The sequence below is a fragment of the Chelonia mydas genome, chromosome 3, assembly GCF_015237465.2.
Source record: "Chelonia mydas isolate rCheMyd1 chromosome 3, rCheMyd1.pri.v2, whole genome shotgun sequence".
In the NCBI taxonomy this organism is placed as follows: domain Eukaryota; kingdom Metazoa; phylum Chordata; order Testudines; family Cheloniidae; genus Chelonia; species Chelonia mydas.
In genome coordinates, this window is record NC_057851.1 from 11,820,904 (window position 1) to 11,965,082 (window position 144,179).

The window sequence follows — 144,179 nt, forward strand, 5'->3', positions numbered from 1 at the left end:
AAAAGGGAACCATTGTGGCTGGATCTTATTTCACACAGCTGTAGCCCTTATAACCTGACACTCAAATATCCTGGATTTTTACATCAGACACATAGAAAGGTTGCTTTGGAAGACAAGGAGCTGGCTATTCAACGTATACGTGTGTAAAGACCGGATTTATTATTATTTTATTAAAGGGATATTGTTAAATAGTAGAGCTGGTTGGAAAAAAGAATTTCCATTCCACAGGAAATTCTGGCAGTTCAGAACAAAAAACTATTTCACATTGCAATGAGAAGTCAAAATTTCCCGTGACATGGAAATTCTGAAAAAAATATGATACAGAAACATTGAAATACTTCATTTTGATAAAGTCAAAACATTATCATGTACTTTATTATGACATAGAGTCTTCATTGTAATATATAACATAGAAATGTAATATAGTTAAAATTCTAATATAAATGTCAAAACCAAATGCAATAGAGTGAAAAAGTCAAACTGATACATTTCAACATTATCAAAATGAAACCTTTTGATGATTCTGAATCAAAATGAGAAAGTCAGAACAGTTTCGAAATTTTCCATAGAAAATTCTGTCAAAATCAATACGTTCCTGCGAAATATTTCATTTTCAATAAAACAACATTTTCCAATGCAAAACTGCTCCACTGAAAAAATTTCAAACAGCTCTATTAAATAGTTTAAGGCCCAGAGTGGTTAGTGAATCAGGGAACTCAATTTTTGAGTGCTTGAAAGGGGCCTGATTTCCAGAAAGTGCTGAGTATCTGCTCTTTGAAAAACAGGTCCCTTTACCTTGGTTTCTTAGTCCAGTACTTAACTAACCTTATATTTAGAACATTTGTCTAATATCTAACCTAAGTCTCCCCTGCTATAGATTAAGTTGATTAATCCTTGTCCTATCTTCAGTGACCATGGCAAATAATTGAACACTGTCCGGTTTATAATGGCCTTTAATGTATTTGAAGACTGTTATCAGGGACTCCTGCCAGTCTTCATTTCTCAAGACTAGACATATCTAGATTTTTTAATTTTTCCTCATAGGTCAGGTTTTCTAAACCTCTGTTCATTTTTGCTGATCTCCCTTGGCCTCTCTCCATTTTGTCCACTTCTTAAACTGTGGTGACCAAAACTGGACACAATACTCCAGTTGAGGCTTCACCAGTGCTGAATAGAATGGAACAATTACCTCCTAAGTCTTACATACCACACTCCTGTTTGTACAACCCAGAATGAGATCAGCCTTTTTTGCAATTGCAGCACACTGTTGGCTCATATACAATTTGTGATCCACAGTAATCTCCAGATTCTTTTCTGCAGTACTACTGCCTAGCCAGTTATCCCCCATTTTGTATTTGTGCATTTGATTTTTCCTTCTTAGGTGTAGTACTATGCACTCGTCTTTATTGAATTTCATTATCTTGTTGACTAAAGACCAATTCTCTAATTTGTCAAGATAATTTTGAATTCTAATCCTGACTTCCGAAGTGCTTGCAACCCTTTCCATCTTGGTGTCATCTGCAAATTTTATAAGCAGACTCATAAAACTAATTAATGAAAATATGGAAAAGTACCAGACCCACAAGAGATATCTACAGGACCCCACTAGATTCGTCCTCCCAGTTTGAAAGTGAATAATTGATAACTATTCTTTTAGTCTCGTTTTTCAACCAGTTGTGTACCCACTTTATAGTAATTTCATCTAGACCACATTTCCGTAGTTTGCAGATGAGAATGTCATGTGGGACTGTCTCAAAAGCTTCCCATCTCTGCCCCGCCTCCACCCCGCCCCACTCTGTATGAAAGTCCTGTCCTCACCATTATTTACCCTTCCACCAATCTTTATGTCATCTGAAAATTTTATCAGAACTGATTTTATATTTACTTCCAGATCATTGCGAAGTTTGATCCTACACTCCCATTGAATTCACAATTTCAATTTGAGTTTGAGTGAACATTGCTACCATTGTTTTGCAATTGAACGGAAAGGTTTTGTGGTTAAGCCACTGGGCTGGGGAGTCAAGGGTTCAGTTCCTAGCTCTGCTACAAATTTACTGTGTAATCTCAGGCAGGGCACTTAATTTCTCTGTTTCTCTGTTCCTCATCTATAAATTGAGAAAAATAAGATGGGTTCATACAGTCCTGCTTAGCATGTGGTATTATTAGTTAATTGACATTTTCATAGTGGCTTGAAGATGAAAAGAACCACCTAAGTGTTGAGTATTTATTATTGCTTTCTTATACAGGTGAGCTGGTGTGACATATATACTTCAGTAGAGGGTAGTAGTAGACATACTGTTCCTCTTAAAGGGCATATACTTGCTATAGCCAATTATATCATGTGGGCATGTGCATTAGTAAAACATTTTTATGGTGCTATAGGAAAATACAACATAGTGGGCCAGAACTTCAGCTGGTGTAAATCAGCACAACTCCAATGAGGCCGTCTCTCTGATGATTTACATCAGCTGATGATCTAGCTCCGAGGCAGAAACTATAGCTAATTAAAATAGATATTAAGGCATCTTGCTTTCTGATCGGTCTATAGAACCAGGAATGTGGGAGGGATTGGATGGACTGTAGTGTTTTTAAAGAAATATGGATCACTTTTCATCACGTGTCACCAATTCAAATGTGGCCCAAGTCGATAATGCCTAAAAGTCATTCCCATTTGATGCTCACTTGGAGACCAATGGAAAATGAATCAGTGGTCCCAGTTCATATCACAAAAACCACCATCACAACTGGCACTAACTGGCCACATTGGTTGCCTTACTCAGTGGGCAAGGACCCAGTCACTACTTCTGTCACTCTTCAAACTGGTTCTTCCAGAACACGATTGAGGCCATATAAGAGAGCTGTCACTGACAGTACTCATAATATACTTTCTCGTTGTATACTTCACAAGCAAAAGTTCTTTCCTACAACTTTTGAATTTCAATTCATTTTGTATTCAAAGTTTTCCACCTGACCCCTTTTGCAAGTATTTCATTCCCTTTCAAAGGGATATTAAAATCAATTTGTTTCATCAAAACTTTTTGATGAAAAATTCGTTTCCACAGAACGATATGAAAATGTAAATGAAAGCAAAATTGTGTCATTAGATAGTTTCAGATTTTCCAACAGAATGATCTGAAACAACAAAGAAGTTTGGAAACAATTGGAACACGTTTTTTTGCTTCAAATTGTGTAACTGAAAAATCAGTACATTCCACACCCAAACCATTCCGGTGACACAACCATTTTTTATGACACTGGAACTTTCTCATGGGACAAATTTTTGTTTTTCGACCAGACCGCAATTTAAAAAATGGGTTGGTAATAGTGTGACACATGGTTGAAAGTGCCTGTGTTTACTGAGTAATCTCACAAACAGTCTATCTGTTATCTCCTGCCCCTCCATTTACGCTATGGCTGCTGACCATTCCTAATTCCTCATGCAGTTTTATTACCCACTTCACAGTATATGGTAATTGGCAAACTTTTTATATCTTGATGACTCCTTCATTCCAGTGGTCATAATGACATTGCCTAGGGTGGTTCATTAATATTTTTATTAAATACATATTAATAAAAACATATGGAGACTAGATGGCTCACGGGTGAGAACAGTAATGGCCTATGGAGTATTTCATCTAGGTCACTATTGCAAATCCAGTCCAGATCAGTCATAAACAAAAGTCATTACCTACTCATGGCTGTATAGCGATTTCTGTAAAATGAGTTTTGTGATCGCTGTTACAGGTATCTAGGTCATACATACACTTCTTTCGATAGTTTCAGGAGAGGCTAAAGGTTTTATGGACACAAAGACTGAATTATCTTGTCCTTCCTGGAAGCCACGGATTCAGGAATGGACGCCGGCTCAGAGAACGTGCCTTGCTATCATTCTTGCTCATCCCGCTCTGGCAGGACGCTATGTTTTTATTGTTGCCAAACAAACTGCTTTGACATTCACGAAATCCCCTTAAAACAGTCTGAAACAATATGGGTCAGATGGCTAGGGTGACCGGATGTCCCGTTTTTAAAGGAACAGTGCTGTATTTAAGCCCTCCTGCAGATGTCCTGTCTTTTTCTGAAAAATGGGCAAATTGTCCCATATTTTCTGCCTGTCGCCCATCAGTACAGGCAGGTCTTGCTGCTGGCCATATCCCTGCTCACCAGCCGCCCGCCCACCAGCAGTGAGTGGGGGAGCCCAGTGGCCGGCGATGGGGGTGGGTGTGCAACGCTGGTGGCAGGGCAAAGATGCAGTGCGCGGGGCTGGCTGCTCCCCCTGCTGGTCCGTCAGTGCAGCCCCTGCTGCATGCCGGATCTCGGCCAGCAGGTCCCCACCTCCCATCCCATTTCCGTCCGGCACGGCCTGAAAGCCGCAAGCTGCGGTGGCTGGTGAGTGTGGGCAGGCACCAGGCAGCAGCCAGTTACATGCCACCTTTGCTGCCCACCCAGCTACCCTTTATATGCTCCCCCTCTTGCTGTCTTCTCCCTGCTTTGCCCCTTCATCCCCTCCCCCTGCTGCTCCTCCATATCCCTCCCCTCCCCCACGATGGGGCACATCTGACTCCCAGCACTGTGTGGAGAACCAGGTATCCTGTATTCAGAACTGGGAAATATGGTCACCCTACAGATGGCCAATGACCCTGTAGACCCTAGCGAGGAGGCATGAGCACCAGGCCGTATAGCTGAGCAGGCATGGGAGAGGAGCACTGTAAAGGGATGGCAGAACATGGGAATGCTGCTATGGGATGCCATCAGTAAAGAATTAAAGGATGGTAGCATAATTAATAACAATCAACCTGCTTTTGTGGAAAATAGGTCTTGCCAGATAAACTTGACGTTGGGTAATGTTTTCCAAAGCACTGAGATTCCCAGACTCTAAGGCCAGAAGGGATCACTGTGATCATCTAATCTGACATCCGGCATAACTCAGGTGCAGAACTTCCCTGAACTAATTCCTGATTCAAATCCTGTTGCTGTGGTTGAATTAGACCAGTGGTGCTCAACCTTTCCAGACTACTGTACCCCTTTCAGGAGTCAGATTTGTCTTGTGTTACCCCCAAGTTTCACCTCACTTAAAAACGACTTGCTTACAAAATCAGACATAAAAATACAAGTGTCACAGCACACTATTACTGAAAAATTGCGTACTTTCTCATTTTGTCTGTATGATATTGAAGTTTGCATTAACTTTGCTAGTGCTTTTTATGTAGCCTGTTGCAAAACCTGGCAAATATTTAGATGAGTTGACGTGCCACCTGGACGACCACCAAGTACTCCCAGGGGTATGCGTACTCATGAGAACCACTGAATTAGATTATATCTTTTAAACAAACATCCAGTCTTGATTTTAAAACTTCCAGTGATGGAGAATCCACCACAACACTTGGTAAGTTGTTCCAACAGTTAGTTATCCTTACTGTTAAAAATGTGTACCTTATTTTTTGTCTGAATTTGTCTAGCTTTAACTTCCAGCCATTGGATCTTGTTTTACCTTTGTCTGCTAGATTGAAGAGATCTTTATTATCATATTTCTGTTCCCCATGTAGGTACTTATAGAATGGGATCAAGCCACCTCTTAGCTTTCTCTTTCTTTGGTAAAATCAACTGAACTCCTTGAGTCTATCACTAAGAGGCATGTTTTCTAATCCTTTAATCATTCTCATGACTCTTCTATTAATCCTCTCTAATTTTTCAACATCCTTCTTGAACTGAACACAGTAATCCGGCAGTGATTGCACCGTTGACAAATATAAAGGTAATGTAACCTCTTTACCCCTGTGCAACATTCCCGTTTGTACATCCAAGGATCACATTAGGCCTTCTGGCCACAGCATTACACTGAGTGTTAGCTACGTAGGTGCTTTTGAAAATCCCATTGCATATCTCTTTGCATCTTTACATGCCTAAGTATCTTTAAAAATCTGAATCCTAAAATACATAGGTGGTTTTGATCATTTTACTCAATTTTTTAAAGAGACTACAAGTTTCGCCGATAAAGATAACTGTGTTGACATAATAGACTTCAGTAAGGCATTTTTACCTAGTACTGTACAACATTCTGATTTAAAAATTAGCACTATACAAAATCCATGCATCATATTCTTAGATGGATTACAAAATATCTAACTCATGAATCTTGAAAAAGTAATTGTAAATGGGGCATCATTGTCCTACCGGGGCATTTCTAGTGGGGTCCCTGAGGGATAAGTTCTTAACCCAATGCTTTTAAATATCATTATCTGGAAGAAAAAAAATATAGCCTGCAAAGTTTGCAAATTACACAAAAGTTGGTGGAATGGTAAGTAATCAGAACAGGTCAGTCCTACAGAATGATTTGGATCTCGTGTTAAGATGGGGTCACTACATGTATTTTCATACAGCTAAATACAAGGTCATACACCTAGAAACCAAGAATGTAGGTCACACACATTCAATATGGGGGGACCGTATTTTGGAAAGGAGTGACTCAGAAAAGGTCTTAGGATTCATGGTGAACAACCCACTGAACAGTAACTCCCTGGTTTATGAGGAGTCTAAGAAAGCAAATGCTATTCTTGTTGTATAAGCAGGGGAATATCAAATAGAACTAAGGAGAGGTTATTACCACTTTATACAGCATTAGTGAGGCCACTTCTGGAATACTTTGTCTAGTTCTGGCGTTCACACTTTAAAAAGGATGCAGACCAATTGGAAAGGGTGAAGAAAACAGCTACAAGAGTGATTCAAGGTCTGGGCAACCTGCCTTCCAGTGAGAGACTAAAGAGGCTCAATCTATTTAGCTCAATAAAGGGAAGGTTAAGAGGTGACTTGGTCATGGAACGTAAGCAGCTACACAGGGAAGAGATTTCTGACAGTAGAGAGCTCTTGAATCTAATAGACAAAGCCACAGAAAGATCCAAAGGCTAGAAGCTGAAGCTGGACAAATTCATACTAGAAATGATGTGCAAATATTTTACAGTGAGGGTAATTAACCATTGGAAAAAATGTACCTAGGGTTGTGATGGATTCTCCAAAACTTGAAGTCTTTAAATCAAGATTGGATACCTTTCGAAAAAATATGTTCTAGCTCAACCAAAAATGATGGGCTTGAAGCAGGAACCACTTGGTGAAATTTGTGGCTCGTGTTTTGCAGTAAGTCAGACGAGATGATCATAATGGTCTCGTTTGGCCTTAAAATCTAGGAGCACCCATCTTGTGTGCACTTCCTGACAGCCCCGTCAAGGAATTCTGGCTGAGTCAGTCACAATGCTGCCTGGGGGTTCTCACTGAGGCACGCCCTTTCTAATTATTCCCAATGTGGCCTTTTGTTTAACAGCCCTATTACAGCTTCAAATAAATACTTTATTTTAAAAAAAATTACCCAATCTTCTGCTATCTGCTCTGCCCGTTCCTCCAATTGACTTGCTCTAATAGAATAGTTTGAAGAGAGGTTTAGTGTCTTCATTTTTCAGGGAAAGTCATTCTGGCCTATTTCAAAAAGTCTTGTCCTGCTACATCCAAATTCCCTGCTGCCCCCTTGTGCACAGGATGACTTTTATGTTTTAATTCATAATAGAAGTAGTATTGAAAATTGGGGGGGGGGAGGGGATTCATTTTAACGCTAGCTGCTAGAGTCAGCGAATATTGATGCCAATCACATGACACAGGTATTAAACTATATCCCAGCCCCTGGCATTTGAGCTGGGTCAGAGTTATTGCCCCACCTGTCTGTCTCGCCATGATTCTGCTCCCCCTTCAGTTACGTCAGTGTTAGAAAATAAACAAGAGTATGTGTGATTTGAGCCATTGAATCCAGTGTTGCTGATATTCATACTCTGGGAGCAGGGCCATCGTTTCAGAAAAATTCTCAGGGGGGTGTGGGAGCTGTCAGCATAGGGGACGTTATATGTGACTATATTATATCATGCAACGCTGAGGGAGCCGGGGAAATAGAAGACATAATGGAGCACACAGACCTCTGAAAAGTCGGTGGGGAAGGGGACATAAACTAAGGTCGGGAGTGGAAGGGAGGTAACTGCCCCCTTTCTCCATAGCAAATGATGCCCCTGCCTGGGAGTGCTCCATGAAATGGAAAAATAGTCTGCTTTAAAAAGAGGAGGACCCTCCATTGGAACACACAATGCCAGTCATAATTTAGTTTATGCTGAACAGGAAAGCAAAGTTAAGCTCTTTCTTTCATGCAGGGGCCACCACGTAGGCCTGCTGTTGGGCAAGTGGATCATAGAATATCAGGGTCGGAAGGGACTTCAGGAGGTCGTCTGGTCCAGTAGTCTCTAAACTGGGGTGGGGTGCGCAAGATGATCCCAGGGGGTGCGCGGCAGCAGGAGCACTGCCGGATGGCACGCCGCCGTTTTTTTTTTCCTTCGGCGGCAGCTCTGCACGTCCACGGCTGGTGTTCCCCTCCAGCAGTGCGCCTTGGCAGGTCTTCCGGTCCTGTTCCGTCTGCAGCGCGCCTGCGGCAGGTCTTCCGGTCTTCACCCTGGGGGTGCGTGAGCCAAAAAGTCTGGAGACCACTGATCTAGTCCAACCCCCTGCTCAAAGCAGGACCAATCCCCAATTTTTGGCCCAGAGTCCTAAACGGCCCCATCAACCCTGAGTTTAGCAGCCCAACGCTCAAACCACTGAGCTACCCCTCCCCCAATGCTGTCTGGGACATGAAAACTGTACATTGAAACATTAAATAGAAAAGAGGAGCTACTTCAGTGATGAGATTGTTTTATTCCCAGTTAATGGACGGGCCTTAAATGAAAGCCTGGGACTCAGTAGTGATAGGCTGTAATGATATTTAATGTTAATGTACTTAACTAAGAGATTCATTGATCATGTCTGCACAGGCTGTGCATTGACACACAGCTCGCTGAGCTGCCAAAGTATTGTCCCATCATACCCTGGGCAGAGGGTGTAATCTGGGATGGATGATCTTGGGCCAGTCTTTTCTTTGGTTCTTTCAAAGGAGTGTTCAGGAATCCGGAGGGGATGTTTCCACTCGTGGTATATCACCAATTCAAAGACGGGTACATCACAAAACCATAGGCCTCGAGCCTAGCTAGGTTCCCGAACTGCGTTGATATCTCTGTACACTGTGGGTGAAATATTGGCCCCACTGAAGGCAATGGGAGTTTTGCCATTGATTTCCATGGGGGCAGGATTTTACCTTATATCTGCTGGGCTCAATCCTGATAACGTCTGGCCATCCTGAATGCCCATTAGATTGGGAGTTGAGGGTGCTCACCATTTCATAGGATCAGGTTCCCTGTTGTGTTTTATTATTTATCTGGTTTAAGGCCTCATATGTGCTCTGCACTTTGATGCTGCTGCTGGTCCATGACAAAACATTTTCATGTGTTATTCTGGTGGCTTCCATCATGTCATATCAAAGACTCCCTTTAGCTTCACTGGGCTTTGGATCAGGCCCCCAGAAACCAGCTGCTAGAATTTCGAACAGTGCATGCACAAAGCAGAATGCACATATTTGCATGCCCCTTGTTTGCTCAGAGGCCAATTATGACGCAGATGGATGACCCCTCCCCTTCTACTTTGCACGCGCACAAACAGGCACATGCGTACAAATCAGAGGTTATTTCTGTACATTGGCATTTAATGCATGTAAAAGTGAACATGCGCTTTGCAAATCTGCCTGCAAATCTCTCTTGTTGTTCTTGTTTTCCTGTAGATAGGGAGGATGACTTACACCCCAATGTGAAATGAATGAGCTGAGCTCATCCCTGGTGTAACTGCATTGAACTCACACCAGCAATGAATTTCCCACTGATCTCCTTCTGACTCTCTGGTACGTACCAAAGGGCAGGGACTCACAGAACTGATCATGGAGAAAAGCAGTTAGACTACAGAAGTGGTATTTCCCAGTGAATCATGATATTCATCATTCATTAGCAAGGCTATGATTTTGGCACAGAAGTCATGGTGTTCATGGTAATTGTGAATTTTAATAAAGTCTGTGACGTGCACAACAGTGTCTCCTGTGAGCCTGGCTTTCCGCTCCAGTCATTGCCCACAAGGTCACTGCCCCCCAGGCTTGGCATGTCTGCCCCTCCACAGAAGGAGATAGAGGGATAGAGGGGCCAAATTTGATTGTCGTTGTGACCTAGTTTCTGGAGTCACACTGTCACTCATGTTTGGTGTGTCCACCCTTCTATAGATGGAGCAAATGCTCCAATCCTGAGTGGCGTTGCAACCTAGCGCACAGAATTGCAATGCTTGGAGTGGGAAGCTCGGCCTAGCCCCTTGGAACAGAAGCTACAGCTGCTGGGCGAGGACGGGGTGGACTTGCTCTCCAGCTGCACCACCCCTGGGGCCTCTCCTTCCCTGCTACACAAAACTGTGGGAGCTGAGGAGGCCTGAAAGCCTGCTTCCCTCTCCCTTACGCAAGGAAGGGGGCCCAAACACTTGAGGGCTGCAGAAGTATTTCCTTTTTGTTTGGACTGCTTTATATCCCTGGAGTGAGGTGGACTTGCTAAGAGACACAGCTGGAGAGCTGTACCCCATATCCCAGAATCAGACCACAGGATTGCTGTCACCCAGAGAATGACATATGAGGTAAGTGAGGCACCTGCAAGACATGACCTCAAGACATAACTTTTGACAATTCTGAAACTTGAAATTTCCTTATTGTCTTTCATTTTTATGCACCTCCACATGGCCACTGCTGGAAGTACTGAAACACTGCAGAAAAGATAGTTCATACCATGTTCCCAACCAGGCTAGAAACACTATGTCCAGGCAATGGAAAGCCTTTCCTTGTGAGATATCCAGCAAAACTTTGCAGACCGAAGTGCTCTGAATAATTAAGATAAACATCTGAGCTAGAGTTAAGCTTAACTAAAACGTCCAAGAAGTTGGGATTTAAATCTAGAAACAAACTTTTGTGGCTACTCCTTATTTCTATAATGGGAAGAATGCCAATGCTGGATCTGAATGCTTCTCAGAACCCTGGACCTGAATCCGAACTGGAGTTTTGCAGTTTGTGCCCATTACTAATCCTTCCTTTTGATTACCACCCAAAACAGAATTTGAATTTCAGACCTTCTGAGATTCTGCCATAGACAAAGGATAGTCATGGCCCTAAGGCACTGGCTTGGGACTCACGATATCTAAGTTCAGCTCTTGGTATTATTGCAGACTTCTTACATAACCATGAGCAAATTGCTTAATCTCTCTGGCCCTCAGTTTTCCATCTGTAAAATGGGCATATGATACTTCCATTCTCTCACCTGCACTTTGTCTGCTTCATCTATCTAGATTGTCAGCTTTTCAAGGCAAGTATTGTCTTTTACTGCATGTATGTACAGTGTCTAGCACAATGGGGTCTCATTATTAGCTGGGGCACCCTCTCGGTACTACTACAATATAAGTGCATAATATAATAATGCTGGTTGCTGTCACATGGTCCTACTGTTAAATCTTTAATCTTTCTTCATAGACAGAAATTATTTTCCAGCGCCAGACATCAGGTTAAATCAACATAGATTTTATTGCCGTGATATGTTCTGTTGAATGTGGTTGTTATCTAAAGAGACTCATGTAAAACGGATAGGTCATATAGGAAATAGAAATATAAAAGATTATGTTCTTTACCACTGAATTATAAATAAAATAAAATTAAATTGAAGGAGAAAACTAAAACCTAATCCCCTAACAATAAATAGGACATTGCTTGTTTGTGACCAAGTGCACAGTCACATTTAATACAATCACAACAGCTGCTGTACAGAATGAAGTTCATCATACAAATTAAATAAAATTTTAAAAAATAACAGCAATAAAAAAGGTCGGTTCTTTCAATGTGACCTTCACTTGGCAAAGAAAACTGAAATAATATTCTTCTCCCTCCCAATCAACTATATTTTGAGTCTTGTAGAATCTGTAATGGGGGCAGAAGAGAGGATATGATTATAATTACAGTCCCGTATAATTATTGTCATTGATTTTCCTTTGTGTTGCAAGGTTGGATCGTCTATTAATACTGTTTTTTTCTCTTCCTTTAAAGTAAATAATTAGAGCAGCCGAGTTGCCTCTCTGAAGGATAAAAGAAAGTCAGATTCTCAGGGAATTAATCATCAGCCCTTTTGGATTGATGATTTGTAAGACCAAAAAAAGTCTAACGTGATTAGAAAAAGCATTCAGAGACAACGAACTATCAGGAAATAAAAATGCCATTTCCTTGGTCAAGTGTCAGCTGTGCCAGTGAGTCAATTTCAAAAGGAAGAGACAAGCAGGGACAATATTTACACAAAAGCCTATGATTTGGGAGGACTATACATTGTCTGGTTGCCATATCTTTTAGCAAAAAATGGACTAGAATCTTCAAAGAACGGATGCCTTGTCGGGTTTGGAGAGCTGACTGTCTTTTCCTAATGGATATTTGGAGAAGGGGGGAAAGCTAGGGGCCAAATTCATTCTTGGTGTCACTCCATCAAAACAATGGAGTGACACCTGCAAGGAGGTAGGTACTAAAGCTGCAGCAATCTGCTTGCTAGCATTCCAACATCAAGAACAAGTTTCTCTGCATCTTTGAACTTTAACTGGTAGAGTCATGACCATTCATCTGCTGGGCTCACTCACTGCAACAAGTGTGTAGGAATTCCACTAATTCTCTCTCTACCTGCTGTGTAAAGGGCATACGTTACTCTCTCCTTAATGTGCATTTGTAGCTCTTAATAACATTATGGGGTGCTACATGAGAACACTCAGGTCTAGTGTTTAGAGCAAGGGCTGAAAGTGTGGACTACAGGGTTTTATTCTCAGTTCTGCCACTGATTTACTGGCTGACCTTGGGCAAGTGATTTAGGGCCAGGTTTGGATCCCCTTGCTCCCAATGAATAATACCCTAATTCCGTCAGTAAGGTCATCACTATTAGTCAGTGGGACTACTCATAGATTAAGCTGCTACTGAACCAAAGTAAGAGTAGCAATATCTGGCCCTTAATCTCTGTGTCAAAAGGAGAATTATACTCATTTACTTACCACTTCTTGGGGTTTCTGAGGCTTACTTAATAAAGCTTTATAGAGCACCTTGGATGGAAGATGCCGTATAAGTGCAAAGCATTCTTAATAGTGTTGTCAGTGAGAGCAGGTGCTAACTGAGCTGCAGAAATGTCAAAGGCTGGGTGGCCTGGTTCAATTAAATAAGACCTGATCCAAACATTCACACAAAACTTGAGCCACAGCTCTATCCTGGGGGGTTAAAAAAAAACTGTGGTTCATTTTTTTTGCCTTGGATTTCAGCCATGGGAAAGATGTTTCTAACCTGAGTAGAGTGAGGAATTCGTGGATATGTCATCAGAGAGCTTGTTCCAGGCCTAATTTCTAGATCAGAAATGTACACATATATTTGCATATACTTTGGATAAATACCCACCATTCTGGATACTTCTTTGAATCTAACTTCAAGCCATTGCCCATCATTCAGGCTGATCTAATTCATTAATTGGGATTGGCATGCTTTCCATTGATAGCAAGCTTGAAATCTAAGTGGTAACCCTCAAAAAGCTAAACTGACATAAGCAAGTTTTAAAACCATTTCAGTGCATCTATATTAGGGGTTTGCACTGGTGTAACTAGCCTGATTTTAAATCAGTTCAATTACATTGGTGCAACTTTTCTGTATAGATAAGGCCTGAGAAAGGAAAAGGAGGGGACATGTTTGTGTGCATGTGTAGGTAGGGTGGATAAGAATTTAGCCTGGGATTTTCAAGGATCCTAAGGGAGTTAGTTGCTCAAATCCCATTGAATTCCAAAGGTATTTTGGCATCTAATTCTCTCAATGTCTTTGAAAATTCCAGCCATTTAAACAGAACTTACAAATATTTTCCCCTCCAAAGAAAGTAAATAAATCCATTGAAAAGACTGAGAACAAACAAGCAAACACAGAGAATACATGAGCTTCAATTAGGTTCCCAAACAGCCTTTTGAAGTGTTTTGCATTCAAAGGGTTTCAGGGGAGCAAAGAAGAGAAATAGGAGTATGAGCTGAGCTATAAGAAAGACCACAAATGAAAAGAATCTCATTGACTTGAAACCATTTTGGATCAGGCCTTAAGTGATTCCTTTCTAAGAACTTCTAGTGGACAATAGGGCATAAGTGTGGGATGCCGGGGCTTAAACAGCACACAATTTCTATTAATGTTAAGTGGGTAGAACAGTAACCCAAGATACAAATAATGTCCTCCATAGCTCCAACAGAAAATGTAAGTATTTTAAGAGTAAAGATTGTAGAGACATTAGAATTTATATTGAACACCATGTTTCTTGAAATAGGGTCATGTAAGCATTATTTCTTGGCTCAGATATTTGATCAATTTTATAATTGAGTGCAATGTCTGGGCAGAATTCATGACCACAGATACTTTGGTGCCTTTGTAGAAAGTATTTCAAAATTTGTAATGTCATTGGAAAATAATGGGGAAAAAATTGAGAATGTATTTGTAGTCTCTCTCCCACACACACACCATTTTATAGAACAAGCTGTACAGCTTGTCAAAAATGGTCATAATTCAAAACTTTGATGAAAAAAATTGCAAAAATGTTATTTTTTCCCCTTGTTTCCCACCCCTACCCCCAGGAGTTCTAATATTGATTTATTCAAGTTTTTTTGGAGCTAGGGAATGTGCCTCTTTTTATTTGTCAGCTGAATTTCATTATACTTTCATAATGTGGTAAATCTGAAGATATTTTTAAAAAGGAAATTGACATTAGGGGGATACTGTTATCTTAAAAAAAATCCGGGGCCAAATCCCGAGAAATACTGAGCACCTGTAACTCCCAATAGTTTGGGGGAGTTGGGTTGGGCACAAGTCACTTAACACCTCTTAAGGTTTTGCTTTTTGTTTATTTTTGCTTATTTATTTCATTATTTTTTGTATTTCTCTCAGCTTGGGAATGAAAATCAATGAATGAGTTTCTGTTTTGCTTATAGTCAGTGGCTAGTGAATTTCATTTTCAAGCTTCTCATGTTCTAACGCAATCCTGCCATGTCTGAGCTGCAAACATTGCATGAAAATGTTTTTCTTTCACAACTGTTTCCACAGGAATTTTTAAAAAAAATATCTCAGGGAAACTTTTGCACAGGTCTTAGATTTTATATAAAAAATCCTTGTTTCTGCAAAGGGCTAAATTTGACTCAGTAGTGACTCCTTAACAGTTGGTAGGTTTCCTGAAGCTCAATCAGCTCTCAATAAATTTATGAATCCTGCTCCCAATGAAATTAATGGCATAACTCCCACTGGCTTCAGTGGGAATAGGACTGGGCCACAATTGACTCACTTCCTTCAACACTTCAACTCTTCCTGAAGGCCAGTTTTTGTAATCCCAGCTTGGTTGTCCTATCTACTTACAGCCAAGGCACTCTTGCAAGCGCAACAGTATTTTTTCTTCCCCAATAAAGAGATATGATGGAAAAAAGAAGTGATAAGCTAATGAAATAAAACTCCTCTGGCATGAATTGGCTGGATGGAACTAACCCAAGACAAGGCAAAGTAGAATCAGACCGGAGACACTTTTGGCTTGAAGTGAGTTGAGCCTGGAGGATGCTATGGCTGGCTTCATTTTAGATGATGAGTGTGGCAGGTGGTAAAGTGAGGCTTTAGAAATACGTAAGCAAGGCCTTTAAATCTCTGGCTGCCGTGGACAAGACCAATCTATCCCTAGACATCATTTATTTGAATTGGGATTTAAAAGAACAAAACAACACCCCCCCCCCCCGCCCGCCTCTGATCTGTGAGTGGGTGTTTTTGGAACCTCCTGAGTCCCAGATGTATTGCTAAAGACAATCAAGCTGCAGAAACAAGCCACTGAAGAAAAGAAAATCATCGTAAAATCAAAGCAAAACAAAAGACCTCTCCAACCACCTGCATCAATCGATTTGAATACAGATCCAGATATAGTTGACTGCAGTTTTGGAATTCAACTGCCAATACTAGGGGCCGATAAGGAATAAGGGACAGAAGCCTATCATTTAATCTGACCTCCAATGATTACAGTTACTAGGGCTTTTGCTGAAATTATCAAGGCTCTTTCATTTTAGACTGTGATGTCCTTCACATGAGAGGCATCAGGGCTGCTTCTTGAACAATCAGGACAGTTCTCTGGCATGCTTTGGCATAATTCCAATGCAGATTTACCATAAATTCCCACACTGGGCTGTGAACCCCAACTATTGAGTGGTCCACTCTTCCCAGGACATAAAGGTTCTTCTCTTTCCCCTTTCCAAGTTTCCATACTGTCTTCTGATGGTCAGCTGATTGGGCCAGCTTGGTGGGGCAAAGGAGGCACTCTTTCCATTTTATCCGTCACATGGGCGAAGTTATAATGCCAGCTCTGTGTTATCCCACGACTCTGGTGCTTGCCCCATCCCTAACTCTGCTGCCGGATAAGGAAGTGCTTCGAGTGAGCCCCAGGCAAATCACGCGTGCCACCTCATCTGAGTCTGGAAGTGCTTATAAAAAACAGTGTTCGTGTATCATTGGGAACGATCAAACACTACGTGCACAAAATAATAATTTAGAGCAACATAAATAAAAAAATGACAATTTCATCACACAATTTACTGTACACTGCTTTTCTCAGAGGTTTTTTTTTTTATCTTTTTCTTTTTTCCCCTCCCTTTTTTTTTTTGTTTTTTTTGTTTGTTTTGTTTTGTTTTTTGGTCCACTGGAGATCAATCACCCGCAATGATATATATATTTAAAAAAGAAAAATATCAGCAGCAAGACTCTCTGGAAATAGATTCTGTTTGATGTAGCTAGTCCGTCTTTTCTGTTTTGCCCTCTTTCACAGCAGCCTCTGAAGTTTTCCTCAGGGGGGTTTTCTCCAAGTTGGCGTGTCCTTGGCCAGATTCTGCTGCTCCTCCGTTTTTGTGCGATGTGTGTTTTTCCAAGTAGTTCAGCATTTCACTGAGAACAGTTTGGAAAGTGCTTAGGGCAGCACATATTGCAGGAGTTCCAAAGCCGTGAGTGATCAAACTATACATGGGAGAGAGACAGGGAGACAGAAAGAAAAGAAATATTGAAGAGTTTACTGGGCACTGATTGTCTTGTAATGAAATTCAAGACTTTTCCCCTCAAATATTTATTGCCTTTGGAGGAAAAAAATAAAAGAAAACCAGACTTGATGCAACTTCAAAGGGGGTGTTTTTGCAGTAGGAGGATCAGGTTTGAACCACCTAGAGCCAGCTTCTCAGAGGATGTACCACCATTGACTTCAATGGGGCTATGCCAATTCACGCTAGCTGAGAATCTGTCCCCTACGCTCACTGGAATTGCTGGGTTTTAATCACAGTAGGGTTAACAACATCTTTCTGTGGTAGATTAAATAAATTCTGTATAGTTTGCTGAGTGTTCCAGATGAGACCATTAAAATCCAAGGGCCTGATTGCTATGCACATGCATTACAGATCCTAAGGTAGTTTTAGTTAAGATAAAGGTTTGTCCTAGTGTTATTGTAATGCTGACAGACCCCGGTAATTGGGATCAAACCTGGGACATCTGAAGCTTATTGTATGAGTCTCTACTGCAGGGATTGGCAACTTTTGTCACACAGCCTGTCAGGGAAATCTGCTGGCAGGCCAGGACGGTTTGTTTACCTGCAGCGTCTGCAGGTTTGGCTGATGGCAGCTTCCACTGGCCGCGGTTTGCCATTCCAGGCCAATGGGAGCTGTGGGAAGTGGCAGCCAGCACGTCCCTTGGCCCATGCTGCTTCCCGCAGCCCCCATTGGCCTGGAATGGCAAACCGCGGCCAGTGGGAGCTGCCATCAGCCAAACCTGCGGACGCTGCAGGTAAACAAACCGTCCTGGCCCGCCAGCGGATTTCCCTGACAGGCTGCCTGCCAAAAGTTGCCAATCCCTGCCCTACTGCATGAGCTAAAAGCCACATGCCTCTTAGCTAAGGCTGTAGCAGACACATTAATCTCTAGATAGTCTATGTGCTACTAGAGGGGGACAGTGCACCCCACCAAGCCTGGGTTACATCATAACACAGTCTTTTACCTGCTGCTCCTCCTGCTCTGCACCCCAAGAGTGGCTACATTTTAGTGGTGCTGCACAGATATAGTTGATAAAGTGCTTTGAGATTAACGGTGCAGCACTCTTCTATGGTTTATTTTATATCTTTTGTTATATAACAATAGGCAAAATCCTGCTGCTGGGGAAATACTGAAGAGGCAGTGTATGGGATAGCTGCTGTTTTGGACAATAAAGAGGATTCAACCAGTAACCTCACAAGCAAAAGGCGTAAGTGCTTATAGCTTGAGCTAAAGACCCACACTTGGTAAGCATGGCTGTAACAGACTCAGATCCTCTGTGGATCAGGGATGGGGTGGACACACACGCACACTGATCAGTGAATTTCACTTGCAGGAAGTGAATGCTCCCTGCTGCTCAATGGTGACTCCTCTGGCTGGCTGAGGAATGGCACTGACAAGCACCAGAGATCCATTAACCCCTTCCGTTAAAAAACAATGGGCTATCATGGGGGATTCCCTCTGTGGTGGAGATTGGAGAGAGTGGTTTAATGCACTAAAACACCTGCAGTTCTGTCAGGAAGCACCTCCTGTATTCTGCAGAGCAAGGACAAGTCTCAGCATTTTGGCTCCCCAGCCTGACCACACATTTTAGAAATAAGTGAGAGCTTGTTGACAAGAAGTTGGAGGAAGCTGAGTGGGGATTAGGGTTGCCGGGTGTTCAGTTTTGGACTGGAAAGCCCAGTCTAAAAGGGACCCTCCCAGTTCTGGTCAGCGCTGCTGACCAGGCTGTTAAAAGTGCGGTCGGCTCCCTACCCAGCTCCCTACACAGCTCCTGGGAAGCTGCTGGCATTTATCTCTGGCTCCTAGGCGGCGGGATGGTCCCCAGCACCAGCTCAACGGCTCCCTGTGGCTAGGAACCATGACCAATGGGACCTGAGGGGGTGGTGCATGAAGGCACGGGCAGCATGCAGAGTCACTGGGTCGTGCCTCTGCTTAGGAGCCAGAGAGATGCTGGCAGCTTCCTGGGAGCCATCTGAGGTAAACGCCAGCTGAAGCCCGCATCCTGCACTCCCCCTTGCACCTGAAGCCCCTGCCCCAGCCCAGATCCCCCTCCTGCACCCTGAACCCCTCATTTCTGGCCCCACCCCAGAGCCCACACCCCCTAGCCCAGAGACCATACCCCATTCTGCACCCCAAGCCCCTGTCCTAGCCCGTACCCCCTCCAGCATCCCAAACCCCTCATCTCTGGCCTCATCCCAGAGCCTGCACCCCCAGCCGGAGCCCTCACCCGCTCCTGTACCCCAACCCCATGCCCCAGGTTGGAGCTCTCTCCTGTACCCCAAACCCCTCATCTCTGACCCCACCCTAGAGCCCACACCTCAGAGCCCATATCCCCTCTGATACCCTAACTCCCTGCCTCAGCCCCTAGCCCCCTCCCACACTCCAATCCTCTGTCCCAGCCCAGTGCGAGTGAACAAGGGTGGGGGAGAGTGAGCAACAGAGGGAGGGGGATGGAGTGAGTGGGGGCGTGGCCTTGGGAAAGGGGCGGGGCAAGGATGTTCGGTTTTCTGCAAACAGAAAGTTGGCAACCCTTGTGGGGATCAGCGGAAAAGTTCCAAACACAGGGCACTTGCGCTTCAGACAGGCTTGACTTTCTGCCTCTCCTAGAAGCAGGAAGTACCACAAATCTTAGGGAGAGTCATGGTCTTTTGAGATATCTGACTGAAGTGTGGAGAGTTCAGTAAGTCAGACACCTTGGAGAAGTCCCTAGACATTGGAATCTGAATTTCCCCATCTTCCGAGGGTTCCCATCAATACTAGAGTAATAACTAGTGCCTATGTAGCATTTTTCAACCATACGTCCCAAAGCACTTTTCAAAGGTAGTAAGCATCATTACCCCCATTTTACAGATGGGAAAAAACATTAACAATGACTACTTAACAATTACTGAATAATAATATCTGGAGGCCCCATTGGGCTTCATTTTAGTTATAGTAAATGAGGCAAATCTAATTATTTTCATACTGTAGAGTCTTTTCCTCTCAGGACAGGGACAGTGCCTTTTTTATGTTTTGAAAGTGCCTGGCACACTGGACAAAAGATTAATATTTACACCAATATTGCCATCTTATGCGACATTTGCTGTTTTCCTTAAAGTCCATGCTTCTGGAGTCATGTGATTACAGAGGATCTCAATTTACATTCTGATAGTGTAAGTTTCAATCCCTCATGACTGCGGAGAAAAGCTCTAAAATACAAACCCTAAAGGCTGCAATACCAGCAGGCAAATAAAAGGAACCCCAAATGTCAGGAATTAAGCTCATTATTTTTAAGCCACTTTCCTGATCTTTCAGGGCCTGGTTTATGATTTTGGAATGGCCAGGGTTGTGTACACTGCAATACACAAGAAATATTTGTTAGCTTATATTCAGGCGAAAGACGTGAAGTTCCTCTGATAGTTGCCAGTAAGCACTGTCATTTTGTTTGTTTTCCACATGATTATAGGAAAGCCAAAGGCCCATGAATATGTAAGAATATGCATTTGTGCAAAGGATTGTGCAAAAGTGATTTATTAAAGCCCAGCCCCCCTCCTCCCCCCTCTGTTTTTAAACATTCCGGTCATCCAGTCAGAGAATAGAAACAATACCATGTGACTAAGATGGCCTGTCACATCATGAAGAGCAAAGAGGGAATACTATATCGAACACGCCCAGGGCACAGCTCACCAGCAGCCCATCAGTGTATACAAGTGGGCAGATCTCAAATAATGAACAGAACTGTAAAAACCACCACCTGTCTGCAAACCCTGGACAGGCTGGAAAAAGAGCTGTCTACCTGGTGTCAAAACAAGTCAGCATCATAACTAGAGCTGACTGGAAAATGGTTTCTTTTTCTGTGGAAAAAATCATGTTCTGAGTGAAAAACAAAAACCGAAATATTTTGATTCTGAAATGCCACCTCAGGAGTTGTAGATCAAGCGCCTCATGTTCCCATTCTTCTCTATCGGTTGGGCTCCCTCACAGGATCACATCTCCCATCATGCACCCCGGTCACACGACCGCCCTAATACCCAGTCTCCCTTCCTCCAAAAGAAACAGGTTTGAAGACAATTTTTTGACCAGCCCCACTGTGTATAATTTACTGTCCCCGTTCTACTGATGAGGTACAGTGAGGCTGAGTGAAGACGTCCTTTACTCTTTATCACAGTAATTCACCTGGCCCCACCATTTTTTTTAACCCTTTGAAAATGCTGGGAAGCTTGGATAATTTCCCTTTACCAGCAGCACTAAGTTGATTCCAGTCAGAGGAGAAAGGATGGACCTATGTTGAAAGCACAGGGCTGGGAGACGGAAGACTCAGGGCAAAGTATTTAACTGCAGGTCCATAGCATCCACATTTAGGTACCGAAATAAAAGTGGTCCTGGTTCTCAGAGTGCTGGGCATCAAAACAATCTGGCGAGGGGGCTCAACATCTCTGAATCAAGTCACTTTTATTAAGGTACCTAAATATGGGTTGAGGAGCCTAAAATCAAGCAGTTGAGTTTGGAAATCTTGGTCTGAGGTATTCACAAGTCTGCTGCCCTCCTCCTTGTGTGACCTCTAATTAAGTCACTTCACCTTTCCAAAATAGGGGTAATAATATATCACAGGAATATTGCAAGGCTAAATTAACTGGGTTTTGTACCATGCATTGAGATCTTCACATGGAAGAAGTTATTTAGGGTCAATGTGTTATAACCATTACCCAGCATATATTCCTGCCTACAGGCATGCCTAGTGTTATGATGCAATTATGGCAGCTCATGTTTTAACGATGTCCTTACTTAAAATTAAAACATCACAGTGTGCCTGAAGGCTTGGACTCTAGTTTGGCAGCTACCTCAAGCATTCCTGCTCACCCCAGGCGGGTGGCGTACCGTTGCATCGCAAAAGAAACATGCTCACTCTTCATGGGTGGTGCCATCTGCACCAATTTTTAATACCCTAATTAAAAAAGCAAAAACAGAAACAGGACCCACTTCCCAAGCTTCTGGGAACATGAACATCCCCAAAAAACATAAGTGACTATCCAAATTTCACAACACGCTGCATCTGACTGGCAGCAACCACACACAGCTCCCAGAGGAGATCCCAGCAACTGAAGAGAGAACTAAAACAGAGCCTGATTTCCTGACTCATGCCAAGTGGCACCTTACTCCACAAGTGCTCCCATTGACCTCAAGAGTCCTTTTGTATTTCATTTGCAGGTTGCCTGTAGGATCTAAGGGCTTGATTCGGATACTTTCCCTCAGGTTAAGTGGCATAAGGAAGCCCCCTGGAACACGTGTGGAGTCTGAGTAAAGGTGTCAGATACTACAGGGATAGAGAACTCTATAAAACTATACAGCTAGCCTGCAGGCTCAAAGACACTACCCCAGTCAGCTCCCTTCATAGCCAAACACGTGATAGGAAAATGCCATCATAAAGGGATGGGCTTTTCCATACCATGGAGAGCAAAGATGGGTTCTGATGGGACAGAAAAAAGGGTTCTAGAATCTAGGGACCTCCACCAAAAACATCCTGCTCCACAGAGCTCAAATCTTGTGGCTGATTTCACCTATCAGGAGAGTCCATATGGAAAGAGACTGTCTCCAAGGCAGCCAAGCCCCAGACCATAAAATGTTTTGTCACAAGACTGACAACACTCAGAATTTCACTAGAGAGCAAATATAAAGCTAGTGCCCTCTATACACCATAGTACAGCATGCATGGCTTGGCACATGAGCTGTTATGTTCTGCACTAGCTGAAGTTCCTGGGTGTTTGTCAAGGATAGTCTCAAGAAGCGCACATGATATGGTAGCAGGTCAGGCTAGAGAGTGTAAGCGTCTGGATATCCAGGTGGCGGTCTGGATCTGAAAAAAAAAAAAGTCACAACCTTCTGGCTGTGGGTGAAAAGCATTGTCCTTGACACCTGTTGCTGCTAGAGAATCCAGGTGCAAATAGAGGCCCCAAAGAACTCGTAGGTTGAAGACCGCTTTGAAAGAGGTAGGGCTCAGACAAACCAAATGCCTTCCCAGTTCTCTTTCCACCTATGCATCAACATCACCTCCGGCTTGTGTGGCAGACAAAACAGAGGTGATAAACTGAATGAGCTTTAGGCAATTCACAACCATCCACACCCCTCCCTTGGGCAGAGGAACTGCGCTGTCGGGGTCTGATGAAAAAAGAGAGTTCAAACTGAGTGCCAGCAGCATATCGCCAGCCCCAAGCGTTCAGAAGTCACGAGTCAGGCCCCCAGAATCACAAGATTTAATTTAAAATAGTCAGCTTTTAAAAAATAATAATTTTTAGGTTCTTTTGATTTGCCTTTTGGGTTTTGAACCTTAGGGGTCACATTGCTCAGCTTTTCTCCACAAACACAAGGGCTAGAAGCTTACTCTCTTAAATCAATGAGAGAATCACCTGACTCCTGGAATTAGGGCTTTAAGGAAAGCATCAAATATCACAAGACTCACAGTAAAATCATGAGAGCTGGCAACACTGGCAATGCAGCCCCCGCAAAACCTTTGACAAAATGATAGCTGCACAAAGCTACATGAACGAGACTTTGGGCAAGCCGATGAGAAAAAACCCGAGCCAAAGGAACTCTATTGTTCATTGCTGCCTAGGCCAGTAGTACAGTCTACGCTTTGTGACCGATGGTGTCAAAGACAGTTAATAAGAAAAAAAGAAAGGATCGGTATGGACAGTGTCACCAGATCACTCACCAAGGAAAGCAATGCAATTTCAGGCCTAAAAACCAGGCCTAAAGCCAGACTAAAAGAGGTCAAGGAAGGTGGAAAGCTCTAGATGGCGCCAGAGCTATGTGACCACAAACTTCTTAATGCACCTGGCTTCTTCCAGTTCATGCATCTACACTGAAGGCAGCTTTCAATAAGCAAGAGGAATGGAATCAAGACAGCAGCTGCTGCACGTTCCGGTGGTGACGTGACAAAGGGAGAGTGGTATAAATGCAGTATAAATGGGTGTGTAATGATAACATCGGTAAGGCTCTGGAGTTTGGGTGTAATACTGGAGTTTTTAAAAAAAAGTGTTGAATTTCAAAACCTATTTGCACTGATTTTTTTTTTAACTTTGAAAAAGAAGGAAGTTACAGCAGTCCTGCTCCTGATTTCTGAGCCTCTAGTTTCTAGGGTGACCAGATGTCCTGATTTTATAGGCACTGTCCCGATTTTTGGGTCTTTTTCTTATATAGGCTCCTATTACCCCCCACCCCCGTCCCGATTTTTCACATTTGCTGTCTGGTCACCCTACTGGTTTCTAGCATGCCACTTTCCTTGTCATCATGTCAATATCATGCCAAACAGCCACCGGAAACTGACAGCCTCAATCACAGCGATTATCAAGCCATAAAAACGCCTGCTGAAAAAATGTCTGTTGAAAGTTGCTTTGTGTCATCCAGAGTGTTAGGCAGAAAACAATTTCATTCACAATTATGCTGATTATTTTTACTGTATGTTTTCAAGCTGTTATTTTATTTCTCCGTTGACTTAAGATTTCCAAAGGTTTTCTTCTTGCTTCTTTTGCCAGTTCCTCCCACTGGCACAAGTGTCACTTGCACGAAAATAATATTTCTAATGCCACCATGCCAATTTTCACATCACCTGGCTCCAGAAGCTGGAACTTGGATTAAAATGCCAAATATTGTGGGCCCAGGAATAAAACTGTGAGGGTTGGCAACACTGAGATGTCATTTTTATGGTACTATTTTTCAGAGTAATAATACAAGTTAAGAATGGAATTTTAAAAGTACCTAAGTAATTTAGGAGCACAGGTCGCATTGATGGGATCTCTGCTTAGGCCTTGTCTACAAACAAAAGTTGTCCCTCTTTAACAATATCAGTTTAATTAAAGTGGTAGAATACTCATACTGTGGATTCAGTTATACCGGTTTAAACACACTGTAACTATGAGCACGTCTTCACTGGCAACGTTAAAGTGCTTTAAAGTGGCTTGTGTGGTCATGGCGCAGCTCCCAGTGCTCTAAAAAACCCACCTCCAGGAGGGGCATCGCTCCCAGCGCTGGTGCATTGTCTATACTGGCACGTTACAGTGGTGAAACTAAACCAAGATTTGCAAAAGTGACTAGTGATTTGGGAGACCTCAGGGTTCAGGTGCTTCACTTGGGATACCTTGAAAGGGCTTAATATTAAAGAAATACTGAGCACACACCCTCTGAATATCAGGCCTCTCTAAAGTATCTCAAACTGGGCACCCAAAACCTGAGGTACCCTAAGTCATTAGTCACTTTGAAAATCTTGGCCTAAATTGTTATTAGTAAAAGCCATTTAAAAAATGTACTGTACAATACTTTTCCTGGCAATGTCTTTCTTTCTTTCTTTCTTTCTTTCTTTCTTTCTTTCTTTCTTTCTTTTTCACATGCCAACATTATTTTGAAAGCAGCTACCATTATGATATCTAGGGCCTAAATTTAAAATCCGAAGCATGTAAAGTTTGTAATGCTGATGTTAGCCTAGACGTTCCTTAAATCCCCTAATAAAACATTTCATTTTACTTTGCTTCCATGACTTACTAGTGCTTTGGGAATAGCCAGAATGCGAAAGGCGGTGTGGGATGATGGACACTGCCCTTTCAGGCTGCAGAAGCCCTTTGGGTACTTTCTTTGCAAATATAATTTTGTGCTTGGAGAGATTTTTCTTTTCTATTTAAAATTCATAGAGTCGTGTTTGTCCACTAGAGAGCACCTATGGCAGGTTTGATGACAAAACCCTGTGCAAGGGTAATTAGGACCTCATAACTGTGTTTTCACTACTGCAGGTCTTGAACTTGGGCCATCTGGATCATGATGCATGAGCCCCCACTACTTGAACTAAAAAACAAAGGTAGTAGCAGACTCATATACTTCTGTATGTAGGGTGACCAGATGGCCCGATAAAATCGGGACTGTCGGTATTTTTAATTCTTTGTCCCGCGTCCCGACTGATGCATGGTCGGGACGCCATTTGTCCCAATATTGCGGCTTTGGCCGTTCGGGCTGCTTTTTTTTTTTTTTTTTTTTGCTTCAGCAACTCCACTTCGGCCGCCTTTTTTTTTTCGTCTGGTCACCCTATCTGTATGTGGGCTGGTCACTAGAAGCAAACAAAAAGCCACTGAGAGGCAGGCATCAATGTGGTTTCACAAATGCTCCCAGCCTTTGGATGGCATTGAGTTTTCCCAGGATTCGCATACTCGCTTCCTGAACTAAGTGATGAATTTTGCCTCGAGCTGTGCAAAAGCTCTCCCATAAGTCCTGTCTGTAGTAAAGTCTTTCATCATGTTTGTAGCCAGGTTATGGAATGATTAACACCAAACCTAGTTCATATCTGTACACGACACGGAAACACATTTCCTAACCCATGGCTCTGCAACATGTACCAGCGTTTGCTGCCTGTTAGGTAACTCATGTTATTGGCATCCTTTAACTCAGATCTAGCATGATTCTTTTGTAGTATAGATCGGAAAACCTAACTATGCTTTTTTAACCAAGTTTAGCACTTTCCTGTTTCCCAGTTCTCCCTGCAGGAAGCCATCTCAGAAGGCATTGACAAGGGAATTTTGAAAAACACCCCAAATCCTTTGTCCAGACTCAAGCAGTATAGGATAATTGTTCAGATTTTCCCAGAATGCACTGATATAAACATGGCTGCATGGTAACAGTGGATGGTCGAACATAGTTAACACACTGTACACCTGCAGTGTAGAGCTGCTGAAACTGTGTTTTCTGTATTCAGGTCAGATAGGCATGTCAGAAGCTAGCTGCACAAACGTGGTGGTATCAGTAGTGTAGATGAGCCTATGGTTTATGCCTGTCTACTAGAGCTGTGTGAAACTCAGCAGTTTGCAGGCTCACAGGGTGGTTCTTTGAAGCTTTTCCTTGCTTTCAGCTTGCATGAGCTTTGAGTTTTGCATTTGAGCAAACCTAGAAACTCTTATTCCTTCAATGGGACTATTCCTGTCCTTAAACACAGGCTTGAGTATCTTGATTAATGGGGGTCTCAACACGAGACGCCACGGCCTGATCTGAGGTTGAAGAATTAAAACACTGGAACACAGGAATTACCACACTGTGTCAGACCCGTGCTCCATCTGTCCAGTATCTGTCACTGATGCTGGCTAGTACCAGATGCAAGAAACTCTGCAGTTGGCAGTTATGGGATAAGCTTTTTCCTAGAGAAAAATTCCTCATCGTACCCAATAAATAAAGGCTAGATTCTTCTCTATGCATGAGAGTTTATATCCCTTCCAATGCTCTTGTTTATGTCCTAAAATTTACTATTCTAGCTCTGGACATTTATGTTGTCCATGTAAATGTGCAGTCTTTTTTTCAATCCTGTTAGACTTTTTTCTCACAATGCTTTTCTTCTTATCAGTTTTGAATTTGCTGCCTTCCAATTTCATTCCACATTCGCTTGTTCTTGCCGTATGAGAGAGTGTAAACAGAAGTTTCCAGTCCACTATGGCTATACTAAACTTGAGTGAAACTACATCCGTTTTATATGTTTTCCACCTAAAGTCATTATCAGCTTAGATTAGAGTGAGAGAGAGAGATTCCAGGCAAAAGCCTGATAGTCTTGCAGTGTTTGCCAAAATGTTTGTGGGCTTTCAGAGCAACTAGTGCAAGTCTGAAGTTTGTAACCCCCAATAAGTATCTAGTGGTTTTGTCACAGGATAGAAAGCTATGCAACATTATAAACTTCTTCATAGTACAGAAGGTAAAATGTATTCCGAGAAAGATTATTATATTGGAATATAGATGGGACAGCAGGTTTGGACTCTTGTTAAAAAATGTCACGGAATATTTGATGGCCGCCAGTGGTCATTACCTCAGTTTTATTGTCTCATCTGGGAAATATTATGTTTGGTGAGCACTGGGCACCCGATTGGCACTCAGGTTACAAATAATGCCACTAATGATTATCTTTGCAATCAAAAAGGGCTACCAATTTATTTAAAAAAAACAATTTTGCAATGTTGATGTATATAATAAGAATGAATAATGAATACATTTCATGAGCATCAAAGCCCTGGACATTATGACAGTGTATAGGCCAATTTAATCCCTGCCCTAAATGATTGCAATATCTTTGACTTTACTCAAGTCGTACCTACTTACATCAGTGGAGAACTTGCCTGAATGAATAGGGCGATCACTTCATCAAGCAGTTTGTGAACTGCACAAAAGCTCACAGCCTGAGTTTGTGTCATTGTACACCACATAATGGAGGAGTGATTAATAGTGTCAAAGGTAAGAAGGATATATTCTTTTTTAACAATATGTTGAACAAATAGGACCAGATTTTCAAAAGATCTCATCATCCAACATGCTCTTTTGTAAATCTGGCCTATAGAGTCTATAATTAGGGAGTGAGTCTCCCACAGGGATAGATGGTTTCTTCTCTTATCAGCGTAGAGGATGCTGACCAGCTGACGTATCTGTGTTGGGAGTCAAGCACACACAGGCCTTTCTGCTTATCGTGATCAAGTCCCTTCCTATCGCGAGGATAGTGATGAACAGCTACTTCTCTGTGTGACCACTAGAGGGCACAACAGCACCCTGGAATGTTAGCAACCATGTCTCAGGCTAAGATTTTGTTGCAGATATTTTTAATAAAAGTCACGGACAGGTCATGGGCAATAAATAAAAATTCACAGAAGCCGAGACCTGTCCCTGACTTCCACTAAAAATATCCCTGACAAAATGGGGAGGCGGGTTCAGCTCAGCACACACTGGTGCTGGAGCTCCAGGGTCCCTCGCTGCTGTAGTGAGTGGGAGCTCCAGGGTCCCCCACAGGTAGCAGCTGAGCAGCTTTGGGGGGGGTTCCCGCCACCTACAGTGAGTGAGAGCTCCAGGGAGTCCCCCCGCCATGGCTGGGAGCTCCAGGGTGTCCCCCCGCCATGGCTGGGTAGCTGCAGGGTTCGCCTGCCACAGCTGGGAGATGCAGGGGGCTGGGAGCTGGGGGGAGCGGGGGGGAACGGCTGGGAGCTCCAGCCGCAGCGCAGAAAATGTCATGGAGGTCAATGGAAGTCACAGATTCTGTGACCTCCATGACATAATCGTAGCCTTAACCATGTCTGAAATGTCTGGGATCAAAGTCTGGACAACATTTCATTTAAAGATGGGTCCAAGCCCATCCCAACGTTTCAGGGTGTTGGGATCCAGAAATTGGTTTGTCCCGTTATAGAGTTAGGGGACAGATCTGAAATTCTGACTCAGGTTCAGATTACAACTGCCACTTCTCTAAACTGGGGAATGTCTGGCTGAAGCCTGTTTCTTATTTTATTGTCCTAGATTTTTTACCCTCTTGACCTCGCTTATTGACTGATGTAAACCCCATCGGGGCCAAAGCCAATCAAGTGACCGGTGAAGGAAGTTCTGCCTTTAGGCTCCAATTCAGCAAGGTACTCAACTTTGTGCCCAAATTTAAGCACTGAATAGTCCCATTGAAGATAAAGCTAAGCATCCTAAGGGTATTCTGGCAGTTGGGATTGAAGTCCCAGTGTAGCAGGGCAGCAAAGGGGAGGATGGGAATCTTGACTTCAGTATTAGGTCCATTCCCTCTGTGTCCCTTTTAAATCCCATTTAATGTACTGTGCAAACCATACAGTGATTAGCTGCACTGTGTCATATTTGCTTTGTGTGCATATAATGTGGCTTATCCGTTCCCTCAACAGGATGGTCCCATTTACATCAGCTTATGATTGATGGGAGCTGTATGTGGACACTGTGGGTGCAAAGTGAAAGGCTCCTACTTCACATTAAAGTAGCCCTGTTTGAAGGGGACTATGTTAATGCAAACTAGGAGCTTTTTAATTCACCCCTGCAGCATCCACGTGGAGGAGTTACAGCTCATCTCCCTGCTGTTCACACCCTTGTAGTCCGAACTGTGGGGAGATAAGAGAACAGGTGCCACCGTATTTGAATGCAGTCTTTATGAGATCCAGCTTTGGAATTTTGTCCTTCAGAGCAGAAACACAATATCTATCAGTTCCTGTAGACCAGGGGTGGCCAACCTGAGCCTGAGAAGGAGCCAGAATTTACCAATGAACATTGCCAAAGAGCCACAGTAATACGTCAGCAGCCCCACATCAGCTCCCCCCTCCCGCCTCCAGTGCCTCCCGCCCACCGGCAGCCCCACTGATCAGTGCCTCCCCCTCCCTCACCGTGCCTCCTGCCTACCATAATGTTTCACAGTGTGCAGGAGGTTCTGGGGAGGAAGAGGGAGGAGCGAGGGCACGGCAGGCTTGGGGAAAGGGGCAGGAGCCATGGGGGAAGGGGTGGAGTGGGGTCAGGACCTGGGGCAGAGCCAGGAGTTGAGCAGTGAGCACCCCTGGCACACTGAAAAGTTGGCACCTGTAGCTCCAGTCCCAGAGTCAGCACCTATGCAAGGAGCCGCATATTAACTTCTGAAGAGCCGCATGTGGCTCCGGAGCCACAGGTTGGCCACCCCTGCTGTGGAAGAAATCCAGTTTAAAAGACTTCCCATCCACCTCTCCAAGATCTCTCCTAATCAGTTAACCTCAGCCTTTGTCTTTCTGTGGGAAGTTGCACCACAAAACGACTTCAAAGGTCATACCTGAAGTGTGTTAAATGTCTCTGGATGTCGAGGTCTAATATTGGAGTTGGTCTTGAGGATCCGAGGGGCGATCTGTCTTGACTCAGTAGGTCCTGGAATTCTTTACATATTTGTCTAAAAGAAAAGGGGAATCATTTAAAAGGGATCCATGCAATCTCCATTGTGAGGCTGATACCCACACCAGACATCATGACAATTCAACTTTATTGGGTGTAGCATCTTTCAGACCAGGCCTAGCACAAAAATGGTTTAGAGTGCAATGATATATGACAGAAAAAAATGACCAAAAGCATCAGTAGACAGACATTGTGGGGGAGGGATAGCTCAGTGGTTTGAGCATTGGCCTGCTAAGGCCAGGGTTGCGAGCTCAATCCTTGAGGAGGCCATTTAGGGATCTGGGGCAAAAATTGGGGATTGGTTCTGCTTTGAGCAGGGGGTTGGACTAGATGACCTCCTGAGGTCCCTTCCAACCCTGAGATTCTATTGTCAGCAGATTCTTCACAGGCCTCTCTGTAGGACCCTGTGTAGACTAAAGAAATAGGTTGTGTTGGAAAACAGGTTTCCTGACCTGTTTTTACACATGATTTTTGCACCTCGAATGGAACAGTTTTAACACCTTTAAAGATGTGTTAGCTGGGCCAGCTACCACACTTTTAAAGGGTTAAATTTTGTCTACATTACTGGCAGGGTATGTCTGAAAGCCTGTTAACATGCTAGGCATACCCTAAACTTCTCTGCAAAATTTGTACAGACACTGTATAGGCAGGCAAGAGGATATCTGCACGTGCAAACTGGCTAACTGCACATAAAGTGCTTCGCCTAGCCCCCTGTCCTGGGTCCTGTCCTGGGTCCTCTTAACCCTGGGTCTTGTCCTGGGTCCTGCTAACCTCAGCTCTGCAGCCAAATGCGGCAGTGGGAACGGTGGAGCAAAATGTTCCCAGAGCTATTTGCCCCCGCTGCTGTTCATTATGTCCATGTTACGACTACCTGTGGGTCATCTACTGGGTCTGAACCGAGGACCTATTACAACCCATCACAGCCCTCTCTCTATGGCTGACAGGAGGACAGTAATTCCATTTTGCAGCAACTTTTGAAATCTGGTTTTGTTCCACATCAAAAACTTTTGAATGTTTTCACTGAAATGGAAGTGTGTCGAAATGTTCCCTTCAGGCTGAAATCTGAGCTCTGTGTCCATCCACGGTAATTAGGCCTCATTCAGAGGAGAGTCTTTCACCCAACATCACTCTGACTTAGGCAGAGCAGTATTTGAAGCAGCGTCTCCCATATCCCACCCAAAGGCCCGCACCATTAGGCTATAAAGTATAAGAAAGTTGCCCCTTTCTTTCTCTGTTGCCTCCCATGCCTGATAAAAACTTATTCAAAACCAATAGGTCTCCACAAACATTGAGACAAAAATGTTCAAACCAGCTCTAACACCTCTATTCTTGGGCTAAAGGAGTAACTCCGTTAGTTGGCAGCAATAGTGGGCTGCTATCCTCTTGCAGAACAGCCACTGGAGGGAAGCGTGCAAATGTACAATAAAATCATCTCATCCTACGAATCTGAGGCCTACTGAAGTTTGAGTCCTTTTAGATGCCATTTTTGTAAAGTGAGTCCCTTAGGAGTCATCAAGTGGGTTTGAACTTGGGATCTTCAATACCACAACCCCCTTACACTAAAGGTGGAACCCCATAAACTATAACAGACTAGTGACCTCTGTGCTAGTCTGGGTTTACTCAGCCTGCCTCTTGTAAATGGGGGCAGTGAATATGGCTCTGCGAGCTGACTTGTTGAAAGGTTTGCATCAGTGCAGACCTTTATGTAAAGAGAGGTATTCAGCACTTTTTCTGGTAAAATTACAGAGAAGTGTCTGCATCTGGAATATACAGTTTTAATGAATCAGTCCCTTAGAGGGGGAAAAAAGACTCTTTTAACAACAGAAATCAGTCAAGTGCTTTGGCTTATACATGATCTAACACACGTAGGATGCCTGTCAGTTCTACCTCCAGGTTCTACCTGTTGGAAACGTTCAGCTTAAAAGTTGTTAGGATTTGACTACGGCAAGTGTCAGAACTGAGCCAAGTGCTCAGTTCCTCTCTCTTCCCTCCTGACATGTCAGAAGTCATTAAATAGGACTGCGGATTGAAGGGGGAGAAAAGCAGCTTTACATTATACATGAAAACTGACAGAGAGCAGTAACCTACTTTAAAGTGGCTTCCCAGTCAAAGAAGTCGACTCGGTGGGGCTCCATAGTGACTCGCTCTGGGACAGCCTGTGATTCTGCAGGCAGCCCTGACTAAGGGTTGGCACATGGGCACGCTGTCCCAGGAGCAGACCAGAGAGTGAACTGTGACTCCAAGAGGCACAGTACTTCTCATTCTCTAGGGGAAAGCAAGTTACTACTCCTTTCCATGAGCAGCGTACACCTCGCTCTGCATCCAGTCATCTACTCAGGCCAGGGAGCGAGTGGGTGGGGTCAGGGTCCTCCCACGGCTTGCCCCTTTGCCACCCACTGGGCTATATTCCTAGCCGATACTCTACCCACTGCCTCCCCTCTCCTTCTTCTCTTGCTTGCCACCAGCTGTATCAGGCAAGTTGCCCCAGATCTCCTCATCATGGCCACAGTCACAGTCTGAGCAGCACCAAGCAGGGATGTGAGGGATGCTTTACTCCAATCATGGCCAAATGAGGACTGTTAACAACTTGGTGGGGGAGGTACATATCCAGAAGGTTTCCGAATAGCAGCCGTGTTAGCCTATATCCACAAAAAGAACAGGAGTACTTGTGGCACCTTAGAGACTAACAAATTTATTAGAGCATAAGCTTTCGTGGGCTACAGCCCACTTCATCAGATGCATAGAATGGAATATATAGTAATATATATATATATATATATATATATATATATATACACACATACAGATAAGTTGGAAGTTACCATACAAACTGTGAAAGGCTAATTAGTTAAGATGAGCTATTGTCAGCAGGAGAAAAAAACCTTTTGTAGTGATGATCAAGATGGCCCATTTAGACAGTTGCCAAGAAGGTATGAGGATACTTAACTTAAGGAAATGGATTCAATATGTGTAATGACCCAGCCACCCCCAGTCTCTATTCAAACCCAGGTTAATGGTATCTAGTTTGCAAATTAATTCAAGCTCAGCAGTTTCTCCTTGGAGTCTGTTTTTGAAGCTTTTCTGTTGCAAAATTGCCACCCTTAAATCTTACTGAGTGGCCAGAGAGGATGAAGTGTTCTCCTACCGGTTTTTGAATGTTATGATTCCTGATGTCTGATTTGTGTCCATTTATTCTTTTGCATAGAGACTGTCCGGTTTGGCCAATGTACACGGCAGAGGGGCATTGCTGGCACATGATGGCATATATCACATTGGTAGACGTGCAGGTGAATGAGTCCCTGATGGCGTGGCTAATGTGATTAGGTCCTATGATGGTGTCACTTGAATAAATATGTGGACAGAGTTGGCATTGGGCTTTGTTGCAAGGATAGGTTCCTGGGTTAGTGTTTTTGTTGTGTGGTTGCTGGTGAGTATTTGCTTAAGGTTGGGGGGCTGTCTGGAAGCGAGGACTGGCCTGTCTCCCAAGATCTGTGAGAGTGAGGGATCATTTTTCAGGATAGGTTGTAAATCTTTGATGATGCACTGAAGAGGTTTTAGCTGGACTTAATATACAAACTAGATACCATTAACTTGGGTTTGAATAGAGACTGGGAGTGGCTGGGTCATTGCACATATTAAATCTATTTCCCCATGTTAAGTATCCTCACACCTTTTTGTCAACTGTCTAAATGGGCCATCTTGATTATCACTACAAAAGTTTTTTTCTCCTGCTGATAATAGCTCATCTTAACTAATTTGCCTTTCACAGTTTGTATGGTAACTTCCAACTTATCTGTATGTGTATATATATATATATATATATATATATATATATATATATTTTACTATATGTTCCATTCTATGCATCCGTTGAAGTGGGCTGTAACCTACGAAAGCTTATGCTCTAATAAATTTGTTAGTCTCTAAGGTGCCACAAGTACTCATATCCAGAAGGGTTATTTCCTGTGCTGGGCACAAGTTGCAGCCACAAAATTTGCTCCTTTTTTTCCATTGCACCCACAAAACACACATCCACCCTTTTATACCTGCGACTGAATTTTGGGTGAAAATCAGATGGGGCAAGTGGTCAGATGTCCAACCCGCTATTCAAAGTTTGCAAACGCAATGAACGTCTGCGAATGGGAGACTGGGTGTCTACCCAGCTGAATGTACACTCCTCAGTGGCTCTACCACAGATCTGCTCAAGTCACACATGAAACATTACTTCCTTGGCTGCCAAGGATGGGCAAACCAGTCTGTGTGATATTAGAACCAACCAGAACTCACACCCAAATTTCAGACCTGACTGACCTGAATGACAACCTAAAGTTTGACTCACTTTGTGTGTACGTTAATGTAAATTAGAGCTCAGTCAAGAATTCACAGGAAACCATTTCATTCGATGAATGTAGCCTCTTTTGCTACACCTGGAATATCTGCAACTGTGAGCAGATCACTGTTTTCTCAATTTTTCTCTCAATACAGGACCTAAATTCAGGTGATGAACAATGCCCCTCTGCCATGTACATTGGTCAAACTGGACAGTCTCTACGTAAAAGAATAAATGGACACAAATCAGACGTCAAGAATTATAACATTCAAAATCCAGTTGGAGAACACTTCAATCTCTCTGGTCACTCGATTACAGACCTAAAAGTGGCAATTCTTCAACAAAAAACTTCAAAAACAGACTCCAACGAGAGACTGCTGAATTGGAATTAATTTGAAAACTGGATACAATTAACTTAGGCTTGAATAGAGACTGGGAGTGGATGGGTCATTACCCAAAGTAAAACTATTTCCCCATGTTTATCCCCCCTCCTCACCCCGTTCCTCAAACGTTCTTGTCAACTGCTGGAAACGGCCCACCTTGATTATCACTACAAAAGGTCCCCCCCCCGCCCCCTGCTGGTAATAGCTCACCTTTAGTGATCACTCTGGTTACAGTCTGTATGGTAACACCCATTGTTTCATGTTTTCTATGTATATAATTCTCCCCACTGTATTTTCCACTGAATGCATCTGATGAAGTGAGCTGTAGCTCACGAAAGCTTATGCTCAAATAAATTTGTTAGTCTCTAAGGTGCCACAAGTACTCCTTTTCTTTTTGCGAATACAGACTAACACGGCTGCTACTCTGAAATATACCCTTAGTAATCTCTCATTACTTTCTCTGATGCTTAAACAAATACTGGAGAAAGCAAGCAAGCAACCATTGCTGGCTTAGAATAACTCACTCAAATGTTAACTACCTATTGATCGATCTGTGTGTCAATGAAAGTGACGCTAATGTATGGATTGCCATAGTACCTTAGTTCCATAGCTGTATTTTGTGTCCTTAGCTGAATGATGGTGATGCAATGGAGTGGAAGTTATAGAGCTGATGGCATAGCAGGACATCACCTCTTTTGTGCCAGAGGTTTGTTAGGTTTTTTACAGGTAGATATTCCTGCAGTGCATCTGGCTTGTCTGAGGGCTCGATTGCTCTTTTGAGAAAGAGGCGCTTTGAAACAGTGCATGCATGTGACGTGGCTCTGTGCTAGACTCGTGTACATAATTGAAGTTGCCATGTGGACTTTGTGGCTCTGACAGAGTAATTGTTTTTTATGGCTCCTTGGGGAATTGAAAGAGTTTATCAAGGGCTATCTGCCTCTGGTGTATTTATGGATTTTCAACATTTGATTATATCTACAGTGAATGACAATCAAAGTGGTATCCTGTTTCTCTCCACTTTAAGTCAGTGGTATGAGTTTTGGACTATTGCATGCAGGTGTTCTACAGCCTTTGATCCTGTAACACATCTGTGGTCACCTGCAACTTCATGATTGTCCCTATACAGTGCATCACAGCTTATTAGATTATAAACTCCTTGGTTCACAGACTTTTTTTGTTCTGTGTGTGCAGTGCCTAGTACAATTTAGTTCTGATGTTCCCTCTAATTTTTGACAGGCCGTGTGCACAAAAAATTTCTTCTGTGCAAATTTTTGAAGCAGAGTTCAAATTTGTGCGTCATGAGGCAAATGCGCACACTCGAGTAAAATGCTTATACATTATACCTTATCCCTTTCCCCCCGTTGCCAGCTAATAGAATCTGGCTGTGTTGTTAGATGGTGGGCGAACAATGTCAAAAGTTGCCCGTAAACGATATTTCGGCCTGGCGCCGATGTAGTATTTCATTGTTTGTGCGCCCGGTGTTTCACCATATGCACGCGGTTTAGGATCTGTGTGCACGCGCACACATGCACAGCTGAGGGGGAACAGTGGTTCTGGTCCATAATTGATCATCCTGGGCATTACTGGAATATAAATAATAAATATTTGAAACTTCACAGAGTCAGTAAGGCTAGAACTCAAACCTTACTGCTCTGTAATCAAAGTCCCCTACTCCTTGAGCTGAAGCATAATATTCAGCAGAATGTTAATAATTCTAGAGGTGGTAAAATAAACAATCAAACAAGGAGAAAAAAACATTTTTGCTGATTTTTCAAAATTTCAAAAAATGTTGACATTTCCATGACATTTTTCAGTGGTTAAGAAATTTCCACAGGCTGACTGAAAAACCAGAACATTTTCATTGGGGAACTTTTGTCAACATTTTTTATATTTTATCAAGCACTCGAAATTCAGAAAATCTCATCAGCTCGATCAATAATACACAGTTAAGCAGTTCTGATTGTATCCAGTAGAGGGCAGTGCCCGGCAACCGACCCACCTATTCATTTACTTCCTTAGTTAAACAACTACATATTTAATGGGAAGATAAAATAACAGCGCGAGAGTAAGGTAGCTGACAGCGCAGGGTTTGTTAGACAATATAATCAAAGAAAGAAGGCTTAGGTGGCTGAGACATGTCCAATCCACTGTATGGAAGATGGGAGAAATGCTGTGTGAGCATTGAATGGGGTACACCCCAGGAGAAAATGAGGAAGGCCAAGGACGAGCTGGCAGAAGACAGAGATAGAGGATATTGAATGCCCTGGGCATCATGTAGGAAGATGTACCACAACTAGCCAGCAACTGTAATCAGTGGAGGACAGTGGAATTGTCAGTGGCACAGAACGGATTAAGGTAAGATTAGACACAGCATATCCTTGAGTGTCTATGGTGCCCAGGAATTTCAGTTTAATTTCAGAGAGCGTAACTATGAAGAGCTTCATAGTTGTCACTATGGTGTACACCACGGCAGCTATGAACTTCTTGTCCACTGCTAAGCTAAAGCTCAGATCCTCCTACGCCATAAGTAGCAGCTCTGAAACTTGAGCTAATGGAGAATGTTCATTAGAAGCATAATTATGGATGTATTATTTATTATAGACATTTGTATGATGCCCTTTTTTCTAGTATCTGGGATCACAATATCTTAGGGCCTATGATTCTGTGTGGTATAGTTCAAATTCCATCCAGTAGAGGGCATTTGTTACATACACACCAGCCAGTCCGTTACACTACGTCACCCTACATAAGGTATGATAAATGATATCTTTAAAGGTATGGTTAACTGACCAAATAGCAAGTACTTTTAGCTGGTGGAAGGGAAATATGGCATTTCTATGACTCTGAAAATATGATAGAGTCATGGCGGCAATGGTTGCATTAAGGATCAGGGAGCACTTCCCGTTCAAACTGCCGTTTACTTCCCTCTTTATTTATTTTGTCCATATCAATGTACCGTGTATACAGAATGGGGGGTAGGTTATGATGTGGACTACGTATCTGTGCTGGGGTGTGCGGTGGATCAGATAACCTCTTTATGAAGCCTCCGGGTGGACTGGCTGGATTGTGGGTCCAGATATGCAGAGGTAAATGGACTCTGTGTGCACACTACTCCTCACCCTCTCTGCGAGCAGGTGGCTGGTAAATGGAGAAAGTGGCAGGGGAATGGGCTGACGTGTCCCCCGATGGGCCAGCCAGTAGAGCTGAACCAGCCTGGGGAGGATGGTAATTTGTTGGTGGTATAAGCCTGAGGCAATTTACTATCTCCCGAGGGGAAGGAGAGAGAATAGAAGAATTTGTGCCTCGGAGGGGTGTTGCTGACTCAGCATGCGTCCTGGAGTAGTTCTGGGGGGGTGCAGCTTACATATACCACCCCTTTGCTCAGGGCTATGCCTGGAGGCACAATCAAGCCCTAAACACTCAACAGAAGCATAGCTACGCAACTCCCAATGAGCCAAGTGGTGGTTTAGCAACTTCTGGGTTATTTACTTATTCCTACATTTGTGAAATGCATCAGACAGCTGATGTATTTGGGGGCAGCACATAAGTATAATAATAACAATACTTTGCACTCCCATCTTTCATTGTACCCAAGGTTGTCAAAGGGCTGCAGTGCCATGAATGAATAAATCTTGACATCAAGCCAGGGGTGCACATGCATATCCTGAGTCACACATTGGTCTCAGTCTGGGCATGGAACTCTCATTTGCCTCAGTAGGAAGTCCACATGCAGAGCACTAGATTTCCTAGCCCTTGGTGTGCTTTGCCACTTAGAACTCAACGAAGTCTTGGCTCTGATTCACGTAGAGCGTTGGACATATAAACGATGCAATGACAGCAAAAGTCCGCTCTGAATAGCCAAGATACTTGTGGTCCAACAGTACATGAAAAACTGTAACCGTTCGTGTGTATTGACCATAAGGTCCAACGGGTCTGCATACCTTCTTCCCAGCAAATTATCTTTATTTCATGAGTTATATTCTGGCATGGTTTGTTCCCATTTATTTTAGCCACTAAAGAGGCAGGGTGATCTTGTGAATTGGGAATTTAGGAGGGCTGGCTTCAGTTCCTGGTTCTGCTACAGACTTCCAGTGTGATATTGGGCAAGTCACCAAGGCCCCAATCTTTATAGGCATGGCTGTGCTCGGCATCACAAGGCCTAATGTATTTTGGAGCCTAAATCTCATTTCCAAAAGGGATTTAGGAACTTAGGAGTGTAAATCCCATCAACAGTCGAGATCTAGACTCCTCAGCACCTAAATCCCTTTTGAAAATCAGTTAGGCTCCCAGCTCAGTTAGGCATTGCGATGCTGAGCACAGCAAGGCCTAAATTGTTTTAAAAATCTGGGCCTTAATCTCTCTGGTGGAGATCCTCAGTTGGTGTAAATTGTCATAGCTCCATGGACTTTAGTGGAGCTGCAACAGTTGCACCAGCTGAGGATCTGCCCCCCCGCCCCCCGTGCCTTAATTCCCCCTCTGTACATTGGGAATAATTATGAGTTATTAGTTGTATTGTGGTAGCAGATTGGAGCCCTAGCCATGGAGCAGGATTGTGCTGGACACTGTACAAACACAGGACACAGAGGTGGCCTCTGCCCCAAAGAGCCTGCATTTAAATAATGCTCCCTCCCTATTTATGCTCCAATCCTGCAAAGACTTACGCACATGCTTAACTTCCTGCACTGAGAGCAGTCCCATGGTAAACTCTTTGGTTAAACGCTGTCTCTTCCTGTGTTTTGACAGTACTTAGAACAAAGGGGCCTTGATCTTGCTTGCTGCCTCTGGGGGCTGTTGTAATACAAATAATAATAAACCTCCCATGATCCAAATGAAAAGCGTCTGGACACATTTCTTGTGTTGAATGATTTTTCTTGCTTACTTTGTCGCTAGGATCATCTTTTTCCTCGCTGTCTGTTCTTTCTGTTCCATATGCTGCCTGGCAAGATGTTCTCCTACTGCCTTGGCTGGGAACTCTGTTTCGCAAGTGTAGCCAAAATCCCTGGCCAAATGTAAGGCTTCCCCTGGAGGCAGACAAAATGGGTCAATCAGTTTATACGAAACTTTTTTTTAAATAATTTTTTCAGCTATATATTTAAAAAACAAAGTAAGAACAACAGGTTACTGCAGTGTGAATACATCCTTGATCTCAGTTACTCCAGCATAACTGAGATCAGATTCTGGCCTCTTGGCCCTGCTATTATTTATAGCCCAGATATGGGGCACTGTGTAGGGGATGGAGGGTCACGGTGGCCACTCTTCCAGCCTTTCAGTTGGAATAGCAGCTCTGAAAAGGCTGCAGTGAAGTCCTGCTGGTGAGAAGATGGATTCCATCCATCTCACCACAGCTGCTGGGTCCTTCCCCCATTCCCTGGAGTCTGATTACTGAGGCTTTGTGCGGGTGGGTAGTGGATTTCACTGCAGCTGCATATCTTTGAATTTTCCTTTGTATGTTTATTGAATGGGTGGGTTTCCCCAGTTTAATTTCCAGTGAAACCCCTCTTAAGTGAGCAGCCCGGGGATCAGCAAATACCAAGAGGTGGGGCCAGATTCCCTGAACCTGCCGGAGGGAGGTGTCAATTACACTAATACCACTTTCCATTCAGAGGGTGATGCTGTTGTCATCTCCCTCAAGTTTTTTTCTGCCACAGGAACAGCTTCAATTTCCACATGCAAACCCCCCACTGTCTGCCTAAATCAGATTGTCATACACCTAACGGCATGTCTGAACCAATTAAATGCATGCACTGATCACGTGACACTCATTATGTGACATAAGTCGACATCGACTTTTGCAAGCACAATCTGTTTATGGATGCTCAAAACCAGTGGTCCTCAGCCTTTCCAGACTACTGTACCCCTTTTGGGAGTCTGATTTATCTTGGGTACCTCACTTACAAAATCAGACATAAAAATACAAAAGTGTCGCAGCACACTAGTACTGAAAAATCACGTATTTTTTCAGTTTGTCTGTATGAAATTTTAGTTTGTACTGACTTCGCTAGTGCTTTTTATGTAGCCTGCTGTAAAACTAAGCCAATATCTAGATGAGTTGATGCACCCCATGGAAGAACTCTGCATACCCCTAGGGGTACGCGTATCCCTGGTTGAGAACCACTGCTCAAAAACATATTTTGCCTCGTATGTTAAAAGCATTTATTCTGGATCCAGAATGCAAGGGTATACTCCTGAACTGAACAAAGGAAATGCTCCAGCAAGCTAAACATACTGCTGAGTTGGAAAAAGGAAACTGTTTCTACTCTTTATACAGCACCTAGCATAACAGAACCCTGATCTTGCCCCTTTAAAGCTGAAGGGCTGATTACATAATGAGCCACATCTGGGAGAGATCAGGGTGACTGCCCTATAAAGAGCAGCAGGAGGCTGCAGTGAAGGGGGGAATGCTCAGGGATTAAAGACTTCTAGGGATGATCTGGCTGTAGCAGAGAGTCCTGGGAGTTCGGACTGTTGGTAGGTCTACACTGCAATGTAAGCCCAAGTTTGAGCCGGGGTTCAAGGCTAATACTCCCTTGCATCTACATGTACAATTGCACTAACCCAGGGCTTGGACTCAGTGTCCTGAGTCCAAACCCAAGTCAAGCCAGGACCCAGGGTCTGAGCCCTATTGCTTTGCAGTGTAGCTGCAGCACTGCTTGACTCAGGCCCTGGGAGTCATCCAGAAGTATCCCACAATTCCATGGCACAACTTCCTTAGTCCTCTCTGTGACACTCTGACACCCCAACATTCACCACTGTCATGTAATTAGGATATGCCTTATACAAAGTGTGCCTTGTGAGGTGTCATTCTAAAAGTCTTGATCTGCTAGACGGTAATATCTCGTTGGATTGTATGTGCTATCATCATATGCGAAGTTATGAAGTTTGGTAATGTCTGTGTAGCTGAAGCATGTCCTGAGGTTGAAAACACCCACAAGCAGCCTTTCAGGTACGACAGTAAAAAGGCCAAACGATGTTAATGGCTTACTAAGGAAATGCACACAAGCACAAGGATTACCCCAGGAACCGTGTACAGTAGAAACCTCTCAGAGAAAGCACTATACAATGGGAACTGTTTGACCCAGGTCACAGCAAAAGAGCTTTCCAGCAAGTGGAGAGAAGATATAAAAGGGGGAAAATGACATTATGGGGGGTCCTCACTCTCCCTACAACAACACACCTGGAAACGTCTAAGGAACAAAGACTGAACTGTGAGAAGGGGAAGTGATGATCCCTGGCTAGAAGGGTCTTTAGCCTGTGTATGAAAACATGGGAAAGCCAAGACAACTTGTGCCTTAAGAATCTGCCAGACTGTTTATCACTCAGGGTGAGAATTTGCTAATTTATATCCTACCTATCTAGTGTGTTAAGCTCAATTTGTGGGGCGGGGGCGTTATTTACTAAGGTAATCTGCTTTATTCTGTTTGCTATTCCTTATCATCACATAAAATCTACCTTTTGTAGTTAATAAACCTGCTCTTTGTTTATTCCAAAGCCCAGATTGTGTAATTCATAACTGGGGTGGGGGGCAAAAACCTGTTCATCTCTCTCTCCACACTGAGGGAGAGGGCGAATTTCAATTAGCTTACGCTGTACTGTTCTCTGTGCAGCGCAAGACAATACAATTCTGGGTTTACTCTTCAGAGGGGGTGTGCATTTGAGTGCTGGGCAATGCCTTAGCTGAGCTCTCCCATGCAGAGTTGATCTCAGCATCTATGTGACTATAGCTGCAGCTGGGTGTGTCTCTACCTGTGAGTGTGCTGGAAAGGGACTTGAGAGCCAGTCACAGCAGTACAGAGTAAGGGGAACCCAGGCTGGTGGGACAGGCTGGCTTAGTGGTATCCCAGTTCCAAGTGGCACCCCAGGGGGAACGGATCACACTCTCTATCCCAACAATCTGCAGTCCACTCTATTGAAAACAGAAGCTCCCCTGCCCCCACACTTGGCAAATGGCAGTAGCTCAGGTCAGCATTAACCCATTCAGTTCTGATCACCGATTTTCAAACACACTATCAGTCAGAGAGCCTCCTGGGTTTGCAATGGAGAGCGAACCGATCAAACCTTTTGCAAAGTGAGCTGTTTCCTGGTAATGTGCAGAATGGGCAGTAAAGTTTTTCCACAATGCACCACAGTCCTAGGACTAGAGCAGCTGTATTTTAGGGTGGCCACTGAAGGGACTCTGGGATAGGTTACTTTGACTCATGTCTGCACACTGAACTGAGGACGCCAGAACCCTAGGTTCGAGCCTGGCTCAGAAAATTTTTAACCTAGGGGTAAAATACAATGTAGATGCTCAAGCCCAGGGTTCCCTAGAATGGATCAACTGACTCGAGTCCCATTAACCCTCGGCTTACATTGCAGTGTAGACATACTCTGAGACTCCAGCCAGGAAAGTCCTGGGAGTGGCCTCCCAAAGCAAGAAAGGCTCCAGGCAGCAAGGCCTGGGAGAAGGAAGAGAAACCTTTGTTTGTGTGGAGTACCTGCCACATATGGAGGGTACATGGGAAGCGGCCAGCCGTGTTACAGGGCCCAGAATAATAATATTAGCATTTGGATAACATTTTCAAATACATGCAGGCGAATGGAAAGCAAATGTGATTACAATTGCAAATACTGTTCACCAGCTGATTGTATGCATATTGGACCACGGCTGAGTACATAGCTGTGTTGACACTTATGCCAAGGTGATATAGTTTTGAATTTTATATCTTGAGTTGGGACTCCGGCTCTGTTTGGGTGCTACTTCAGTACCAATTAGGTGTAATGACATCTATCTATCTATCTATCAAAAGGTATGTGTATATATGTCTGCATGTGTTGTGTCCATATATATTCATACATACACATAACTTTAAAATTATGTATTTGCTGGAAAGAGAAAACTGATGTCGATTTTATATAGTGCTTTACTGAGACATGGCATGTGAAAAGAGCTTTCTATGTTAAAATTTCAGGTTCTAAATATTGTCACCTATAGGATATGATTCTTCATACACCCTCATTGTTGAGCAAACCTGAGGCTTTGTCCCTATACCAGCATGCTGTTTATTTAGATGCAGCTTTTATTATGTTTTTATATACATACCAGTGTTGCACATTATTTTGATTAGTGCTTGAGGGAGTTCTTAACTGTACAGAGCATCGAAAAATAAGAAACACACTGCATGAAATTTCACTTAAAATGTTTCCCTTTTTCCCCATCAAAATTCTCACAAAAAATATGGATTGGAAAATAAATGGAAGTTGAGCTGTATCAGGTCTCTTTTTACATCTGCTTATGATCTTGGTGATGTCACCTTGGTTTCTTCCTTTCCTGGCTTGCTATTGCTTATTTCAATGGAGTACTAGTCACTCCAGATGGATGATAGCTTCCCATTAAAAACCCTGCATTTTCCAATCAATTGCCCTGTTTAAACACAAAAAATGACTTCATTGCTAATAGCCAGAGCATTTTCCTGAGTCGGAGACAAAAGACGGCATCAGAGACCGTTCGTTATTTCCCTTTAAATCTGGGCCACTGCCTTGTTTACAGCTATAGCCGGCACTGAACGGCAACACGTTCCTATAGCGCTTGACAATTGACCGGGAAGATTTGCATGATTGAAAGGGACAGTTGCTGAGGTTGAGCTGACACAAACAACTCTGGAAAGCCCCACTGGAGGGACCAGGCTGTGTACCTTGACAGGCTTCTGACGGCAGGTGCAAGGAGCAGCGTGAAGCTCTCCTGGGCCTAGCCAAGACTGAGGGATGCTCCTATCCAGCGTGAAGGAAGAGGCAGTGTCCCAGGAGGGGAAAGCTCTGGATCTGAGTCTCCTCTCCTCCTTAGCTTTACCTCCATCTGATGCTACTATCCAACAGAACTCCTATGCAAGGAATAGAGGTGGGGGTGGATGTTGTCTTTCCACTCACCAGATGGGAAGGGAGGAGGGAGAGATGTGAAAACAAAGGCTAAAGAAAGGGATAAGAAAGAATATGATGTTTTATATCAGTGCAGACAAAAGAGCCGTTTTCCCTGCTGACCTATTTACCAGGAAGTGCAGCGCTTGGAAAGGGATACTGAAGAGCTGATCATTGAAAAGATATGTGTACGGTACAATAAAACTGGTGTCTTCGTGGGGTTTGGCAGAAAAAATCCTGGGTGGTCTTTTTTTAAGCCTTGGATTTTAAAGTCATATTTTGCTTTGTTTAAAGTTCCAATTGTTTGATAGTCACTCTTGGATTTTTCACCTTGTGAATCATAGAATCTCAGGGTTGGAAGGGACCTCAGGAGGTCATCTAGTCCAACCCCCTGCTCAAAGCAGGACCAATCCCCAATTTTTGCCCCAGATCCCTAAATGGCCCCCCTCAAGGATTGAACTCTCAACTCTGGGTTTAGCAGGCCAATGCTCAAACCACTGAGCTATCCCTCCCTCAAATCACACTATGGGTGGCTTTTTCCCTTCTGTGGGGGAGCCCCTCCAAGAAAATGTGATCTCTGCACTCCTGCATGCTTCCTTCAGCCCACTCCAGGGCTCGACCCCAGGAACGTTGGCTGTAAGAGGATAACCTGCTACTCTGTGAGCTAAAGGACTAGCTCGGTACTGTTGCAGACTCATAAACCACTTGTCTAAACCAGGCCCTGGAAGGGATAAAGAGCTGCATTCTGATGCGGGCTGCACTATAATGATGTCCTAAGTCGGTGGGAGATTGTGCCTTTGCTGTGGTAGACCTAGGTGTGGATTTTACTCTCTCCTGAAATCCATTACATTCAACCAACTTGGTTTATTTGTTTCAATTTCAGCAAGGCCACATGAAAAGAACTCCTAGCCCTGGCGCTAAGTGCCCTTGACATAGAAGCAGAAATACAATCCGATGAAAATGCAACCAGCTGGAGCAAACCAGCCACCCGCCTCTGCACAAAAGAGGCCACAAAAAACAACATTTCCCTGCTTCAGCTTCCACAAAAACCACATCCTCGCTTGTGAAATGCACAGAACTTCTGCAATTAGATGAGCTGTGTGAGGGGCCCCAAAGATCAACATATTCTGTCAAGTTCACACCCAGGGAAGGGGAATAGTGAATTTCTAAGGACTTCATGGACAATTCCTGGCTGGTGGCTCCTCTGTTATGTACCCAGAGCGCTCTTCCTCAAGCAACTCTTCTCTCCTCTTGTAGCCTTGGTTTGACATGAGTAACTTGCCTCATTTTTTAGTGGGCATAATTGGGAAGGTGAAAGAAGGTTACATTATAAATAGGGGCTTGACAAACAGTATGCTGGAGTCTGAGTGTCTGTGCTAGCTAGCTCAGATAATCAGCAACACCCTGATGTCAGGGACTACGGACAAGATAAACATGGAATGTAAAGATCAGGTTCCACGTAAACAGCACACGGACAGAGCATGCTGTACAGAGATTGATTCCTGCAGAGTAACCAAGCCACTCCAAAAATGTGTGATTTAATGTACAGCAAATGTAATATGATGTGTAAATGTATATAAAGGGAGAGATTGTTTGTGTAACTTTGGATACGTGGTACACCCTGTACCCACCTTCTTCAATTGAGTCTGATCAACTCAGTGTCATTTTGCTCTATTCCAAAGAAAGGTACCCAAGTGATGAAATCCGGAGTTGAACTGAGTGCTTTGGATCCCAGAGAACTGGATGAAGTGGTCTCCCAGAACTGGGCAAGATGTTCTGCATAAGCCGAATGGAAAAGGTTTTGGAGGGAATCCCAACTCCTCTATAGCAGCATGAGAAAGGCAGCCTCTCAAGTAGGCTGATCTCAAGATATTTAGGGCTTTATAGGTCACAGTCAGCATCTTAAACTCCACCTGGAAACTAACAGGCAGCCAATGCAGATCCTGGAGCACTGGTGTAGAACATTCATTGTGTGATGCATGGCTTACCAACCAGGCTGCTGCCTTCTGCACCAGTTTCCAAGTTGATTTAAGTTGTGGCCCCATATAATGCACATTGTAATAACTTAATACTAAAGAAAGGAAGGATGGCCCAGGGGTAAGGGGGTAGCTGGAGATCCAGGTTTAATTCCTTGCTTTGCTACAGATTTCCTGTGTGACCTCGGGCAAGTCTCTATGGTTTTGTTCCTCATCTGTAAATTAGGGGAAATAGCACTTCCCTACCTCTCAGAGGTGTCGGGAAGGCAAATGCATCAAAGCTTCTGAGATGCTACAGAAATGGGTGCCGGATAAGTATGATAGATGTGACAAGGGCATGGGTGATGGCTGTGTAATCTATATGATCATGTGGGAGTTTAACAAGGCACCCAGATTTGTAACTTGTCTGTCAAATGTGGCCAGTATAATCCTTCCCAGTTCCTGGTGTAAGCATGTTCTGTTTCCCTGGAGGTCTTGGGGACAGCTTCACCAGTAGCATAAACAGGTTTAACTTTGGTTGTAAAAGGCAAAGAAGTGCAATTGGTGCTAATGTGGCATTCAGGGGGCATGCAAGGTGAATGTAACTTATGTGCCACCAGAGCCAGGCGAATACCTCAACATATTTGCCAGGAACATTTGTTCAGACAGAAACTTGGATTCACTTTGGCTTTGTTCCCACCCCTTTGATGTTCACTTTCTATCCGTATCCCAGAAAACCAGTTGAATAGCAGGAATGCTCAGGCAAACAGCTAATTTTAAGCAGGCATTGGCCAACAGTGAAATTTGCATCACAAACATGAGTGCTAATTCTGGAAACCTGATTCTTAGAGGCTCACACTCTTCCAGCAGTCAGAGAACAGAACCAACACCCCGGGTTTGATAGTGGCTTTGTCCCTAGCCCTGAGTAAGGGGCAATGGGAAGCTCACACTGACTCTTGCAAGTTGCAACCCCTTCCCTGTTTTCCCCCTTACTGCAGGAGGGAAGTAATTTGCTACTGACTTAGCCCAGAAATAAATTACTGCTTCCCACCATCGCATGACCAGCTGTGCTGGCAAGCAAATTGGGGTAGGAGTAGGATGTAACCAAGGCTCTGCCAACACCCTTTACCTCTTTGCCCAGCCCCTGCCCACCTACCGAGTAAGTGGTCACGTAGCTCTGCCTTACTTCTGTGTGCCAGTACCTATGGTCTGGGTAGCTCATAAAGGAGTGTAAGAGGTGGGATGGTTCTTACCCCCCATGTGCAGGTTTATATTCTAAGGCATTGTCTATAGTAGGGGTTTATCCTGACTACAACCAGCTGTGATCTGGGCAAATCTGCAATGCAGACAAGGCCTAAACCGCAATCTAGTCATATGTGCTTAGTGGGCTTGATCACACGAGGAGCTAGGTCCCTCCTGCCAGGTGCTGCGTGTTCTCCACTCCCACACTCGTGCTGACCATTCCATTGTCCCCTTTTCAAACCCGAGCTGCCCTGTTTACTTCTGAAGGGACGTGTAGGGTATTATCCTGCCAGGTGCTGAGCTCCCAGTACGTCAATGGGAGCTGAGAGCTCTCTGCACCTAGGAGGAGGTGTTCCTCGCCTCTCCGGGGCACAGAGCTGCTCACTACCAAGCTACAGGCCAGCGATTATCAGCAGGGAATGCTTGTTGAATGCCTTTCAAACTGCAGATAAATCCTGGAAATCTTAAGCAGCTCATGGGCAATTCTAGGTTTGAAAAAGGAATTTTTCTCACAAAAATTCTTAGTTGAAAAATGTGTCCCCTTTGGGGGGGGGGAGAATTTACATTATTTTGAACTAGCTCTAGGAAATTCATGAAGAGACACACAAAAAAAGGACACATTTACCAGAGAAGTAGTCCCATCTGTAGAATGGGTATAGAATCCTCATCTACCTCTGTCATAAATATAAAGGGAAGAGTAAACCCCTTTAAAATCCCTCCTGGCCAGAGGAAAAATCTTCTCACCTGTAAAGGGTTAAGAAGCTAAAGGTAACCTCACTGGCACCTGACCAAAATGACCAATGAGGAGACAAGATACTTTCAAAAGCTGGGAGGAGGGAGAAAAACAAAGGGTCTGTGTCTGTCTGGATGATGCTTTTGCCGGAGACAGAACAGGAATGGAGTCTTAGAACTTAGTAAGTAATCTAGCTAGGTATGTGTTAGATTATGATTTCTTTAAATGGCTGAGAAAATAGCTGTGCTGAATAGAATTAATATTCCTGTCTGTGTGTCTTTTTTGTAACTTAAGGTTTTGCCTAGAGGGATTCTCTATGTTTGAATCTAATTACCCTGTAAGGTATCTACCATCCTGATTTTACAGAGGTGATTTCTTTTTACTTCTATTAAAAGTCTTCTTGTAAGAAAACTGAATGCTTTTTCATTGTTCTAAGATTCAAGGGTTTGGGTCTGTGGTCACCTATGCAAATTGGTGAGGATTTTTACCAAACCTTCCCCAGGAAGTGGGGTGCAAGGGTTGGGAGGATTTTGGGGGGAAAGACGTGTCCAACTACGTTTTTTCAGGAACCCAGATAAAGTTTGGTGGTGGCAGTGGAAGTCCAAGGGTAAAATTAATTTGTACCTTGGGGAAGTTTTAACCTAAGCTGGTAAAAGTAAGCTTAGGAGGTTTTCATGCAGGTCCCCACATCTGTACCCTAGAGTTCAGAGAGGGGAAGGAACCTTGACAACCTCACAACAGCACGGTGACATTTCTTTGGTTAATGGGTGAGATTCCCTGGTCAGAAAGTATCCTATAAATGTGAAGGGAAGCATGGTCTAATGAATAAGCTATTAGACCGGGAGATGGGAGGCCTGAGTTTTAACTCCTGTCTCTGCCAGTGATTCCCTCATGAACTTAGGCAAGTCACAGTGCCTCTTTGTACAAAATGGGATGAAGATATTTAAATCTAGGGATGCAAATCTAGGGATGCATATTGATGCAAATTATTACATAGACAAAGATGGGCGAGGTAATATATTTTGTTGGACCAACTTCTGTTGGTGAAAGGGACAAGATTTCAAGCTTACTCAGAGTTCAGAACTTGTCTTTCACCAACAGAAGCTGGTCTAATAAAAGATATTACCTCACCCACCTTGTCTCCTTAATATTCTGAGGCCAACATGGCTACAACACGGCAAACACATTATTACATGACAGTATTATTATATTACAATATTACAAAGCCTACCTTCAACCAACGAAGTCAGAAGGGTGACATTTGCTGCTTTCCTTCTTCCTGCAGGCAAATTCAGTCCCAGTCTGTCCAATTTTTCTCGCAAACAGCGCCCCCCATTCTTGGATTTTGCTCTGTCATGAGAGAATGGGATTAAAAAAATCCCACCCTGATTTTATTCACAGATTCAGAGACTACAATGCCAAAAAATCCCATTGTGATCATCCATTCTAACCTCCTGTATAACACAGGCCATGCAACTTCTCCAAAATAGTTCCTGAAGAATATCTGTGTATTCATTTTACTTGTTTGTTTATTACATGCCAATCTAAAATTTCCATTCACCCTTTTTGCTAATCTAGGGTCTATCCCACCACTGCTGATGTCAATGAAAAATCTGTCAGGGCCAGATCCTTATTCCCTTACTCACACCGAGTAGTGACTTACTCTACAAGTGGTCTCATTGAAGTACCACTTGGGTAAGGTGATATTCAGCATGGGTACGGTGATCAGAATCTATCTTTAAATTACTTAGTTTCAGCACAGTCCTGAACAAAGGGTTTCATATAAACTGTGCCACCCTAAAAGTAGCCTTGTGAACAGAGCTGGACAAAATTTGTCAGTTGAAAGTTCTTCCGGTGCAAAATGCAGATTGGGTGACACTGAAATGTTTTGTGAATTCATGTTGATTCCAACAAATTGTTCTTTTTGAAATATCCTCACCTCCAAAAGAAATCCAGGCAAATAGACACAGTGTTTTTTGATGTTTTCTACATGACATGTTTCAATTTTTTTGTCCGAAATCACATTTTTGTTTTAAAATGTTATTGAATGCTATTTTGAAACATTTCAAAAATATTTTAAAATGGTCAACATTGAAACAAAACATTCAATTTTTGTCAAAATGAAACATTTTGTTTGGCCTGAAACTAACATTCTTTTTGCCTTTTTGCTTCTCTCAAAATTTTTAAAAAAATGGTTTTGGTCTAACCTAAAATGATATATATTTTTTTTTACTTTTTAAAATCTCCAACAAATCCAAAAACCTGTTAGTCACCCAGCTCTGCTCAAGAGACGTTGAGTATGTCTACACTGCATCGTACACCTGGATCTGTGGGACCCAGGACTCAGTGTTCCATGTCTGCACTTGAGCATCCACACTGCATTGTAAACCTGGGCTTACACCTGCTGGACCCACAGCTGTAGTAACATGTCCATGCTTCAGTACACAAACTTTCTTGCTTGGGTCTGTGGCTTGACCTGTGTCCACACTGCAAAAGGACAGGGCTTGGACTTACCCCCCACAGCAGAGACCTAGAAGCCAGGTGCTAAATCAGACAGATTTGTGTGTGGGCAGAAGGGTGGTTGGTCTCAAACCTGAGTCACCCCCCAGGCTCACTATGGAGTATTGACATTACACACGCCCCTTTGAGTCACAATCCACTCTCATTTCCCCCTGGTTGTGTGAGATGTAATAAGTTACTTCACTCTTTTTAGTAGATCAGCTTACTGCTTGTTGCAAACCTAGGCAGCTCTTCTGCCTGGTGAGTGGGGCAGAGGGGAGACAAGACCCTGCCCACTGCTCTCTTCTCTCTGCCCCTTTGTCCCAGAGTGGGGAGAACTGAACATGTAGGGCCTGCTCACTCCATCCTGGCTGGAGTCAAAATCTGACTCCCTTGTATTCCCTCATGCAGCTAAGTAAGGGCTGTGACTAGGGCTTGCTGAAAATTTCCCATCAAAATTCTTTTTCAACAGGAAATTAGTTTTTAGACTAAATAATTTTTTCCACACAAAGGGTCTGCTTTCCATGGAACATTTGGTCTTGCCAGTGAAAAGCTGATTTTTATTTTTTTTTTTAATGAAAAGTCCATCTTTTTCTGCAGAAAATGTTGATGAAAAGAATATTTTTCTTTGTTTTCACTGAAAGTTTCCTCAGAACCTGCTACCCGCCCCCCCATTTTCTGATCTACTCTACCTATGATGATCTAGACAAAAGTCTGTAAGGAAAAGAATGACAGTGCTACCTTGACTCTTCTACACCTGAGCTCAACTTACCTTCTCAAAATGCCTCCCAAGAGCGAAGCATTGAGGCATTCAGGTGGAGAGAGGCGCCTCTTTACCTCCGCAATGGTCACTTTGTATTTAGAAGTGGAGCTGAGTAGAGACAAGCGCCCAGGTACAGAGCAAAAAAGATCTGTGGGGTTAACAACACAGGTACCACCTACAAAACAAAAGACACATGCCTTAGGTTAGAAGGCGGAATCAAAGTATGGTCTCTGAGATGGTTTTCTTTGCTTTGACAAATACAGGCACAATTGTGCACTTTTCTTTCTTTCTTTCTTTCTTTCTTTCTTTCTTTCTTTCTTTCTTTCTTTCTTTCTTCTCACTCTACAGTTTTAAGAAGACTTACTAGATTGAAATCTAATAGGCAGGGGAAATGAACCAATTTTTTAAAAAAATCATAAACTTTAAAGCCAGAAGACCCCATTATGATTATCCAGTCTGATCTGCACAAGACTGGCCGTGTAATGTCAGCAAGGGGTGCTGGAACAATTTTTGTAGTGGGGGTGCTGAGAGCCATTGAAACAAACTGTAAACCCTGATTATGATGGAAACCACTTCAAGTCAGGGGGTGCTACAGCACCCCCCACACTCCTAGTTCCAGCATCTATGATGTCAGCCAGTGATTCCTGCATGTAGCATGACAACAACTTATGGCTGAACTAAAGCATCTGCTTTAGGCAGCTAGTCATGATTTAGGAACTCCTCAAGTGATAGAGAATTTACCCTTGGTGATCTATTCCGATGGTAAATTACCCTCACTGATAAAAAACTGCATCTTAACATTTACAACAGAGTGAACAGGAACATTGGTATCCTATTTAGTCTAGGAGAAATGGTCATGTTACAATTATGGTTTTTTTATCTGAATGGTTCCAGATGTCTCAGAACCCTCAAACACTCTGCCTTCCATTAGGCACGCTCTTCAGCTGTGTGTCACCACAGATTGACTGGAGACAAGGAAGCTACACTGATTTATCCCCAGATGAGTTCTGGACCTATTTATTCCTTGCAATTAACATCTGTTTGGCCCGGGCCCAGGTTATCTACAAGACCACCGAAAGCTTGGAGATGAAGAATGTGGTCAACAATTCTGTTTCTCAGGCACAATGGAACTTTCCACCGTAAGGATAAAGCTCGTCTGTGTATATTTTACAAATAATGAGACTGTACTGAAATTAATGAAATGTTAATATTTCTCTCTCTCTTAAATTAAACCCATATGTGCACAAGCAGTTTACACTGAATAAATCATTATTCATTTAATATGAATATATTTTGGTCCCACTTTTGTTTTCCTTCCCTAACCTGAGCTTATTGAAAACTTTGTCATTAATCTGTAGTTGTAAATACCTTACAACTTAACTGTTTAAAAACACAGTTATCGTGCAAAGCAATCCCATTAATAACAATACAGACGGGGAACATGTATGGGAAAAAGAAAAAGTCTTCCTTTCTTCAAAACAAAAATCAAAAAAGCTAAATTCATTAAAAAAAATGCTGAAAACCAGATGCAAATTAGAACATCGTAAAATCTGTTGCATATAATTATTGCACTATATTAATTATTCATTAATACTGCACCACGGAGGAGAGAGGAGTTTTACTGACAAAGATTGTTCCAAAAATAGGCCTGAAGGAGCAGGCAATCTTCTTTGAAGTCCTTACTCACATGAATACTCCCATTGGGGACTAATGGGAATGAGGACTGTGGGACTGGACCCTACACCCAACGGAAGAGACCAAGGAGTGGCAGTAAACAAAGGGAGAGGAGGAAGGAATAGGAAGGGAAGGACAAGTACAAACAACAGTGAAAGATCATAGGTTGTGCTTCCTGCTGCATGCATATATTTTTAGCTTCCAATTCTTTTTTAGTTAATATATTAAAATGAAGAGATAAAGTTGAGAAGTTGAATGAAAGGCCTGTTTGTGCATTATTTCCTATGAAATAGCAATGACAGCAACTAAGGCCAATCATTACTCACCTTTAGAAACATAGTTATTGGTACAGAACAGCAAAGGAATTGTCCTAGCTGATAGCCAACTGCAGGCAGTGGGCAACAGCTGAAATAATAGAGGACAGGGCAAAAAATTCTAAACTTCTCATGAGTTTTAGGTCTGATCCTGAAAACCCTGGCTCGCATGAGTAGTTATCACTCCCTTCAGTAGTTGTTAGGGACCAGATGCTGCCACTAGTACTCATGCTTACCCATAAAAAGTCAGTACTCAACATGAGTAAAGTGGCAGATTGTGAGCCACTTACACACACTGGTGAGCAATTATTCACATGAGCAGTCCCAGTGAGGTCTACTAGGATACTTACAGAGTAAAGGTTTCAGAACATAGTCCTTTGTGAGTGGTGCCATTGAAAAGGGTGCCAACAGAACTACCCCTGCTAGCAAGGTACTGACAAATAAGTTTTTGTAGGACTGGGCCCATTCGCTATATAACTCATCCTGCAAACCATTCCTTACTTATGCAAAGAGACCTTTTGACTGCAATGGGGCCACTCTCAGGACAAAGCATTACCGAGATGGGGAAGCGTTTGTAGGATCATATATGGCGCATAAGCTACGACTGTGGAACGCATCGATAAATGTGATTATTAAGTTACCATATTTCTTTATCACATGACTTTGTCTTCTTATTTGTCATCGTCATTACTATTTCAACAAGTATAACTGTACAGAGGAAACGGGAAAAAAAGATATCTATAATTTGAGGAACAAAAGACCCAACTGAAGAACAGAAGATTCTGGGCCCAATCTTTCAAGGTATAGAGTGCCTAAGCTACCATGAACTTCACTGGGAGATGAGGGTGCTGTTGAGAAGCTCCTAGAAGGATTGGGTGCTTTAATAGGGAAAGGGTTTTTTAAATTTTTGCTGTGATATTTTGAGGCCCAATCCTATTCCCACTGAAGGTAAAGAGGAAAAATCTCCTTCCCATAGACATAAATAGGAGCAAAACTGGCTCCTTTGTGCTGGACTCTGCTTTGACTTTGTTCCCTCACCCCGATCTGACCATCGCCTCTTGAAATAGAACTATCAAGAGTTGTGCTAAATAGCCAACAAATTAGCATTACAAGGAAGTAAGTGCCAGCTTTGGGAGAGTATTTGTACTTTCTGCTCCTCTTTGCACCAAATGAACTATTTCAGTGCAAAACACTGGCCACCAATAATGATAAATGCATCAAATAATAATAGTGGGAACAGCAGTGGACTCCACTAACTTACTAGAAACATGTCAGTCCTGTCAACACAATGAAAATGTCAGTAAATTAAGGTGCAAAGACAGGTTTGTGGATTTTGGTTTTAATTTTTTCCCTTTCATATTAATAGAAGATGTACATGATAATGTAGTGTGGTGGAAAATCATTTAGATCCTGATTCATTTAAACACATGCTTATCTTTAAATTTCACTGGCATACTTAAAGTTAGGCACGTGATTATGTGCTTTGTTGAATAGGGCACGTGTGTCCATTTATCAATAGTTCTGTGTTCTGAGATGCCTTCCTCCCCCTCTCCCCCCATTAGTTAAAATGTTCTGAATTAATTATTTGTGTTTTAATAGAAAATAATGCTATTGCTTTGTCAGAAAGGTGAGACATATATTTCTACTGCTGTCACTGCATTGTGGTTTCATATTTTTCTGGCCTGTAGCAAATAGCATGTGTAAATAAAGGGCTTGTCTATAAGAATCAACATAATCCACGAGAGTCATCATTGAAGAAATGGGTTTTTAAGGAGATATATCTGGGATTTATCTTATATAAACAATTAACATTAGGTTCTGCTCTTTTATTATTCTATTATTTATGTCTACAGATGCCTTTAAAATGAATGTCTGGGTTACAATTCATGACACCTTTCAGGATGTTTTTTTTTTACCATGCTCTGAAAATCTGGCAAATTTGCAATTTATTACAAAATGGAGAAATGGAAATCCTTATGTTTTGTTAAGTAATAGAAGAGCTGTCAAAATAGCTACTAATGAGTGATTTATTTACCACATTTCACCTCTTTTTCTGTTTATGAGTCATTGTGGGCAATTCAGAATTTTCTCAGAATTATTCATCAAATTATTCAGCAATTAATCTCTGTGAAGAACTGCTGCTCTGTAGTTTATTTGTGAGAAGTTCATTGTAAATGTTCCAAATTCCAGCTGTGTTGGTTATTTGTGACTGGACAGATTGAATGCATATAACCTTTGTAATCAGGTTTCTTACATATATGAGTTCAAACTGTGTGACTATCTCTCATAGTCACTTAACATGTACTGTTTCCATGTACATTTGTGCAATAAACTAATTTACAGAATATTCATGTTATCTAAACACAAAAGGGGCATGAATGCAACAGAAGTGATTTTATTTTATATATATACTGGTAAATAATCAGGGGATTTCTTTTTTGAGGTTTTCGCCCAGCTTTAGGTCCTCACCCAGGAAAGAATTTAAGCACCTGTGTAACTGTAAAATCACAAGTAATATGGCTGAATTCAGTGGGAGCTGCTGAGTTGTCAATACTTTTGAAATAGGTCATTAAGAACCTAACTTTGGACACCCATGTTCGAAAATCTTGAGCTAAGAAGTTAATTCAGATGAAGTAGGAATACCCCTATAATGGATGGAAAACAAAATAAACAAAGGGACAGGTGTGCTTTTGTTAGTTTTGTTGTTGTTTGTCCCCCCCTCACTGGCTTCCAGGAACACAACTGTAAAGATTTCTACAGACATGCACAAAGGGAAGACACTCAATGGAAGGAGGATGAGCGCTTGATCAATCATAATGCCAACATCATGCAATTATACTGAAGGGATTTGTGCTTTATAATGAGAACATAAATCTCATTTTAATGGTATGGGCTCAAATGCAAAATGTTCAGAGATAAAAGAAATAAATCAGTCTATTTCTCTTTCACATAAATAACGCCTAAGCATTGTTAGAGTTTGATTTGGTAATTTCACCTGTCTCCCTAACTGTCAAATGTGTCATAAAGGAGCAGAGCTGCCTAAAAGAACTCCTAAGACATTAAGTTTTTTTAAAAGCAGAAATTCCCAGTTAACAGTCTTTTAGCAGATGTTCCAACTCTTCATCCTGCCAGAGATTTGGGGAAATGTAGGCAGGGTTTTTTGGTGTTTTTTTGGTTTTTTAATTTGGCTTGCTGTGTTTTGTGTATGTGCTGAATAATGCGATTTTAGCACGATATATTGTGTTTTGTGTTGTGCTGTGTGTGCTCTCCCGGTGTGTATGTGTGTTGTGTGTCTGGTAATCAGACTTCGGTACGCGCTGTGTGGTGTGTTTTGTGTTCTAATGTTGCGCTGATGAGACTTTGGCACGCTGTGTGGTGTGTTTTGTGTTCCCTGTGTTGTACTATGTACTTTTGTCTTGCCTTGTGTTGTCTTCTGCACGCTGTGCGTCTCGTTTAGACTGAGCGCTGCTGGGCGTTGTGCTAGTCGGTGTGCTCTCTCTGTTGGTGTGTGTGTGTGTGTGCGTGCGGGTGGGAGGCGTTGTATTTGACAGATTGTATGTGTGTGTGCTGTTCTCGCTGTGTGTGTGTGTGTGCATGGCGCGGGATGTGCGACCCTCTTCTGCTGAGGTTGTGGGGGGGGCTGCTTGCTTTGTGTGCTGCTGGTGTGTTGCACCGATGTGTGCGTTCTGCCCTTGTGCGCAGACCTGCTTGTGGTGTCGCTCGGGTGCGTGTGGTGTTCTGTGCGCTGGGCGACGTGTGCATTGTGGTTTGCGCCCTGTCCCAGGCTACGCTGTGGGAGTTCAGTTTGTGTTGCTTGCATTGTGCGCCGGTGTGTGCATGAGTATGTGTGTGTGTGTGCTATGGGAGTTCTCTTTGTGTTACTTGCATTGTGCGCCGGTGTGTGCGTGAGTATGTGTGTGTGCTATGGGAGTTCTGTTTGTGTTACTTGCATTGTGCGCCGGTGTGTGCGTGAGTATGTGTGTGTGTGTGTGCTATGGAAGTTCTGTTTGTGTTACTTGCATTGTGCGCCGGTGTGTGCATGAGTATGTGTGTGTGTGTGCTATGGGAGTTCTGTTTGTGTTACTTGCATTGTGCGCCGGTGTGTGTGTGTGTGTGTGTGTGTGTGTGAAGCGACCGCGTGTTTCAGCCATCCACAGACAGGCCGGGCTGGAGCTGTTGCCTCGCGTTACGAAGCACAAAAGCCCCCAGCCTTGACATGGAGCAGAAGGTGGAGAAAACAGCAGAAGGTCAGCACAGAGCGCCCCCCCCCCCCCCCCCCCCCCCCCCCCCCGCCCACCAATAACTCCTGCGCTGCCCCCATCGAAACTCGGCAGCTGAGCAGGGACACGGCCGAAAAGAAGCCACATTTCCATGCAGCTCTGATGGAAACGGGGCCTTGGTTTCCTTCCCCAAGTTTCGCAGGGCGCCTGATCTTGCAAACTTTAGCGGCCAGGGGTGGCACTTGCTTGAGGCCAGGGGGGACGATTTTGCAGGCAAACAAAATCGACCCCCTCCCAACCTCACCAGGCGCTCGCCGTTCCCGTGTGGAGAGCAGCGAGCTGCAGGAATGGGGGGGTTTACTGGACCCCTAATAAACACCAACGCCTAACGCAGCGCGGAGTCCAGACCCTGCCTTCTAGCCTAACTCCTCGCCCCGGTTTTGTTGTTGTCGGTTTGAGATTATCTGGGCTGGAACCGCGAAACCGATTAATTAGACAAGTTATTAGGGTTTAATGCCATTCAAACTGGCCCTTGAAAAGAGACAGCCGTGTTAATTACAGTGCATTAGGACTCGGGACACAATTATAGGTATTACCGGATTATCAAGACTATTGTAAGGTTCTTCAACAGCTAGGAGCTGGTGGGGGAAAGGAGGTGGGGCCTGAGAACAACAAAAGGAGGAAAATGCAATTAATTGAAAGATTAAATTGCCGTTATGTGCTATATTAGCCTACAGTGCAGGCTACGCTTATAGAGCCATATCTTATCCTTTGTCCTTAATTACCTGGGGAAAATAAGTTTCCTTTTAGTGTAAAGTTTCACAATATCGTTGTAGAACGCTGCATTTATCCTTTGTTATGTCAAACTGAATTCTGCTTTTTCGGTTTCCTCCATATATATTTTATTTTGGATACAGAATAGTACTTCTTAGTAATGGAGAAATATAGGAATAGGTATGTCCAATGGGGGGGGGGGGGGAGAATAGGATAATCTATTCTGACATAGAGAATATTTAGCAAGCAAGCAAAATAAATTCCCTGTTAACTTTCCTGCCAAACAGGTGTTTACAATTTAAATGAAATAAAAGCAATAAAAGAGATTACCACTCCTGTATCTCCCCAATTTTCAGTACCACTATTGCGTAGATTACAGAAATCACAGAATCATAGAAGATGAGGGTTGGAAGAGACCTCAGGAGGTCATCTAGTCCAACCCCCTGCTCAAAGCAGGACCAACCCCAGCTAAATCATCCCAGCCCAGATAGTATCTGGAAAACACCTTTTACACCAAGATCCAGTCTAGCTCCCCTTCCATGTATTACCCGAGGTATCATAAAGGGAAACGTATTGGGGCGCTTTATTTTGTTGTTTGTTCTGTGTTAACATTGCCTCTAAGAGTCCCCGGCTTAAACTCTCGCCCTTAACGAGTGCGACAGAAGGCTGCAGTTTCTCCCTTAAGCGTCTCAAATTAAAATTGAAGATCAGAGAAAACGATCAAGCCACATCGAATCCCTTTCACACTGCAGGCAGCGCCATAAGTAAATACATAAAAGGCAGAAGAGAGAAGGGGAAGCGTCTTTCCCGTGATTTTATTGGCAGACTTTTGGGTGACTGATGCTTGAGCTTTTAAGAATTTGTGTTTTTAATCAAATAAGATCTGACAGTGTTCCTGGCTCGGCATTAATGCCTGAGCATTCGCATGTCAGTCACCTCTAAGCGATCTGACAAACTCCAGATCTCTGAAAACGTGCAGAGTTCAGATCATATTAATTCCCCAAAAATGTTTTGATTCAAAGTAGTTTGTATTTTATGTTGCCAAGGGCAATCGAAAAAGAGCTATTGCCGATAGCCTGGCCCCTCTCTCGTCATGGCCCAGAGGCGATAGCGGTATTTAAGCTTCTTGAAATTAGCCTGGGGCAGGAACGATGGATGATCACAAAGCGAAACGAGAGGGTTTTTTTTTTTTTTTTTTGGAGTTTGCCATCTCGATTTCATAAAACGACTGAGGCCGAAAGTCACCGTGTTGTCTTTTTAAATCCAAATTTTCGGAGGTGAGGACACCCAAGCGGTGTATGCTTCTTATGCAAGGGGGGCTCGGGGAATGGGGTGGTTAGCAAACAAGCCACTCCCCCCCTCCCCCAATCAAACGGCTCTTGGCTTTAAAATTGCAACCTAAAAGGGAAGGAGTTGATCATAATAAAAGCCTGAGACATTTACTGGGAAAGTGTCGGGGGGGGAGGGGGTGTTTTGTTTTGTTTTAATGATCCAAAACCACAGACGACTCCTGTAAATAGAAGCTTCGTTTCTTCAAGTGATTTCTTTTGAAACAGGGGATCTGAATATTCAACTTTAAGGCAAATCTCCACTCTGTATGTACAACATTAATATGATCTCTGCAGAATTTGGTACTCCGAAATATTAACATATCAAAGCAGCTGCCTGAGGCTAGAGAAGCTATCGATACACGAGCAGTAGGGAAAGTAAAGATTATTGGTTCTGATGGTCGGAGTAGTGGAGCTCCGGGCTATATCCTGCACACCAGTAAATGAAAGTGATAGCATGGGGATCTCTGCCTCGGAATCGGTGGCAAATATTTTATCTAGCTGGTAATTATCTCGCCACCACCTAAGTCCTGCAAAAAGTCTTTTACTTTCCGAGCCTCATTACAGGAAAACTCAAAATCATGGCACTAAACCATGTCGCAGCCAGCCAGAATGTGTAATGTCAGACCTGTGTGCGGAGACTGAGACGGGTTTGTGGATGCGGTTTTTTGAGTTATTTGTATTTATTATAATTATTATTCGGGTTGATAAAGAAGACCACATGGCCTTTAAGACACTCCCCCCCCCCTCCCCAGAACAAAAGAATGACTTCTATTCAAGGGGAAATTACATGAGGAGTTATATTTTAAAATCTTTTCTTTCTTTCTTTCTTTCTTTCAGTCAAAAAACCCCCAGCCAACCTCCTTTTAAAAAAAATATATGTATGTATTAACGAGAAAAAAAAATCTGACGCGAGATGTTTAAAATATTAGAGAAGCCCAGAATTAATATATTCGTACTGATGTATCGCTAGAAAAGAAGTCTGATTTATTTATATGGGATACTGGACCGCGTTTCGGCGTAGGATGTTTTGATTGTTACTAACACCTATCGTTTTTTTTTTTAAGTCGGACAAAATATTTATTATGTATTTTTAATATACATCTGAAACCGATAGAGTCGTCTTTGATATCTCCACCGACTTCTCCAAGAGACAGCTCTTGTTCAGCTGCACTTCGGCATTAGATCAGTGGAGGAAAAAACCTTACATTTCCATGCTGGATTTCCTTTACTATCAATCTTTAAATCCTTGAGCAACTTGATCGCTTTAAAAAAAAAAAAAAAAAGACCCTTGACTACAATCAGCCACACAGGTACAGTAATTGGAAGCTCCTTAGCACAGCTGGAGAAATTGAATAAACTGGATGCGAGCAGGATATCCAGATCCTCTTTCACAAGGAAGATTAGAATCCAGTCAAGTAGTGCAGACATAAACCCCAATTTATGAGAATTCATTCACTCCCCTTCTCTCTTTGACGAGGATTCAGCTTCCTAGAGATCATATTTTGGTTCAGACACGAAAACACTTTCTAAGATATAATTAATATCAACTGAATTCCAAGGAGAAAGAATCAAGGGGAAACACACAGGCGCGGTTACACCCTTTTAATGGACAGATTGCAACAGATAGGAACTGCTAACACACATCCATGTACAAACAATCCCCGCAACGCCCTGAAATTTCAACCCACCGTCATTCTCCGGTACCACTGCAGATAGAAATGTCGGAGGAATGTTACCCACAACTTCCCTGTTCCCCCCCACTTTGTGTCTGGGGTGTTGTTTTTCTGCTTTGGTTCATTCCTTTGTGAAATAAGAATTCCACCTAACTTTGTCTCCGAGCCTTTTAGCGGGGACTACATTTTAAAAGAGGGGAAATGTACAATGTCATACAGGACAGACTCCAAAGACCACCCCGGGTTGGAAGAAGAGGTAGCCCTCACGAGGGCCGGGAAAGCTTGTAATTAGTGGAGCTGTTCTTTCAGCACCAGATGTAGCGGCCCCGGCCTTCTTCATGACCACCCTACCTTCCATCTACCGTCCAGATTGCTTTGAATAATGGCCTCTCACCTGGCTTTTTGTTCTTTCAGCTACCACGTTGCCACTAACAGGCCCCGGCGTGTTTGTGTTGTCGGGTTTCGTTGCTGAACTTTATACTAGTGCAAAAATATGTTTTTTAAGCAAATCACTTGCTTAAAATATAAGTTGTTATCCACCCCACCCATAAAAAGAAATTAACCTGTTAAATAAAAGAATTAGCCTTTTATTTTAGGCTAATTCTCCCGTCCCACGACCACTCGGTCAAGATTTACAATGCCCTTGCCACAGAACTGGGGATTTCAATCGGTACATCGGATTTTAAAACCAGTCGAAAAAATTCGGAATGGCTCACCATTTGCGTCGGGATCGCAATCTATGCTTAATACTACAGATTTTTTTTTTCAATGCAATTTCAATGGCAATTCGTTCCCGGTGTATTTTATTTTTTTATTTAAACCTACAGTTTGTCCCGGGATCTGAATAATAAAATCGGGTTTATTCTACTTAAATAACACTGCACCCCATAGTATAATGAATAAGCCCGGACTTTATTAAACGGGAAAGTGAATAATGAAGGGAAATATTATTTTCCAAGACGTAGAATGGATCTTTGACAAATCCCTTATATTCGTTTTATTCTGAATACATATATTTATGATAAGCATTATTTTGGGATACAGTATGTCTCTATATTGGCGTTGAATATATGGGCCTCTAGACAAAACGGCCTACTTTGGCATCTCTTAGTCAAAACAGATTTTTTTCTCTCACAAATAGTCATGAGCAAGGTATTCCGGACGGAGAACAGAATCTTCCTGCTAAGTTTAGACTTCAGATCTTTTCAGGAGCAGATGGAATCCAGGGCGGCTTTACCCAGACAGTTAACTACTTTGTCAATCACCGGTTTATCTACCAGTCTGTAACAGTGAGTTATTTAGTACCCTCATATTGCCAAACCTCTCGCCCTTTGCATAAGAGATCAGACTGCAAATGTAACAGACAAGGGCTATTGAGCACCAATATTTTTAAATCAAAACGAGAAATCTCCCCGAGAAAGGGTGAAATAATGAAACAAACAGAAACCTCGATTCACCTTTCATTTCGTCTAGCTGCCACGAAGTGGGGTATTTGTAAGTTACTGAGCCATCAAGACACTACATTAGTTTTAATGTGCTTCTCTTTCCATTGAAATTATCAATAGTTTTTTCGATATATCTGTAATATGCTACACAACAACAGATAGAGAGAGAGACAGGTGTGTGTTTTTTTAAAGAAGTAAAATATAGGAAAATATTTTTTAACCTGCTTACCTCTCCTTATCACCCCACCTTGGCTGTTCAGTACTAGCCCACATTGGGCCTCCACCGACCCCTTAAATTGTGAAAAATAAACAAAATCAGTCAGATACCAAAACTCTTTAAATCAAGCAGCTTTTGTTTTAATACAGAGCTCGGTCAATAACGACAGTAAAGACAATATTTCAGCAACACACTTCTAAAAGGGGATTCAAATTACCTGACAACTCCATACAATATCTCAGTCTAATTACTTAAGCTTCCACTATCCTAGGAAATGTATTTTTCACAGAATAAGCGTCGGGTTCATTTCTATTTAGATATCATTTTTGCCTAGATAGATAGATTAGATTTGAGAAGTTTATGTATATGTATACAAATACTCTTTCTCTGTGTGTACATGCATACAATGTGTGTGTGTATAGACAGTGTATACACAAAGAAATTCTCCCAAATATCTGTTGATCTAAACAAATAAAATCTAAGTAACAATGCAGCTGTCAATAATTCTACGAGATATCTATCTATCTATCTATCTATCTATCTATCTATCTATCTATCTATCTATCTATGTGTGTGTATGTTTGTGTGTGTGAGTGAGTGTACACACATATACACACCGTGTATATATAACATAGCGACTCATGCACTATGCTCAAGAGAATATATGTTTGTGTGTGTATGTGTGTCTTGGCATATATACGAAGAGGTTTGTATTTCTACACATCTCTTACTTATACTTTAACTCTTACTCTTTTGTTTTTAGATCCAATTCTTCTTTTATACATATTTTTGATAGGGATCATGAAAGGTTTAACCGGTTTTTTTTTTTATATACTGGGGGGTGGGGGGGAACATAGTGGAAATGTGGTAAGGACGCATTTTCCTTTACAAACAAAACGAGATATTTGACATGAAAGAGTCCTTTAAGGGTGTTAACCTACTCAACAGCCCGTGAACAGTCAAGTAAATGCGGAGGGAGAGTCGGTGCATAATAAAAACCCTACTTTACAAAACAACCTTCACAGTCCTGGCGCTCTCCCCCAGTTTCACCATATTGGCGCCGGCCTGTAAGACCCTCCTTTTCAAGGCTCTTTCTTATTTTAAGTGTTCTGCTTTAAAGTGATTATGAAATCAATATGAAAAAAAACTTGGCGACTGAGCATAAATTAAAGCGGTGACGGGAAAAGGTGTGACAGGTTCCTTTGTTGTCCATGGAAAATCTTTTTAGGGGACTGAAAGATGCCACTCCAGCCCCAAGACTGTTTGCATCTGTTCGGCTGACTTAAACCGCCCTCTAAACGATTGGACTTTCACTTAACATTCTGTGCAGGGGAAAGTATATTTACATTTGTTGCATTGGAAATGAGGTCTATGCTGATGAACGTCTCGAAAAGAAAGACGGAGGAGAAGGGGAGAGTGGTGAGACCACAGTTCGGGTCTATAGTTCGCCTGCCCGCTCCATTTCAGTTTACCACCAAAACACCCCCCACTGAACGCAAGGTGAAATTAACAAGCCTGAAAGTGTGTTTTGAAGCAACTAAATACATACATTCAATTTCTCCACGATGAGTCTTTTCTAGACCTTCATATATTTCCTTGTTCTGTCTGGACAGAGAGGGGGTGAAAAATAAGTGAAAGGGAGAGTGCCAAGATGCAAGGGGGGGGGGGGGGGATCAGGTTATTTTTTTAATGAATTTTGATCAAATGATGAACCTGTCCCCCTATTTTTTCAAAGCTATTTAATTCTATTTTTTTTTTAACAAAAATGAACCTGGATCTGACAGCTTAACCAACGTTTATTGTTTCTATATTATTATGATATGCAAGGGAAACGTGTTGTTTGGTCGGATGACATTGCATAAATGACCCGTTGAATGGCACTAAGTCGAAAATTGGATAAACTATGGTGCTCTTTTGCACAGGATTTAGGCATTGTCCGCTGCCTTGCAAACGTTCTTAATCCCCTCTTTTGAAAGATACCAGGCTTTGTGCCTGGCAAAGGGAAAAAATTTGTACAGATACAAAAAGATCAGCAGCAGACGTGGTTATAAAAAGGAGTAAATAGGTTTTAGTTGGGCTAAGAAGTGAATGGCAGATTTGGGTGGGTGTGGGGGGGGGGGTGGACATAAGGGGTGCCTTATGGAAAATATAAAAAAAAATGCCTAGAGAATATACAATTATTTAGTGAATTTAAATGTCGAAAAATCAAGATTTATAGAATTTCTCCTCCAAAGGGATCGAACAGATAATATTCTTTGGTTGGTGCTATTCCCTCCCTAAATAATTCCTTGCTCCGGGGTAAGTAGGGAGAAAAATCTTTCTAATGGGGCTCTTTTTAGTTCTCTAAACTTCTGGGTTTTTTAGAGCAGCTGACCTCTATGTATGGGGGAAAGGACAACATAGAGAGCTTTGTGGGAATAGAAGCAAGGACTGAGGGGAAGTAAGTACAGTAAATACGGTTAAATCCGTCTCAGCCTGGCTACCTCTGGAGTGAACCCGGCTCCTTAGCTTGTTGTAAGGGAAAGTATTTGTATTTGACTTTTAAAAAAATGTGTATTGTTATAAATGACAGTTTTAAAAATACATTTTAACTTGGGACAGAGAGACTACTGGATATGAATTCTCAGTTGGTGGTAACGGATTCATAATTGAATATAAACTAGGTTATCTACATAGGTAGAGATATATGGTGAGTTGACAAACAGGAGATTAGATAGATAGATAGATAGATAGATAGATAGATAGATAGATAGATAGATCTGCATCCATATCTATATATCTCAAGACCTTCATTATTTTACTGTCAAACATTTCTTTTATCATTTACTTTTGCTTTAACATTTCATCTATCGCAGCTAAACTAAGGGATATCTGCAGGGCATGAGAATTTTTTTTTTTAAAAAGTATTTTATAGCAGAGATATTTTTTCCTGACGTTTCTCCTTCCTCCTCCCTGGCTCTATCTGGATTTTTATATGTGTCCGCGTGTTATTTAAATATACAGATTTGCCACACAAGTGAGGAAAGGGAGAAAAGCGGATTTAGATGGATTATTTTGTAGCCATTTCGAGTGCCTTTGGTTTGGAGGGGATACACACACACACATACACAGATCTCCTGATTAACTGACCTGTTTCAAGTCATCCACCACCTAAAATGTTAATCCAGGTGCGAGGTTATTTTGTCCGGCAAGGGGACTACATGCTTTTAGTTTTGGACCCTGGTAATGATTCTTATGACTCCACCCTATGTATGGGATCGGTGTGAGAGCGATGCTGAAGAGAAGAAGCTATGAGGATGTATCATCGAAAGTATACTGCATGCTATTTACCTGCAAATCGTCTGTCCCCGAGGCTGCAAGCCCGAGGCTTGGTCCTGGCAGGAGTCTTTGATCGGGATGCATCCCATATTGGGACCCATGGCTCATAAGAGACAGGTCGTGGCGCCGGTAAGCATCTAAACACCCCAGCTCTCTCCTCTGCTCGTCCAAGCAAGAGGATTTGAGAGCCCGGGCGTTGTGCAGGTTAATAAAATCGGTGGGTTCCCCATGGTGGATCTGCTGGTAATATTGCTGCGAGTGGTGGAGGGAATTCAAGGAGTAAGCGTCAGGGTTGACTGCCGGGTGGCCGTGCTGGAACTCGTAGTGGAAGGACTGGTGATGAAGTGGTGTGTACTGGTGATTAGTGGAGAAATACGGGGAAGCAAACTCAGTGCCGGTGGTGGAGTAAGTTAGAGGCGAAGAGGACGAATAGGCGACAGTTGAGTTGGCCACAGACTCCAGACATCCAAGCTGCATCAAACGATAGCTGTTTGATCCGTCATGACGTATCTGAAAGGAAGAAGGGAAAAGGAGACCCCAAAACGGGAGGTTTGTCATTTAAAACTCCGTGGGCCACTCTGCCAAGCACCCTACCCTGCATCGCTTCCCCCCATTCAAGGTGCCCAGCTCCAGGCCGCCCCAAGGTCGCTTCCCCAACCCCTTGGGCGGGTGTCATGCAGGTCTGTTCAAAATAATAAACAAACACCCAAACCTGCCTGAGTACAGCCGAGCAAAACGAATCCACCCCACAGAAATACAACAACAACAAACAAAAAAAAAAAAAAAAGAAGAGAAAAAGAAAAGGAACCACAACCAAAAATACTGATCACGGTCTCTGCTATCTGGGAGTGAAACAAAAAGTCATCACACCGAAGCGCTTTAACTCCACGGGAACACCCAGAAGCGGGGGGGAAAAGCTCGCCATTGTGTTATACAGCATTACATATCTCGATAGATAGCTGCCTCCTTCTTGTGTTTGGGACCCTGGTTTCTAAGGAATCCCTTCACATTGTCCCCCTCAAATGTTCCTAGAGGAAGGCGATGTTCCAGCCTTGCCACATCTTCCCGTTTCTCTCGATTTGATTATTTCCCCCCCAGCTTCATTATATTATTAGGGGTCTTGTTCTGTTTTCGTGCTGGGACTGTTTTAACGTGGTAATGAGTTGCTCTGGCTGGTGACAGATGTCATAACGAATTTTCTCCCTATACTTCTTTAAATTATCTCTGAAGCCGGATTATCATTAAATGTAACGGTCCAATACGGATTAAAAAAAAATGGAAACAACCACAGAGGCACACACGCTCACACCCATGCACACACACGCACGCACACACACACACACACAATACCTCTGCTTCGTGGACTAGTCCTGGAAACGTAGTTGACATTTTGGGTTCTCCGAAAAAAGGCTCAGGATAAAATTCCCTCTCAAAAAAATCAAATCAAAACAAAATAAATTTAAAACATCCAAACTCCTTGTATCCCCACCCGGTTTTTTAAAAAATCTGTATCTACGAGAGAATTTGCAATGTATCTGCATAGATCAGATCGCTTTCCTTTTCCATGCACCACCTTAAAAACCTGTAGGAACAAAATTTTCCCTCTGCACAAAAGCAGCTCCCTGGATCAGATTTTGTACTTGCTGGGTATTTCTTTGGCTGATGTCGTAGGTCCCTTGGTAATATAGAAGTTTTGAAAATTAAGCATCAGCACTGAGAACTGGGAGGACAATAGATAGAAGAGCTTCATCCCAGGAGACAAGGAATAAATATTGTATCTTCGCCTAATAAGGAACTGTAGGTTCTTTCAACATTTTTATACAGTTTTTCCTCCACTCTTTAGAATGCTTTTTTCTCACACAGGCTAATATGGGAGCTAATCTGATCGAAGGGGGCATTTTGAACACATTTTATCGGGAGGCTATAGATCTAATAGATATAGTAATCTATATTAATTAAATCGTCATTTTAAATAGGTAAGTGTGATCCTTCCTGCTGGTTCTACTGCTTTTAAATATAGACCCAAAGAAAAGATTGCACATTTGTGGTGTGTGTCTTTAGCTGTATTTTTCTAAATTAAAACAACGTTGCTGGGCTTGATTTTTTTTCCCTTACGTTTACATCGAATTCAAGTCCACCCCACATCCCAATCTTTCTTTTCTTTTCTTTTCTTTTCTTTTCTTTTCTTTTCTTTTCTTTTCTTTTCTTTTAATAAAGGCTACCTAGCAGACAATCTTAGGGTTTTTTTTTACTAGCTTTTCAAATAAATAGCTAGCCTGAGACCATAAAGTATAATTGCAGTGAATTATATATATGAAATATATGGGAAAATATGGGACTGTGTGAGAGGAAGGTGGACTTTTTTCCATTTAAATTAATTTTAATTTTTTAAAGAAGTGCTGACACATTTTATTCTTGGAAAATTAATTGAGGTTGGATAGCACCGTATTGCACATATGAAGGTTTTACAGATGTATTTATATATTTATTTATTGACAGTAGTGGGAGGTTGGGTCTTAAACACACTTGGAGAAAGAAAGAAAGAAAGAAAGAAACGTTCTATTTAGAACGGGAAGTATCAAAATATAAATGGTTTATATTTTGCAAAATGTAAACGAACGTTCTAAATCGAGCACAATACTGGGAAGTAAATGTTCCGAGAAAGGTTCTTAGCCAAATGGCATTTCCTGCCGATGTGTGTCTGCTGATGGCTAGTTTCCACAAATTAGAAGCCTGGAGTTAAAAGAGGGTATAACTCGCTTTTAATTGCCATTTAATTTGGTTTGCTTTTAAGTGTTTTAGCTGCAAAGGTGTCTTAATAATAAGCCGCAGGCAAATAGGCATGTGGCTTTTTTTTTTTTAAGGTCTAGTTTTGGGGAGGGTTTACTGGTATCTGTTCATGCAGGCTAACAGGACCTGTCATTCAGCCCTCTTTTCTTTATACAAATGGACAAAGGCACACGACTAGAATTGAAATGCATTGTCTGAGATGGAAAAGTGCGATTATCCAGGCGTGCACAGGGGTCAGCAGCAAACACTTTTTAGCACTCCTACATATTATGAGAGGGTTCATCTTGGCAGAGTTGCCCCCCCCCCTTCCTCCCCCATTCTCCTTAATGGAGAAGGAGGAGGATAAGAGGAAGGAAGGACATTTTATTTACTTTTTTTCTTTTTAATAGGAAATTTCGACACTGATTATTCTAACGTAATTACTGAGATATCAAAGATCCCCTTTCTTTCCCCATGTTTGATATTCCAGGAACGATTCCAAATGCTAGCAAGAGCTGGACTTCTCAAGAGTCTGGTAGAAAAGATGGTGAAATAATGTGGAGTAAATAAACAAGCTAGACTCCTTTAAATTATTGGCCCACTCCCAATGAATGAAATATGTGTGTGTGTACAGTAAACACACAAACAATAGGGCATATACCTAAAAAAGTTAAGACCCCGTGAATAAATACTTCTGACATATGCATGACTTTGCGTCTTCTTCTTCTTCTTCTTCTTCTTCTATAGCAGTCAGCTAGAAAACAATCTCTCAACACCCTTTAAAGATAAAGATTGTTCTGAAAACGATGGTTTATCTCATCAGTAATGCCTAAGGATGTTATTTTTTTGTCGCATACGTTTGTTTTGATTATTGTTTCTCCTTCGTCGTCATTCATATGAAAAGGGCTGAACGACAAACAACTACAACAAATTAAAAACAAGGCATAACTGAAAGCGCGATAGACTAGGCTGTGCGTGGGGACAATGAGTTACGAAAAGCGTGGATGTGAGTTAATTTTCTGATAGGATTATACAGTATTTTCCCTCCTATTATCATCTGTGAGTAAATCCATTCCTCAGATCATAGTTTTTCATGAGCTATTTCTCCACAGAACACATTAGCCTTCTATTTATTTATTTGGAAAACTTCCATGTGGGAAGGGGGAGTTATTTTAGTTTGACTTTTGCTAATCTCATTGGCTGCAATTACTTTCTGCACCCAAACAGGAGGCAACTCTTACATTTTAGGCGCACATCATAATGAGTTAAGTGGGACGCAAGTTTACTGAACAAGGACTGATTCCTTCAGTACCCACGTAACAAAGAGAGTAACTGCTCCCTTCCCCCACCACGCACAAAGATGCAACAGTCGCAAATAAACCGAAAGACGAACCTAACTGGGGAGTTTTGATCAGTTAACCAAACAACAACAAAATGTTCCTGTCTGGAGGAAAAGATTAAGAAATCAACGGGCCATATGCACGTACTGGTCAATTCCATCTGTTATGTTTCATCATGTCCCCTATGCTGTTCTAAGGCACGTCACACGGTTTGTTTTTAACCTCCCCCCAAACCCAATTAAGAGGCTGAGGCGAGCGGCAGATCACTTATTAATTACTCCAAAAGGACTTCTTTCAGGAAAGTTAATTGGTATCTTTCTGTTTTCCTATCATCGCCATAAGCTAATGACTACAACAGACTTTAACGTGAGGCTTAATTGAATTAACTGGGTAAATGATTTAATAGAGCGTGCTCTCCCATTGACGGGCTTGCAAGGGTTTCTTCTCTGAGGAGAAGCTCGCCTGCCATGAGGGGTGGTGAATTTCGACAGGAACTCTGGGCAAGACAGACTGGACTTCTGGAAAATCGCTCCTTGCGGGTGCTCACCTGAATTCACCTGGTAGCTCCCTGAACTGGAGAAAGCTGCAGCTGCTGGAGTGACAGAAAACTTGGCCCGGATGTCTGGCGGTTGTGCCATATCGACTGCCCGGAACTGTCAAGCCGAGTGACATGGTGTTTGACCTAAACATGCTCTCACGTAGTTAGAGACTAGCTGGGAGTTACATTTCCCTTTGCCTTTCCCTTCCCTCCCCCGTGGTCCTGTCTAGAGTCCCTGGTTCCGAGGCAGGCTACCTGCACAAACGAGTGTTGCTTTTGATTACTAATCACGAGCCTGCTCTTAAGAGTCTTTACTGGCGCAAACCTCCCAGGGACTTGAATGGGAGTCTTGCCAAAGTCCTAGGACCAACTCTCTTTTCAAAGGGAGCTTGAATGAACAATGTGATGAAAGGCTCGACAGCAGGGATTCACTTTAAGGCCTTTTGTGAGCGTTGTAGCCACGCGCTTCCAGAAGAATTGTCTCTCTCCTTCATTGGCCGGCAAAGGCTGTTTACGAAAGTGTATGTTTGCCTTTCCCTGTGGCTTTTTGTGCTTTTCTAAAGTTGGAAGGGTGTGAGCTTCGCGGAACCTCTGGGGGAGGGATAGCTCAGTGGTTTGAGCATTGGCCTGCTAAACCCGGAGTTGTGAGTTCAATCCTTGAGGAGACCATTGTGGGATCTGGGGCAAAAACTGGAGATTGGTCCTGCTTTGAGCAGGGGGTTGGACTAGATGATCTCCTGAGGTCCCTTCCAACCCGAATATTCTATGATTCTATGAACCTCCTCTTCCCTTAAAAGAAAAGGCATCCCTTCGAATAAGACATTTTTGTCCACCCTTCTTTCAACCTCGTAACCCCCTGCTTTCGGGAGTCCGATTGCTTGTGATGCTTTCTCTTATCGGCCGCAAGGCTCTTGCCAATAATTTTGACTCCTTACAGAGTGAAAACTGGACGCAGAAGGGTAAATCCAGACTATGAGCTCCACTCTGCAGGCCGTACCCCGGCAAAACTTCCATTGACTAGACTTCTTGAAGAAGAGACTTCAGGGTTGGTCCCTGCATGCATATGGTTTATCAAAAGACATCCAGGTGGTCAATATCAGAAGGTTAGATGCTGCTGTATTCCATTCCATGTCTTTTGGGATAAATTCAGAACACCCTACCTTAGGTAAAACGCTGCAGGGTAGATCTATCTATCCACACAACAAGACGATAGAGAGGTAGATAAACCTTGTAAATATGCTGAAAATGGTATTTCACTTTGTTACTTTTGAATATTCGATTTTTTCCTATTAAAGATCATTATTTTAAGACCCTAATTCATACGACATCCTTGTTTCTTATTATTATTCTCTCTCTGTGTGTGGGAATAAACCGTAACCCCTCGATTTCACCTAACATTGCTGAAGGAAACAAGGTAAATATCCTTTTGCGGAGTTTTGGGTTGCTGTGGCCAAGTCAGCATTTCTGGAAGAATTTTCCGCTCTAGTAGATTGAAATTTGTCATGGATACCCTCCACCTCTTTCCTTTTTAACACTAACTAATAACTTTTCCCGCCACAACACTCCTTCACCTGTGCACATCTGTATTCTGCTTCAACACAGCCGCCGAGAGGCAACATAAGGGGGCAGAGAAAAATGCATCTGCAAGCAATTAAAACTCTGTGAATATATTAGTCTGAAATTAAAGGGTATAACTAATGTCTCCAAGTAGTTTCTTTGATAACAGCGAAAATTCTTCTCGCTGAGATTTCGACTCAGACTCAAGGGCAGCTCTTCAAAGACGGGTGTCTGCCATCATTAAACATCTAGCAGAGCACGGTTTAAATGTGGACTTGATCAATGCTTTCGTGCAAAAAGAAGGATGGGACTGAATGCAGCCTGCACCATCCAGTGCATCATTTTAGAGTGGACTCCTCAGCTTGGCGGCTCGACCTGCTATCCAGTCATCAAGGTTTTCAAACATTCCTTGCATACACCCCGCTCTTAAACTGTCCAGGATAGGTGGCAAATTACTCCCCTGGGTTTGAAATCAAGACCCTTCCCACAGAACAGATTCTGTTTGAAAGCACAAAGAATAGAACCTCTCTCTTTCATTATGCCCGGCGTCACCCACTGGACGACCTCTTTGTTCCAGCCTTCTCTTTCTGTTCTTTATTTACTATGGCGACCTTAATGTTTGCACAGACTCTGGTGTTGTCCTCCTTCCCCCTGGCTGTCATTCCTTTGACTTGTGTCATTAGCTAATTTTCTCTTCGTAACTGATGTCGCTTATTCCACATCATGCACTAGACCAGGCTGGCCCTAATTTGGTTCTTCTGGGCGCCTTGCTGTTCGCTCCCCACGATCTTTGTCTCTCCAAACCAGCTTCCTATTCTTGCAAACATTTTGCTGTCTTCAGTACTTAACTTCCGTGTGTCAAATCCCTTCTGTCCTTGCTCAAGTGAACTTCCCAATGTCTTCAATGGGAGCTTTGCCTGAGGGCTGAGGAGAGACTGCAGAACCTAGTGTGAAGGTTTCAGAGTAACAGCCGTGTTAGTCTGTATTCGCAAAAAGAAAAGGAGTACTTGTGGCACCTTAGAGACTAACCAGTTTATTTGAGCATGAGCTTTCCTGAGCTACAGCTCACTTCATCGGATGCATAGCACATCGTGGAAACTGCAGAAGACATTATATACACACAGAGACCATGAAATATGAAACATGGTCTCTGTGTGTATATAATGTCTTCTGCAGTTTCCACGATATGCTATGCATCCGATGAAGTGAGCTGTAGCTCAGGAAAGCTCATGCTCAAATAAACTGGTTAGTCTCTAAGGTGCCACAAGTACTCCTTTTTTAGTGTGAAGGGTGGCATAGGAATCTTTCTTAAAGGATGATCAAGAATAACGATGACCCCATTGCCTCATCAACACCATATTGCTACTTCCTCGGTGCCACAAATCTGTAATTTCCTGAGTATTTTATATATTCCTTTTTAGGGGTGTAACTGCACTTCTCTCAAATCTATGTATTGGTTCTACCTTTCCGAAGACATTTTAAATAGTTATACTAGCTCTTTCTCTATTCTTTAGCTAGCTCCATCCATCAGGCGGACTCTACTATCCTCCTTGGGACATTTGTAGTTCCACCCTTTTCTTTTGTTGAGCGATCTTAATTTCCTTCAGTATTTCTACTGCATCCCCTAGAAGGAACATGGTCACTTGTGGTGGCATCTGGCCTCCATCCACCTGTGTGAAGGATTCTCCCTATTTAAACAGCCAGAGCTACCTCTTCTGTCCGTTACGTTTGCGATCTCTTAGAGGCCGTTTTTATTTTCCATGGATCACTACAAAAAGTAATTCTCCCTCTGCTAATACTCACACCTTCTTGTCAACTGTTGGAAATGGGTGATGTCCACCTTGATTTCACTGGCTTCCTTAGCACTACAAAAGTAATTTGCCTCTCTTGATATTCACCCCTTCTTGACAACTCTTGAGAATAGGCCCCTTCCACTTTAACTGAGTTGGCCTCGTTAGCACTGACCCCCCTCCCCACTTGGTAAGGCAACTCCCATCTTTTCATGTGCTGTTTGTGTGTGTGTGTGTGTGTGTGTGTATATATATATATACACACACACTGCTTACTGTATTTTTCATTCCATGAATCTGATGAAGTGGGTTGTAGCCCAGGAAAGCTTATGCCCAAATAAATTTGTTAGTCTCTAAGGTGCCACAAGGACTCCTCGTTGTTTTTTTTCTGTAACTGAAGAAAGTCTTATTACTTTATTTATCCTAATCTCCTGTGCAATCCTCCTTTCATTCCTCATCTTGGTGGTTCTCACATTTCTTACACTCTCTTCCCTTCATTAGGTAATCTTCCCAGACCTCTTCTTTCTTTACCTGGTCTCTTTCCTTCACTTATTTCACCTTTCTTACCCTTGAATACTTTTGGAAATTTTGTCCATCCAAATCAACTTTCCTTTATTCACAGTCTATTTGCTGCTGAGTGTAACAGAGGGCTCATAGGACCACGCTAATTTATTTTGGATCTTTTCAACCCTACTCCTGTTTAGCTATTGCTTTGTCACCTTAAATGTCACCCCCAGTTGCCGGCTATCTAATTTGTTCTGCTGGGAAGTAAAGTTATGTTCCAATTACAAACCCAACTAGGTTATAATTGTGCGTGTGTGCGGGATCAGTGTCTATCTTCATATCACTAGATCTCCAGTCATATCTTTTTTTGCTAATTAACCATTGATGTCTTTCAAGTTCTTTTATGTTTGAGGAAGGGAGGTGGTCACAGATATCTCATGTTTATGTCCAATTAGCAAACTAAGCTTTCTCCAGGTGTGTCCTTTGTATTTGTACAAATGATGTTTGCATTTATCCTCATCCCCACACCCTATTGCTCCTTCTGTATATAATTTCTACTGCCAGTCCACTCCCCTGTAATTAATAAGGGAGTACATTAGTAGTAGGAATTAGGACTGGGTGGAGAACAACAATTTTGCTTCTGAAAAAAATTGAGGTTTCCAGGTTTATTTTCATTCTGATGTGGCACAAACAAATGAGAGCTTTCCAATGGGCTTGTGGGATAAACACACCCACACACCATGAAAACGAGTCCCCAGATTTACCAGTGGTTAGCACCCTCAGCTGGTATAGGGAGACCGGGGTTCAAATCCTTGTTCTGCATCGTTCAGTAGCAGCCTTGTACCTTGGACTTCCAAATTCCAGGTGAGTGCTCTAACTAACCAGTTATTCTCTCTTATTCCATCCTGAACCGAAGTCTTCACACTGAAACTGATACATTTCTCTAACATTATGGTGGTGGTGGTGGTTTTTTTTAAATAGCATTTCTTCAATAGAAATAAAGTCATCAACATTTTTCTCACTAGCTCTAGCACGAATATCCCAAAGTCCACCTCTGCAACAAATGCAATAAAAGCAAGAATAATTCTGGATGTTGATCCAAAGCCCATTAAAGTCAATAGAAAGATTCCCATTAGCATCAAGGAACTTTGGATCAGGCGCTTGGAGTTCACCATTTCTCAGTGGGTACATAAACCATGATACCTGTGGTATCTAGAAGCAAGCAGTGATGATAAAGCACAAAGCTTAAAAATTAACCATTGAACCCAATTAAAACAACCCTCAAGCCAGTCCCGGTTTCAGGACAGTTTTGAACCATGCACTCTGTATAGTTCACCCCATCAAGTCAAAGAGGCCCTTGGAAATGCCCCTAATCAGAGAAACTGACGAGCTAATTTAAACCAAGATGACACTATCCACATTATTTTCAGGATGCATTTCAATATTTGAAGCAGAATCTTATCATTAAACTTCTCTCTGGTAGTGGAGAATGAAAACATCTGTAGACTGTGATGTATTAAAGATGTACCTTATATTAGAATCATCCATAATTAATGTAGACATTCCAATAAATAATACAGTGCCAGGTTCTTTGGATTATTGAGCATAATCTACTGTACTCATATATTTATGCGCTGGCAGTAATAGCGAGCACGTTTCCTTACCTAATTAAACACAGAGCACTATAGTATGTTTAAATAACCTTAAGGTTGTGACACAAACTTAAAAGAGTAAATTCAAAGGTAAGGCTGACATCCCTGTCCTTGCTCATGAGGCATGGCTTGATGGCTTTTCTCCGTGTGTATGTGTGTGTAATGCATCGATTTATGGATATTCATTTTAAATCTGCCCCCCCCCCCCGCATCTTCATTTATAGCCCTAACACTCTTTACACTTAGGTATAATATTATTAATATTTTTAAGACATTCTTTCCTCAGGAGCCCGGGATTTCTCTGAATAGCTTGTATAAATCAGTATTTAGGTTAAGTTATTTATTTATATAACACATATTTATTCATGTATTTGAAAATGGGATTTTATTGACCCAAGAATCCAGGATAGTTGCAGGGGAACCATTCTACATTTTTCTTCAGGTTGATTCCATATTCAGGCATTTGCTATTAAAATGCACATGCTGGGTCCCCAAAACTGAAGCCTGCTACTTCAGAGACAGTTGAGTCCATCGGGGAATATATATTTATGTCTTTAAAACATATTTTAATTTCCCGATTGATCATAATGGCTCATGCATAAATTCCATTTTTTTTCCATTTCTCTTACTTAAAAATTGGCCATTAACATTTATTTGGCAAAAGGAAAAAAATTGTTTCCAGCAATGGCATCTTGCCTGAAAAGTTGGAAATTTCTGGAGTGATCTTTTCGGTTGGAGGAGGAGCTATTCATAACCTCCTGACAATAGCTAGATTTCATAATGAACGTGTTGACAGTGCTAACTATGAGATCCATTCTGCAACTTCTACTCATGCTGGTAATCCATACTTAAGACAGTTGTCTTGCTGACCTCCATGGGACTGATGATTTTAGTTCAGGGGAAAGGGTGAGGCCCTAAGTTGTCTTGAATAAAGGGCCTTGCTCCAATGGCCATTTTAAGGCAATGGGCTTCTTTCCAGTGATGTTAATGGCTTTGGATCAGATCTTGAACAAGTCTTTGAGTTTCTACTGTGCTTAAAATACAAAAATGAAGGAGACAGTAGGAAAGTAATATTCTTACAATGGAAAATACTTTTTAAACAAAATCTATGTCTTTTAGAAATGTTGGTTTCATAGACTGAAAGCTGAAAGTCACTAAATATTAAGAAAATTGAAAAATATTATTTTCTTTTCATAGCAACCATGGAGAACATAATCAACACATTTGTAGCCCCACTTAAGATTTTTAGTGGTAACCTTTATCCATTCCTAGAAACTGAACATTTCAAGCTGAATATTCCGGGCCAGGAAAGTGAAATATTGACCGTCAACAATTCTACATTACAAAATTAAATGATGGAAATTGACATAGAATGTCTTCACCTGTTTAATGGCAGTGGGCTTGAACATACAAGTTGCTCAGACTAGAATTTAAGCACGTGCTTAACATTTATTTTGTTACATAGAACAAAAAGTGCAAGTCCATGGTTTTAATACCATACAGCAACATACAGAGTGAAATCTAGGTCTAGTTAGCAGAGTATTAAAGACAATTATGTAATTTTACAGCGTGTTTATATGTGATGGCTATAGTTATAACATTTATAATATAGTGTATTTATGTACACAAATTATAGTGTTATAGTGTGTTATAGATATATGTGTGCCACACATACACTATACACAGAAAGATCATTAGGTGTTGGGTGAAATGGAGTTAGGATTGTGTTAGGTGTGCAGTTAATTTTTATGGAGTATAATTTCTGAAGTCAATTTACACCTGCTGAGTACCTGGTCCCATATTTTGAATATAGAGAAATAGATCTTAATTTGCACTTGTAATTCCCAATAACGCCAATGGGATCTGCATGTATGTCGTGATGTATATCAACTCTCTGAATTTGTGCAGGTGTGTAATGTATACATTATATCTATGCATGGTGTGTGTACAGTGCAGTGCCTGTTGATATCACCGTGCAACACAAGTGCACACAAAGAAGATATATTTCTCTATATTGGACATATCAACATTAGCTGGACATTAGTGGGCTGGGATGATTTAGTTGGGGATTGGTCCTGCTTTGAGCAGGGGGTTGGACTAGATGACCTCCTGAGGTCTCTTCTAACTAGGGTGACCAGACAGCAAATGTGAAAAATCAGGATGGGGGTGGGGGCTAATAGCAGCCCATGTAAGAAAAAGACCCCAAAATCCGGACTGTCCCTGTAAAATCAGGACATCTGGTCACCCTACTTCCAACCCTAATATTCTATGATATGACCCTAACCTGGAATTTGACCCTAAATTTGGAACCAAACCTGATCCTTAAAGATTAAATAGGAACATTGAATTTCATCCATTGCAAGCCGTAAGCCTTGCTATTAAAAGAGGGGGAAATATATTCCTCGAAGTTAGAAAGATGGTAACGTAAAAAGAAACCAGATTGGGTAGGTTTTTTTTTTTTTATCATCAGCCTGATACCTGCTGTCCTGCAGGATGGGTTCCTAAAACGAAAAGTTTCTCTTCTTTTACTGTCTAGAAAGAGCCTCGCAACTAGGTTGTTTGTTTGTAGTAACCCAAGGGAGGAAGAACGCTTGTCTGGCATCCCTCTCCTTTCTTGCAGGCTGCTATTGGGACGGGTCTCCCCCACCCTTTCCCCCTCCTGAAGGATCAGCAGGTTGGTTTCTCGAGCAGCAGAGCTGGATGCTGGCTTGTAGTAGGCAAGTAGAGCCTCTTGTCGAAAGGAGCTGTCCATTCAGAACCAGTCGGCCACGTGGTGTCTGCCCGCCAAAAAAACAAAAGAGGGGAAATATTAATTAATTTAAAAAAGAAAAGGAAAAGCCAATCTGCTCAATCCTCCGCCTGCAGGCAGGCTCTAACGGAAACCACATCTGCTTTCCCTCTCCCCCCCAAGAAATCTTCATTTGGGCATTAGAATACTTAAAAGGATTAGTCATTAAATACTTGTACATTTGGTTTAATTCGCTAGAAACTCTATGTCACAGGGTTACATCAGAAAGCTAAGAGTTTTAATCTCATCTGCAGTATTTACCTAGATGTTTTATTTCCTCTGCTGCTTGTTCCAGGGCTCATATTAATATCCCACGTGCCCAGAGGGAGGAGGTTAAAAAAAACTGAGCTGGTTGCTGTCTGATGGTATAAAAAATATATCAAAGGGCCTTTTAAGGTAAAACAAAAAAAGAAGCATGAATGGGAGTCTGGTGTTCCCTTTTGCAGCCTGGTGCTTATTGATGCTTCTGATGATGATGTTGTAAGTAGCTCATTTCCCAGGAAGGCAGTGTGGCTCTGTGGATTAGGCACTGAATTGGGGGAGCTGGGTTCTGTTCCCATCTCTGCAATGTGATCGGAGGCAAGTAACTTTTCTCTCTGACTCAGTTTCCCCATATAACACATCTGCATCTCCTTTGTGAAACACTTAGCAATGCATAGAAGAAAAGCACCATATAGGCTTGATCTGGCAAGGCACTGAGGCCCATGTACTCAGAAGTAGTTAGGTTCATAACTCTCATTGATTTCCATAGGAGTCAGGCTCCTAAATATCTTTGAGAGACCCTGGTTCAACAAGGTATGTAAGGAGTCCCTTCAAATTCAATGGGACTATTTGCACTCTAGAAGCAAGGTGTACTTTGCTGAGTTGGCTGAAATGAAGGGCAATTGGGAGGGGTCAGTGTGTATTATATGTACCGATCCATGGAGGATGTGAGTCTGTCATATTACACAGCTCAAGAGCCTGTCTTTTAACTCAAGATGTTGAGACATGCTTTTAGCTCTGGACATCCCTTTTTGAATACCTAGTGCGTGGGCCAAGAGGACAGATGTCATGATTACCTCACAGGACTGGACCCTAAAAGAGCTATATATGACTATATGTCCCAAGTTAAAATGTATATATGCAATATATGGAGTCACATGGGCAAGTCACATGTCCATGCATGATTTTGCTTAGTCATAGCAAGAAAGTCCATTAACTGTAGATAGGCATCTTCTGTGGTCCATAATGAGTTAAGTGTTTCTTGATGAGCCACTTAATTTGAATATTTCCTTCACAATGTGGAGGCTAAATACCTTGTTGGTGTTTCCTAGTAGCAAACACATTAGAAATATAGATATAGAGCCAATTCTCATAACTTCAAATACAAAAACGATACATGCATACAAATAGCATAATCAGATTCAGCAAATCATATCCTTTCCATAGATACCTTACTTGACATAATTTCTACAAGATTTGCTGCAATTATATAACAGTGGTAACAACAATGATTTACATGGTCATATTTTATCAGAGAACGTCACACCCAAGTCAAGCAGGCTAACCACTGGGCCATGCTTTCTCTACAGATCTGCTGCTGCTCCTATTGATTTCTATGGGGAAGAACTGAGACTATTATTATCCTCTTTGAGAAACTGAGGCATAGAGAGATTCATTGACTTGCCCAGAGTTAAACAGCAAATTCTTGATGATAGGAGGCAGACTTTCCTGGTTCCTGATTGCATGCTTAAGCCATTCAAGAACTCTGGATTTATAACTCCTAGAGCCAAATACATATAAGTGACTTCAGATAAATGAAATGACTTGTCCAATGACGCACAAGAAGTCTGGCAGAGCTGGGAATGGCTTACAGACATCCTGAGACCCTAGACAATGCTGTAAACATTAGAATTGCTTCCTCTGGACTGGAACTCAGGAGATCGTGGTTCTGTGCACATCTCTGCCACAGGCCAGCTGGCTGACCTTGGGCAAGTCATTTCCCCTGTCCTGCTCTCAGTTTGCCTATCTGTAACATGGGGATAATGATACTGACCTCTTTTGAGATCTACTGAGGAAAAGCACTGTGTAAGAGCTAGGTATTATTCTTCTTCCACAAGGAGAAAATATATGAAGAAAAATGTATTCTAGAATATCAGTCCCATCTAATCTGGGACTACAGATACTAAAATGCCCTAATCATATTGTATGGGATCATTACAAAAAAGAGTTAAAGTTGTCTCCATATCTTAACTGTGTGATTCCATATGTTCATATGTATCTGTAAAAAATTTACACCCTATTTCTAGTCTGAATTTATTTAGCTTCAGCTTCTAGTCACTGGATCTTTCTGGATATTTGTCTGCTAAATTAAAGATGCCATTACCAAATATTTGTTCCCCATGTAGGTACTTGTAGACTGTGATCAAGTCACCCTTAACCATCTCTTTGTTAAACTACATAGACTAAGCTCCTTGAGTCTATCGCTATAAGGTGTGTTCGCCAATCCTTTAATTGTTCTCATGGATGTCCTCGGAACCCTCTCCAATTTATTAACATGAAAAGAGAAGGGCTATGGCACAGCTTCACTTCACCTGTCCTCCATTGGTGCTGGGTTCATTAGGGGACTGTGCTAGCTCTTAACATCAAGGAGCCATGCATGAGTGGCTCAGCGAAGCTCCTCCCACTGCTGATTGACAAACAGAATCTGCCCCAGGAATGCTATCTACAGATACAGAAGCTGAAATAAGGAAGCAGAGGAATTACACACAGTGCAGTAGTGCCCAAGGGGGCTTTCTGTACTGAAAGGGCTATTTAAACATGTAGAGCCTAGTTCTTCATCACCCTGCGCCTAGTGTAGTCATCATCCCCTGTGCAAAGCAGGTGTAAAAATGCTGCTGCTCTGATTAGGTGGTGCTTTACATTCACTTTGCACTGATATAAATGACTCTATAAGGTACAGGGAGGCCTATGGAGTCCAGGTCCTGGGGGTGCGATTGGCAGGGAAGAGACTCCATAGGTGGCTCTAAGGGGGCGTCTACCCAATGACTGGCAGCCCCCAGCAGCAAGCCTCAGAGCCTGCGTCTACAAAGTAAGGCTTGTGCTACTGTGCTAAAAATAGCTGTGTAGATGTTTGGGGTCCGGCTCTGAAGTCCATCCCCTCCTTAGGCTTGAGAGCCCAAGCTCCATCCCATCCCACAATATCTACACAGCCCCCAATGTCTGTAGACCCAGGCTCCGAGACTCACAGCCGGAGGATGACGTTCACTGTGTAGACGCGTCCTTAGTTGTTCCAGCTAGAACAGTTCTTTAGGGACTACTCTACTGGCCAAGGGCCACTGCAGTGCAGTGTGCTGTGACTCTGTCCTCCAACCTCTAGCAAGGCTCCTGCTGGAGCCATCCAGAAGGGAGGGCAGATGTTGTACATCTGGCTGGTTATACCCCTTGCATCAGGGAATCCCCTGCTGCCTGGCTAGGTCAATTCTCTGTCCTGCTGGACCACAAAGGGGTTGGATGGTTCTGGGGCCCATGACATGGCCAGGACTGTCATAAGCATAGGCTCCTATTGTTTTAGACACTGCATTGATTGCCAGCTTATACAAGACAATACACTAAACAACAGTGACCAATAAATAATATTTGTTACAGCCCTGATAACATTTGGGCTTGTTTCTTACAAGTTCCACACAGGTTCTGTTGCTTTCCCTCAGGCTGGCACTACTAGATAGCTATTACTTTCTATGCCCATGCTCCTTGGCCAAATATATAAACAACTCTCTGAAGAACACACTGACTTCCTGTCTGCTTTCAGGGGCAAATCCAGGTCTTGACACGGATCTATACACACATTTGGCCCAATCATAGATTCACAGAAATGCAGGGCTGGAAGGGACATGGATAGGTCATCAAGTCCAGCCCCATGTGCTGAGGCAAGGCCAAGTAAACCTAGGTCATCCCTGGCGGGTGTTTGTCATCCTGTCTTTCAGTAAAACCAGGGGAGGAGGCTAATGGGGAAGGTCTGCTCCTCTGGATCAGTTAGCTTCATTTCTCCCCAGCTGTTTCACTGGGGATGGGGATCCCCCAGTAAATGAGTCACAGGACCTCCCCAAAAACTTGCTGATCCCCTGGAACATGCATGACACCAAGGCCGTTTTCACTAAGGGTCTGTACCTCTGCATTGGCTCTGGAGCCCTGCTCTCGCTCCCTGCTCCTGGCAGTGCAGTTCCATGGATTTAAATAGTTCTATCTCAGGGCTTTTGTGAGTGTCAGGCATGGGGGACAGGTGAACATAACACTCCTCCATTGGCCTGCTTGGAGTATGGTGTGATCTGCCCCAGTCCGAGCCTCAGCCCTGGCACTCGCTTGTCCCCAAACCTCACTCATCCACAAAAGCGTTCCCCTATTTGATCCAGATCCCCACTGTCATACAAAGCCCCAAATAGCCATGTTTGTAGCAGAACTGGACCTGTTTCCAGACTCTGCCCCAGAACTGCATTGGAGATATTGCATCCTGGCTGATCTCCAGGCCTCACTCTGGCATTCCTACTCTGCTGTATGGGGACATGGGGAGAGTTCCCTGAGAAGTTTGTCTCTGTGGCACACCAAGACCTCCACCCATTTTGTATGCTTCACAAATTCTGCCTGCCCCACACATGCCAACTGATACACATTCCACGCAATGGAACAGCACCAGTTTTGCTGTACCTGAGACTCTCTATGGCTGCAAAACAGAGGGCAACATTTTTCTGTGATGTAGAGCATAGAATCATAAAATTATAGGACTGGAAGGGACCACAAGAGGTCATCTAGTCCAGTGCCCTGCACTCATGGCAGGACTAAGTATTATCTAGACCATCCCAGACAGGTGTTTATCTAACCTGCTCTTAAAATTCTCCAATGATGGAGATTCCACAACTTCCCCAGGCAATTTATTCCAGTGCTTAACTAGCCTGACAATTAGGAAGTTTTTCCTAATGTTCAACCAGTGTGGTTCTACTGTAACTAATTTTCTAAGTAGCTACCCCTTCATTAACTTATTCACGAAGTGTTGATTATTGAATGTAGTTCTTATGCAGGATACAAGATACCATCAGTACCACTGCAAGCACAAGGCTGGAGTATTTCATACTGTGACACGGTTGGGCCAGATGACTACAGGAGAGTAATAGAAGGCAGATATATTAGCCCCAGGTTAAGTAGGTCCCTTTTCTCTGGGTAAGGTAACAGGGAAGGTTTTTTTTTTTTTTTTTTTTGAAACAGAAAAGAAGTTTATTTGTAACGGTTACAGAGATTACAAAAAGATAAAGAAAACTTAGCAACAAAACAACGCAATCAGAAGGTATAACACAACAGCTTTCAGGAGGGAGAGGTGTTCAGGCTAGCCCAGGCCCAGAGCGGGGGGGCTTCCTCGACACTCGTGGTCTTCCACCCTCCTGAGTTACCTGGTGGCCTAGAGCGGGGGGGCTTCCTCGACACTCGTGGTCTTCCACCCCCTCGAGTTACCTAGTGCCGCGCCCAGGGTCACCGACCCTCCCTCTCCTGAGAGTGCCCGACAAGATGGGCACGGCTGTGGGGTGGGTGGTTGGGAGGGAGGGGGGTACACCCATGTATTATAAGACCCCTCCTAGATAACAATAATGATGGTATTCACAGCAGCTAACGGCTGTGGCTGGCGTCCCTCGCTCCATCCCTCAATCAGAGGGTCAGGCGGAGGGAACCGGACGGGGTCACCGAGCAGAGAACCCCGGACAGCGCCCACCGCTCCTCGAAGGTGTCAAGGGAGTCGGTGGACGCCGCCCAGAGGAACTCCGCCCGGATGCGTGAATGTACTGAGGATCGGAAAACGGCCCTACAATCGCAGGACGCCTCATGAGCCAACCTCCGCTCTCTGGTCTTATAAATGGCTGTTTTAGCCAAAGCTAGGAGGAGGTTAACCAGGAGATCCCGCGACTTGGTGGGGCCACGGATGGGGAGTGTGTAGATGAAGAGGTGGGGAGAAAAATGAAGCCAGAAGCGCAATAGAAGATTTGTGAGGAGCCGAAAAAGGGGCTGCAATCTGGCACACTCTAAATAGACATGCGCCAGGGTTTCCCTCACATTACAAAAAGGACAAGTATCCGGGATGGAAGTAAACCGTGTCAAAAACACGCCCGTGCTCACAGCCCCGTGAAGGAGCCGCCAACTGATGTCCCCGACGGGCCTCGGGACCAAGGTGGAGTACAGGCTGGCCCACCGAGGTTGCTCACCCTCCAAAGGTGGTAGGAGATCTCGCCACTTTGTATCGGGGCGGGACACCAGGGTGCGGGCGTGAAGGGTATGAAGCGTGAGTGTATATAAATATTGCCGTGGTGCAAACTGAAAACCGACCGGCTGCAGTTCATGCAGCCGGCTTGCAGTGAAAGGATGAGGGGTGTGTTGGGATCGGCAGGGTAGGGGCCCGATGGAAAGGTCCGGCGGGCCTGGGGTAGAGGATGGGCGGGGTGCGCCCTCGCGCAAGGCTCGGCTAACATAAGCCCGAGCGGCGGGGGTCAAAGCGGCCTCCACCTCCTGAAGCACGCGCCGGGGGGTGCGAAGGCTGGAGAGCCCCATGCGTCGAGCGAGCGTCGGGGGATCCAGCCAGTCTCCCCGGTCGTAGTCCAGGAGGTCCCCGACCCTCGTAACTCCCGCCAGGACCAACCTCTGGCGCACCGTGCGGGACTCCGCCGCCTGCACACGAAGTTGGGGGTTGTGTAGCAGGGGCTCCGTGAGGAGATCTGCCCCCACGATGGCCGCCACGGACCTGGTCGTTGAAAACAGTTTCCAGGTCCGGAGGAGGTCCTGGTAGAAATCCGGCAGCCCGGAGAGGTCTCGCGGAAAACCTCTCGGACAAAGATAAAAGAGCTGCCGGTCATATCGGAGCCCATGGAAGCGGCGTAGGAAGGCATGCGCCAATATGCTCCACGTCGAACTACCTGCACTATAAAGGAGCCTCTGCAGGGCCTGGAGGCGGAAAACACGGACCTGAGTGTACAGACACTTCAGGCCCTGCCCTCCTTCCTTCAGGGGCAAATGAAGAACTCCAACAGGGGCCCAGTGCAATCCTGACCAAAAGAACTCCAGAATCAATCTCCGGAGGTGGGACAGGAAACCCGGGGCCGGGGCTAGGGTGTTGAGCCGGTACCAGAGCGTGGACAGGACTAGTTGGTTAAGCACCAGTGCTCTCCCTCGAAGGGAGAGACATCGGAGTAGCCTCGTCCATTTCCTGATCCGTTCAATCACGCCGCCTTCCAAATTTTGCCAGTTCTCCGGCGGAGAAGGGTGCGTGGCAGAAAGGTAAACGCCGAGATAGAGCAGAGGGCCGGCACTCCACCGGATGGTCTGAAGCGCGGGTGGGAGGGAGCTTACCTGCCGCCAGCCCCCCACCGCCAAGCCAGAGCTCTTGACCCAGTTGACTCGGGCGGAGGAGGCTGCTGAATAGATGGCTTGGCATGCCTCCACTCGCGCCAAGTCGCCCGGGTCCTGGACCACGAGGAGGACGTCATCGGCGTACGCCGACAGGACCAGCCGCAGCTCCGGCTCCCGCAGCACCAACCCCGTCAACCTCCTGCGGAGGAGACAGAGGAAAGGCTCGATCGCCAGAGCGTACAGCTGGCCTGAGAGGGGGCACCCCTGCCGCACCCCTCGCCCGAAGCTGACCGGTTCGGTCAGGGTCCAGTTGAGCCTAACCAAACACTCCGCGGAGGCGTACAGCACCCGGAGAAAACTCACAAACTGAGGTCCGAATCCAAACGCTCGCAGGGTGCTCAGGAGGTACCCATGATCTACTCTATCGAAAGCCTTCTCCTGATCGAGAGACAGGAGGGCGAACGACAGACCGTCTCTCCGCCCGAGTTCCAAAAGGTCTCGGACTAGAAAGAGGTTGTCAAAAATGCTGCGACCCGGGACAGTATAGGTCTGGTCTGGGTGAATCACGTCCGCCATCACGGACCCTAGCCGCAGCGAGATTGCTTTCGCTACGATTTTGTAATCCGTGCTAAGGAGTGAGAGGGGACGCCAGTTTCGTAAGTCGCGGAGGTCCCCCTTCTTCGGCAGCAAGGCGAGCACCGCTCGTCTGCACGAGAGAGGGAGGACCCCGCTCTGCAGGGACTCAGCCCAGACAGTGACTAGGTCTGGGCCAAGGATGTCCCAGAACGCACGGTAAAACTCCACGGTCAGCCCGTCCATGCCCGGAGATTTATTGGTGGGCATGCGACGGAGGGCTTCCGAGAACTCGGCCAGGGTGAGAGGCAGCTCTAGCCGGTCTCGGTCGCCCACGCTGACCGTGGGGAGTTCCTCCCAGAGCACCCCGCAAGCGCCAGGATCGGTCGGATCCGGGGAGAAAAGGTTTGCGTAGAAGTCACGGGCCCTCCCACACATCTCCTCCGGATCCGTGAGGGGGGTGCCGTCTTCCGCTAGAAGGCAGGTGACGTGTTTTTTGGCCCCCCTCGTTTTCTCCAGGGCGTAGAAGAAGCGGGAGCCGCGATCCATCTCCCGAAGGAGGCGGATGCGGGACCGGACAAAGGCACCCCGGGCCCGGTGGTCCTCGAGGGCTCGAAGTTCCTCCCGCTTCTCCCGGCACGCTCCGCAGAGGGACGGGTCCCCGGGGCTGGCGGCCAGGCGCCTCTCCAGCTCTAAGACCTCCCGTTCCAACTGCTCTATCGCCGCATTTCTCCGTCGGCTGGTGCCCCGAGTGTAGTTGCGGCAGAAGAGCTTGGCGCGGACCTTCCCTAAATCCCACCAGCGCCGCACCGAGGGAAAGGCACGCCACTGCTCCCGCCAGGCCAGCCAAAACTCCCGGAAGGACATCACAAAGCTCTCGTCCTCCAACAGGCTGTTGTTAAAATGCCAGTAAGCCGGCCCCGGTCCCTCTGCACGGAGGGAGACCGTGACGGTAACCAAATGATGGTCGGAAAAAGGGGCCGGCCGAATGGTGGAGGAGTGGGCCTGTGAAAGATGGAGACGGGATAGGTAAATACGGTCTAACCGAGAGCGGTGTGACCGATGGGCCTCCACCCGAACAAAGGTAAACGTGGAAGTATCATCTGGGTGATGGTCACGCCAGACGTCCACTAGGGAGTGATAGTCGACTATGTCTCGGAGAATGGTCGCGGCGGCCGGGCTCGGCTCGGCCCCCGAGCGGTCCCGTTCCTCGAGGGTGGTGTTAAAGTCCCCTCCCAGGATCAGGCACTCGTGTGAATCTAGGGTGTCGAGAAATTCGGACACCTGCTGGTAGAATTGTGGCTGCTGTGAACTCACTTGCGGGGCATAGATATTAACAAGATTGACCACGAGCCCCTCCAGACGAACTCGGAGGTGCAACAAGTGGCCCGGCACGGCCTCAGTGACCCCTAGCACCTCGGGCCGCAGGGTGGGGGAGAACAGGGTCGCCACTCCAGCTTGCCAAGTCGTGCAGTGGCTGAAGTATACCCCGTCCCCCCACTCCAGCCGCCACCTATCCTCGGCGGTTGGGTCCGTGTGGGTCTCCTGCAGGAAAACCACAGAGTACCCCCCCTCCCGAAGGTAGGAGAGCACCTGGGACCTGCGGAGAGCCATCCTACAGCCCCTGGTGTTCAGGGTTACAATAAGGAGAGGTGTCATGCGGAGGGCTGGGGGGGTGGGGAGTTCTCATTGGTGGGGGTGCTCAAGGCCCCCGGCGGGTCGCGTAGCAACCCGTGTCCCATCCCGTGAGTAAGTAAATCTCTCCGGAAGCTGCGGGCCCGTTCGTAGGCCGCGGCACCGCTCTTCCCTTGCCCTCTGCCCTCCCTCATAAGGGCTCTCGCGGCCCGAAGGAGTTGATCAAAGTCCCCCCATTGCTGGAGAGCCAGCTGTGCCCTACCGCGGGCACCACGGCATCGTTCTAAGAACTCCCGTAGTGCATGCTGCAGCTCATGGGGGGGTGGGGTTACAATTCCCAGAGCAGTCCCTGGTGGGGCTCTTGATACAGCCTCGTGGTCCGCTAAGGCGGGTAGGCAGGGTGCGGACCGCCGACGGGGTGTCTGACAGGCTGGGGTTATTAACTCCATCTCATGCCTTGGGGTGGACGGGGATGGCAGGGGGAAAGGTGCAACTCCTGAGGAGTCGCAACTAGAAAACGTAAAGACTGCTCCCTGGGGGGAAACTGCAAAGGGCGGAAAAGAAATAACCCCAGGGGCGGCGGTAGCCTTGCAGGAGGAGGGAAACTGAACCGGAATAGGGGTGGGGGCAGGGGCAGAGGTAAGGCCCTGGGCTTCAGGAGGCGAGCAGCGGAAAGAAGGTGCCTCCCGAGCAGGGTCGGGGGTTAAGGGGCAAGGGAGGGGGCTCCGAGGAATGCTGGGTACTGGCTCCGGGGTGGTCGTGGCAGCCATGGCATCAGGTGGTAAACCACTTTCCGTGGGGTGCTCACCCGGAAAGGCAGTCAGGGGGAAAGAACATGGGGAAAGGGGGCCTGGGGTGAGATTGCCCAAATCGAGGCCGGCCGGCAGTAAATCATCCCCTCCCTGGGTGACCGGGGTCAAATCTAGGGCTTCAATCTCTGCATACACAGAGGAGAGGCCAACTCCCACCACCCCAGGGGCCTCTCCGCTAGGGCCCGCCTCAACGGTCACGTCGGGGTTCGTAGGGAGTTCAGGTGGTATCCGGTTAGAAGGGGCTTCCTCCGGGGCTTCGGAGGGGAGGGTCCCCCGCGGAGGGGGGATTCCACCCTCCAATGCTGGTCTATCTTCACCTCCCGACACCAGCGAATGGATCTCACTCGTGGCCGAGGCGGGAGGCTCAAGGTCGGTACCTCCCTTCCTGGTCTTCCGGGGGGCTTCCGCGTCAGATGAATGCAGCGGAGCTCGAGCCCTCCGCTTGCCTCGCTTCCCCTGGACTACAGTCCAGCCCTCCATGGCGTCGTCCGGGGGTTGAGTAGCAGGGGACTGAGCGGGGCGCGGAGGCAGAGGTTCAGGGGTTCGGGGGGGTAGCGGTGAGGCAGCATTAGGGGCGGGGGGTTCTCCCTGGGGCGAGCCCTCTCCTGCACCCGGCAAAAGCTTTGCCACACCCCCCTCCAGAGGCTCTGCCGAGGTGGTTACAGCAAGAGTGCGACTCCCGTGGTCGCCCGGGCGTTGTTGGAGAGGTGCCTCTTGGGCCCGGACGGGGGCAGCGGTGGATCGGGTGGGAGGAGGGGTGGTTTCAGGTGCCGGGTGGCCAGGGGTGTCGGCAACAACGGGGCCGATATCCCGCCGGGTCTCGGGGGTCTCCGGTGCCCCTCCCCCCCGGGCCAAAGGGCAGTCCCTGCGGACATGCCCCGCCGAGCGGCAGAGGTAGCACCGGGCCTCTCCGGTGGAATAAAAGACCCTATAGCGGGCTCCCTGGTAGGGAACTAGGAAGGACCCCTCGAGCGCCTCTCCGTCACGCACCCCCGCCGGCAGTGAAATCTGCACTTGCCGGCGGAACGAAAGGACGTGACGGAGGGCGGGGTCCTTGCAGCCTAACGGGAGAGGGCTGATAGCAGAAACAAGCTTCCCCAGGGCAGAGAGAGCAGGTAACAGGGCAACGTTAGGTAAAAAGGGAGGAACGGAGGTGAGGACGAAGCGAACGCCCAGATCTTCTAGCGGTTCTAGGGGGAGAAACACCCCCCCCACCACTAGGCCCTTCTCCACCGCCTCCTGGGCGGCAGTCTCCGAAGCCAGAAAGAAAACGACCTTCCCATACATCTTGGAGGCCGCCACAATGGCCATGGGTCCTACCACTTTCGCCAACGCCTGCACGTATGCCTCCACGTGGGGCGAGGCGGGCACTAGGAGGCAACGGACACCGTGCTTCCTAGTCAGGGCGGGAAGAGGGCCCCGGTTGCTAGTGGTGGCAGCGGAGGCAGTGGGTGGGCGAGATGAGGAGGCGGCAGGTGAGGGGGGGCCTGTCGCCACCCGGGCATACGTCCTGGGGGCCGGGGGAGGGACGGTCGCAGAGCTGGTGGAGGGAACAGCTGGGAGGGGTGCCGCGATCGATGACGAGGCCACAGTAGTGGGGGCGGCCTCTGCCACGGAAGGTCCAGCGGCATTAGCGGGGCCCTTCCCTTTTGGCCCGCTTCGATTTTTCCGTCTAACTGGGGGGGGGTTCCTAAAATCTAATGGGGCAAGAACCAAAGCAGCAGTAGTAATTGCCCCGGTGCCTCCCACTGCCGATGCCCCAGCGGGGGCGGTGGCAGGGGTTCTAACAATGGAGGCGGTGGGGAGATCTTGAGGGGTGGGCAGGGGGGTAGATGGGGGAGGGACAACCAATTTCGTTGGAGGGGCCTTGCGTCCCTCCTTCTCTGCCATTGTAAGCAGGGAGAGACAGGGAGACACTGGAAGGAGGGGGGGGGGCAAAAATCGGGGTCCGGTAGGGGGGATAGGCTATGGGATAAACAATCCGGGGGGGGGGGTGGAGGGAGGACGACCCACCACAATTGTCCAAAGAGTCTCGTTTGGTTTGTTGTTATGCCCGGTCCGAAAGGCAAAGTCCAAAGCAAACAGCTGGATCCGAAGGCAGATGGCAGATTGCCAGCAGGGACGAAGCAGCGGGGGCCGTGACAGTTGTAGTAGTGGTGGGGGGGTTGGGGGCACCGATGGATCTGGGGGTAGCTCCCTGCTACACCCCTGTGCCGCCACAGACGCAGCTGAGACGCAGTCAACTCCCCCCCCTCCGAGGGTATAATTCAAAAGAAATCCCTCAGTCTTACGGCTTCTCTCCACGATGATTCATAGCTGCCCGGGCGAGGTCTCCGGCCTCTGGCGTCTGCTGCAGCTGTTGGCTCTGTCCCAAGGCTCTCGGCAGCTAGGAATGTTGTAATGATAAGGAAAAAGTCCAGGCAAAAAACAAGACAGCTGGGTCTGGGGGCGTCCACTCCCCTCTCCGGACAGCGGGTCGGCAGTCCTCCCCCCCTCCTCTGGGGGTTTCAATTAAGCAAAAAGCAAAGTCCAGAAGCAGGCAGTGGGGGGGGTGCTGGCGGCCGGCCAGCCCACTGACGCAGCTCAGAAAAACGGGAAAAAACAAAACCAAAAAAACAAAGCGTCCGGCCCAAATGCGGGGGGGGGAACTAAGCGAAAGGAAAAGTGTGAAAAATCCGGGCCGGGGGGCTTTAGGAAAGAGAGGAAAGCAGATAGCTCAGGAGCGAGCGAAAAACGATTCCGTCTCCCGTAACAGGGAAGGTTTTTTTTTTGAAACAGAAAAGAAGTTTATTTGTATCAGTTACAGAAATTACAAAAAGATAAAGAAAAACTTAGCAACAAAACAACGCAATCAAAAGATATAACACAACAGCTTTCAGGAGGGAGAGGTGTTCAGGTTAGCCCAGGCCCAGAGCGGGAGGGCTTCCTCGACACTCGTGGTCTTCCACCCTCCTGAGTTACCTGGTGGCCTAGAGCGGGGGGGCTTCCTCGACACTCGTGGTCTTCCACCCCCTCGAGTTACCTAGTGCCGCGCCCAGGGTCACCGACCCTCCCTCTCCTGAGAGTGCCCGACAAGATGGGCACGGCTGTGGGGTGGGTGGTTGGGAGGGAGGGGGGTACACCCATGTATTATAAGACCCCTCCTAGATGACAATAATGATGGTATTCACAGCAGCTAACGGCTGTGGCTGGCGTCCCTCGCTCCATCCCTCAATCAGAGGGTCAGGCGGAGGGAACCGGACGGGGTCACCGAGCAGAGAACCCCGGACAGCGCCCACCGCTCCTCGAAGGTGTCAAGGGAGTCGGTGGACGCCGCCCAGAGGAACTCCGCCCGGATGCGTGAATGTACTGAGGATCGGAAAACGGCCCTACAATCGCAGGACGCCTCATGAGCCAACCTCCGCTCTCTGGTCTTATAAATGGCTGTTTTAGCCAAAGCTAGGAGGAGGTTAACCAGGAGATCCCGCGACTTGGTGGGGCCACGGATGGGGAGTGTGTAGATGAAGAGGTGGGGAGAAAAATGAAGCCAGAAGCGCAATAGAAGATTTGTGAGGAGCCGAAAAAGGGGCTGCAATCTGGCACACTCTAAATAGACATGCGCCAGGGTTTCCCTCACATTACAAAAAGGACAAGTATCCGGGATGGAAGTAAACCGTGTCAAAAACACGCCCGTGCTCACAGCCCCGTGGAGGAGCCGCCAACTGATGTCCCCGACGGGCCTCGGGACCAAGGTGGAGTACAGGCTGGCCCACCGAGGTTGCTCACCCTCCAAAGGTGGTAGGAGATCTCGCCACTTTGTATCGGGGCGGGACACCAGGGTGCGGGCGTGAAGGGTATGAAGCGTGAGTGTATATAAATATTGCCGTGGTGCAACTTGAAAACCGACCGGTTGCAGTTCATGCAGCCGGCTTGCAGTGAAAGGATGAGGGGTGTGTCGGGATCGGCAGGGTAGGGGCCCGATGGAAAGGTCCGGCGGGCCTGGGGTAGAGGATGGGCGGGGTGCGCCCTCGCGCAAGGCTCGGCTAACATAAGCCCGAGCGGCGGGGGTCAAAGCGGCCTCCACCTCCTGAAGCACGCGCCGGGGGGTGCGAAGGCTGGAGAGCCCCATGCGTCGAGCGAGCGTCGGGGGATCCAGCCAGTCTCCCCGGTCGTAGTCCAGGAGGTCCCCGACCCTCGTAACTCCCGCCAGGACCAACCTCTGGCGCACCGTGCGGGACTCCGCCGCCTGCACACGAAGTTGGGGGTTGTGTAGCAGGGGCTCCGTGAGGAGATCTGCCCCCACGATGGCCGCCACGGACCTGGTCGTTGAAAACAGTTTCCAGGTCCGGAGGAGGTCCTGGTAGAAATCCGGCAGCCCGGAGAGGTCTCGCGGAAAACCTCTCGGACAAAGATAAAAGAGCTGCCGGTCATATCGGAGCCCATGGAAGCGGCGTAGGAAGGCATGCGCCAATATGCTCCACGTCGAACTACCTGCACTATAAAGGAGCCTCTGCAGGGCCTGGAGGCGGAAAACACGGACCTGAGTGTACAGACACTTCAGGCCCTGCCCTCCTTCCTTCAGGGGCAAATGAAGAACTCCGACAGGGGCCCAGTGCAATCCTGACCAAAAGAACTCCAGAATCAATCTCCGGAGGTGGGACAGGAAACCCGGGGCCGGGGCTAGGGTGTTGAGCCGGTACCAGAGCGTGGACAGGACTAGTTGGTTAAGCACCAGTGCTCTCCCTCGAAGGGAGAGACATCGGAGTAGCCTCGTCCATTTCCTGATCCGCTCAATCACGCCGCCTTCCAAATTTTGCCAGTTCTCCGGCGGAGAAGGATGCGTGGCAGAAAGGTAAACGCCGAGATAGAGCAGAGGGCCGGCACTCCACCGGATGGTCTGAAGTGCGGGTGGGAGGGAGCTTACCTGCCGCCAGCCCCCCACCGCCAAGCCAGAGCTCTTGACCCAGTTGACTCGGGCGGAGGAGGCTGCTGAATAGATGGCTTGGCATGCCTCCACTCGCGCCAAGTCGCCCGGGTCCTGGACCACGAGGAGGACGTCATCGGCGTACGCCGACAGGACCAGCCGCAGCTCCGGCTCCCGCAGCACCAACCCCGTCAACCTCCTGCGGAGGAGACAGAGGAAAGGCTCGATCGCCAGAGCGTACAGCTGGCCTGAGAGGGGGCACCCCTGCCGCACCCCTCGCCCGAAGCTGACCGGTTCGGTCAGGGTCCAGTTGAGCCTAACCAAACACTCCGCGGAGGCGTACAGCACCCGGAGGAAACTCACAAACTGAGGTCCGAATCCAAACGCCCGCAGGGTGCTCAGGAGGTACCCATGATCTACTCTATCAAAAGCCTTCTCCTGATCGAGAGACAGGAGGGCGAACGACAGACCGTCTCTCCGCCCGAGTTCCAAAAGGTCTCGGACTAGAAAGAGGTTGTCAAAAATGCTGCGACCCGGGACAGTATAGGTCTGGTCTGGGTGAATCACGTCCGCCATCACGGACCCTAGCCGCAGCGAGATTGCTTTCGCTACAATTTTGTAATCCGTGCTAAGGAGTGAGAGGGGACGCCAGTTTCGTAAGTCGCGGAGGTCCCCCTTCTTCGGCAGCAAGGCGAGCACCGCTCGTCTGCACGAGAGAGGGAGGACCCCGCTCTGCAGGGACTCAGCCCAGACAGTAACTAGGTCTGGGCCAAGGATGTCCCAGAACGCACGATAAAACTCCACGGTCAGCCCGTCCATGCCCGGAGATTTATTGGTGGGCATGCGACGGAGGGCTTCCGAGAACTCGGCCAGGGTGAGAGGCAGCTCTAGCCGGTCTCGGTCGCCCACGCTGACCGTGGGGAGTTCCTCCCAGAGCACCCCGCAAGCGCCAGGATCGGTCGGATCCGGGGAGAAAAGGTTTGCGTAGAAGTCACGGGCCCTCCCACACATCTCCTCCGGATCCGTGAGGGGGGTGCCGTCTTCCGCTAGAAGGCAGGTGACGTGTTTTTTGGCCCCCCTCGTTTTCTCCAGGGCATAGAAGAAGCGGGAGCCGCGATCCATCTCCCGAAGGAGGCGGATGCGGGACCGGACAAAGGCACCCCGGGCCCGGTGGTCCTCGAGGGCTCGAAGTTCCTCCCGCTTCTCCCGGCACGCTCCGCAGAGGGACGGGTCCCCGGGGCTGGCGGCCAGGCGCCTCTCCAACTCTAAGACCTCCCGTTCCAACTGCTCTATCGCCGCATTTCTCCGTCGGCTGGTGCCCCGAGTGTAGTTGCGGCAGAAGAGCTTGGCGCGGACCTTCCCTAAATCCCACCAGCGCCGCACCGAGGGAAAGGCACGCCACTGCTCCCGCCAGGCCAGCCAAAACTCCCGGAAGGACATCACAAAGCTCTCATCCTCCAGCAGGCTGTTGTTAAAATGCCAGTAAGCCGGCCCCGGTCCCTCTGCACGGAGGGAGACCGTGACGGTAACTAAATGATGGTCGGAAAAAGGGGCCGGCCGAATGGTGGAGGAGTGGGCCTGTGAAAGATGGAGACGGGATAGGTAAATACGGTCTAACCGAGAGCGGTGTGACCGATGGGCCTCCACCCGGACGAAAGTAAACGTGGAAGTGTCATCTGGGTGATGGTCACGCCAGACGTCCACTAGGGAGTGATAATCGACTATGTCTCGGAGAATGGTCGCGGCGGCCGGGCTCGGCTCGGCCCCCGAGCGGTCCCGTTCCTCGAGGGTGGTGTTAAAGTCCCCTCCCAGGATCAGGCACTCGTGCGAGTCTAGGGTGCCGAGAAAATCGGACACCTGCTGGTAGAATTGTGGCCGCTGTGAACTCACTTGCGGGGCATAGATATTAACAAGATTGACCACGAGCCCCTCCAGACGAACTCGGAGGTGCAACAAGTGGCCCGGCACGGCCTCAGTGACCCCTAGCACCTCGGGCCGCAGGGTGGGGGAGAACAGGGTCGCCACTCCAGCTTGCCAAGTCGTGCAGTGGCTGAAGTATACCCCGTCCCCCCACTCCAGCCGCCACCTATCCTCGGCGGTTGGGTCCGTGTGGGTCTCCTGCAGGAAAACCACAGAGTACCCCCCCTCCCGAAGGTAGGAGAGCACCTGGGACCTGCGGAGAGCCATCCTACAGCCCCTGGTGTTCAGGGTTACAATAAGGAGAGGTGTCATGCGGAGGGCTGGGGGGGTGGGGAGTTCTCATTGGTGGGGGTGCTCAAGGCCCCCGGCGGGTCGCGTAGCAACCCGTGTCCCATCCCGTGAGTAAGTAAATCTCTCCGGAAGCTGCGGGCCCGCTCGTAGGCCGCGGCACCGCCCTTCCCTTGCCCTCTGCCCTCCCTCATAAGGGCTCTCGCGGCCCGAAGGAGTCGATCAAAGTCCCCCCATTGCTGGAGAGCCAGCTGTGCCCTACCGCGGGCACCACGGCATCGTTCTAAGAACTCCCGTAGTGCATGCTGCAGCTCATGGGGGGGTGGGGTTACAGTTCCCAGAGCAGTCCCTGGTGGGGCTCTTGATACAGCCTCGTGGTCCGCTAAGGCGGGTAGGCAGGGTGCGGACCGCCGACGGGGTGTCTGACAGGCTGGGGTTATTAACTCCATCTCATACCTTGGGGTGGACGGGGATGGCAGGGGGAAAGGTGCAACTCCTGAGGAGTCGCAACTAGAAAACGTAAAGACTGCTCCCTGGGGGGAATCTGCAAAGGGCGGAAAAGAAATAACCCCAGGGGCGGCGGTAGCCTTGCGGGAGGAGGGAAACTGAACCGGAATAGGGGTGGGGCCAGGGGCAGAGGTAAGGCCCTGGGCTTCAGGAGGCGAGCAGCGGAAAGAAGGTGCCTCCCGAGCAGGGTCGGGGGTTAAGGGGCAAGGGAGGGGGCTCCGAGGAATGCTGGGTACTGGCTCCGGGGTGGTCGTGGCAGCCATGGCATCAGGTGGTAAACCACTTTCCGTGGGGTGCTCACCCGGAAAGGCAGTCAGGGGGAAAGAACATGGGGAAAGGGGGCCTGGGGTGAGATTGCCCAAATCGAGGCCGGCCGGCAGTAAATCATCCCCTCCCTGGGTGACCGGGGTCAAATCTAGGGCTTCAATCTCTGCATACACAGAGGAGAGGCCAACTCCCACCACCCCAGGGGCCTCTCCGCTAGGGCTCGCCTCAACGGTCACGTCGGGGTTCGTAGGGAGTTCAGGTGGTATCCGGTTAGAAGGGGCTTCCTCCGGGGCTTCGGAGGGGAGGGTCCCCCGCGGAGGGGGGGTTCCACCCTCCAGTGCTGGTCTATCTTCACCTCCCGACACCAGCGAATGGATCTCACTCGTGGCCGAGGCGGGAGGCTCAAGGCCGGTACCTCCCTTCCTGGTCTTCCGGGGGGCTTCCGCGTCAGATGAATGCAGCGGAGCTCGAGCCCTCCGCTTGCCTCGCTTCCCCTGGACTACAGTCCAGCCCTCCATGGCGTCGTCCGGGGGTTGAGTAGCAGGGGGCGGAGCGGGGCGCGGAGGCAGAGATTCAGGGGTTCGGGGGGGTAGCGGTGAGGCAGCATTAGGGGCGGGGGGTTCTCCTTGGGGCGAGCCCTCTCCTGCACCCAGCAAAAGCTTTGCCACACCCCCCTCCATAGGCTCTGCCGAGGTGGTTACAGCAAGAGTGGGACTCCCGTGGTCGCCCGGGCGTTGTTGGAGAGGTGCCTCTTGGGCCCGGACGGGGGCAGCGGTGGATCGGGTGGGAGGAGGGGTGGTTTCAGGTGCCGGGTGGCCAGGGGTGTCGGCAACAACGGGGCCGATATCCCGCCGGGTCTCGGGGGTCTCAGGTGCCCCTCCCCCCCGGGCCAAAGGGCAGTCCCTGCGGACATGCCCCGCCGAGCGGCAGAGGTAGCACCGGGCCTCTCCGGTGGAATAAAAGACCCTATAGCGGGCTCCCTGGTAGGGAACTAGGAAGGACCCCTCGAGCGCCTCTCCGTCACGCACCCCCGCCGGCAGTGAAATCTGCACTTGCCGGCGGAACGAAAGGACGTGACGGAGGGCGGGGTCCTTGCAGCCTAACGGGAGAGGGCTGATAGCAGAAACAAGCTTCCCCAGGGCAGAGAGAGCAGGTAACAGGGCAACGTTAGGTAAAAAGGGAGGAACGGAGGTGAGGACGAAGCGAACGCCCAGGTCTTCTAGCGGTTCTAGGGGGAGAAACACCCCCCCCACCACTAGGCCCTTCTCCACCGCCTCCTGGGCGGCAGTCTCCGAAGCCAAAAAAAAAACGACCTTCCCATACATCTTGGAGGCCGCCACAATGGCCATGGGTCCTACCACTTTCGCCAACGCCTGCACGTATGCCTCCACGTGGGGCGAGGCGGGCACTAGGAGGCAACGGACACCGTGCTTCCTGGTCAGGGCGGGAAGAGGGCCCCGGTTGCTAGTGGTGGCAGCGGAGGCAGTGGGTGGGCGAGATGAGGAGGCGGCAGGTGAGGGGGGGCCTGTCGCCACCCGGGCATACGTCCTGGGGGCCGGGGGAGGGACGGTCGCAGTGCTGGTGGAGGGAACAGCTGGGAGGGGTGCCACGACCGATGACGAGGCCACAGTGGTGGGGGCGGCCTCTGCCATGGAGGGCCCAGCGGCATTAGCGGGGCCCTTCCCTTTTGGCCCGCTTCGATTTTTCCGTCTAATTGGGGGGGGGTTCCTAGAATCTAATGGGGCAAGAACCAAAGCAGCAGTAGTAATTGCCCCGGTGCCTCCCACTGCCGATGCCCCAGCGGGGGCGGTGGCAGGGGTTCTAACAATGGAGGCGGTGGGGAGATCTTGAGGGGTGGGCAGGGGGGCAGATGGGGGAGGGACGACCAATTTCATTGGAGGGGTCTTGCGTTCCTCCTTCTCTGCCATTGTAAGCAGGGAAAGACAGGGAGACACTGGAAGGAGGAGGGGGGGCAAAAATCGGGGTCCGGTAGTAGGGGTAGGCTATGGGATAAACAATCCGGGGGGGAGGGGTGGAGGGAGGACGACCCACCACAATTGTCCAAAGAGTCTCGTTTGGTTTGTTGTTATGCCCGGTCCGAAAGGCAAAGTCCAAAGCAAACAGCTGGATCCGAAGGCAGATGGCAGATTGCCAGCAGGGACGAAGCAGCGGGGGCCGTGACAGTTGTAGTAGTGGTGGGGGGGTTGGGGGCACCGATGGATCTGGGGGTAGCTCCCTGCTACACCCCTGTGCCGCCACAGACGCAGCTGAGACGCAGTCAACTCCCCCCCCTCCGAGGGTATAATTCAAAAGAAATCCCTCAGTCTTACGGCTTCTCTCCACGATGATTCATAGCTGCCCGGGCGAGGTCTCCGGCCTCTGGCGTCTGCTGCAGCTGTTGGCTCTGTCCCAAGGCTCTCGGCAGCTAGGAATGTTGTAATGATAAGGAAAAAGTCCAGGCAAAAAACAAGACAGCTGGGTCTGGGGGCGTCCACTCCCCTCTCCGGACAGCGGGTCGGCAGTCCTCCCCCCCTCCTCTGGGGGTTTCAATTAAGCAAAAAGCAAAGTCCAGAAGCAGGCAGTGGGGGGGGTGCTGGCGGCCGGCCAGCCCACTGACGCAGCTCAGAAAAACGGGAAAAAACAAAACCAAAAAAACAAAGCGTCCGGCCCAAATGCGGGGGGGGGAACTAAGCGAAAGGAAAAGTGTGAAAAATCCGGGCCGGGGGGCTTTAGGAAAGAGAGGAAAGCAGATAGCTCAGGAGCGAGCGAAAAACGATTCCGTCTCCCGTAACAGGGAAGGTTCCAGAACAATCAGGAACCTTCTGGAGACAATTAAGATAGACAGGCTGATTAGAACACCTGTAGCCAATCAAGAAGCTGCTAGAATCAATTAAGGCAGGCTAATCAGGGCACCTGGGTTTAAAAAGGAGCTCACTTCAGTTTGTGGTGCACGTGTAAGGAATGGGAGCAAGAGGCGCTAGGAGCTGAGAGTGAGAACACATACTGTTGGAGGACTCACGAGTACAAGCATTATCAGACACCAGGAGGAAGGTCCTATGGTGAGGATAAAGAAGGTGTTGGGAGGAGGCCATGGGGAAATAGCCCAGGGAGTTGTAGCTGTCGCACAGCTGTTCCAGGAGGCACTCTAGACAGCTGCATTCCACAGGGCCCTAGGCTGGAACCTGGGTTAGAGGGCGGGCCCGGGTTCCCCCCGAACCTCCCAACTCCTGGTCAGACACTGGAGGAGTTGACCTGGACTGTGGATTCACAAAAACGGCCAAACTGAGGGCTGCCGTGAAGCTCCAAGGCGAGCAAATCCGCCAATAAGCGCAATACCCACCAAAGTAGAGGAGGAACTTTGTCACAATACATACAAGCACAAGGTAGAAATTGGACAAGCAAGACAGGGAGCATGTGGGAACTTGATTCTTAATCAGGGCCTGATCTAAAACCGACTGAAGTGAATGGAAAGACTCCAACTGGTGTCAGTGAGAGGTGGATCAGGTCTTATCAAGATCTCTTCTGCCTGACTCCAGAAAGGCTGTGGCTGAATCAAAGAAGCAGTTTTCAATTACACCAAAGACGTGGGGGCCACTGGAGAGTTTTAGGTGTCACCTGCAAAATACAGAGTTTTTTCCCTTCATTTTCTTTCACGCTTCTAAGAAAAAAAAATCCCCACAACTCTCTAGCATCCCACAAGACATTTGGTCTATTTAGTGAATCAGCCCTGGTAAATTTCATCCCATGATGGTAAGTATGAAATAGGGCCTTCATGCCTGAAAGCTGGACAGAGTTCCCTTGTTGTTTGAGTGTACTCACAGGGGAGCCTCTTCTTTTGTTTTTGCTGCATTTTGCTACCTTTGCAGTCAAACTTTTTAGGCTTATTTTTTGCAGAGAACATCTCATGCTAAGTGAGGAGAGGTCTCTTCCTTTTACATGGGCTAATTCCTTCATTTTTCTATGATCATGCAAGGATATCACCTTGTACCTCACAAGAAGCTTTTCAGTTGACATGCTGTGCTCTTTTCCCCCCTCTCAAAAGCAGGTAACTGTTTCTCATATTCAAAGCATAAACCCTGCTGCCCATGGGACTGCTTGGATGAGGATTAGATAAGAGAGTTACATTAGGGCAGAAATTCGGGTCACATCATATCAAACCCAAAGCATCCGGCCAAAGGCAGGCTTGTTTAATAGGATTTGCACATTATCATTTTAAATGATAAGCCTCTTCCTGGAGTTCGCAAAATGTAAAGCCATGTAGGTATTTTCTGTATCATTGTGCTACAACCTACCAAAATACAATATACTTGCATCTGATTTGTGTTATTTACAATTAGGCTACAAGAGTGGTAGCTAAACTAAATACAAGTCATATCACCGTACTATGTCAGCGACATTTAGAATATATTTGCAAGTGGCACAAATGAAATTTAAGAAGAGGTACGCTCAGTACAGTCACAATCAACATTACACAACTCAGTTCTATGTTGCTTAGTCACAAAGTCATACCAGATAGTGCCTATCCTTCAACATCAGATCTCAGTGTTGTGACCTTAATGAATCTTTAACAGTCACACTTTTTAATGTTTTCAAGGTGTTTAGAATCATTTTACAAACAAACCTGCTAAGGTTTATACTTGACAGGCTGAAGGGAATGCAGTGAGAATTTTTCAAGGCTCGGCAATATGTGATGAAATATGTAGCACTGTAATGCAATACAGGGCATACACTTTGAGGACTGTGCTCAGGAGAACTAAGGTCAGTTCCTGTCTCTGCCACTGACTTCCTGTGTGACTTTGGCCCAGTTGCTTACAGTCAATATGACTAAGTTCCCAATCTTCTATTTGGCTCATTTTCTTCCACTCTTTGTCCATCTTTTAAGAACATAAGAGTGGCTATACTGGATCAGACCAAAGGTCCATCTAGCCCAGGATCCTGGCTTCCAACAATGGCCAATGCCAGGTGCTTCAGAGGGAATGAACAGAACAGGTAATCATCAAGTTATCCATCCTCTGTTGCCCATTCCCAACTTCTGGCAAAAAGAGGCTAGGGACACCATTCCTGCCCATCCTGGCTAACAGCCATTGATGGACCTATCCTCCATGAACTTATCTAGTTCTTTTTTGAACCCTGTTACAGTCTATTGTCTATTTACATTTTAAGTTCTCTAAGTTCTTCAGAGCAGGGACTGTCTCTTACTGTGTATCTGTATATGCCCAGCAGCATGGGAGCTCTGAGCTCAGTTGGGGCCTCTATGGTATGTCTACACTGCCTAGTGAGCCCAGGTCTATGAGATCAGGGCTTTTGTGGACTTGCTGTTTCCAAGCCCCCGCTTGGGCATGTGCAGTGCATTATATACCTGGGTTTACTATTGCTGGACCCAGGTTTCACAGCCATGCTAACGCATCCAAACTGCACTGTGTAGACTTGGGTCTGTGGCTTGATATGCATCCACACTGCAAAAGATCAGAGCTTGGATCCAAGTCACAGCAGGAGTTGGTGTCTGACCAGCTCTCCCGGTGGAGCCTTAGGAGCTGGGTCCTGAGTTCTTGCTGATCTAAGTCAGATTGATTTGCATGTGGATAGAAAGGGGGCTTGGGCTCAAACCTGAATCATACCTGGGCCTCGTGTACAGTGTTGATATAACCATTTTACCAGTAAGTGCCATGCACTGTATTTTGCTACCTAAAGCAAGTGTCACAAGCTGATTAAGATCCTCATTCAGCTAAGCACATGATTAACTTTAAACATGTGCTTAAAGGTACTGCTGACAGGGCCTATGGATGTTATGGAAGCTCCACACACAGGATAAGAGCCTACTAGCTAACAGAGTGGCTCCTTTAGTTTGTGTAATAGAAGCTAGTGCTGAAGGTCTTAGATTTTATCCCCCTGAACATTAACTGAGGGGTTCATAGACAAGCAACAGAAAGATGATTACAGTACTAAATGTAGCATGACTTCCCTGCTTCAAATAGATGTGGTGTTTTAAAAAAAGGCCAGTTGCTTTAAGAAGGAGTAAAATTCATTATAGACACTGTGATGAATAGTGACTACAACAGAGGGGCTCAGAAAGGGGAGAACGAGGAGTCCTGAATAAATTCATTTTCTCAAATGACTCCCTCTCTTAAATCACCTGAACTACACCGCAGAAGATCAACTTGCTTCTCAGGATCCCACACAGACGACTTCCTCTTACCTGGATTGTTTCAAATCCAGATACAGCTTTGAATTTTGCAGCAAGGACTTGAGTATCAACAGGCAAAATTCTCTGCTGGTGTAAATGGGCAAAACTTTACTGAAGTCTGGAATGGTTTACAGCAGCAGAGACTTCGGCCCTCTGGATAAGTCTATACTGCAATAAAATACCAGTGGCATGGCCAGGTCATCTGACTTGGGCTTGCGGGGCTCAGGCTGTGGGGCTAAAAATTGCAGTGTAGATATTCAGGACCGGGCTGGAGCCCAGGTTCTGAAACCTGCAAGCAGGGTGGGTCTCAGCACTCAGGTTCCAGCCCGAACATTTACACTGCAATATTTAGCTGTGCAGTCCAGGCCCCACAAACCTGAGTCAATTGACTCAGGCTCTGAGACTCAGTGCCGTGGGTTTTTTTATTGCAATGTAGACATACCCCAAGTCAAATGACCTCTCTCTAATATCAAATGGAGCGATGTGGATTTACACAAGCTAAGCCTGTAATTTTTAGCACCCAGGATCCTTTGTTATTAATTTGTATTTGGGTCATTCCCAATGAAGAACTGAGGCCCACTCTGCAGCCATCCAACAAAAAGACAGTCCCTGTCCCAAAGAACTCTCAACATAAAATAGGAGACAGCAGGTGGGTAAAATAGACCGTGGAGAACAGATAACAGTGAGAGAATGCTTAGGTGTTCAATTGCACATAAGTACACGCCTTCCCTCATTTTGGAATATGTGATTGTCTGAACTCTTCCTGGATCTACTTTAATCTCCAAGTAAAGATGATGCTTTTATTTTCTTGAAGAAAAACTGGGCTGCAAATGCTACCAGTGAGCCTAGTTTTCATCTCATTGAAAATCAAGCTCAAGTTGAATGTCATAAAGCTAATCTAAAACTGGTGTAAGTAAGATCTGAATCATTACTAGTCTTCTTTAACATGTGTAACAAAGGATCGTTATAATTTTGATCACCCGGTCTTAAATTATTTCTATGGCTGTCCTGTGGAAGGAAAATGAATGAGAAAAGATATTCTAATGGGAAATTCATTTGCATCTTTTGTGCAGAAAGAACCTGTTGAATGCCATTTAAAAGAGGATTAAAGCTGATTTCTTACAAGTTGTAGAATAATCAGATTTCTAAGCTCAAGTGGAATTAAGGTCCTTCAATTCATCTGCAAAGCTGACTGAAGTTGAATCATTGTTCGGTAATTTACATGTCATTTACAGGGGCATTCATTGTGCTTTTACTACTGTAAATATGATCTGAACAGCTTTTGATCTTTTGCAGCATTTGCAGGAACACATTATTGTTTCAGAGGGGAAAAAAGGCAGAGTTTTATACAAAAAAATCTGGAAAGCTCTTTTACAATGTCAAAACAAATGTGTCAACCAAATGGTAATATCTGTACTAGTTTCATTTATCTGAGCTCAGTGGTTGAGAGGCTTAATGATTGTTTGTCAGGAAAATACATTTTAAGAGAAGCAAGCAGATTGCTGAGTAGTGAACATGTTTTATAGAATATGTAACATTGTAAATGTCTTTTTTGTTTCAATAGGATTTACACAGGATTGTAAGACTAAGTGAATTAATATAAAAACAAGAAGGAAGAAAACAAAGACTATATTTTACTGGCTAAATACTCTGCCATCCATTTGTTCTTGCAAGGAGGATTCAGTTGTTGCCATTAAAATTCATGCATTCATATTTTCCTTACTGGACTATTCTAGTTCTGAACTGACAGTCCTGCCAAAGCCCACTGAAAGTTCAGTGGGAAGACTCCCAGTGGCTTTGGATCAGTTTCCCACTTCATTAGCTTCAATGGAGCTATCCCAGTTTACACTAGCTGAGGATCTGGCCCTGTGTTTTCATACTGTGCTCATCACCACCCTGTCTGAGAACCTCCCCACTACCGCTCAGGTGGACAAACTCCAGAGGGAGCGTTAAACCAGAACCTTGAACGCGGGACAGGGCTGGGGATCGCAGGTTTTATTACATTTGTATGTTCTAGTGCAGGTCCAATTTTCACTTACGAAATTCGTTGACAAACATTGCCATATTTCTTTAAGTAAACAAATATTTTTCCAGTATTAGGATAAGTCTCTGCCTGGTCAAATATTAGAGTATGGATGAATTGATGAATAACGGCAATGTTCAGCCAATTAGTTATTGACAAATATTTTCCCCTGGCTTCAGACTACTTCTAATACCTATCTACCTCCATGAGGGTTGACTTTTGCCCATTAAATGCCTCCCTCTCCTGGTGAACAAATATCCAATAGCTCCAAGGTATTCATCTTCAGAGAGGGTTGTACACAATTCCCTTTGTCACCCACTCATGACAGCCCTTGATTGACAATTAGGTGTCGCAAATAACATTGACATTGGAATATAGGGCTTTATCTAATGCCCATGGAAGTCAATGGAAAGACTCCAGTTGACTTCAGTGGCCACTTGAACATGGCCACGTTACCTTCCACGGAGCTATATATTCTTCTGAATCACAGCTTCCATCAGCCAAAGCAGTGAGACGGTGATGACTGAGACTTAAATTTAGGTGCTCGGCTAAAACCGGAGATCACATCTCATTAGCAAAGGGCTCAAAATTCCACAACCAGAGTTGTCTTTATTTGTTGAAAAATACCGGCTCAGAATATGCCTGTTGTACAAAGAGACACCCTAAGGATGGGAGTTAGATGTCCAAATCCCATTGAAATTTCTTACTCCTATAAGCTTCTTTGGAAATGCCAACCTGAGTTTTTATCCAGCTTTAAAGTGCTCCTTCATGGTACAGCTGCTCAGCTGGTGTAAATCCATTGAAGTCCATGCCAATTTACACCACCTGAGGGTTTTGCCCTGAATTTTGAATCTGAAAATCGGAAGCCTTTTCTTAATTCTCTGGTCCTTGACTGACCCTTTTGATACTTACATGAAGGAGACAATTGGCAACTAGTTTTCACCAAACCAAGAAATCTGAACACAATCAATCTTTTTATTATTAGTCTTTAGACAAGCTATTTTAATATGCAACACCAAGCCATGCTCCTCGGGCTTGCTGCTTAGATTGGCTTACTTTGTGATCATTGTGTGTTTATGTTACTTTTGACTAGGCACCCACAGGATTTTGGAGATGTTTTCCTAAACTGATTACAATATATTGGTATTGCAATGGGTTATATCACTGGATACATTAAATATCTAGTAAGGCCTGATTCATCACTGCATTGCTCTGGGTTTACCGTTTTAATGTAGTTATGCTGGCACAAAACTGACTGACAGGAAGCATGGCCCAGCGGTTATGGTGCAGGCCTCGGACATAGGAGACCAGGGCCCAGTTCACTGCTTTGCAACAGACTTCCTGTAGGTGTGCAGAGATCATGCAGCCTATCATGCTGACCAATACTGTCTCATTGTTCACTTGCACTCCCTGTCTGTCTCTATCCATCTCTGGTCTTATACTTTGTTTATAAGCTCTTTGGAGCAGAGACCATGTCTTTGTTCTGTGTTTGTACAGTGCCTAGCACAATGGAGTCCTGGTCCATGATTAGGTATCCTTGGTGTTCTGGTAATATAAATTATAATACCACTTTATTCTTTCTATGTCTCAGTTCTCCATCTGTCAAAGGGTAACAGCACTATCATACCCTACAGGAGTGTTGTCAGGATAATAATACTTGGCTCTTAAATAATGCTTTTCATCAGTAGATCTCAAAGCATCTTACAAAGCAGGCCAGCATCATTACCATCCCCACATGGGGAAACTGAGGCTCAGAGATGTGCAGTGACTTGTCCAAAGTCACCCAACAGGCCTGGTAATAGAACTGAGCTGGTAATAGAACCTAGCTCTCCTGAGTGCAACCCCAGTGCTCCATCCATTAGGCTACACAGCATTAAAGATAGTAAGATGCTCAAATATTATGGTGAAAGGGGCCAAACACATAACGTGCATAAAGTAACTTAGTGGTGAATCAGGCTCAATTTGATATTTGCAATTTAAATATATATATATAATTCCCTTTCATAAAGGCTCCAAGTTTTGCAGCCACCCGATACCTGGAATTCCTATTGATTGAGTTCACTGGTGGTTCCACACATGTAGCTGCCAAACAGCAGGGTTAAAAAATCATAGGCAATGCAGGCTCACACCCTAGAGTTTTGTGGGAAGCTAAGATTTGCTGTATAGGAACAAGCTTGTTGCTTCATCAACTCCATTATCCTGCCTCTGGAAGGAACTAAAAATCATTTCATAAATGCACCTAGTCAGCTGTGCATTGCAGAATATGGATGAACATCTTTTTTCCTGAGTTTGTGTTGACCCATTTAGACCCTGAAGCATGAGGTTTGAAAATAGTTCTGGTTATTGTTACTGAGATTCTATCTTTATAAACACAGGGGGTGGGATTTCTGAACGCGCTCAGAATTGGCTTGATTTTGCTCCCACTGAAGTCAATGGGAGTTTTACCACTCAGGTCAATGACAGCAGATTAAGGCCAATCTCGTGAGCACTTCTGAAAATTTGACTCCTCTATGTCTCTTCTAAATAAGCTGCTATTTGTGCTTATTGTGCTGTGTGTCTGGCAGACACACAGCACAATAAGGGAGTGGTGTAGAGGCCTAAAGACAAGATGACAGTGATTTGTTTGAGTTCTAATCTCAGATTTAAAACAAACTCTTCCTGTGGCTTTGGGCATGCAGTTTTCCCATTGGTAAAATATCAATGATTTTAATACCTTGCTTTTGTATATCACTTTACAGAGGTAGATCTCAAATTGGGGTAAACATCATTATCCGCATATTACAGATGGGGAAGCTGAGACACATGGAGAGGCCATGACTTGCCTAAATTCACCCAGGTGGCCAATGGATGCAACAGGACTCCTAAATCTCTTCCATATAAAAGTATTGCAAAGTTTGGTATTAAAGATGTTGAAGATAAATTATTTTCGATTTGTACTGTAATAAAGTCTAAAGACCAGGATCATAACGGGGCCCAGTTGTGCAAGATATTGTGCTAAGTATATTAGCAGGAGTGTTGTAATCAAGACACAAGAAGTAACTTTTCTGCTCTACTCCGTGCTGCTTAGGCCTCAGCTGGAGCATTGTGTCCAGTTCTGTGCGCCACATTTCAGGAAAGATGTGGACAAATTGGAGAAAGTCCAGAGAAGAGCAACAAAAATGATTAAAGGTCTAGAAAACATGACCTATGAGGGAAGATTGAAAAAAATGGGTTTGTTCAGTCTGGAGAAGAAAAGACTGAGAGGGAACACGATAACAGTTTTGAAGTACATAAAAGGTCGTTACAAGGAGGAGGTAGAAAAACTGCTCTCTTTAACCTCTGAGGATAGGACAAGAAGCAATGGGTTTAAACTGCAGCAAAGTTGCTGTAGGTTGAACATTAGGAAAAATTTCCTAACTGTCAGAGTGGTTAAGCACTGGACTAAATTGCCCAGGGAGATTGTGGAATCTCCCTCATTGGAGATTTTTAAGAGCAGGTTAGACAAACACCTGTCAGGGATGGTCTAGATCAGTGGTTCTCAAAGCCGGTCCGCTGCTTGTGCAGGGAAAGCCCCTGGTGCGCCAGACCGGTTCGCCGCTCCAGGCCAATGGGGGCTGTGGGAAGGGCGGCCAGCACGTCCCTTGGCCCGCGCCGCTTCCCGCAGCCCCCATTGGCCTGGAGCGGTGAACTGCGGCCAGTGGGAGCCACGATCGGCCGAACCTGCGGATGTGGCAGGTAAACAAAATGGTCCGGTGCGCCAGGGGCTTTCCCTGAACAAGCGGCGGACCGGCTTTGAGAACGACTGATCTAGATAATACTTAGTCCTGCCTTGACTACAGGAGACTGGTCTAGAAGACCACTTGAGGTCCCTTCCAGTCCTATGAGTCAATAATTGTATGATTCTGCGAATATACAGTGATTATGTCAGTCCTTACCTCCAGGAATTTATGATCTAAAAAAGAAGACATGACTGGTGGATGACTCAAACAGGGGCAGGATGAGGTTGAACTTCCCCACTCACAAGCACTTTGAGACTGTATAAACAAGGAAACTTTCCTAGGGTAACGAGAACACAGATGTAAGCTCAGGGGAACACAGCAACACAATACATATGCAAATAAAGAATAAAATACTCCTCCCTTTCTGGTAATGCTGGCAGTAGTCCATTTAACTCCCTTCCCACTGGAGTAATCCCTGGACCTCACCAGCTCACCCATCCACCGTCCCCACTCTCTGTGGGGACAGCAGCATCCACGTGTCTCTTTGCAGGTCTGTCGCCTGTCCAAGGGAGCTAATTGCCTTGTCCCAGCAGAAAGCACCAACACCTATCCCTGATTAATCATTCAGTTTTATTAAAGTGCTGGTTAAGTGGTGTCTTACCAGAGTCCACTCAACTCTGCTGCTGTTCTCTGTGCTATCTCTTAATGCTGAGTTCTTGGTCTGTATTGTTTCTTGCAGTGGAGACCTCACGGGAAGGGAGTCAAGAGTACTTAAGATGCTCAAGTAGGGTCCTGGCTGCTTGGCAATAAGTACTTTCTCACAAGGTAAGAATTCCTTCCCCCTCAATGAGGCCGTCTGGAAGCCCACTAACTCCAAAGTCCAGGTCATGTATTGTTACGGTGACTCCCCCAGGGTCACTAGGGTAGGTAGCCTATGCAAATGAAGCTTTTGATGACAGCACTTTTCTCTTTTCACCAGTAGAGGGAGTAGAGAGCTTCCCCCCACTCCCCACTGGGACTTCTGGCCAGAGGGCTTACATCTACAAAGGTGCCATATTTACAGGAATATAGACATTTGTAAATATCACTACAACCAATTAATGATCTACTTTTGAATTTAATTTTCTATACAAGACATCTGAGACGCCTTTTTGAAGCTCCAAGGATCCCTCTGTTTTCCCCCTTTGCCTCCCCTCCCTTAACCAGGCATTGAGTCAAACAGCCTTCCAACAACTCCTGTGCTGTGCATGTGCATGGGGGGGGGGTCAGTCCAGAGTGATGCAAAATTAGTTACATACATGCATGCACACAGACACACTGCACAAGCTGAATATATTGCCTTTAACCGTTGCCAGTAGGGGAGCGAGAGATTGGTCTTATGTCCCAAGTTCTCTTCACCTATGAGACAGAATGTTGTGCCACCCATTACAGTGATGGCCAAATCCTTCTTTTGGACTCTGAAGTATAGAAGTGACATTTATTAGATGAATCCATCCCAATTCAGTGCAAAAAGCTTTCGTTACAAAACTCCCCCATTCACACGAGTGGAATTTACATTGCCAAAGCCCTGCACTGTAAACTTAAACTCTCATGGGCCAGATCCTTGGTTGGTGGAGCTCTACTGATTTCCATCAGTTGAGGATCTGGACCAATTTCGCTAAGTGACATGATTGTTCTCCATTATCATAGAATCATAGAATATCAGAGTTGGAAGGGACCTCAGGAGGTCATCTAGTCCAACCCCCTGCCCAGAGCAGGACCAATCCCCAACTAAATCATCCCAGCCAGGGCTTTGTCAAGCCTGACCTTAAAAACTTCTAAGGAAGGGGATTCCACCACCTCCCTTCATGTGAACCAGAGAGAACCAAAGAATTATATAAATGTAGGTTCATTCTCCTTTCTGTTTAAACTACTCAAGCCATGGGGTTTTCATCACTTCTGCTGAGAGGCTGTTCCCTCTCCAATTAATCTCAACACTAGAAAACGTTCTTGATATTCAGCTTTTGCTCAAGTTTTCCAGCATCCTTTCCTACTGTGACTGGGTGCGCTCACGCTCTGGCACCTCCTGCTGGTTGTCATGGGAATTAGCTGTGCATGGTAATGAGTCCTCTTTTGGTGGTGTCTCGCCGCCATTGCTTCTGCTCTAGGACCCACATCTCTCCAAGGACCGTGTCTTCAGTGACACAGCCCTCCAGCCGAGCCGCACACTGTGCTCCCCCCTTCCGGGGACCTCCTGCCTGCTATTCAGCCACTTCCCTTAGTGGCTACTGCAGCGAGTTGTCTGGCCCCTTCCTCGTGGACCCAGCATCCTCTTTGCCCTTGCCTCAGGCCTCAGCCTGCAAACCCCAGCAGCCAGCCAGGAGCTATCTCCTGTTCCCCCAGTTCCTGCTCGCAGCACTGCTCTGTGCAGGTTGCTGGCAGTTCTCTCAGCCCTCCAGAGAGTCCTTCCTCCCAGGAGAGAACTGCCTTCCTCTTCCCTGCAGCTCCCTTTTTAAATGGGCCTTCTTGGCCCTGATTGACTGCTCCCTTCAGCCCTTCTCTAATTGGCTGCCATCGGTGCAGCCTCTCTTGGGCTGCTTTTAACCCCTTTTCTGCCAGTGAGAGGCAGCCATCCCATCACACCTTCCTTCAGAACGTTGGGTTATGCCATATATCCTCTCTCCCCATTGAAGACTGGACTATTTTATTTGTTTCCACCTGTGTTTCACAAGTGTTGTAGCTAAAACATGATTGTGAAGTTTTGAGTTCCAAACCCAATTTGTCTTCTTGGTGCATCATGTGGCTTGAGTCAATAGAGTGCTGAAAATTAGATGCATAATTAAAGGTGTTGGGTCCCTGCCCTTTTCAAAGCTATTGACTATAACAGGAGCTCAACACCTCTGCAGAGCAGGCCATTGATTTAGATGCCTAAATTTAAGCATGTACATTTGAAAATTTTGGCTTTAACTTCTCAGGCTTTGTCTTGCTCTAGGTTTTTTATTCAGAATTTTTTTTCTCCATCGCTAACTCTGGTTAAATTTAATTTAATTAATCGCTAACTCTGGTGCAATTCTCCTTGTGGAGAAATGGTGCCTAGTGCAAACAGGACTCCAAGCATTCTCTGGCCTTTTAAGCACCATGCCATCTAAATTTGTCCACAGCAAACACAGAGGTAAAAAACAAAATGGTGGCCTCTGGCACCTTGTCTTCATTTGCTCTCCCATGAATCCTACCAGCGTCAGAGCTGCACCAGTATTAGCAATGGTGGGAAAAATTCTAGTGCTAAAAGAAGCATAATACTTACTTACCCTTTGGAAGTGTTATCGAGATTAAGGCCATGATTCACCAAAGCACTTACACATTTAAATCTTAAGTCCTATTGCCCGCCAAAGGTTTCTTATGTCTACAGGTGGATGGGAAATGGTTTTCCCATTCTATGAAAAATTTTGAGATTTCAGAAAATATTCCCATCCCAAACTGGGATGAAAAGTTGAAATTTGAATTTTTTGCAAACTAATAAATAAATAATAACAACAATGACGATAATCAATAACTAATTAATAACTAATTAATAATAACAACAAAAGCAATAGTAGTAGTAGTAATTCAGGTAAATTGAAACATTTTGTTTTGATAATTTCAAAACGTTTTGTTTTAATTTTGACCATTTTGTAAATTAAAATAATGTTTTGTGCCCAAATTTCAAAATAAAAAAATTATTTTGAACCAGAAAACCATATTTTTTCCTGTCCAAAGTGTCAGAGTAGGATATTTTAACTTTTTAAAAATGCTTTTTCAAATTATTTTCAGTCACGAAATTCATCAAACCAACCCCTTTTCCAGGCAAAGTTTCATTTTTGACAAATCAGCATTTTTCAAAGAAAAAAACATTTCATCAAAAAATTACCAACCAGTTCTATTTATGTCCCATTGATCTGGTCAGTCTAGTTGATCACAATGCTCCCTTTTGACCTTAAAATCTATTAATCTAAAATTAAGTAACTGTTTAAGTCCCACTGACCTCTAAAGTTAAACACATGCTTAAATACTTTAATGAAGCAGGACTTAACCAATTATGAAGCCAAAGTGGGGTTGTACTAGCGTTTCTAAGAGCAGAATTTTGCCTGATGTTGTGATGAAAGTGACGCAAGATGCTTGGATGCAATGTGCTTTTAATAGCAACAATCCAGCCGCCCTCCATCACTATTAGGTTGGCCTGAGTATATCTTTTTCCTTCATGAAAATAGAGGGATTTGAGCAAAAAAGTGATTTCCTGGCTACTGAGAGAACATCTGTCAAAGACATATGGTAAGCCAGTTGGGTCGCTTTGAGAAGCACAACATCAGCCAGCCGATCGCTTAAAAGAAACCAAAAATAAAAATACACAAAAGCAGGCAAACCTATGCAATGGTTCATTTGGCATAAAATTTCTTTCTCATCAAACTCAAACAATGCAATCTACTGCCAGGTGAATTTCACGAGCGGAGTTCTACTTCAAATGGGGTGTTGTGAGATTTAATTAATTGGTGTTTGTAATATGCTTTGAGATCCTCAGATGAAAGATATGGCTACATAAGTGCAAATAACAAACCAAAACAAAGAAACCCCCCACCACCAACAAACCCCCCTCCCAAACCAACAACAAACCTCAACATGAATATGCTGGAGTTAAGATGCCATTATTTCAGCTATGATTAAAGGCTGCCAGCTTTAAAAAACTAGAGCAATGAGCTTGACTGTGGCAGAATGCTACAGAACAGATTTATGACACACAATGGGGCCACTGAGTTGATTAGCAGTGGTGTCCCTTTTAAAAAAATACTTTCTATTCACATTCAGTTTAAATAATTAACATGGTATTTACAAATGCTCCTAAGATCTTTTGTTATCTCATTTGGCATGTGTTGTGCTTTTTTCCCCCCCTAGTAGGTCTAATAAGTAAATTGCAAACATAAATTATTCTTCACCACTCTCCACTCACTTTCCCCCCACTGGCAACCAATCCACTGCAATTCTCTTCCATTCCTATTAATTGGTCCTTAGAGAGTCTCACTCGCGTACCTTTGCAGTGACAGTCAGTGAACATTTCTTAGTAATACTGAGTCAGAAGCCCTGTGATAGCTCACAAGTCACATACTCAACTGGAGCTGTTACTACTCCCGTCCATTATATTTAATGCATGAGACTTCTTAACTGGCATGGCTAAGGTGATGGCTCAGACTTTACTTCCAGAGTTTCTCTGGTTATTTTAAAATATATTTATATTTTTTGAAGAATTATAACTGTATGGCAGATCATACTGGGCACAGCAGTATGGTAAGCTATATTTCCTCTTGCTAGTTGTAGTCGCAAAATGATAAAGTAAGGACAAATTAAACCTCTGCAGGAGAGAGAGAAAATAGCCAAGGTCTTCCTTGACACTGATTTTGTCCACAAAGCAAAAATTTGGGGCCTGGAAAATTTTAATATAGAACAAAATCCATGCTGATTTTCAGCAGTCCAGCATGTGTTCATGCAAGTCACATTATTGCTGTTCATATTACAGCAATGCTGAAAGGTCCCAACCTAGGTCAGTGCCACGCTGTGCTAAGGGCTGTACATGCAATTAGAGAGTGTCCCTGGTCTGAAGCACCTACAATAGATAAGACAGCATCAGGGTGGGAGAAAGCAAGTATTATTATCCCCACTTTACAGATGGGGACCAAAGGCACAGCGGTGAAGGTCTGGATGCACAAAAGGAATTAGGCACTTGGAAAATCACTGCAATTCACACAGCTCGTGTCAGGCGCCTAAGCACCTATACAATGAGTGAGGAGAGATAGGTGCCTTTGGATGCAATCCACGAAGCCAGCACACTAGGCAGAGAGTCACCGAAGCTAGCCAATGGGAGATGCCGATGAGAGGGCTGTCAGCCCCTTGCATTCACACAGAGGCTATGTCTACACTACTGCGGTAAGTCAACCTATGCTATGCAACTCCAGCTACGTGAATAACGTAGCCGGAATTGACATACCTTAGGTCAAATTACCGCGGGGTCTACACGGTGTCTCCCGTTGACTTACCTTACTCTTCTCGTCGGGGGTAGAGTACAGGGGTCGACTGGAGAGAGATCTGCGGTCGATTGGGTGGGTCTTTACTAGACCCGCTAAATTGACCACTGGTGGATTGATCTCAGAGTGTCAATCCCCGCAGCAGTGTAGACCTGCCCAGAGAGGCACTTAAGTCCAGGCTGTAGGAAGGCCCCTGTCTGTGCTTGCAGTTCACAGCCAGGATCCTCTATACCATTTTGTAGGAAAGCAGAAGAGGAGGAGTTAGGCACCTATGCCATTTTGTGAGGAAGAGGGGATGATCGTGGTGCCACCTTATAACTTTTAGCCCAGTGGCTAGAGAACGTATCCAGAATACACCCAGGCAACTTGCCCCCCTGCCCTTATCACTGGACTTCAGACGCACTCCTGCTTTCTCTTGTTGGCCCAATGACTATTTAAGTATTTTTCCACAGTGGAACAGTTACTGGGCCAGAGAGAGAGCCTGTGCGAGAGAATGACTCTGTGGCAAGGGCACCCCTCTAGGAGGTGGGAGATGCTGGGTCCAGTCCCCCTGCTCTAATCACGCTTTATTTATCCATCCTGGAACAGCTTCAACAGGAAAGATTGAAGGAGCCGCATCTTAGAATATCCAGTGATTGCACACATCTCCTGAGAAGCGGGAGACCCCCATCAGAATCCTTTCTCCCCCTCTGGTTGGAGGGTGGAAATTGAACCTCAGTCTCCCACATCCCAGGCAAGTGGTCTTGAAGTCTTGAAATCAGGGGTCTCAAACTCAATTTACCATAGAGCCAGTACCAGTCCTCAAATCCTCCCAGCGGGCCAATAATGTCACTGAAGATGGTGTTCAGAAAAGAAAACATTCATATTATATTTTTATTTTGAATTTATTAGCAATAAAACTGTCATACAACTTTATACAATTCTTCGCCTGCCAGAGTTTTTAGTGTTTGCTAGACACCTGGCAACGCTTCAGTTCTGTCAGTTTGACGTTTGGCCTCAGTGACTGAGCAGTTGAAACCTTCAGGATTGCAGCAAGGTGGGCATCAGATAGTTGTGTTCGGTATTTTGACTGGTTTATAGTTATTATGGAAAAAAGTGACACTGCTTCCATGGCTGACTCTGCCTGGCAACTAGTGATGGTATCTCTGTCCCTCTTCCCCAGCCAATGGGAGCTGCGGGGGGGGACGGGGACAGCAGAGCCTGCAGCAGACATTGCTGGCAGCGTGGCTGCGTGCATCTCTCCTCTGTGGGCCGCAGTGGGGAGGTTCTCGGGTCACAGATGGCTCGTGGGCCTGGACTTTGAGACCCCTGCTTTAAATCCTAACTCAGCCAGAGTTTAGGGGTTTCTTACAGCTGTGGGTGAGCGAGGTTCTGCGGCCTGCAATGTGCAGGAGGTCAGACCTGATGATCATGATGGTTCATTCTGATTGTAAAGTCCATGAGTCCATGAGCCTAATCACTGGCCTAAATATTATGAGGTGGGCACTACCACCTCCTCCTTTGATGGATACTGAATGGGATCTGATCCGGTAGTCAGCCTCTATACACACCTACTGGATCAGGCCCTGCATGTGACTTAGTTGACCAAACACCGATCTTCTCCTGGTTTGTGAATTGCTCTTGGGCTTATGTGTGAGACAGGCATCCAGGTGCCTTGAGGGAGGCAAAATGCAGCATGCCCAGAGGCAGGAACATAGGTGCCCTGGGAACTTTTACTCTGAAAACTTAGGTTCGATGAAATGCAGGTGCCTACAGAGGTTAGACAGGAGTTTTGTACATCACAGTGGAGCCAAAATTGTCTTTAGGCACCTAATGCCTTTTGTGCATCCAGGCTGAAGTGACTTGTGCAAAGTCACCCAGGAAGCTATGACAGCTGAGATTTGAAGGCAGATTTTCTGAGCATCAAACTAGCACCCTAAGCACAAGACCCTTCTTCCTCAACCCCACGACATATGTTGTCAAAACAAAGCACTGAGTTTTGGCTGAGGAAATGAGCACCTTGCTCCTTAGGCCAGGTCTACCCTAGAAAAGGTTTAGCGATACAGCAAATCCTCCTAGTGCATGCTCAGCGTATACTAGTAAGAAAGTGCATTTGCTGTAATAGCTTTTACCAGTTTGGAAAGCCAAAGGGTTTTTATGCCAGTGTAACTGCAGCTACACTAGGACTTTTGCTGGTATAAAACTGTAGCAAAATAAAATAAATAAATAAATACCCCCCCCCCCCCCCGATGTTATTATACTGGCAAAAGTCTCTAGAGTAGACCAGGCCTTGGACCTGCTCCCTGCCCCTTGCCAGAATTTAGGCAGATTATCCTCCTACTTAAACATTGATGCCAGTGGAGAATCATAGATGTAAATGAAAGGAGAATGTGTTTCATGGACTCTGTGTGATTTAAAAACAAACAAACAACAAAACGACACAGGACTAGGGTCAGGGCAGCTCATCTAATTTAGCAAAAACCCGGTCTGATCATATCCAAACCCAGCCAGATATGGTGGAACAATATTGCATCAAGCTGAGGTCTGATATTACAGCTAGAAATTTAGACCATAAGATTCTGGGGGCAAAGACCGATCACTTGCTATCACTAACCTTACTCCTGCATCCCCAGGAAGCTCACAAAATGTTAAGGCAACCCAAGTAACAGTGACAATTTAGCGCACTAAAGAAGAGTCAAGGTTTAAACAGAAAGTCAGTCTTAACATGGGCAAAGGCTGGTGCCTTGCCCTATGTTTGCATAGCAGCTAGTACAACGGAGTGCCGACCTGGCTGAGTCCTCTACGCACGACTGCATTATAAATGTTAACTAATAATAATAGAGCTAGGCAGTTGTAGTCCAACTGTGGAAAACACTCAGTAACAACATAACAAGTCTCTGCAGAAGTATCAGTGAGAATCACAGCAATTTAGATTAAATCTCAGGGAAAACTTCCCAACTGTAAGAACAGCAGGAGAATGGAACAGACTGCCTAGGGAGGTTGTGGATGCCTCTTCACAGGAAGTTTTCAAAAAGAGGCTTCACACCCATTTGTCTTAGAGGTTTTAGACACAACAAATTCTGCATCTTGGCAGGGGGTTAGACTAGATGACCCTTGTGGTCCCTTCGGACCCTATGGTTCTGTGATTCTGTGAATAAGGCCATTTATATGCCTCTCATATGCAAAATAAAAGCATGTTTATGTGCCCAACAAGGAACAAGTCTATAACTCCATGCAATCTCGGCACATTCAGAAGATGGACTGGATGATCTAATAGGTCTTGTCCATCTCTAACTTCTGTGATACATCCAGTATAAAGCACCAGGGAACAATTCGCTGGCATGCGTGCCACAGGCTTCCAAATGCATCAGGAAACTGTCATACAGTTGATAGCATTTGTCACTGTACAGAGTTCTCTTACAGATGGCGTTCAAGAATGGTTCAGTAATTCACAGATCACTGTCCCCATTTGGCTTCTCAAGGAGGTGCAAATATTTCAGTGTGGAGATGTACAGTCATTTTCATCTTTGTGTCTGGGTGTCTTCACGCTGAGAGATGTGTCTTTGAAAAAAAAATCTGAGTGTGAAGAAGAACCTGGGCAGAGTCTCTTGTATATTAACAAGACAGATACACGCATGGAATTACACCTCCACTCACCAACTCCCTTGTATGGGGTCTCAGAGTTTCTATAGTCATCGTGATATTCCTGATTGTTAGTGATTTCTCTGAGACCTTGACATGGGCCAACCTATCGTCGTCTGGTAACTTAGCTGTTTAGCATCTATGCGACTGTGAAGTAGGTTGAACAGCAGTTCAGCCACCTAAGGGTGCAGGGAATTTTTTCACAAGACATGGCCTCAGTTCTTCAGTACTTGAGAGAGTAGAATCTGTATTATTGGTAAGGTGGGATAAAAACACTCCTTTGGACAGATCACGCCCCATTGGCAGAGTGGCCCAGGTGGGGTCGGGGACATAAAAGGGGATGTTTGCCCAGAGCCCCTCATTTGAGAAGGCCCCCAAAACAAGTGGCACTGCAACTTGGTACAAACCCAAGCGGTGCTGCGAAGCCACATGCCAGGTCACAAAGCCTGGAACAGGGAGCCGGGCCTAGCCCCATGGGACAGGAGCCGCCGCTGCTGGGTGAATCAGGAGGGGGTTTGCTTTCTCCCCTCCCAGGACCTCCCTTGAGTAGTAACTTTTTTGGGAAGGGTGGCAGGGCCCTCAGTTTCCAATTTTGCCCCAGGCCCCCAAGAACCTCTGCGCGGCCCCGCCTGTTAGAGATCTGTTAGGGCCAGTGTGGGTCTGGGGGAGGAATCAGAGACACCCACCCCTCTCTGGAGTCTGAAGGGATCTGAAGATAAATAATTTCTGTACTGAAGCCAAGCTGGGTGAGTGTGTTCACTAGAGCTGAACAACACCAATTAGACATAATAGTCGCAATAGCGCCAGGAGTCCAGCAGGTCAGTGTCCCACTGTGCTAAAATAAGTGCTGTGCAAAACTATAGGACATGATGGTCCCTACCCCGCAGACCTTAGCGTCTAAGGGGCAGAATGTAATTTTGGGAGCAGTTGTGACTTTCAGGTCCAGAGTGTGGCTATGAAGCCACAGCCTGGGCTGAAGCGTGTGGTGCAACAGCACTGCGGCGGGAACCCCCAGCAGGCATGCCAGCTAACCGAGCTAGATTTCTTTCTGGCAGCTCCAGAGAGAACACATACCAACAGGACATCTGCCACCCTTACCGAATAGTCACTTCTGCAGCCAGCCAGCTATGGCACGGGCCCACCCTCAGACTTGTCTCTCCTCACCCATTTTTCTGTAGCAAGCATCTGCTGGGCTGCGAACAGGGATCAGTGTCTGTGCTCTTCACTACGATTATGTCTCGTCCCTGCAAAGAGCCACAGGGCAGGAGGGGCGCGTCCTGGCACAGCTCGGGGCCCAGCACATTTGAGCCCTAAATATAGAAACATCAGACAAAAAGGGCTGCAGTTCACTGAGAACCTCTTCCTGCCACTGTAGGAATTAATTTCCTGGGCAGCATCCACAAAACACTAAGAAATGACCCCTGCTCATGCTCTAGAGGAAAAGCACGCTCAAGATACCGGCCAGCCTGCAATGGGAGAAAAGAGTCCAAGGGCCAGATCCTGAGCCGGAATAAATCAGTATAGTCCATTGAAATCAATGTACAGTGTACGTACGATCAGACAACTGAGGATGTGGGGGCACAAACTGTGCTGATCAATTCAACCCTGTGCATGAGAGTAAGAATCTTCATATTGTTAAGTTTCAGAGTAGCAGCCGTGTTCGTCTGTATCCGCAAAAAGAACAGGAGGACTTGTGGCGCCTTAGAGACTAACACATTTATTTGAGCATAGGCTTTCATGAGCTACAGCTCACTTCATCGGACGCATGCAGTGGAAAATACAGTGAGGAGATTTATATACATAGAGAACATGAAACAATGGGTGTTACCGTACACACTGTAAGGAGAGTGATCACTTAAGATGAGCTATTACCAGCAGGAGAGCTGGGGGAGGAGGGGAACCTTTTGTAGTGATAATCAAGGTGGGCCATTCCCAGCAGTTGACAAGAATGTCTGAGGAACAGTTGGGGGCGGGGGGGAAATAAACATGGGGAAATAGTTTTACTTTATGTAATGACCCATCCACTCCCAGTCTCTATTCAAGCTTAAGTTAATTGTATCCAGTTTGCAAATTAATTCCAATTCAGCATATTCATATTGTTAAGTACTGTTATTTACCCAGGATTCCACTGTCCTAAAACAGCAAAACAAGTAATTCTTTCTTTCTTTCTTTCTTTCTTTCTTTCTTTCTTTCTTTCTTTCTTTCTTTCTTTCTTTCTTTCTTTCTTATCATGTCAAATACTGTAATTGTATAATTCCTAAAACTCTTTGGTTTCCACATTTATTAAAAGCATAGGATGTTTGCCCTTAAATCACTAAGCCAAACAGAAGAAGATCTGTTTTGCAGAGAAAGATGAATTCATAACAGTTAACAATTGAATACCATTATGCATCCAAAGCCCAGAGAGAGAGAGAGAGATTCCACTGAAAAAGGGCCAGTCCTCGCCATATGCTTTTCAAAAGGGCAAGACATGCTCCATCTGCCTAGATATTCAAAGCCAGATTTTCAAAAGTATTGCGACTGCAACACTCATGCCCACAGATCAGGCTGCCATATGTCCCCATTCTATCACTTGCCCCTGAAGTTGGCTGCTTTTGCAAAAATGTCATCCTATAACTGGCTGCTTCAAGGCACTTCTTAAAAGTTGGGCCCTTTATGCTGAAGAACACCACAAACACTGATGAGTCACAATGGCAAATGAGAATTAAGAGTCTCATTTCCTGGTATTGCCAATCTTGCGAGGATTCAGGCATCCTCTCTTGTCACTGTGTGCAGCCTTTTAGTTTTTGTTATTAATTATGAGTCATTGATGAACTACACAGAGCCTAAAAGTCTGCAGGTGCTTTACAGAGCTCATCCAAGCATATGGGCCCAGATTCTCAGAGGTATTTAGGTGCCTAATTTGCTTTGAAGTCAATGAGAGTTAAGCCCCCAAATATCTTTGAGTATCTGGGCCATAGTCCCTGCCTCAAAGAGCTGAGGTGTGATTTTAGATGGGACAAAATAAACAAGCATGGCAAACAATGGTGGGGAATGGGGTGAGGAGGGTCAGAGATGTAAGATCACATGGTCACTCAGGCCTTACCTGCACTGGGGAATTGCCCTAATACAACCATTTGTGGCTAATCAGCAGAGTTTATCTGCACCAGTGCCAGTCGCCAGGGTTTGATTCTCCTCTCAGACCTGTGTAAATCAGGAGTCTCTTCACTGAAGTCAGTGGAGCTAGAGAGTTTTGACACTGGTGTAACTGAGAGGAGAATGATGCCCCTAGTGTAGACAGGCAAAGCTTTAATTTGCATCAGTGGAGTTTACCCCTACTTGAGAATATTGCAAAATCTTGGCTTATAGCATTTTATCATGTCTACACTGGGGGTATGTCTACACTTCAATCTGGGGCGGGGGGTTCCCAGTTCGACGAGACATACCCATGCTAGCTCTGATTGAGCCAGCATGCTAAAAATTGAGTGTAGCCACAGTGGTGCAAGCGGCGGGAGGGGCTAGCTGCCCCAAGTATGTATCCAGCCAAGACACTAGGGATGAGGCTCATGCAGGCTGCTATGCTCTCTCTCCAGAAAATCAGGATGAAGCACTTAAAAGCTTAAACCATCTCCAGAGCCAGATGCAAATAGTCTCCTCATCTAAAAGGGAAAGGAAAATGTTTAAACCACACATCCTATCTTTTAAAGGCTCCATCAGTAACTGACCTAAACAGCACATGACAAACCACTGGCGACCTGTGTTTTATTCCTGGCTCTGCCACTGGCCTGCTTGGTGACCTTGGGCAAGTCACATCACCTCTCTTTGTGCCTCAGTTTTCCCATATGTAAAACGGGGGTGATTCCTAGATTACAGGGCAGAAAATACCATTGTGATCTTCTAGTTAGACCTCCTGTATGATACAGATCATAGGACTTCCCTGAATGAATTTCTGTTTGAACTAGAGCATCCATCAAAACCCTTGGTAAGTTGTTCCAGTGGTTAATTACCTTCACTATTAAAAATGTGCACCTCATTTCTCATCTGAATTTGCCCAGCTTCAACTTCCAGCCACTGGATCATTATAAACCTTTGTTTGCTAGACTGAAGAACCTGCTATTGTCATATTTCTGTTCCGCATATAGGTACTTATAGGGAACATCTACTCTGCAAAGAAAAACCTGCTATTTTTAGCCCTGGAGCCCTTTCATATAATCCCATTCATAAATTTACAAAGCTAATTAGGATATTTACCCCGCATTATTCCTATTGGGATTCTATTCCAGAACCTCACTCCTCTGATGGTTAGAAACCTTCTTCTAATTTCCACCCTAAATTTATTCACAGCCAGTTTATACCCATTTGTTCTTGTGCCAACATTGTCCTTTATCCTAAAGAGTTCTTTTCTCTCCATGATGCTTACCCCCACGTTCCCCTGATGTATTTATAGAAAACAATCATATCCTCTATCAGCCTTCATTTTGTTAGGCTAAATAAGCCAAGCTCTTGTAGACTCCTTTTGTAAGGTAGGCTCTCCATTACCACGATCATTGTAGTAGTTCTTCCCTGCACCTTTCGCAGTTTGAATTAATCGTTCTTGAACATGCTTGACTAGAACTGTACAAAATATTCCAGATGAGATTTTAGCAGTCATATATGACTCTTCCCTATCTCTACCGGAAATACCTCCCCTGATATATCCTAGTGTACAGTGTTAGCATATCAGAATGGCATTGACTTGCAACAAACCATGTTACACTCATTTTGCTGGGATGTGAATGACTGTACAAGGTCTAAAGCTGTGGAGAGTCAAGCCCATTCTGCACCACATTACTCGAATCCCACCGCTACTGCAATTAATTATGGCTACTGTGGCAAAACCCACCTGAAGTAAACGTAGCCATAAGAACATAAGAACGGCCATACTGGGTCAGACCAAAGGTCCATCTAGCCCAGTATCCTGTCTTCCGACAGTGGCCAATGCCAGGTGCCCCACAGGGAATGAACAGAACAGGTAATCAAGTGATCCATCCCCTGTCACTCATTCCCATCTTCTGGCAAACAGAGGCAAGGGACATCATCCCTGCCCATCCTCTCTAATAGCCATTGATGGACCTATCCTCCATGAACTTATCTAGCATTTTTTTGGACCTTGTTATAGTCTTGGCCTTCACAACATCCTCTGGCAAATACTTCCTTTGTTTGTTTGTTGCCAGCTACATGAATGCAAAAGGCAACTACTGTGTAATCTCAAAACAAGTCTCTTCTATGGGTTGAATCCTGCCCTCATGACAAACACATCCCTGGTTTGTTTGTTCAGAGCTTCTCCTGCTGGTGTGTGGTCCCGATTCAAAGCCCCCTGCGTTTGGTAGTGATGTGATCTGCACTCCATTAATTCTGCCTGAATTTCATGCTGATCAAGATGTGGTCCCCCAGGTTCATGGGAGTCAAATAATGGGGGGGGCCTTGATGAATTCTCTGTTGGCTCATATCCAAGCTCCCACATGGGTGAAGGGTGAAGAAGAAAGTGACTGTTCACCAGGTGGGAAGTTTTCCATGCTCAATTAGGTCTAAAAATAATGTCTCTATCTGGCTCTCTTCTAATTTCAATACAGTGCCTAGCCTTATAAATTCTTCAGGATGTGACATTCTATGTTTCATCTATTCTTCATATACAAAATGTTTTTTCCCCATATTTCACTTTTGAAACCGTACAAGCTGTTAAAATTTCCATCCCTTCTGCTCCATTTCCCCACTAAAATTCTAGCACATACCATATGAATTGTTAACCCAAACACCTGCTACGCAAATGGTCCTTAAAGTCGGGTAAAGCAATGGAAAGCTGAGGACTACAGAGCAAAACCAGGACTCTTTCACACACAGAGGGCCATGCGCTGCGTTGCCAGGGACACCTACAAGCTTCAACATACCTCAAGGAGGCATAGAGGCATAGACCAGTAGGAAGGGACCTAGGAGAGGGTGTTAGTTTGTCCGCAGGTAAGAAATGCTGACTGTATGGTACTCAAGAGCACAGTTCGGAACCCAGTGGCTTGGAACTCGATGGAGTGGGTGGGCCTGGGATCCCCTACCCATCCCTGCTCCTACTGCCATGGACTCTAACCACGAGGTGGGGCTACTGCTGCAGAATGTAGCCACTTAATAAGGACCAATAATACTTGTTGCAGTGCAATGCAAAAAAACAAATAAAAATGTTTTCTTTAGCGGCTCTTTACATCAGCTCTTATCTAGAGCAGAGTGACATTTTTCTACCAAACCCTTTTTTCAGTTAAAAATGGAGATGTATTGATACCAAAATGTTTCATGAATTCATGTCAGTTTAGCTGAATCGTTTATTTTAAAATCCCCCACCCCCCCCCAAAAAAAAATCAAAACATGTCATTTTGATATTTTCAAAATGAAATACTCTGAGTTTTTGGTTCGAACAACTTGTCATCTAAACATTTCCTTTAATTTTTGTGACAGGGTCAGGCTAGATGGCTACAAGAGAGTGGTCGAAGGTAGATACATTAGTTCCAGGTTAAGCAGGTCCCTTTTCCCTGGGTAGGATAACAGGGGCTATTCCAGAAAACTCAGGAACTTTCTAGAACTAATAAAGGCAGGCAGGCTAATTAGGACACCTGTAGCCAATTGGGAAGCTTCTAGAATTAATTAAGGCTAATCAGGACACCTGGTTTAAAAAGGCTGTCACTCCAGTTAGTGAGGTGTGCGCATAAGGAGCTGGGAGTGAAAGGATGTGCTGCTGGAGGACTGACGAGCACAAGCATTAAAAGACATCAGGAGGAAGGTCCTGTGGTGAGGACAAAGAAGGTGTTGGGAGGAGGCCATGGGGAAGTAGCCCAGGGAGTTGTAGCTGTTGCATAGCTGTTCCAGGAGGCACTCTAAACAGCTGTAGTCCACAGGGCCCTGGGCTGGAACCTGGGGTAGAGGGCGGGCCCAGGTTCCCCCAAACCTCCCAACTCCTGACCCAACACAGGAACTTCCACTAGAGGTGAAGGTCTCTGAGCTGGTCCCTGACCCACGTGGTGGATCAGCAGAAACTGCGGGGATTGTTCTTATTCTTTTTTCCCCATGCTGGCCAGTGATGAGGTTATCTGAGTGAACGGCAGATTTGAGCCATGAAAGTGGCCAAACTGACGGCTGCCGTGAATCTCTGAGGCGAGCAAAATCCGCCAATAAGCGCAGGACCCACCAAGGTAGAGGAGGAACTTTGTCACATTTTATTTTTAAAAAATCCAAAAACATAAAAAAGGACCAAAATCAAAATGCAACACCTTTTGGGGATCAAACAAGACATTTTGTTCAACCTGAAATTATTATCAATTATTATTATTATATGCTGAAAATTTTGAAAATTTTCATTTTTGGTCTGAATCAAAACAACCTCCCCCCCAACTTTTCAAAATTGCCAGTGCATCAAAAAATCCATTATTCATTGAACTCTGCTCTTCACAATACGAACGTGTAAGCAATGTTACACATCCTTATATGTGAGTAGGTGGTTCTGTACCTCAGTAAATATCTATCTCTATATGTACCCATAAATATTTTTCTAGAGAGTTTTTGTAACAACAGCATTCGTTTCTTTACTCCACCCTCAGTACTCAGCATACTGTTGCCCTCTCCAAAAGTTCTGTCAGTGACAACATGGAACATGGGGGTGTTGCCATTTTACACAGATTCTGTGGCATTTTTACTGTTCAATGAAGGATCTCCCAGACGCAAGTCGTCTGGACTGATTTAAACACAGATTGACACAGTAGAACTTGCAATGTGAGCATTCATTGGAATTTAAGAGTATATATGTTAACTTCAAATCCCTCCTTAAAATTCTTCTTTGCCATGAGGCGTCAAAAAACTTGAGAGGAGTTAGACGCCTATTGTGTTGACCAATATCGTCTCCTTGTTTCATTGCACTCCCCACCTCGGTCTGTCCTGCAAAAGTCACTGAAGGCTGTCATGTTTTCGTTCTGGTTTTCTTCAATCTTTTTGAAGTCTCTAGCTCTTGAAACTAGGCAGATATCATCTGCAGACTTGAATGGCCTTGAGACTGTTGGAGGTAGATAATTCATGAATATGTTGAAAAAAGTTGGAATGTGAAAATTTGGACCCCTGATGGTGTCCGGTCTTCTGGATCCTTCATGTGCTCAGTTTATTGCCTACTGTTGCTTGGAATTGTCTCTTTTAAAACATCATTTCCGTAGCTATACCAACCTGTCAAGGTAACATCTTTAACATCTTAACCAGCGGGCCATATCATATGCTGCTGTCAAATCATGAAATACAGGCCCGATTGGAAGAAGTGGAGACTTAAGCCCAATATGTCAAAGACAGCACTGAGGTAGCTCAGAAAACTAAGAGCAGAAATGGCCTCCTGAATAAGCTTGCGGGCTTAACTTGGGGTGCGCACATGTGCAAACATTATGCAACTTGCTCTAGCTGCCTGCTACTCAGTTGAGGAATGCTGTGCTCTTCTCTGGTTAAACTCTGACCACACAAGGCTAGTTGACATACAATTGAATCAAACAATGACAATAATAACAGGGGCTATGAGACCAATAAACACCTCTCTAATAGCCTGCCTCCTAATGTCATGCATTATATTGCAGAAAAGAATCTCGACAAAAGCTAGAAGATGCCATAACTACCACTTTTTAAAGATATATGGGAAGCACCTCACCACCGACTCATCAGCAGAGGACCAATCTGGATGATGTTGCTGCCACCTCTATGGCAGACACTTCCACATTGTGGGGAGCGGAATGGGAATGAGCTGCTCTTTCTGTGAGAAACTCTATCCTCATCGCTCAGCCTGATGAGAGACTGCCTGGCTTCGAGCTGCCATGCTACCTCTGGTGAAAGCTCAGTCATTTCAGATGTGGGTGGTGAGGTGTGTGGCAAATGACCACACCTGGGGACTGAGGAACAGCTACCTGTGTAACTGGGGATGCCACACACCTACTGAATGGCTGCTCATCTCATGCTGGTCTATTGGGAATACTTTCCAGACTCTGCACTGCTTACCGTGAGGCTATTGAATGGCTACAACTTGAGATATCTATTTAAGCCCTTTTGACATTTTCTTTTTGATTTCTACATCTCTGTTTTATCTACCTACTTTAGAGTTTGTATTTTGAACTTTTTTGCATCTTTATTATACCACTTGTGCATTTGTTAATAATAGTTGGTATGTCCGTATCCATTGAACTATGGCTCACACTAGTGCCATTTACCCCATTTGGAACTGACAAGGTATTACATCAGATAGCTCTGGAGTGCTGGACTGCTCTGTGGATCTGGGATAGCACATGGTGCTGGACCTCCATGTGGGACTGGGATACCACATGAGTCTGGGCTACCATGTGGATTTGGGCTGCCGTGTGGTTCCTGATGGTGGTTTTACTACCACTCCACACACACACACACACACACAAACACACACAAGGATGCAGACACACACGTCCTTCCTACCACATGAGCTACATGAGGGAATTTAAGATACTCATTTCTGTCCATTAGCTTTGGATCATGAGTTCATACTTATTTGTTTGTTAAGTGCAAACAGTTTATAGTCCAGATAACAGTGTCCTAATTGCACAAACACTTATGCACATGGTTCATTCTACAAATAGTTTCATTCTTGGGTATGTTTCCAATCAGAAATCTCCCTGAACTCAAAACAGCACGATGTGGGACCATGTAACTGATCTCTTCGTCTCTTCCTTCTCCCCAGAACCACTGAATCATAGAAAGGACATTTGCAAAGAAGCTATGGGGAATAATGCCATGAGGACCCACTGCTGTCACTGTCACTGCTGTCACTATAAGAGTTTTGGGGCTTTTCAGGTGCATTTTGCTATCCTCCACTATATATGATACAAGGTAGCATGTGGGTCCACGTGTATTGACTGGAAAGACTAGCCACAGATTATATTTTCTCCTTGTTGTTCTGCATTGGCCATCTGTGTCACTAGAGCAAGCTCCTGGAAGCTCATCCATGCCTTTACTTCCTGTAGTCTAGATTGCTATACATCCCTGTTTGCTGGCCCACTGAATAAAGTGATCCTATAACTTCAGCTTGTTCCATATTCCATTACCAGGCTGCCTAAGAATCATGCGATAAAACATGTCTTATGGCAATTTTTAGCACCCTGGCACTAGCTGATGGCCAAGCAAATGATTGATGTCATGATTATGTTGGTGATAATAATCATTCTTTGTGGATACAGTTCTGATCCGATCTGGGATCTGATCTCCATGTACACTCTGCCTCGCTTACTGGATGCAGATAGTCCCCTTCTGGGATAATAGCATGCTCTTGACCTCTCAATAGCTAAGTGTAGGGCAAAGATCCAAAATAAGAGACACAATATTTCTGCAGATTTAAAATAATGCAAGATCAATTTATTTGTAATATACAACATTGCTTACAATGTCCCAAAATGTATCAATTAAAAATAATGTCTAACCCATACATTGCATTCATTAGTGGATTAGTCCTGCAAGGCTGGCTTTGATCCAGCAAAATACCTGAGTAGAAAAATAGGTGTTAATAATAAATATAGATTATTTTTCTAACTGCCAGTCCTGCAAACTAAAACTGGGATCTGAAAATCAACCCATATTCTTTCTAGCTTGTGCATAGAATCATAGAATCATAGAATCATAGAATATCAGGGTTGGAAGGGACCCCAGAAGGTCATCTAGTCCAACCCCCTGCTCGAAGCAGGACCAAGTCCCAGTTAAATCATCCCAGCCAGGGCTGTGTCAAGCCTGACCTTAAAAACCTCTAAGGAAGGAGATTCTACCACCTCCCTAGGTAACGCATTCCAGTGTTTCACCACCCTCTTAGTGAAAAAGTTTTTCCTAATATCCAATCTAAACCTCCCCCATTGCAACTTGAGACCATTACTCCTCGTTCTGTCATCTGCTACCATTGAGAACAGTCTAGAGCCATCCTCTTTGGAACCCCCTTTCAGGTAGTTGAAAGCAGCTATCAAATCCCCCCTCATTCTTCTCTTCTGCAGACTAAACAATCCCAGCTCCCTCAGCCTCTCCTCATAAGTCATGTGCTCTAGACCCCTAATCATTTTTGTTGCCCTTCGCTGGACTCTCTCCAATTTATCCACATCCTTCTTGTAGTGTGGGGCCCAAAACTGGACACAGTACTCCAGATGAGGCCTCACCAGTGTCGAATAGAGGGGAACGATCACGTCCCTCGATCTGCTGGCAATGCCCCTACTTATACATCCCAAAATGCCATTGGCCTTCTTGGCAACAAGGGCACACTGCTGACTCATATCCAGCTTCTCGTCCACTGTCACCCCTAGGTCCTTTTCCGCAGAACTGCTGCCTAGCCATTCGGTCCCTAGTCTGTAGCGGTGCATTGGATTCTTCCATCCTAAGTGCAGGACCCTGCACTTATCCTTATTAAACCTCATCAGATTTCTTTTGGCCCAATCCTCCAATTTGTCTAGGTCCTTCTGTATCCTATCCCTCCCCTCCAGCGTATCTACCACTCCTCCCAGTTTAGTATCATCCGCAAATTTGCTGAGAGTGCAATCCACACCATCCTCCAGATCATTTATAAAGATATTGAACAAAACCGGCCCCAGGACCGACCCCTGGGGCACTCCACTTGACACCGGCTGCCAACTAGACATGGAGCCATTGATCACTACCCGTTGAGCCCGACAATCTAGCCAGCTTTCTACCCACCGTATAGTGCATTCATCCAGCCCATACTTCCTTAACTTGCTGACAAGAATACTGTGGGAGACCGTGTCAAAAGCTTTGCTAAAGTCAAGAAACAATACATCCACTGCTTTCCCTTCATCCACAGAACCAGTAATCTCATCATAAAAGGCGATTAGATTAGTCAGGCATGACCTTCCCTTGGTGAATCCATGCTGACTGTTCCTGATCACTTTCCTCTCATGTAAGTGCTTCAGGATTGATTCTTTCAGGACCTGCTCCATGATTTTTCCGGGGACTGAGGTGAGGCTGACTGGCCTGTAGTTCCCAGGATCCTCCTTCTTCCCTTTTTTAAAGATTGGCACTACATTAGCCTTTTTCCAGTCATCCGGGACTTCCCCCGTTCGCCACGAGTTTTCAAAGATAATGGCCAAGGGCTCTGCAATCACAGCCGCCAACTCCTTCAGCACTCTCGGATGCAACTCGTCCGGCCCCATGGACTTGTGCACGTCCAGCTTTTCTAAATAGTCCCTAAACACCTCTATCTCCACAGAGGGCTGGCCATCTCTTCCCCATTCTGTGATGCCCAGTGCAGCAGTCTGGGAGCTGACCTTGTTAGTGAAAACAGAGGCAAAAAAAGCATTGAGCACATTAGCTTTTTCCACATCCTCTGTCACTAGGTTGCCTCCCTCATTCAGTAAGGGGCCCACACTTTCCTTGGCTTTCTTCTTGTTGCCAACATACCTGAAGAAACCCTTCTTGTTACTCTTGACATCTCTTGCTAGCTGCAGCTCCAGGTGCGATTTGGCCCTCCTGATATCTTTCCTACATGCCCGAGCAATATTTTTATACTCTTCCCTGGTCATATGTCCAACCTTCCACTTCTTGTAAGCTTCTTTTTTATGTTTAAGATCCGCTAGGATTTCACCATTAAGCCAAGCTGGTCGCCTGCCATATTTACTATTCTTTCGACTCATTGGGATGGTTTGTCCCTGTAACCTCAACAGGGATTCCTTGAAATACAGCCAGCTCTCTTGGACTCCCTTCCCCTTCATGTTAGTCCCCCAGGGGATCCTGTCCATCTGTTCCCTGAGGGAGTCGAAGTCTGCTTTCCTGAAGTCCAGGGTCCATATCCTGCTGCTTACCTTTCTTCCCTGCGTCAGGATCCTGAACTCAACCAACTCGTGGTCACTGCCTCCCAGATTCCCATCCACTTTTGCTTCCCCCACTAATTCTACCCGTTTTGTGAGCAGCAGGTCAAGAAAAGCGCCCCCCCTAGTTGGCTCCCCTAGCACTTGCACCAGGAAATTGTCCCCTACGCTTTCCAAAAACTTCCTGGATTGTCTATGCACCGCTGTATTGCTCTCCCAGCAGATATCAGGAAAATTAAAGTCACCCATGAGAATCAGGGCATGCGATCTAGTAGCTTCCGTGAGTTGCCGGAAGAAAGCCTCATCCACCTCATCCCCCTGGTCCGGTGGTCTATAGCAGACTCCCACCACTACATCACTCTTGTCATGCATAATCATACATGACAAGGATTCTGCTACTGTAGTTTAGGGCTTGATCCTTTTGTGACTGAGGTCAGTGGGAAGCTTTCCATTAATTTCAACAGGAGTTGGATGAAGGCCTTAGTCAACAATTATGCTGATGACATGCATGCCAGAATAGAATCCAGATCACAATCTCAAAGGTATTTTGGTTCTGCAGGGCTAGCTGGAACCAAAACCAGTAGACTTTTAGGTGTTGGTCAGTAAAATAAGCAGATGCATTGAATGAGTAGTTGCCAGTCATAATGTAGTCCCTTTTCTAACCATGACTATGTTTAATGCAGAAGAGGATTAATTTTTTTTTCACAAAGGTGGGGGGCTATGTTCGATGCAAATAAGAACGTAAGAATGGTTACACTGGGTCAGATCAATGGTCTATCTAGCCCAGTACCCTGTCTTCTGACAGTGGCCAGTTCCAGATGCTTCAGAGGAAATGAACAGAACAGGGCAATTTACTGAGTGATCCATCCCCTGTTGTCCAGTGGCAGCTTCTGGCAGTCAGAGGCTCAGGGACACCAGAGCATGAGGTTGCATCCCTGACCGTCTAGGCTAATAGCCATTGCTAGACCTATCCCTCATGAACTGATCTAATTCTTTTTAGAACCCAGCGATACTTTTGGCCTTCACAACATCCCCTGGCAATGAGTTCCACAGGTTGACTGTGCACTGTGTGAATAAGTACTTCCTTTTGTTTGTTTTAAACCTGCTGCTTATTAATTTCATTAGGTGACCCCTGGTCTTGTGTTATGTGAAAGGGTAGATAACACTGCCTTATTCACTTTCTTCACACCATCCGTGAATATATAGACCTCTATCATATCCTCCCTTAGTCAACTCTTTTCTAAGATGAATAGTCCCAGTCTTTTTAATCTCTCCTCATGTGGAAGCTGTTCCATGCCCCTCATCATTTTTGTTGCCATTCTCTGTATTCTAATATATTTCAAATTTTGGGTCCTTTTACTGCTTTTTTTGTAATTTTGGATATACATATAGATTTAGCCTCTATTATGGTGCTTTTAAACTAGTTTCCATGCAGCTTGCAGGCATTTCACTCTTGTGACTGGTCCTTTTAATTGCCATTTAACTAGCTTCTTCATTTTTGTGTAGTTTCCCTTTTTGAAGTTAAATGCTCCTGTGGTGGGTTTTTTGCTTCCCGCACCCACAAGGATGTTAAATGTAATTACATTATGGTAATTGCTCTTACCAAGCTGTTTAGCTACATTCACGTCTTTGACCATATCCTATGCACCACTTAGGACTAAATCAAGAATTGCCTCTCCCTTCGTGGGTTCCAGGACTAGCTGCTCCAAGAAGCACTCATTAATGATGTCTAGAAACTTTATCTCTGCATCTCTTCCTGAGGTGACAAAAATGGGAAAAGTTACATGTGGTGTCTAACAGATCTGGGACCCTTTTAGAAACTAGCATGGTGTTCATTTTCTCTTTCTCAGTGGAGAATGTGAACTCATGTCTACCTTCATTACTGACTTCACTTCATTTCATGATAACTCTGCAAAGCACGGCAGGTTACCAAGCAACCAACAGCTGTCACCAAGGGTATCTGTGACAAATGCACTCCTGACACAGACATGTCATAACATCATGTGTTAAATTCTCAGGGTTGGTGCAGTTGCCATAGTCATTCCGAGTGATGGCTTTTGGCTGGCACACTAAAACTACCTGACACTTGAGGGAACTAAAGAAATGAGTCACTTTGCAGTTAAACCAGTTATAGATTCATATATGGACAAGGAACACATAGACTGACAATAGGGATAATATGTCAAGCAGGACACTGTGTACTGCATAACTCCAGGGACCCAGAATTTCCTGCAGAATCTGTCCCTTAGCTGGTTATTTTGCTCTGGAATCTCAGTTTTCAGTTTTTTTAAAAAATGAAGTTTTCATTCACTGTGACAAGCTGACCAATGTTTACCAAGTGCAAACTGGAGAAATCATGTTTGCTGGTGTCTTCAGGCATCCTGAAACAATAGCTCTGAGAGCTGTGAACTGCCCACATACATATACCTCTGTGGGGTACCTTTGAGGCCACTCTTGGAAGACAGGATACTGAGCTAGATGGACATTTGGTCTGACCCAGTATGGCCGTTCTTATATTCTAATGTTCTTATGAAACCCTTAAAATGACCACAAAATGTCAACACTGATAGCTATTTATTATTGGTGCTTTTTGCTGGAACATGCACTGATTGTGCTTAACCAAAAATCCCAAACTGCTTTGTATACTTTCTGAGGTACCAAAAACTTCAATCATTCCCCATCCAGCTACCCAAAATGCGAGCTCCCCCATGACAAATTCTGCAATGCAGGTATGTTTGTTCAGTACAAAATTCTGCCACACGAATAAAACAGGAAAATGAAGGGCAGAACAAGACATACTGAAATTAGTATCAGATTAAATTACACAAGGAATACTAGGCCAATTGCATTATTTATTGGTATATTTAATTAAATAAAAATCTTCATTTGTACAACTTGTTTGTATGGAAGCTTGCAAATGTTGAGAACAGAAACAAGGTTGTAGCAATATACCTGACACTTAGTGTTTAAGGACAGTATTAGCAAATAAATACATGGCTCACAATAAGTGACCTAATAAGATGTCGATTCAAGCTGCCATTGTATACTAAAGTTTCTTGAAGTATTACAACATTAACGTGTGCGCCTAACTTTTGTGCATTAAAACATTTAGTCAAGAAAATATTTTCACTTTTTAAAAACAGGTGTTTTCAGATTCTGTGTGGTATTTCTGATCGTTAAATCAACTTATATACTTTTGTTTCAAGGTGCTAATGTTCAAGTTATATGAGCCATAGAATCATAGAATCACAGGACTGAAACGGACCTCAAGAGGTCATCTAGTCCGGTCCCCTGAACTCAAGGCAGGACTAAATATTATCTAGAGCAGTGGTTCCCAAACTTGTTCCGTCGCTTGTACAGGGAAAGCCCCTGGCAGGCCAGGCTGGTTTGTTTACCTGCCACGTCCGCAGGTTCGGCCCATCGCGGCTCCCAGTAGCCGCGGTTCGCTGCTCCGGGCCAATGGGAGCTGCTGGAAGCGGCGCGGGCTGAGGGACGTGCTGGCCGCCGCTTCCAGCAGCTCCCATTGGCCTGGAACAGCGAACGGCGGCCACTGGGATCCGTGATCGGCTGAACCTGTGGATGCGGCAGGTAAACAACCCGGCTTGGCCCGCCAGAGGCTTTCCCTGCACAAGTGGCAGAACAAGTTTGGGAACCACTGATCTAAACCAGGTGTTTGTCTAACCTGCTCTTAAAAATCTCCAATGATGGAGATTCCACAACCTCCCTAGGCAATTTATTCCAGTGCTTAACCACCCTGACAGTTAGGAAGTTTTTCCTAATGTCCAACCTAAAACTCCCGTGCTGCAATTTAAGCTCATTGCTTCTTGTCCTATCCTCAGAGGTTAAGAAGAACCATGTTTCTCCCTCCTCCTTGTAACAACCTTTTATGTACTTGAAAACTGTTATAATGTTCCCTCTCAGTCTTCTCTTCTCCAGACTAAACAAACCCAGTTTTTTCAATCTTCCTTCATAGGTCATGTTTTCTAGACCTTTAATCATTTTTCAGAGTAGCAGCCATGTTAGTCTGTATTCACAAAAAGAAAAGGAGTACATTATCACTACAAAAGGATTTCCCCCCTCCCCGCTCTCCTGCTGGTAACAGCTCACCTTAAGTGGTCGCTCTCATTACAGTGTGTATGGTAACACCCATTGTTTCATGTTCTCTGTGTATATAAATCTCCCCACTGTATTTTCCACTGAATGCATCCGATGAAGTGAGCTGTAGCTCACGAAAGCTTATGCTCAAATAAATGTGTTAGTCTCTAAGGTGCCACAACTACTCCTTTTCTTTAATCATTTTTGTTGGTCTTCTCTGGACTCTTTTCAATTTGTCCACATCTTTCCTAAAATGTGGCACCCAGAACTAGACACAGTAGTGCAGTTGAGGCCTAATCAGCACGGAGTAGAGAGATTTGTTCTACAGCCCGTTGGCTTTTAGCTTATGCAGTAGAGGCTCATACATTTAGCTTCAGAGGTCCCAGGTTCTATGCCGACGACTGGGGACTGTTGGCATTACAAGTGGGGGCTCGTCCAGGATTTCAGCTGGGAAGTTTCTGAAGCTCGGGATGCGCTTCCTCAGCTAGGTGTGGTGTTCTGTCCCATCTAGTGGCATCGAGACCACTTAGAGAGAGAGAGGGAGAGAGAGATTAATGAGTCTGCTCAACATCCTTAACTAATAGTCAATTAACATTTAGCTAATGCAATAGAGACTCATGCACTAAGCTCCAGAGGTCCCAGGTTTGATTATCGCCACCTATGAGCGCCGTCTGTTGGTGTTATATCTTACTTACAAGACTCCTGCTAATACATCCCACAATGATGTTCACTTTTTTTGCAACAGTGTCACACTGTCGAAGCATATTTAGCTTATGGTCCTCTATAACCTTCAGATCCCTTTCTACAGTACTCCTTCCGAGGCAGTCATTTCCCATTTTGTATGCGTCCAACTGATTGTTCCTTCCTAAGTGGAGTATTTTGCATTTGTCATTATTGAATTTCATCCTATTTATTTCAGACCATTTCTCCAGTCTGTCCAGATTATTTTGAATTTTAATCCTATCCTCCAAAGCACTTGCAACACCTCCCAGCTTGGTATCGTTGGCAAACTTTATAAGGGTACTCTCTATACCAGTATCTAAATCATTGATGAAGATATTGAACAGAACAGGACCCAGAACCGATCCCTGCGGGACCCCACTTGTTATGCCCTTCCAGCATGACTGTGAACCACTGATAATTACTCTTTGGGAACAGTTTTCCAACCAGTTTAGCACCCACCTTATAGTAGCTCCATCTAGGTTGCATTTCCCCCATGTAAACATGCTCTTTCATGGCTGTATAACGTATTAAAATATTTCTAGTACCTCTTGCAAATAAGAAACTGAAATTCAGTAACTTTATAAAAAGGTTGTGCATATTATTTGATCACTTTTATTAAATCCTACATTAAGATCCACCTGAAGTGTGCTAATCCTAAATGAAAAGGAAATAAAGACTTATGTATCAGTGATTTCCATTACTTTCTTCTCTCTGTAGAGAACTTTATGCACAACATACAGCTTGATAATAACCATATTTGGATTCAGCACACCCTAAATATCTTAAAAAAGATTTGTTACCAACTTTTCATAGAAAATGTCTCCTAAAGTTAACTTTTCTGAAAAAGTCATTTGTGTTTACTCCTCTGTCTCAGCAACTCTTGTCAGGCCTGGCATACTCCCTACATCTCACAAACTGGTGTAATGATATTTATTTAAAGGGTGACATGTAATATATCATTTGAAATCTAGTAACACCCTGGTCATTAATGTCACTGTGAAATGTTTGTAACAGCTCTGTAGGTTATGGATACTTATGGATACTCGCTATTATTGTGTCCTGTATACTGTAAACACACAAAGCTGACAAGACAGGTTTCTTCTGTGTAAGGAGGAAAGAAAATGCCCTGTCCAGGAAAGAGGCCTCTGACCTGCTGCCTCTGGGTCAGCCAGTGGCTAAGCCTCCTGCAGCATTGTAAGGGGCGAGGGGTGACTGTAAGAGCAACCCAGTGTCAGAGGGCAAGGGGCTCACTGATATCAGGTAATGAGTGTCAGCTGGCCTGAGCAATTCAGTGTACCCCGTCTCACTATGGATATAATCTGCCCTAAAATATGTCATGTAATATGGCATTGAAAAACTAATAACTCACTGATCATTTATATTCTTGTGTGATATCTGCAGATGGTGTGGTATTGAGGGTTATGGATATAGGCTGGCATGACGGCTAAAAAGTGTTTAAGCCAGGCATGTCAGGGAATTGGTAAATAGGTCTGCTCTAGACAAAGGAATGTGTATTTGCTTCTCTGACCAGCCCAGTCACCAGGCAGAGACAATGAAGGTCAATTTACATATTAGGTAAACAAAGCTAACAAGCAGGGAAGGAGACAGCTTCCTGCAGGGAAGAGAAACTTTATCTGGGCTATAGAGATGCCATGTCTGAACCTCAAGTGATAAGCAATTGAACCAACTGATTGTATGTAATATTACTGTATTACAAAAGTTTATTGAGTGAGGTGCTTTTGGAAAGCTTCTGACATGCTGGTGGTCAATATAACTGTAAAATGTATGTATTAATACTATATATGGTATTATGGATATTCATTGGTATTAGGCTTTACAGTCTGTGTCCAAACAAAGGCAGAAACAGGTCTCTTCCAGGCAGGAGGGAACATCAAAACTATTTACTTGTCTGCTATGTAAACTAAACAAGGTGAAATAAAAAAAAAATGAAAGTGCCATTTACATTCAGCAGATGGGAAGCCAACAGGAAGGGGAAAAGAGTATGAGGTCATTCTGCCTCTTGAAGCAAAGTAATTGAACTTTGGAAGATATAAGCAAAGATAGAAGCCATCTTTGGCATCCACCCCTAGGCAGACACAAGCTTGCAAGCTGAGAAAAATGGGTCCTTCAGCCAAGAGTGTGGGAGTGGTAAGGTTGCTTAAAACTGAATATAGGTGAGAAATCTGCTTAGGCAAAGATCTTTCACCTCAGAAGACAAGGAAACCCAGGCCCTTGTGCTCCTGTGGAAGGTCCTGGCTGAGAGAAAGTCAGCCCTGGCTGGAAAGAAGAGAGATTGGTAAGAAATCTACCTTGAACCAAGGTTGTAGCTTGTTAAGTCTTAGTTCCTAAAAAGCATTGGTCTCTTTCATTCATTTGTAACCATCTCTACTTTTATTTCTTTTACTTACCATCACTTAACTTATGTACTATAGTTCATTAAAAATTATTTTTACTATAAAGCAATTCAGTGCTGTGTTTGAAGGGAAGAGTGTATTTACCCCAGTTAAGTTAATAAGCTGTAACAGGCTTTTGTCTCTTTGAAGGAGCAACAAATCTTACTATTTCTCTGAGCTGTCCAGGTGAGGGCTGGACATTTCAGGACGTACGGTTTAGGGGAAATTCAGGACTTGGAGTGTGTTGGGGTCACTTTGCTGGTTGTAACCAAGGCTGGTGGAAGCCAGAGTTGGGCTGTAGACAGGCTGCTGCCTTTGGAGCTGCTGACCCAGGGCTGTCTAGCACACAGACACCCAAAGTGTGACCTGCATGCTGGTAGGGTGGCTGTGAGCATCCAAGGCTGGACCTTAGAGGATCAAAGCATTGTAAGGCACCCAGGGTTGCAGATCAAGTGGCAACACAACCCTTTACTGATCTGCATTGCACCCCTAACGCTGTGACACCCTATTTGGATCCTATTGTTAAAAGGCTTTAATTACAGTGTCCAACACAATGGAGTTCTGAGCCCCTTGGGGGCTTCCGTAATATAAATGAGGTCACAATGATCTGCAGCAAGAATCAAGATGAAAAGTCCTCTGTGTGCTTTTCTGCTTCTGCTGCCATTCTGTATATTCTGAACATGTAATCAGATACAGATACCAGATGATAGCTGGAGGATCAATACACTTCTATTAGTGTGAATACCTATCTGCATCTAGATAAGTTGCACCGTGTAACAATCACTGTAAAATGTATGCCTTGCCAGCAAATTGAAATGTTTAAATCATGAAGTTTCTGGGTATAAATTCTTTTTTACAGAAAAGAAAAAGAAAAGACAAATAGTTATGTATATCCACCTCTTATTGAACTCTCTATTCAAAACAGGATATGGGTATGTGACACTCTTGAAACAAACATCACACATCTCAGAGCCAGCTCCAGCCCTTAGATGCTAAACTGACTGAATCATTTTCAATATAGACTTAAGCTGTGCCAAAGATTGCTTTAGATCTTCTTCACCCTTTTCTGGGACTTGCTTAACAAATGAATGATGCATAGAGGGTCCTCTGCAAAAGTGCCTTCACAAACTGATCAACTTAAAAGTCAACCACAAACTGGCTATAGCAAAAAATTCTGCTCACTAATATTAGTGTGCATTACGATAACTACACAGAAGTCAAACGACACACGCCGGATTTTTGCCAGTGTCACTGACAGCAGAGTCTGGCCCTATGTGTTTTAAATGACTGTCACTTTTAGTAGTGGAACAAAATAAGGAGATCCTTCTTCATTGTGCTCTTTGTTTATATTTTATAGTATCAGAAAGAAGAGTGGTAGGTTATACTTTAAAATATCTTCATTATTTATTATTATTGTTAGCTTGTACTTATACAGAGCCTTTCATTCCAAAAGATCCCAAGGTGCAAGCAGCTATGGACCAGATGATGTTACTCTTTCTCATCCTGAGACATATCGTACTCTGCAATTAGTTCAACTGACTTCAATGAGGCTCTGAAGTAAGTGCTCTGTAATGTGGGTAAAGAGTTCACACTTTATCCCTATGTAAATCCAGGCTTCACTTCCTCAGCTGTGCAGAACAACTGGTACACAGGACCCTAATAGTGGAGGAAGGTGGATTTGGTCACAACTGATCCTCCAGTCTGATCTCCTGCATAAACACAGACCAAACTATTCTACCCACTCCAATAAGACTGGAAGGATGAAGGTATGTCTGGATAGCCTTGGCAGTGCAGAGAAGAGTTTTAAATCTGAAGCAGTGAAGAAGCAGGATTTAAAGAGGAGTGTGAGGAAATCAGAAAGATGTCCTATGTAGATCATGTGACTGCTCTAATCGAAAAAAGGTCCAAACACACAGAACTGCATGGAACTAATTATTTGGAGTTGAATCAAACCTGTTGAGATTCATATGTGTGTTTGCAGGAAATCTCGGTACATCAAGCTTGAGATGAAAGCTCCCAAGGTACCTCCTCCAGCTTGGTGTAATTGCCTTTTACTGTACTTTGAAAGTTATTATTTCCCAACTAACTGTGTTTTGAGAGCATTGAAAGCAATTAGGATTCAGGAAACCTCACACAAATAATCAGTTCATGTTGATTGTTGGTACTGTGCAGTTTCTTATCATCACTCTCTGTTTCCAGTATCCATTTCCTTGATGAAAGGAAAGATACAAATTAAGGTAAAGCCTTGGCAATCTGCTGCCACAGTGACAAGTTAAGAGATGGAACGTAAATTATTTCATCTTTTGAAGGCAGAATATCTGTGCTGAGCTCTCAGTTCTGGATTGCAAGAGAAATACAATAGCATCAACATTTATTTTAAGTTTTATGCTACCACCCACCAACACAGTATCTTGAGTGCCTTCCACATAAAGCCTTAAGTGGACTTCATGGAGTAATAACAATATCTAGCACTTACATCTTCAAAGTGATATACAAAAATATATTACATCACACTTGTGAGGTGGTTAAGTATTATTGCCCTTGATTCCACAAAGCATGCAAGCATGTTTAACTTTAAGCAGGTGATTAGTCCTATAGAAGTCGGTGGGACTATTCCTCTGCTTAAAGTTATGCATGTACCTAAGTGATTTTCTGAACTGGGCCCATTCTCTCCATTTATTTCAACAGCAGAATCCCCATGGATTTCAGTGGGATTGGAATCTGGTCCACAAAGGAGAGTATTTCTTCACACAATGCACCCAGTCAACCTGTGGAACTCTTTGTCAGAGGATGAAGGGCAAGACTATAAAAGGGTTAAAAAAAAACTAGATCAATTCATGGAGGATAGGTCCATCAATGGCTATTAGCTAGGACTGGCAGGGATGGTGTCCCTACCCTCTGTTTGCCAGATGCTGGGAATGAGTGATTACCTGTTCTGTTAATTCCCTCTAGGACACGTGACATTGGCCACTGTTGGAAGACTGGATCCTGGGCTGGATGGACCTTTGGTCTGACCCAGTATGGCCAGTCTTATGTTCTTATGTAAGTTGCTCAAGACCACAAAGGAAATAATAAGTATCAGAGCTTGGACTTTGTTAGTGCCCAGGGCAAGCATTCGCAAAGCTATTCTGAAACATTGTGGAAACGGTATCATTGCCTTTCCATGAGCTCAAACCCACACACAAGATATTCCTCAATGAAACCTTGGCAAAGAGCTTCCAACATGGAGAACTATTCATGTGACTCCATGTGAGCCCAGCAGATCTCAGCAGATGGCATCCCAGCCCCAACTAAAGACAGAAGTCCATTTGCCTGGAGGAAGAGTCAGCCATGGTGGCAATATAAAGAAAGGTGTTTCTGAAGAAATTCAAGTAAAGGAAGTGAGGGTGGTAAATTATAGCTAACAGCAAAGTGGCAGAACAACACTGGAACAAACACCAATAACTGACAAATCAGAATAATGAGAAGCAAAGAGCAGCCAAACCCATATGCAAGCATCATGGATCAAGATATGTCTCCTTGCTAACAGGAACAACTACAGCCAACACAAGTGGTTGAAATCCTTCATACTTTGACATTTAAACAAGAATAATTGTTAACATTTTGAACTTTATGTACGTAATTGTCAATGTATCTGTAATTTCTCCCTGTTTCTCCACCAATTGCAAAGCTGGTTGAAGTTTCTTCAATTTCGATAGAATTTCAGATTTTGAATTTTTGAATTTCTGCAAAATAATAGGAGGGACAGGAAAATTAAAAAAAATAATAATACATTTGTTTTCTAATGAGCTCTAAAATTAAACAGGGCATTTAGCATGCAAGCAAGGCTCAGCATGTTCCAAGCCTGTTCAGTGTTGCCTCATATCACCACTGGGAGTTAAATGAGTATTACTGTGTGATGG

The 144,179-nt window shown here is 44.9% G+C and overlaps 1 protein-coding gene across 2 annotated transcripts; it reads right to left on the reverse strand.

The window, feature by feature from the left end:
- Positions 1–11,469: 11,469 nt before the first annotated feature.
- Positions 11,470–69,135, reverse strand: TFAP2D (transcription factor AP-2 delta). 2 transcript variants are annotated; one of them, XM_007061718.3, is made up of 8 exons: positions 68,818–69,135; positions 67,480–67,977; positions 64,162–64,222; positions 52,511–52,676; positions 50,471–50,589; positions 40,298–40,439; positions 30,590–30,703; positions 11,470–16,975 (listed from the first exon to the last, which is right to left on the reverse strand). In XM_007061718.3, the coding sequence occupies exons 1-8, from the start codon at positions 68,854–68,856 to the stop codon at positions 16,756–16,758; spliced, it is 1,359 nt and encodes a 452-aa protein (XP_007061780.1). In that variant the 5' UTR covers positions 68,857–69,135; the 3' UTR covers positions 11,470–16,755. The 2 variants fall into 2 exon arrangements, with proteins under 2 accessions (XP_007061780.1, XP_043398063.1); XM_043542128.1 differs by lacking the exon at positions 68,818–69,135 and having other exon boundaries at positions 67,480–68,803.
- Between the last annotated feature and the right edge of the window lie 75,044 nt (positions 69,136–144,179).

What these genes read in the sequence shown, in the direction of transcription:
- TFAP2D (XM_043542128.1), bottom strand. Translation starts at nt 68,025, where the DNA reads ATGACAAACCTCCCGTTTTGGGGTCTCCTTTTCCCTTCTTCCTTTCAG. An exon ending in TCTGACTTCGTTGGTTGAAG is followed by an intron (nt 40,440 to 50,470) that starts GTAGGCTTTGTA and finishes GTCTGCCTCCAG; the next exon opens with GGGAAGCCTTACATTTGGCC. An exon ending in AGACATTTAACACACTTCAG is followed by an intron (nt 16,976 to 30,589) that starts GTATGACCTTTG and finishes TCCCATGTATAG; the next exon opens with TTTGATCACTCACGGCTTTG.